This window comes from Vanessa cardui, chromosome 8 (assembly GCF_905220365.1).
Source record: "Vanessa cardui chromosome 8, ilVanCard2.1, whole genome shotgun sequence".
Taxonomy (NCBI): domain Eukaryota; kingdom Metazoa; phylum Arthropoda; class Insecta; order Lepidoptera; family Nymphalidae; genus Vanessa; species Vanessa cardui.
In genome coordinates, this window is record NC_061130.1 from 6614572 (window position 1) to 6736454 (window position 121883).

Below are 121883 nucleotides of genomic sequence, written 5' to 3' on the forward strand. Positions count from 1 at the left end.
TAGCTGCATGTACCATTAAAGTTCCGTTAATTCGAAAGGTTACATCACAGTTAACTGTGACTATAAAGTTAAGATAAGATCATAACCTTCTCCTCTTATGTAGAGCTTATCTCATCGCACTGCTTATTTGCCAGTCGATGGATATGTGCCAGTTTTCATCCGACCCAACGCCATGTTTTGTGGAGTACAGCATGTGAATATCGGTGTTACAATATCCTCATGATATTTTCCTTCACTAAGAATGAGATAATTTTTAGCATTATTATATTGAGAAAAATTAAAAATACCATCCACATAGTTTAGTAAGCCAATTTTTTTATAGAACGACGGAACAGCCTTGACGACTATAAAAGTGCAAATTTTCATATTGAATACTGATTTGTAATAACGATTCAAATCTTATCAACCCTCAACAATTGTTCAATGCCCCTATGTTCGATTGTAGTACAAACTTTTCTATAGACTCCGACTGATAGATGTACTGAAACTATGAACGGATTATTCTTAAGGCCATAGTATTTTATGCAAATGAATTAATTAGGTATTTATAAAATTACGTATTAATATAAGATTATTAATAGCGATAAAAAAAACAGAAATTATTATTACAATTTAATGAACTAATTCAAAATCTTATACTGAAGTTGTTGTAATCGAGTCGAGACAGGTATTGCCAGTTTCTAAGATCACATTTTTCAATTTTGCAGCCAGGAGATCCTTTGGTGCTGAGCCAGTCAAGCCTGAAACAAAAAAAAAATTTCAGAAGACTTTGATGCAATATTTAGTTTCACTTATGTATTTAAAGTATTTTTGTAAACAAAAAGTTTTAAACTAATCTAATATGCCAATTCCGCCTATTAATAATGAGACTTAAAAAACAAATTAACTATTCCACAGTGTGCCACCAACCATATGAATTAAGATTTATCTATTAAATTCACTTTCAAAGAGGAACATTGAAATCCAGGGTACTTAACAATACAGGTTGATTGAAATTAAATAATCGTTAAAACCATCGTCCCTATTTGCTTTCCATCATAATTTAACGAAAGGGGGGACGTCATTTAATTTAATAAGGTGAGATGTCAGATTTTAAACATGCTATTATTGAGTAGCTGGTAATTCGAGTAGTAGCGCAAAAAGCTCCAGTAAATAAGGCGACGTGTTATTCTGTCTCAGAGGGGAAATGCTGCTTGCAAACTTGTCACTATTTCACGCTGTCAAGATTTTTGCAGTGAATATTTTTAATTAATATTCGTGTACATTTAAGGACTTCAAGTAAATTTTTTTTATGCCAATAAAGATAAATTTTGAATAGTTAGTAAAACATTACATTGTTGTAAAGATAGCTCGGTTTTTAAAGCACTTATTTTGTATTAATTAAAAGCAGTTATCTGCACATGAGAATGTTACGATTGCTCTTTAGTTTTGTAATTTAAAATTTGGAATAAACGTTTTGTACGCATATCAGCTTTGAAGTTATGAAAAAGTAGTTAATAATATTGTTTTACATAACCCAGTTTTGAAAATCTTCTATCTAATTTCTAGTATACTAAGCCTGACCAAATATTATATTATACTAATATTCGTTATTGTTTGAATGGAAGCTAAGCTGATTGACATTCAACTTACACATCACGCTTATATTTCAATTTTATTTCCTTATCTCATTATTAATTAATATTTTAACAAATTATTTTTGATGGATTATATAATTTTATCGGATCTGATTGCTTAATTTACAATATGTATATTTATGTACAAAATATGATATAATCGTTTTGATTAACGCAACAAGTATTTTAGATACTACATTAATATTTTATTTTTAAATTATTATTCATAAGAAACCTGTACCAACTGTACTGTGTAAATTATAGTTATTTGTAAATATTTGTGAGTAATTAATATCCAAGATTTTAATATAACTTTAAGTAACAGTAACGGAAACAATTATTTATGTTATTCGAATAATTATGTCGAAAGGAACGAATAATAAAACGAGCGTAGGGCGTGCTACGCAGTGCTGTGCATGGTCTACGCAAGCGATTATATTAAATCATGAAGTATCTAATCTTAATTGTGCCGGCTGAAAAATAAAAGTACTTTTCTCAATTCAATTTTTTTTCATTTAATATAGATATGCACAGTACCTGTTAGTTACATAGTCGCTCAAAAACAATAATAAAAGTACTACGTATTACAATATAAAATTTTAAAAATTTTACAGGTAGAGTATCATCGATTTAAAAAATTAAATGAAGAAATATTTTAGTTGAGTAATATTTCTTATTTAGACAAGTTGAATAAGTAATGTTTTCCTGGTTTATTTTCGGATATAGCGTTCAATCTCGACGACCAATATCTGATGCTTATTGCAGACAGTACACGTCATTATGTAGGTACAGTTGCAGTATCTAATCTAAGAATCAAATAGTACGATAGGGTGACCGAGAGAGATTAGGCGCAGGACCATCTGTTTTGCGTACAGTTCAAGGTATATTAATAAATAATTCTTTAAAAATAACATATTAAAGGAACGACAAATTTAATAATACAGAAAGAAAGAGAATGACTTGCTATAATATTTAAATACTACAATAAATTATTTGAACACTTTAAAGTATTTATAGTCAGTCTCGCCAGGCAAGTTGCCTGTAGTAAGGAGCTGTTCACTTACGAATGCAACCTCTCGTATTCCGACGCGACGTAAAACTATCAGCGTGCATTAGCAAATATAATATAATTTTAATTTTTTTTTCTGTCTTTATCTCATGCACAGTAAGAAGTTTTTATGCACGATCGTCATACACCCCGGAAATTTAGAGACGAGGTACGGCGCACATGATTGAATAGACCTAATTATAATTGATTTAAGATATTTACAACGAACATTTAAATGTACCCATAATATAATATCTAGGTTCAAAGACTATAATAATAATAAAAAAGTATTATCGCTAGATGAAAGTCGAAAATCGAAACAGCTGATTATGTTATCTGTTAAATAAAAATAATAAACTTTGCATCGGTTATACTATCTGATATTGGATATATTTCAGCAACGAAACTTTTCTTATATAAACGGTCCAAAATCAGGGAAATCATTTCTCTACTAACTTACGCAATGAACCAGTACTCAGTAATGATCTGTGCTCAGATTTGACCCGGCTATCTCTGTAGATAAACATGATTAAAATACCAAAGAAAATATATGTTTTTGTTTACAAAGTTGTTTGTTGATAGGATAAACCTTACGTCGCGGATGTACAGACTCATTACTCATTACTTGGAAACAATCCAACGTACACTCTAGTTCAAGTCGTATTTATAGACCAGTATTTGTTTTCGCTTTTATAATTAATGGCCTTTCGATGTCCCATTTCACTGTATATCTCACTACCTACATGCCTTATGTCTACCAAATTTTAACCAAAGAATTCTCTACAGTTTTGTTTTGGAGTTAAAACATAATTATTATTACAATTATTGTAATATTTAAACAATGGTTATTGAAAGTCACATGGTATATAATATTAGAAGTGGTGGTCTGGGTGAGTAACATTTACTAATCACATAGATATTTTCTGCCTCCAAACAAATTTGAAAGATGACTGAGTGAGCCAATGTAACTACGAGCAGAAGGTACATAACATCTTAGATCTCAAGGTTGGTGGAGTATTGTTTATATAGGGATACTATTTCTTAGGGCGCAAATATATAAATAGCAACGGGCGGTTGTTGTGAATTCTCACGACATTCTCTCACTTAAAAGACAAGAGAAAAAAGCATTTTATACATTGCATATTATACGAACATAATTCTGAAAATTTTACGTCAATATTAATTATAATCATATTATGTAGTTGAATAGACATAACTTGTTACTTTGTCGTCAATTAAAAGGATTAACTAAAAATTTCAGGTCTGTATTTAATGTCTTTAAAACGATTTTAGATAAAATATAAATAATATTAAATATAACTAACATATAGTCCAAGTTCGACTTCGTTCCTTGCACCTTGCCAACTATGGTGCCATTTTTAGTATTCTTCACCCATCCAGTGATCCCGAGCTGTTCTGCTAAGTCTTTGCAGTACTTAGTAAAATAACAACCTGAAAATGAAATATATTATTTTTAATCGAACTACTTACATCATATCCTAATCAAGCGTAATAATTCTGTAATAGTTCATCATTTCACTTAATTTCTTATTATAAAGTGCGAGTAAGTTTATAAAGAACCAAAATGTATATTTTTATCTTCTCTACGACTATTTCTAGTTGACTCGGTCTACGATTTATGTATATCTAAAAATGAAAAGACAGAATAATCCTTGCGTACAATTAAAGTAAAAATATCAGATCGCCAATACAATACAATGTGCCCCTAAACTAATCTATATATTATCTATAGACTATTACAGAAAAATTAATCTGTTCGATGTCAATTTCCCAACAGACTTCGCTTAAATACAATTCTAAGCAAAAATATACTTTCTTTCGAAAATAAATATTTGCAATTTCTAAATCAATAGCACACAATGCTCAGACAGCTTCCAAATCATTGACACCGACCTAAATTTCTAATGGTCTTCTAAAATCTAAATATAACTAAACACTAGGTCATATGAAAATGGTTTAAATGGCGTGGCTAAACAAACAATAGTTTAAGTACAATCTTTCGCCACCGTTTTTTTTAACGAGGCCTTATAATACGCCTGAAAAAAAGAGATTTTTCTGAAACATACGCGATAATATTCGTAATACGTTAAAAAATCAACATAACATCTGTTTTTTGACTTCGAAACAATTACCTATATTTCTTTCAATCGTCTATAGGCGTGTATACAATTATATATTAAAATTACTATTTTTAGTAGATATTGTGAAGACTCGATAGAAATGTCAATTTAACTAACTCGTTTGTAATTTTTGAAGCCCTAATCTACAGTTCAGATTTCAAACTATTATATAATATTTAATTGTTAATATAATTGACGAAACACTACACTATAACGATATCGTCTAATGTGGATAATTTTATTTAATTTAATGACATTTTCGTTAAATATGCAACTTGGTATTTTCCTGGACTTGATTAGAACTTCATAGTTTTACGCCCAAATAAACACATAGCATACGTATATTCACATGAGTTCGTAACCAGTCGGATAAAAGTGGTTTGGAGTCGATTTCATTATTTGTAGTAAAGATATGCGAGATAAAAGAATCACACATGACATTGATGCACACAAATTATATACATACACAAAGAAATATCACATCCTTCTAGAAAACAATCTTAATACTAAATATTAAGTGTCTGAACTTATTAAAGAAAAAAGAAAAACATGAATAGGCTATTTGACTGGTTTTTAAAATCCATTTTATATTATTTAGTAGAGGTAAAGAAACCCAGTAAAAGTTATTTTTTTTTATTTCTAGTACATATTTGCCGAAAAATATCACATTAGAAATTCCATATTTAAATAATGCGCGAAAACACTACTTGGACAATATAGCGCTGCAATGGGGTCGGTGACGTCACTTTGCTGTATTTTAATCTGTGGTAAATATAGTAGAAAAGCAAAGTTTACAAGAAAGTGACTTCATCATAAGCCCGGCCAATCAGGAGCGTTTTGTGTCACGTGACGTTTCGTGCGTGAGTGACGTGCGTTTGAAAAAATGCATGTTTATTTATTGTTTTTTGAATAAATTAAGTATTATTTCCAAGTTTCGATAGTAAATAACCATTTTTAAACTCACAATCTACACTGATTACAATAATTCACAATTCATTTTTCGCATTGTTAAATAGCCTATTACATTGTTTATTCCACTTAAACTTTAACTTTCAGGTATACACATAAGTTTTTTGTATAACCTGCTTCGGTGCTACGTAGACATTGAAAACGATTTTTTTCGCGATTCCTAAATTAATACAATACATTATTCAAGCTCCTAATCCATTATATCGCGTAGATTTGATGAAAAATTACATCGATTTGTTTTTATTTTTCTTGTGGTTGGAATTGGCTATAATTATTAATAAATCGACCAGACCAAATTATCAATAATACTTGCACAACACTAATCCTTCGAGATTAATTTTCATTATCAATAACAAACAAATACAGTGCAACGCCAATTTACCGATATAAATCCTTGAGAAGGCCCAAAATTTATTAATTATAGTAAATCTACTCTGATAAATGAAATAAAATAAATTCGACATTATACAGCCACACCTTTAGTAGGTATCTTTTGAGTTAAACATGCTTCCCGGAGTCACAAAAGATGCGAGTAGGTATTATCAATTTATTTATAGCTTAATATCATGATTGAGATAGTATAATTATAAATGTAGATTGCTTATGTTAAGTTATTAATAGATTAGTTGAACCTTATTACGTCAATGTAGTCGTAGCGAAATTGGGACAATTTTGGTTTTTCTAATTTAATAAATTATAAGTGTTAAAGAAGATTATTAGCGGTTTTAATTTTGTCACAATATTTTGGACAAAAATTTCTTATGTTGATAAGCTTTAGTCTTTTCAATATTAAAATACATCCGATAAAAGGGTATTTATATATTATATTGCAAGAATTTTAACCTCACGTTTTTTAGCTTATTTCAAAATTTGTCAAAAAATTATTTGAAAAAAAGTATCAATTAAAATCTATTTTTCTCTTTGATTTATAGAAACTTATTTATTTATTTCTCAAAAATGCCTTAAAAACAAAAAAGAATCATTATGAAACTTGTCCACATTATTTTAAAAACATAAAAATGCATCGAAACTAGGTATTTATTTAATTTAAAGTAAACGAAATAAATGAACAGAAAGGACTCTGGTGGAAATTCGTATTCGAACATGAACGATTCGTAAAGGTCGCTCTTTAATATTTCCACAAAATTAACTAAAAATAATATCCTATGAAAAAAACTTATCTACTTACTTAATACAAATTTAAAATAAAATTTAGAAACAGTCCAATAGCTAAATTATAAGTATGACAAAATGTCAGCACTTACCATCAAGAGGCTCATTCGCCAACAAGTGTTACAAATAAATATGCAGAAATCAGGTACATTAACTAAAAAAATTAATTTGGTTACCTTGAACTTGTCCATATACTTCAAACTCAACAGCAACTAATGCGTTAGGATCTTCAGCACCCATCTTTTAATTTTTTAACACAATGTAATATAAATATAAAGTTCGTAATTTTTAAACGTATCTACGAACACAATGAATCGTTCTAAAACTCTTTTGACACGCCGCGCGCCGCCCGCCCAAACGCCAATGATCTTACGGCTGCCCTACATTATTTTAGTACATGGATGTATTACATAAAGATAGATAATTTGATGTTTTAAACAGATGATATATGATGGTCATAAATTACATTCAAGTGTTTATGTCGGGATCGATTTTATTGAATTCGATTGCATTGCAAATCATCTTATTGCGTTATATTTTAGTTATTTAAAATCGAATATTTTGTTGCTTGAGCAACCGACTATATAAATTTTAATAAAAAGATTGAATAATTTGTATTCATATTACATGTAATGAACACAACTGGTAATAAAATACTTTTTTATTAATACACCTGGAATACGTTTTTATTATTTGTTTATTTTTATTAACCTCTCAATTTTGAGTTATAAAGAAATAAATCAAATTCACTAAAATATATATTTTTTAAAACTGTTAGGATTTTTTTCATATTCTCACTGTAACAAAAATATTGATTGTGTAGGTATGTTCTAGTCAATATTAGTATGCGTGTGGAGTATTTTCAGAGAATTTTGAATATTCATATATAATTTTATAACCTTAAACTACTAGGTACTATGTAGCATTTCAAAAGACATGCTATTTAAAACAAAAACTTTACTCATAGCAAATTAACCGGCGGACGTTGAAGGGGCAAGCCAGGGGCGTGGAGTGGTTAGTTCCGTTAGCAATAACAATTATATGATTGGCCACTGATTGGAAAATCAACTTCCTAATCAAGCGAGGTCGCAAACGATGGTGATCTTTGGGAACTTCGTAACTTAGGATTGATTTTGTACTTTTTACGTTAGTTATAAAAGCTTACCCTTTCGAAAACTCATGTTATCTACGCTAATCGCTGCTTGAGACAATAAATCGACGACAAAAATTAGTACTTTTACTTTATTCCAACCGTAAGAAAAAATCCAAATAAGTATATAACTTATAATAATAACAACATTTGACAAGTATCTGACGCGATCATTGGTCGAGAGCGTTAATTTTGAGTTGTTTCCGGCAATCCTACCCATTATAAATTTCCAACTCTTACGGTATCTAGAGCACCAACTGAGGACAACAGTACGGTTTTTGTCGGCGTCGCTTAGTTGATCTACTTTACCTGACACATAGATAGGCCGAAAAAAAAAGTTTCAGATCTTCCATATAGGTTGGGCGGGAAATGGCTGGTTTATCAGCTTTTTGACAACTCCGAGCATCAAGGCCATTTTGGCATTGTGCATGCCGTGACTTAAAATTTGTTAATTCTAAAAAAACTCCATGTCGACGTATCGCCTAAAACTATACAAGGCACAACTTCGCCATCACATGGACTACTGCCCTAACCTCTGGGGGTGTGTTTCCCAACATCAATTTCTTCCATTATGGACAAATTTCTTTTCGAATTATGGACAATCAAAACCTTTGCAACCTACTTGACCCTTTGGCTATGCGAAAAGATGTTGGATCAATCAGTTGGATCTGCTTCTTATACGGCATTTTTCTCGACAAATGTTCCGAAGAATTATTTATATTTAATTAACTTCTTACCAAAAGAATAATTATTTACCTTTAGAAACATGCCTAGAGTGCACCGGTCTCTGATCCAGCTATTAATTTATTAAAATTAACTACTACGGAAGTTGTATGTTCCTGACGTACAAATAAGTGTACCTACATTTAATTAATAGTCGCAAAAATTGCCTTTCGCTACTAAAAACTTTCGAAAAATACCCAGAGAACGTTCTTTAACGGCATCATTATTTACCCTTTCTTACTCACAGCTCAAAACTTCTTAACAAGTTTTGAGTGATAGTACGAAGAGAAAGACTAGATTAATTAAAGGGTCCAGTTGAACTTAATAAAATTTTAACGATTAAACACTAAAAAAAATATATTTATTGCTATTTATTCACCAAAACAGTTAATCAACATGATAATTTAGAAAAACGTAAATAACATTAAGATTTTGAAAAACTAAACCCAGCAATGAGATATAAACAGATAATTATAATACTTTTTACTTACACAACATATTTTTGCTCACGTTGGAAATCAGTAACATAATGGTAGCAGTGATCTCTTATTAATTATTGATTTTATGTATGGGAAATTTTAAGAATTAAATTATAACGATATAATTCTCCAGATAATTTAGATCATTCAACAAAACTAGGGTGAGAAACCCCCATTACTTTATGTAAGTAGATTAAGGTCTATATACTTTTTAGGTGTTGCAACAATTGTTGGTCATTTTCCACTATTTTACCTACAGACTATTTCAATCAAAGGAGTAAAGATAAACAAATCAAAGATTTATGTACTACCCATATTATGCACAACAAGCAGGTCTGGTAATTTCCTCCCAGTGTACCTGCGTGAGAGAGTGAAAGTGGGTGCATGAAATCACATAATAATCTGTATTTTATTGCCAGAAGTGCTAAACGAAATATTTAAATTTTTATATATGTACCTTTTTATTACTGACAATAGGATAACGTAATAATAAAAAAAAGTAATATTTAATGATTTAATTTAATATTAATTTATACAGAGCTCATATTTTATAAAAGTCTAAGATAAAAGTCTAAGATAAAACTCTTCCATTTTCATTCAAACGTAAATAAAAACTTAAGAGCTAAATTGAGTCAGTTCAGATCCTTCGATTCCTTAGTTTGTCTTCAATCTTTTCTTTGGACTCCAATGCCTTCTTCAGAAGAGCTTCTTCTGTAGATTTTAACTAAAAAAAATAACACAATTCAGTAACATCTAACATCTTTATTTCCAAAATTTAATAATAACACTTACGTTGCTATATACTCATACAACTTGTTGTATTCTTATGATAACATTCATATGATTTTCATTTTACAATTATTACTTTTTACGTTAAATTTAACATCAGTACAGTACTTACATTAATAGTAAAATTTTCTTTGATTTCTGTCAGCTCTTCTACCCCTTCTACCTTTTTCTGCTCATACTTTGTGGTCAAGTCTTTTATTTCGAGAATGCGCTGCATTGCTTTCTTACATCTCTCATTGCTCTTCCTGTCTTTTTCCTCAGCTTCACGAAGATTACTAATATTAATCAAAATCATTGTTAATAAAAACACAGCAACTTGATCTCTTGGTTAGGTGGAAACAATATTAGACATTACTTATTTATCCTACACTGGTAACGCCATACAATAGAAATAGCTGCATACCAATACCATATCCATATGATCTTCTATACAAAATGCTAGTTATAAGTATAAATTCTAAAATTTCGATATTTTAATGCACTTGTTAAAATTTAAATTCCTCGATAATATCAAAAATATCTTATTTGGATTGAAAATGTCATGGAAAGCTTACCTCTGTGCCAGTGTTCTCTCTTGTTGACGTTTAGCATGACTCTCTTGCCTTTTCTTACTGGCTTCTTCCCTGGCAGCCTTGATCTCAGCCAGCTGAACTTCAAGTTCATTTACTTCAGTATTCAGGACATCTAATTCTCCTTCTTTGCTATCTGAATCTAAGTCACCATTTTCATAATCCCTGAAATTTTGCATTCACATAAGACACTACACAATGTTAGACATTTTATAACAACAACAACAGCATTGTAAATTCCCACTGCTGGGCTAAAGGCCTCCTCTCCTTTTGAGGAGATGGTTTGGAACATATTCCACCACGCTGTTCCAATGTGGGTTGGTGGAATACACATGTGGCACAATTTCAATCACATGCAGGTTTCCTCACAATGTTTTCCTTCACCGTTGAGCATGAGATGAATTATAAAGACAAATTAAACACATGAACCGCGGTGCTTGCCTGGGTTTGAAGGCGTAATCATCAGTTAAGATGCACGCATTCTAACCACTGGGCTATCTCGACGGTTTGTAACAACAATTTAACTGAATCAACTTATAATATTTACCTCAAACTCTCAGAAACTTTCATAATTTCATGTAATAAATTATTAGCAGTATCAAAATTAGGTTTGATTGTTTGTAAATTTTTCAAACTATTTTCCTTTTGCATGAGTGTTGCTCTTAATGTGTTCAATTTTTCTTCGGCATCTTGAACATTCTGAGCTGCCTGTGCAGCCTGAGCTTTTATGTCATCAGCATCATAAACTCTGAGAGCCTGTTTCTTCTCAATTTCAGCTATCAATGCATCTCTGTGACTTTTTTTCTGTTCCAGAGTTATTTCTGTTTGACGATTCTCTTTTAATATCGCCTCCAACTCTTGCTTTTCTTCATCAAGTGCTTCATTTTCTTGTTTAAGCTCCTCTTCCAATTGTTTTACATCATGATCTATCTAAAATTGTTATGGTTGTAGTATTTTTCTCTGATATATGTATATGGTACTAACAGTAATTAGTGAATAACCTTACCTGTTCCAATCTTTCAGCTCTCTTTCCTTTTTCTTCAGCTTGCTCATTTAGCATTTCAAGTAAACGATTTTTTCTATCTTCTAAAAGTTTTACCTGAAATTATAAAACAAAATTATCTCACACATGACTCTCCACACAAATTATAATTACATTTAAAATAACAAACCTGTTCAGTTTTAGAAAACAATTCCTCCTCATAAGGAGCTATATCCCTCAGTCTCTCTTCATTAAAAACCATGAGATTAAACAATAACAGCAATATGGAATGAGACGTTGTGACAGTTGGTTGCAAGAAGTGAGTGATACTGATGGTAGCATCAACTTGTGGCATTACGGAGACTAAGTGGTTAATAACTCTAGTCATATTGATGACAGGGAGCAAATCCCAATAGTAGATAGTATTTTCATTTCGGCTTTCTTCAGGTGGTGCCTGAAAAAAAGCATTAAGAAAAAAAATCCCTTAAATATTTTAAATTAAAAAAAGTAATGGGAATTTAAAAATTAATGGGTTATCATATGCAAACTTATAAAGAATATATATACATTAAAATATTATAAATAAAAATATGATCAAAAACATCCTATGTCATATACTCACCATAAGAACAGCATCTCTATCAATTCCAAGGCGGTCAAAAACCTGAAACAGAGCTCCCATCACCGCATGAGGCTTCTTTAAGTCTGGTGTTGTTAAGGGATAATTCGGAAAATCCCCATTCCAGTTACCAATAAAATTCTCAACCGTGAAAGCTTGTGCTGTAAATAGATGAAAGGACTTTAGTTGTAAAATTAAGGTCAGTTTTGAAAACAATATTTATCTGTTTAAAGCAAAATAATCAAATGTTTACTTTACATCCAATTCCAACAAATGGAAATCCAAATATTATTCATTTTTAATAATATTCTGAAATAAGAATTAAAATAATTTCAATTTTTAAAGACTAATATCCTTACTTTTCTCTTTCTCCATTTTCTGCACAATTTCAAAGTATCACTTTAATTCAAAATAATAAAAAAATAAGTATTTACTTATTAAAGTAACTGTGTATGGAATTGTAATGAAATCAAAATAAAATTATAACAATTGAGAAACCAACGGTTTATTATTTCAAACTCATAATATGTCATTCATTATTTTTTAAGCAAGTACATTAATAATAACGCAAAGTTTTAGTAGCATACAGCCGCGGTAACGATTTTTTGTTAAAAAAAATTAAAGATTAAATGTAGATATACCTAAAATTGAAAACTTTAACATTTATTTGTATAAATATAAAATATTTTTGTCATAATTTTCACAATGTTGTAATTTTAACTTGTATTTCATATTTTTTCTAAAATAACGTTTGCTAACTAAGATGTATTTAAAACAGTCTTATTTTATCCAGAAATAAAGGTACTAATTTAAAAAATGATCATATATACCTAATCAATAAAACTACAAAACTGTAATTATTACTTATAATTATTAAGCGTATTATATATATATTTTAGGATAAAGCATGAAATGAAACGCAATAGTAGACGTTGTAAATATTAATTTCACAACTTCACAAGACCGAAACGTCATCGGAAGCCGCATTCTCTTACATGGAAGTTTGGTTTTTGTTTTGTTGCGTTTAATAATTAATATTTTAATGATACTATAAAAAGTATATACGGTAAAATGCGCATAACAAACGTAAGACGCGGTAGAATTATTCGTATGACAGCGATTGGTGCCATCCTTTTAATTTTATTGTACGCTGTGCATTCTTATTCCTATGTAAATGTCGACGTTGATTCTAACGATATCGTAATATCAGATGCTCAGCCGAATTATCAAAAGTTTCACAGAGATGTATATCCCACATTGAAAACCGGTAAGTTATTTTTAGTGTACTTTGTTTCAATCTACAAAAGTACAATAATATGTACAGTTATATGGCCTAGAGATGCAATCGGCGTGTATCATTTCCTATAAACAACTTCATATAGGTACATATATTGAAACTATAAATCAATTGTAAATAAAATAAATATAAATTCAATGGTATTTTCAAATATTCCATCAGCATATCTAAACATTTTTTCCTATTTTAATCCATTTTCTGTTTAGTTGATAGTGTTTTAGATTCCAATCTTGTTTATCTGATTGTATACACTAATTGAGGATACATGCTTTTTGATAAGACATGATTTTAATTGATTCTTAGTAGTATAATAGTAGGTGGAATGTTTAAAATTGATAATCTCAAACATGCTTAAAAATCTAGTATGTAAACATGTTTTTTTTAAAAACATCAAAATATACTTGTTAATTAAATTGAATAATACTTTTTATTTGGGGCAATATAAGATGTGCAAGAGGAGGGAGGAGATATAAGGTTCGTCTCCCTTTGAGGAGAAGGCTAGGCATGCTGCTATAATACTAGTTGATGATATAAATGTGCCAGAATTTCTGTGAAATTAGACACTTACAGGCTTAATCACTATGTTTTTAGTTATAAACAAAAATTAAGCACATGAAAATTCAATAGTGCCTGAGTTTGAACATGCAATTGTTGATTATGTGTCCAGCCATGAGGCCATATAGAGATTGAAGCTTAAGATAAATTGTTACTAAATAAAAATATATTTTATAAAGGTACAAGCAAATTAACAATCACTAAATAGCTGTTTTGTTTAAGTTTAAAGTGTCAATTATTAAACAATAACTCCTTTCGATTGTGAGCAAATTTTTGCTATTAATTCTGTCATTTATAGCTCACTCCCAATTGAAGAAGTAATGAAGATATATGAGTATGTACCTTAAATTTACGTAACCCATGCAATTTGCTAATAGCTCAACTATATTGTGCACCACTAGATCTTGAAGAATCACACATCTTTATTTATACAACAAAATTTCTACTATATTATTAAGTAACCATTAATGTTCCCTTTTATTTTATTTTTAAAGAGCCAATAACAGCTTTTTAAACATTAAAAATAAAAAAAATTCAAATCCATAATGATTATTGCAGTTTATTCAAGCTCTCTATCAATCATAAATTAAATGTCAAATGTTGTTTATTTGACTTTTGGCTTCTTTTGTTTGAATTATATATTATTATATTCACATCCTGAGCTTTCTTACCATTTGATATCAATGTTAATAAAAGTTAAAGTTTTAAATACACTTACCCATTTATTTACTGTCTGATAACTTTAGTATTATTAAATATAAATATTATAAATCATTAGTAAACTGTGATGTACTTATCTTTATTATATCTTTAAAAATGCAATAAAAATACAATTTTGTAAAGTTCAAGTAGGCTTTTACAAGCACTTTTGAATCATAATTTTACAATTAAGTGAAGAACAAGATTTTTTTTATGGTATAGTTTGGCAGATGAGCCACGAGATATGGGCCACTCGATGGAAAGTGGTCTCCATCATCACCCATAGACAATGATGCTGTAAGAAATATTAACTATTCCTTACATCATCAATGTGCCACCAACCTTGGGAATGTTATGTCCCTTGTGCCTGTAGTTACACTGGCTCACTCACCCTTCAAACTGGAACACAACAATACTGAAAAATGTTATTTGGCATTACAATAACTGATGAGTATGAGCTCCGCATAATACATTACAAACCAATAAGGATTAGTATATAATACAATAATATTCCACTTAACTACATATTATATACTTTACTTATTTTGAAATTCCGAAAATAACTTCGTATTTTTTTCGTTAAGCCGATGATGCAGTGTTAATTCAATGTTAAAATTGCTTAGTTGTGTTTACTCTTACTCTGCTGATTATACAGATTTCTAACACTGATATTTGGATAAGAGATTCCTAAATGCCACAATGTTTTTTTTTTGTATGTATAATAAATTCTATATGTATAGAATTAGAAAATATTTAAGTTTAGTTCTGCAATGGTATACCACTCCTAATAAGAAATTTTAAATCTAAATATTATGTGTTTTTTATATTATTCTTAGAACTTGGCAACTTTGAACCGAAAACCAAATCGACCGTGAAAGGGCCAGGAGAAGAGGGCATGCCGTATTACATGTCACAAGACCGTGCCAATGATATTGCAGAATCCGAAAGTGAATATGGCATGAATATAGCGGCCTCTGATGATATTGCAATGAACCGGTATATTTGAATAATTTATTATTTCTTAAATATAATTAATGATGCATTATATAATGGTTTAATAAGTTTAATTTATTTAAATTTCAATGCATTTTTCTGTCAATTTCATTTTATATTCTCAATAAACCAACAAGAAACTGTTATCGAGTGTTATTTCATGCCTAAGGCAATTACAGTTATCGTAATAATTCATCAAAAATTTAAGCATACAAATCAAATTAAGTTAAGATTTAAAGGATAAATATGGTTAATTATGTTGAATTATGTACAAAATGATATTTGTGAACAGGTCCATACCAGATACGCGACTAGACGAGTGCAAGTACTGGCACTATCCCCACGACTTGCCCACCACGTCTGTTATCATAGTGTTTCATAACGAAGGCTTCACCGTCCTCATGCGCACAGTTCACACTGTGATCGAGCGATCACCGCCGCACGTATTACATGAAGTTGTTCTGGTAAGTGGAAATAATTTTAACGCGATTTTAACTGCTTTTTCTTCAATATAATAACATTTTTGTTTCCTGCAAACTATATTAATTTACTGGTAGTCGCTCGCGGCTTCACTTACGTTTGAGTGTGTTAGGCAATAAAAGCATTTGTCCATTCTTGGAGTTCAAATTTGCTTCGCACTAAATTTCATAAAATTCGGTTCAGCTGTTTGGTCGTGAAAGAACGGACGGACAGAGTTACTTTTACATTAAAAATATTATTTTAAATTAATAAAATCATGGCATTGATTATGACGGAGCATATGGTATTGTAATCTCTGACATCTTGTCCCTGGCTAGTTTAAAACCGATATTAAAGTATAGTAAATTATTATAGGTAGACGACTTCTCCGATAAGGACAATCTCAAAGAAAATTTAGATAACTATATAAAAAGATGGCATGGTAAAGTACGACTCATTAGAAATACTCGGCGAGAGGGTCTTATTCGTACCCGATCTAGAGGCGCAAAAGAGGCTACCGGTGACGTCATCGTATTCCTAGATGCCCACTGTGAAGTTAATGTGAATTGGTTGCCTCCGCTTCTCGCCCCAATTTATAGAGATTATAGAATTATGACGGTTCCAGTAATTGATGGAATTGATCACAGAACATTCGAATATAGACCTGTTTACCAGCACGGGACAAATTACAGGGGGATCTTTGAGTGGGGAATGCTCTATAAAGAGAACGAAGTTCCAGACAGAGAAGCAAATCTGCACAAACACAAATCCGAACCCTACAAAAGTCCAACGCATGCCGGTGGTCTGTTTGCTATTAATCGAAGATACTTCTTGGAAATCGGAGCATACGACCCAGGTCTCTTGGTTTGGGGTGGAGAGAACTTCGAATTGAGTTTTAAAATTTGGCAGTGCGGCGGAAGTATAGAATGGGTACCGTGTTCCAGAGTAGGTCATGTCTATCGCGCGTTCATGCCATACTCGTTTGGAGATTTGGCGAAAAACCGAAAAGGATCCCTAATAACTATTAACTATAAGAGGGTGATAGAGACATGGTTCGATGAAGAACATAAAGAATACTTTTACACGAGAGAACCCATGGCCAGGTTCCTGGATATGGGAGACATAAGTGCACAGGTGGCATTGAAAGAAAAATTAAAATGCAAAGACTTCGGATGGTTTATGGAAAATGTGGCTTACGATGTTTATGATAAATTTCCTAAACTACCTAAAAATGTTCATTGGGGCATGGTTAGAAATAAAGCAGCTGATCTTTGCTTGGATACCATGGGAAAAGCGGCTCCAGCATACATTGGTAAGTAAACCGAATTATTCATCCATGAAACACATTTACTTGTGTGTGTTATTTATATTTGTGTAATAAAATTATATAAATATATGAAAATGGCCAAAGACAAAATATTTTAGGCGTTTTTAATTTTCGAAACGAATCATTACAATCGACGATAAATGTATTCGTCGAGCATCATAATTCTAGAAAGCCTTGATGGCAAGTGTTCCTTGAATACTCTTATGATACGGTCCAACAATGGCCATTCTTGTTACTACTTTATCATATCCATCCATATCTTTGACAAAACGAGTAATATGTAACTATTTTCTCAGGCACTACAACTTGTCATGGAGCAGGCAACAATCAACTATTTAGACTTAACGAGGCAGGTCAGCTTGGTGTAGGAGAGAGGTGCGTTGAAGCAGATAAGGAAAACGTCAAACAGGCAATCTGCAGGCTTGGCACTGTCGATGGCCCATGGAGGTAAATATTCATATTAATTTAAATTGATATTATATATTTTTTTATGGAGACTTAAGTCAAATAACCTATCTGATGATAAGTGGTAAGTTTTGTCCATAGAAATTGGTATTGTGTGTAATATGTAGATGGTGTAAGGAAAGCAACATTTATCACAAAACATTTACAACAATGTGATGTATTACCACAGTAACATTGATCATTTTAATATTATATTCCATGAGAAGTAAGGGTAACATCAAAGTCAATAAATTATTCTCGGCACTCCTTTCTGTAAAAAAATTCTCAGATATTTTTAACTGTATCGATATAGTATATATTTGTGTATAAGCACAACTACTACAGGCAAGCCAATCTTAATAAAGTGTTGTGATACTAAATGTTAGTTTTGTAACAGCTCATCAGTATGGTCTTTTTATTAATCATAATTCTATTATTTTAGGTACGATGAAAAGCACAACCAATTAATACATCGTCTCCACAGTTATTGTCTAACGTTACAACCTAACTCAAGAACACTAGGCTTAGCCCCGTGCGACCCTAACAACACATTCCAACAATGGACGATCACACATAAAAAGCCTAATTGGTGAATATTTTTCGTTTTTATAAGAAAAAGTAATATTATAAAGTTGTGATTCTCGAAGTAATGATTGAAATGTTTTTTCAAATCATTTATGATCTAAATAATTTGTAATCATCAATCAAAAAGTAAGAAAAGCAAAATTAAAAGAAACACCAGTAATAAAAAATTACGAAAATACTGCCTTTAGTAATAACAGCAATAATATTAGTGTACTTATATTTATAATATATGCAGCAAACATTTAAAAACATTTAACAGTAGAATGTGAACGGAAGAAAGAATGTAAAGTATATGACAAAAAACAGCATTTTATTACAAAAAAGATCTCCCAGCTATGCTAAAGTATGTAATGAACATTAACAGATATTGATTTCTTAAGAACTAAATCATTTGTCGCAGAAAACTTAAGAAAATGGTGATTAATGTTTTTTTTTAACTGGGTCTTAAATTAAACTTATTTTCTCTCTTTCTTTCGTAATTAATTTGTTATTCGAAAGAAAGTGACACACCATTGCTCAAATAAAGAGCCCTAAATAACCATTATAAGTAAAGCACCACACTTCGGCTATAAAATGTTATTTAACATATATTAGTTTACATTTTGTCCTACATTTTAATGTTTTCATGTTATGGAACATTATTGAAGAAAATACCTACACCGGAAAGCTTGCAAAATGATAGGCAACAATGTGTTTTAATTAGTGTTGAAGTGTTAAAAACATCTTGAAATGTCAGTTGAAAGTCAATGTTAAATGATGGTTTAAAACATTACAAAGCAGGCCTTACTATTTCTTTAAATATCATACAAAACACTTTGTACAAATTTTATTGAATTGAGTAATAAGAAGTGTATTTGTATTACTATTTTATTCTACATTATTTAATATTACTTTAAACTAGACTATTACAAAAAAAACGATGATTATTATTAAACTAGAATGTTACAAAATTTTGTCATAGTGTATGAATTTTTGTATATATTTCCTGAAATTACAACTAGTTGATAAGCTATCTATAAATTGAATGAGATTTTCAAAAAGACATTCAATATTCTGTACTTAATAATTATATGACATTCCTTGAAATTTGAATTACATAGAATCTCTTATATATTGAGATTATAAATAAAAATATAATTAATTTATATAACAGTCATTTATATATGTTTACTCAAAATGTTTAAAATATTATTCTACATTTTCTATCAATATGAATTTTACTTAATTCTCTAATTGCATTTAATTTATATTTTTGTCTCGTTTTATACAATTTTATATTTATATATTAAGGATTGTATTTAATTATTATATAATAAAAATTAATATAGTTACTATAATTACTTAGAATAATTTGAATAACTTAATTACGTAGCATATTTTATATAATTCCCGTCGAGTTCTATTAATTAGCTCATCACAAATTCAAAATATAGCTATACATATAATATGTGTTTTTACTTTCTATTGAAACAGATTTTGAAAAAGTTTACATCATTAATAGTGACATATCACACCATATATATGTCATTTTTGTATTCACATAATTATAGTACGACACAACTTAGATGTCGCATCGGCAAAATACGTAAAACCGATCACATCCAAATTGAGTACGCTATCCCAAATTATCAATATTTATTTCTCATGCGAATATGATCTTTGCACAATGGTAACTTGTAATATCATATGACATAATATATTTGTCAATTTGACACGTCGATTTACATGCACTTGCTTTCTCTGACGCGTTAATCTATAGCGACGAATAGCGTCGAATGGCGCGATAGGGAGCTATATCTATTGGTTGTGTAAATCGGCAGTAATCGGTTTTATTTTCATTCCATTGCATTTTCCGATGCTACGCCTAATTTGTGTCGTACTATAATCAAAGTTTAAAAGGAGAATTGAATGAATATATAGAAATGGCAGGATTTAAATTTTTTAAGAAAAAAATATATGAAAATAGCATAAATTATTCATGCCTTACGTGATCAATGGAAATGCTGAAGACAATATTATATTAAGCAACAAGTCAAAACGAGTATCTTTTCGTCATCTTTGAGATTACAGTTAAAACTTTGATTTTCTTTGCCATAATCGATAATTTTGATCGAATTCATGGTAAACAAAACAATTAACTAACGGTATTTGGGTTAGTTTTATTTATTTCTGTAAGCGTGAGTATGTCGTCTGGGTAAAGGTATTCTGACATGTCCTTTTAATGGCGCCTTTAAAAAAAGTTTACTAATCTTACCTGACCTATATCTTCGATCAAAATAATATTAATCGAAGAGTTCTGACTGTAACATCAGTTTTACAGCATTCATTTTGCAGAATTTTAGTTAAACACTAATTTATCATTTTATTGTGAAGACTTTTATACAGACAATATTGTTTTACTAAAAACCCCTTCAACAATATTTTATCAAACTAACATTAACTATGAATACATAGGTAAAAGCTAAAACTAAGAAATTGATGATTTTTTTTTCAATTGTTGTCTAAAAAAGGATTAAAGCCTTCATTAAGAGAATAGTAAAAATATTTGCTTACTACCGATTGCATCTTGTAATATATCTGTAGTATATACTTACTATAATTTTATAATGTATTGTATAGATTGCTTTACTCCTACTTTAGTATAATAATATTTTACTGTTACATACACTATGTACCTATACTATGACAAATATTTTTAGCAATAAGACTATATACTCTTATATATATTATATATATTCTATACTCTGCTTACTAACAATACTATTTGAGGTTTGTTAAGCACATTATGACAGTAAGTAATATTTTGGCTCGTCTATGCTTTAGCAAGCTTTTTACTAGGATGACAAATTTTAATCAATATATTGCTTATATAAAGACAGTAGAAATATTGGTTTTATTACAAATAAAAAAACTCCAATTAAACTATCTTGAGTTAATATTTGTTTTTCTCTTCACATTAGTGGTACTTGTTACGTAACTTTACGTACTAAATCTTCTTATTAACTAATTTGGTCTTATTTATATTTATTTATTTCAATTACAGTTGATAAAATTGATAATCATGTTCATTTTCATTGATCATTCCTGTATTTTGTGTATTCGAAAATGTTACAAACACATTAACAAATATATGAGCTCGCAAATGCCTTGAATCTGACAAAAAAGAAATGCAGGTATGCAAGACATCTAGTGAACCAGTACCCATATACTATTAAACATAATAATATGCAATACAAATATGTATTACTTATTCTAAATCAAACCACAAATCGTTCTCAAATTATTGTGCTCGACTGATTCTATTATATTTTATAAATTAATTATTGCGTTTTATTTTAGTGTGTGTCATTGGTTAGTGTAGACTCGTGAGTAATAGGGGCAAATCACCTCCAGTAGATTTCGCAATAAGAATCGACAAAAATGCACATCATTGCATTTGTTGTGATATAAAACGGTCTTTTAATATATCTCCTCAGTGTTGACCGAACATGCAGTAGTTGTTTTAAAACCTATCGATGTGTTGATGTGTTTTCAAACGCAACCTTGAAATGCCACCGGACTACAGGATTATTATTTTGATTGACCCTAAAACGCGTAATTTGGCTAAATTTTCGTAAAAGTCACATGTGAAATTTTATTATAAAATATTCTTCGTTTATTATAGAATTATGCTTACACAATGTTTAAAATATGTTTTATAGCAAGTTATGTATCGGGATAAATTTATCCCAACTTTCTTATTAATGTTAGACATAATGGGGTCATTTCATTTTCACTATAATAGCTAAGTTTAATTTATATACATTAATAATTGGATTTGTTTATTCATGTATAAATGTTCGATATTACGAATTTATAGCTTTTAAAAATTTTGTCTGTCTAGATTTCATTTAGGCTGTAGTTTTATTTGTAAAAATTTAAGGACTTAAGTCGTTTAGTTCGCTATGTATTTACTTTGTTAAATAAATAAATATTTATCGTTAATGTTATTTTAATTTATTATGATCCTTGGCATTTGAAGGTCGGAAGTTTTTTATACTTATTCCTTTTCAATGTCTTATAAGCAAAATGTATATATGTCGAAATCTACGACGAATTTAGATCATAGACAATTTACCGATAAACATGAGAATAATATTATAGCTATGCATAGTTAATATGTAAAAAAAATCGATATTCCGGAATGATTGGCGAATTTAAATTTGTTGTAGTAGTAGCCTTGTGCTACAGTCGCGTGGTGAACTGTTCCATATTTGCCCTTATTAATTTCTTAGTAACCGCCCAGTAACATATGACTTTTTTTAAATATTTTTTAATAATTATCTCCTCCGATTCCTTAAGCTGACTTACAATATAAAACGAATATCTAAATCGAGGACACTCCTAACAACCTAGTCTGCGAATGTTTCATGAAACAATACAAACTTCACGAATTATGCCAAATTAGCTCTCTCAACTTTTCCGCAGAGATGTTGATACACCCTTATATCGAGCCTCGTTCTGATCGTTTACCCATTTTGCCAAAAACCCCTATCTTATTTTTCTATTGACCCCACAGTAAGTGCCCATAAAGTATGATTTTATAATCATTTTAAAAAGGGATAGACATTCGTTTTAATAAAATAAAAAAGTAAATTTTACAAAATTCTTTAATTCATAAATATTTTAATAAAAGCTTCTATATTGTGTTAACTATGCAGTTATGTTTTGTGTATTTCTACATATAATTTTATTTTAATTTTAGCAGACAATGTTAAAACTTTAATAATAGCAAGCAATGTATAAGTCTTAACAAAATTATTATATAATGATAATAACATGGACCTTATGATTAATTTAAATTAAAAAATATTTTAATTTATATTGACAACTTTTTATTTTTGTTCTTTGAAAATAAAATGCACTGCTTAAGGAAGTCTTTTAAAACTGCTTATATAAATATTATTTTCCAATAAAATGTTGAATTCAGTTGTATATTATATTTAAATGATTTAAACTAAAAATATGTTATCTAATTTAAATACATTAACAAAGACTGAAAATATGATATTATAATGGTGTTTTAGACCACCACTCGTCCCAATCACAAACCCTTTGTGTAACATCCAAAATTGACCAATTAGGTGAGGGTACATCTGGTGCTAGCCAATTGAAATCATCCAAGCAATCCCAATTATTAGTATTTCTATCTAGTGAGGACATATTAAAATGCTTTTCTAAATCTTCATAGTGCAAATTATAAGGTGCTGTGTGAATATGGTCACAATCTTCTACAATGCCCTTACTAGTGACATGCAAATATACATCACACTTAATAGAGCTATGCATTCTGAGTTGTTGGCAAGCAGTAACAATCTTACAATTTGTGCACTTCTCTATGAAAACAGAAGAGGTCACAGGACCGGTAAGAACTATGCAGTTATCCAAATTGGTTATATGTAAAGTCCCCATAACGCCTCTCAGACCAACAGTACAATTCTTTAAATTTCTCAAAGCAACATCACGTTGAAATAACTCATCATTTTCTAAAGATAAAACTTTATCTTCCTTAGAATCAAATCCAAATAGCTTTTCATCCCATTTGTTGCTGTCTGTCTTGCCAGCCCCATCGTTTTCATCCATAGAATTCTGTTTTTGAGTGTGAGATTTTGGTAACTTTTTCCGAGTAAAACCAAATTTCTTTCTAGGCACATATCTATCTTCTAATTCATAACATTTTGTTTGCAAATTTTGTACAATACCCAAATATTTTCGCATATTAAACTCTTTTAAAAAAAAGGAAGAAGTGACCACAAACTTTTGTAGCTCATTGACTTCTCTCTTAATGTTATCAAAGTGCTGAGGCAATACATTTGTTTCTAGTGTTGGTATGTGAGAGAGCAATTGTTCAATATTCTCAGATCTTATTTTGAATGCTCCAGAAAAATAATCCTCATTTTCATTTGTGGCATCAACTTCTTCCCTTGCCCTGTGCGCTTTCTGAAGTTTTTCTAATCTTTGTGCATCTCGTCTGCTTAGTCTTTCGAGAACTGTAGTTTTGTCAGTCATTTTCCTTTCTTCAGAAGTTCCTCCACCTTTTTATTTATTTCAGAATCGGGATTAGCAGCTTCTTTAAGAACAGCTATGGTGTGATGTGATACTCTTCTGGCATCTGTATGCTTAGATTCTTGATTAAACTGAAATTAAAAAAATATATTACTAAAATTTATAAAAGAAAACCCATCATACACTTTTAAAATATTTCTATTATAGTTTCTATTTGTTATTTAATTTCATGGATTAGAGTAGATTTAAAGGCTTAACACAAACTTGATGTCATTTTAATACCTACTTTATCTTATCAATATATATATTCAGTTTTTAAAAGGTAACATATACAAAATATAGAATAACCATAATAATGAAACACAAATAGTGAATGTAAATATACTGCTGCAAGCAAAAACAGGAATAATTTTATAACATGAATGATCAACACATACAAACCACACCACAAATTGTTAAAATTATGGTTTATACAACATTACAATATTGCATTGCCAAATAATGACTTATATTAGTAAAAATAAGAAGTGACAATGTTAACACCAAATACATAACAAATGATTTTTTTAATTCAATCTGAAACATAATATATGAACCCCATAAACAGTGATCTCACAACATTTAACTAAAATTTAAATCTTTAATGACCTTCTTGAGTAGTTCATCATCAGGTTTGACAAATGTGAAGAGGCCGTAGCCGAGGGTTCCAAAGGAGATCACCCAGAACAAAGACCTAGCAGCAATGCTCATCTCACCGAGATTATATCTTGCCCTCGTTTGTCCACACTTTTGCGTCGAGTTCACGAGTCTTGTGCCCACCTAGTGTTTCACCCAATTTGTAGTAACCTTCCAGCACCCAGTTGTAATTCTTGTGCATATAAAATCGAAAGTCTAAAATAAAAAATTGAAAATATATATTGCTATTTTACATACCAAATAGAATTCCATAACCTATGCTAAAGCTGTGTGCAACTGATTTGACTAAAAATATAAAAGATTGAGATTGTACTACATTATTTCAAGAGATTTTTTAATGACGGCTGCCTTTATTTATACTATTTCGTTTACTTATTATCGTATACATATTATATTGTACCACAACGAAACTAATGATTTTTTTAAAATATATTTGTTACAAATGTGTACATTTAGTACATATTTTAAGCTAAACTTATATAATAAATATAAATCCCTCTAAACTCACCCCGTTCAGTGTTCAATTTGTACCATAATCCGTAGGATATAGCAATACCTATAGATTCGGCAACGAATATAGTCGCCGCAGTTAAACCAAGTACACGTTTAAACTTAGATGTTGGCTTTTTTTCCAGCATAGTACAATTAACAGCAACAAAAAGAAAATTTTATTCTACACTGATACATTCGAAGCGTAAATAAAAATTTTGACTCAAATCACAAAATCAAAATGTCGCATGCGATGACGTAAGAATAAGAATTAAGAAAAATGAAGTACAGATGGCAGATTATATAGAAAAAGTTTAATACAAAGGCATGAAATATCTATGAATATTTCTGATTTTAATATCGATGGTTTTTAAGAAAAGATTTAATATGTATTATAGTAACAATTTTATTTCTTTAAAATAAAAAATCAAAATATCAAATATGTTAAATTCAAGTAGTCTTTTACAAACACTTTAATCGTCATTTAACAACTATATTATGTGAAGTTATCACCGGTTCCTTCGTACTGTAGATTCTACTGAGAAGAACCGGCAAGAAATCAGCAGCCACTCTTTTATTGAGTAAAGGTTAATAAATACTACCTAGCTAACTTTAATTACATATTCAATGTAAAACTAATAAAAATATTTAACATTAAATAAATAGATTTTTTAATAAGATTAATAAAATAGTAAGGGCATCTATTTGTACATCATGTAAATAAGTAGGTATTGTTAAAATCATTTTCTCATTATAACGGACCTTATTCTAATACCATTCTTATCGCTTGTTAAATGATGAATTTAATTTAATTTTACATAAAATAATATTACCCTATCTTTTAAGTGGGTACTGAGCAGTCGACTACATATGGCAACTAAATAGGTAAAGCTATTAAAAATTAAACATAAGACCAACTTTGCTTATTTTTGCGTTAAATAAAAACAATAGGTTAAATTATTGTTTTCTTTTTTAATTTAATGTAGTTAGTGACTTTAAGCAAATAAAAATGCGTGGTAAGTAATAATACAATAGACAATTGAATTGAGAACCTCTTTTTATTGATTATTTCAGTGTGCGTAAAACCTCACAATACTATGCCGATTTTCCTGTATATGCATAAATAAAGGAGCTGGTAACATAACCTACAGATACTATGACAGTTGATAGATATGCTAAGTGTGTATCCTTTACACGAGTGGTGTATAGTTTACGAACGAACTTGTTCGATAGAGCGGTCTCATCAATAAATTACGCGAACTAGATCATCGATTTTTCGCTCTATAGTTTGGTAGCTTGTTTTCTATTCTAGCTCGTTAACTATTAATTAATTTAATTAATCATTTACTTAGAGTCCATACCTTTTAATTTTTTTTTATGGAATAGGTGGCAAACGAGCAGGAGGCTCACCTGATGGAAAGTGACTACCACCGTCCATGGACATCTGCAACACCAGGAGGCTTGCAGGTGCGTTGCCGGCTTTTGAGAAAGGAGTAGGCTCTTTTCTTGAAGGTTCCCATGTCGTATCGGTTCGGAAAAACCGCCGGCGAAAGCTGGTTCCACAAAGTGGTTGTGCGAGGCAGAAAATGTCTAAGAAATCGCGCTGTTGTGGATTTTCGGACATCAAGATGGTGCGGGTGAAAGTTAGAATTTTGACGAGATGTCCGAAGGTGAAATTCAGCAGCCGGGATTAATCCGAACAATTCCTCGGAACATTCCCCGTGAAAAATTCGGTAGAAGATGCAGAGTGATCCAACATCTCTACGCCAAGCCAAAAGAATCAAGAAGATCGGAAAGGGCTTGATCGTCGATAACTCGAGCCGCTCTACGTTGGATGCGGTCAAATGGAAGGAGCTAGTACTGGGGAGCACCCGCCCAGAGGTGAGAGCAGTACTCCATGTGAGGCCGAATTTGCGCCTTGTAAAGTTTTAGGCGATGGGTCGACGTGAAATACTGTCTCGCCTTGCTGAGCACACCGAGCTTCTTTGAAGCCAATATGGCTTTGCCTTCCAATTGACCGCGGAACTGAACGAGGCTCGAAATATCAACGCCATGTATTCCGATACTACCTGTAGGGGCTATCGGGATGTTCGCAAATCGTGGAGATACGACAAATGGTGTTTTTTTAGCGGTTAACGCGCAAACTTGCGTCTTTTTGGGGTTGAAATGGACTAAATTTAGCCGGCCCCAGTTCGTTAAACGAAGTCTCGATTTCAGACACAAGTTTATTCCGGTTTTCTTCGACGTTTTCCCGAGAAATATTAGCGCGGCCGGTGTATAAGGTGTCAACGGTACTGTCGTCTGCATAGCAATGAATGTTCCCAATTTGCAACAAGTCATTAATATGCAGAAGAAACAAAGTAGGTGATAGAACGCAGCCTTGTGGAACACCAGCATTGACGAACTTTAAGTCGGAGCATGCACCGTCGACAACGACTTTGATGCTCCGATCTGCCAAAAAGCTGGTAATCCAATTGCATAATTTCCCGGGGAGCCCATAGGAAGGAAGCTTCGAAAGAAGCGCTTTGTGCCACACGCGATCGAAGGCCTTCGCCATGTCCAAGCTGGCTGCTAATGCCTCACCCTTGCTCTCAACTGCTTCAGTCCATCTATCAGTAAGGTAAACTAGAAGATCACCGGCCGACCGACCCCGACGGAAACCGTACTGGCGGTCGCTAATCAGCTGGTTCTCCTCTAGATACCGCAGGAGCTGGCAGTTTATAAGGAACACCATTATCTTGGAGAGCAAGGAAGTGATGGCTATAGGCCTATAATTGGACGGATCTGAGCGGTTGCCTTTTTTAGGGATCGGATACACCAAAGCAGTCTTCCAGGAGTTCGGGACGACGCCTAATGCGTAGGATTGCCGGATAAGACGCGTTAAGACCGGTGCCAACCTTTTAATTATTCTTGTCCCAGAAAGTGACTCTAGTTTAAGCTGAACTGATAGTTTTTGCTTTTTTTACCTTACAGGCTTACACACTTTGATATATTTAGGGAATTACTTGCAAAATAACCATTAAAAAGCGTAACAGAGTTGGAAATAATGGATTTATATTGGTATCATTTTTCACATTTACAAATGTAATGTTCCTAAAATTGACAAAAACGCACTGGATCTTATTATAAAAAATAAAATAAAATTTGTATTAAAAAGTATTTTTATTTGGCATTAATATATATCACTTAATATTTACTTTCACGTAAAATTTAGTTGATTATCTAATATTGTTCTCTGATTTTCTTACCAAATTCTTCTACTGGCTGAAACTGTAAATAATGAACGTTGTTAAACTCTTTGCTACAAAATTGTATAAGGGATGGTCCAAAAGTTCGTGGGGCGAAGAGGACAAAAATTAAATTCAAAATTAAAAAGACTTAACTATTAAAAACTCGGAAAATAGTTTATATGATACCATAACTTCGTATTAACCTGTTATATTCACGCCTTTATTATTTGATTGACCTATAAAACTCCCCGAAATCTCTTAAGATTATTTTTATAGTTTGTCATGCCTCCATCATTACTCATAGTGTACTCTTATTTTGATTATGTTATCCACGACTATTTAAAATAAACCCCTGTTTCGTTTCCAAAAATAATTATATTCTTGAAGTCATTTCGAAGTGGCGTGAACGTTCCCAACTGTACTGACCTAACTGACATTATCAAAATATTCAACATGGTCATAAATGCAATATTTTGATAATAATATTATCGAGGACAATTTTTTTTTTCAAGCTTTGTTGTAGGTGGTTTTCTCAATCGACTGGGCTAGACTACTGATTCTCTACGTAGCTTAAAAACATATGCTAAAGATCTATTATGATCGCTATTTTTTTAATTTATTTATTTAGACCCACCAACAGCATAACATATACAGCATTCACAATAAAATCTTAAACATCTAAATCTTAAATACTAATATGTATACCACTTAGAGGCGTGTACAACATGCAAAAAATCTATGTTATATACAGATCTATATTTATAATTTGAATCTACTGTGGATTATATATTCTTGGTTATTTCTTTCTTTTCTCAAGTTATTCCTTAGAAAATTAGTATTGACGACTATAAATATAATTGTATAGAATAGACAATAATATTTTTGGTCTATGAATCACAAGTAATAAAAAAAGAAAATCTAAGTAATTATCTCGATATTACCTTCTTCCTCTTCTTCGCAAGTTTCTTCACAATATTTTGTTTCAATATCTGAATAATTATCCACACAATATTGCGGGATCCTTTTTTCCTCATAAGATGGATTCTAAAAAAATGTATTTAATAAAAATAATCGTTATGAATTCAACATAATGGAATGATTTAAAATATATATTAACACTTTTCTTATATTATCTATATACGTAGATTATTTTTATATTTATTACTAGCGACCAGCCACGGCTTCGCACGGGGCAATACTGATATACTATATACTAAATATACTACAGAATTTGTTTATTTACGTCTTTAATCTTCACAAACTTCAAAAAATATATTTTATTATTAATATTTAATTATATATTAGGGACGCAGAAAGCGACTTTGTTTTATACATCTCACACCACCAGACGTGTTTTAATTTAAAAATATATATATCTATATATAATTGTGTTATTATAAAATATAAACATGTAAACATAAAACTATCTTATCGAAACGGAAACATCAATTAATAAAATTTACAAAACCGATAATGAAATTTATTTATTTTTAACTATTTTTCTGTTGCTCCTGCAATCTGAGGAATTGATTTTGTGAAGGAAGATAGTGTGTAACACGAGGCTGAATGAGAGCGCGCGGTGCTGAAGTCGGATGTTAGTTGCAATCAACTCATTTTCCCAAAGGATATTATGTCAATAAAATATGATATGCGACAAATGTATGGCTGATTGTTATATTTTACCTTGCTACAAGTAGGTACATATCATTGTAAAGTCATCGATTGCGTTTTGGTATCCTACCATACCAATCTATACATTCAAAGAATAATCATCTAACCATTCTTTCCTCGACTGACTTTTTTATGGTTCTAGTATGTTAGGTGTATGTAGAACTATAGCTAACAATTGGGAATCTTACATTTTCGTTGTACTTGCCGACAGCAACTCCATCTACTAGGTGGTATCGAAACCGTGTCTGATAACCCTTGAGTTTGCCATCTACACACTCTCCTTCACACGATAACCACTCCTCCCACGTAGTCATGGGACAATCCTCAGTCGAATCTATGTCTGGGGAAGGTTCTTCTCTGTGTACAATTAAAATGAAATGTTAACTCTCTAGATTTTGCTTTTCTATAATAATATTTTTTGCATGTGTTTGATATTGGTGTGGGATTACTTAAAACCGTAGGTTAAAATAAAATTTGTTAATTACCGGGACGGTGTAGTTGGAGGCGGTATTTCATTCGAGTCAGTCTGTCTCTCCTCGTCTGGAAATTGTAATTTAATTTTAAGTTACTCTCATAAGCGTAGAAAGGTTTTTATGCAATAGGCCATTTTATATTATTTAATAGAAGTTAAGCAACTACTACTAAAAAATATCATATTAAAAAATTCAATATTTAAATAGCGTGCAAAAACGCTATTTGGACAATATGGCGCTGCAATGAAGTCGGAGTCGTCACTTTCCTGTATTTTAATCTGTGGTAGAAGAAAAGCAAAGTTTACAAGAAAGTGACTTCATCATAAGCCCGGTCAATCAGAAGCGTTTTGTGTCACGTGACAAACGTTTGAAAATTTGCATTTTTATTTATGGGTTTTTGAATAAATTAAGTATTATTGTCAACTTTCGTTAGTAAATAACCATTTTTAAACTCATAATATATACTGATTACAATAATTCACAATTTATTTTTCGCATTGTCAAATAGCCTATTGACTTTATTTGCAAAAGAGAAGTGACTGACAAGTAGGCCTATTGATGAAGTTGATAAAACAGTATAATTATGCATGAAATAATTCTTTCAATACCTTTATTGTCTTGATCGGGGGTTTCATTTGTACAGTCTGGAGTTGTGTATGTCCGCATTAATTCGAAATGTAATTTTGCAAATGGCTTCATCTGCTCTTTTGGAATTAGTTTATTTATTTCGGCTGATTTAATGGATTGAGGCGGCATCGTGTCTTCATTTGGAGACTACAAATATTTAATATTAAAAACTTAATCTGATAAATTTAATTACGAAGATATAATACAAGAGTAGATATTATAGCCATTTATATTTAAAATTGGGAGAAGGGCAGGAGGATGATGATTCTACCAATATGATTACTAGTTTAATAAATTAAGACCATGATCAGACCTGCTGTTCAATATGGATCAGAGTGTTGGGCTACAAAAGGGATGAATGAAAGACAATTGTATGTTGCGGAGATGAGAATGCTGAGAGGAATGTGTGCTGTTACGCAAATAGATAGAGTAAGGAATGAGTACATAAGAGGAAGTTTGAAAGTGACACCGATAGCCGAGAAGTTATGTGAAAGGCGGGTATCATGGTATGGACATGTAATGCGAAGGAATGAGGAACATATTGTGAGGAAGGCCTTGAGCATGGATGTGGATGGATATACAGATAGAGGACGACCGAGGAAACGATAGATGGATTGCGTGAAAGACGATATGGTTAGAAAGAATGTTACTTATGAGATGACGTTTGACAGAGAAGTATGGAAGGCATGCAAGCATGTCTTCTACATGCTGCGCCGACCCCAAATAAAATTGGGATAAGGGCAGGAGGAAAGAAGGAAGGATTAGTAGTGTACTGTAAAGTAAACTTTAACATCTCAATTGACACTTACCTCAAAAGTCAACCCACTATCTGTACCTGCATCTAGAGGATATAAGTTAAATGTCAAATTCGGCGCCCACTTCCTAGTAGTAACTTCACATAATTCCATATTTGATACTCCAAGGAACCAATCAGGCGATGGTATAATAGCAGTCACTAGAGACACTAAATGGTGTTCTCTCGTTACACGGAATATTGCGTTAGTCACCATATTTGGCTTTGGTTGGCCTAAAGCTTTTATAATCGTTCTCACTGATGATCCAAGCTACAACAAGCAAAGTAGGTAAGGGCACATAATAATAATAATAATAAATAATAAATAAATGTTTATTTCATCAATAACCAAGACAGTAGTCTCAAAGGTTGACTTCTTCTTTTGAGTGCCGTGAGCTCCCGTGCCAGAAGAAGTCGCTCTTCCTTAACACATTCACACTTTAATTCAAAGTTATAAGATGAAACAAGCTAAGAATTAAGAATTACAAAAATACATATATATATATAATAGCTAAAGGTAGAGCGCGTTCGCGTGTGTGTCTCTCTCTGTGTGTGTGTGTGTGTGTGTGTGTGTGTGTGTGTGTGTGTGTGTGTGTGTGTGTGTGTGTGTGTGTGTCTGTATAGCTAATTGTATAGATATCCAATCCAATCTACAAAACGTGATAAAGTAATAATTCAGTATCATCATAACTCAAACTTTTAAGCCACGCAATTATTTTCGGTTTACATTCGTGCAGAGTTAGAGGGTATATTTGTAGGATGTCATTGCATTTATTATACAAATGCGATGCAAGATACTGTAACTGTGATTGAGCAAATTTTGTATGTGTCTGTATTTTCTTAACAACACTAGTGTTTCTTCGCTTATTCATGTTTTTTGGGTTGTAATCTAATTTTGTATGCTTTTTTAATATTATATGTAATACGAAAAGCTTTCTAATGGAGAGTAAATCAGTTTCGGTGTACAGTTTCTGAGTTGAAAACCTACGCTTTTTGAAATAAGCTACCTTAAGTAGTGCCCTCTGTGCTCTTTCTATTTGAATTAATTTGCTTTAACATACATGAATACAAATATTTACTACATGTAAAAAATCAAGGAAATAAAATAAACATGGTACAAATGACAGACTATTTTTTATGTTTAATTTATAATAAAGAAGTTTTGCAGTCAAGTTGCGGGATCGCAAATGCGGAAAATATTTCTAGTAAGGAAGACAGGTGTAAATATGATTTGTAGTCATTTGATCTTTTTCAGCCATTGAAAATTAATTATTAAGATACATTATTAATAGTTTGTATTTTTTTATAAAATATAATGAAAATGAAGTAAAGAGTCATTAATGTCCCAATGAAAAACAACTAGCAATATAGAAACATGTTTTAGTAGATATGCACAACAGGACTTAAGTCAAAATTTTACTTACTTCAGCTTGAATCTCCATTTCTAATTTAGTTGTGTTACCTTGCTCTACTAGCATCTTTAAACCTTCACTAGCTTCAGTATTGAATTTGTAAATTTGATAATTCTTACTGTGTGATGCGCCTACGACATCACTGAATCGGGCTAATTCACTTGCATTGGGGAACATATGCCGATGAGTATTGTAAGACCAAATTCCTTCAAATGTCAGCTGAAATAAAATGTTACTAAAATTAATTTATAATTAAATAAATAGGTACTATAAGATAAAAAAAATCAATAACCATACCCGTTTGATTGATATTATTGAAAACATAGGCATTTTCCATTTACATGGACCGTTACAATTTCCAAATCTCTACACTATATATTAGCATTTTCGTAAAAACATTTTTTTAAACATATTTAGTAAAAAATTACATTAAATAGAAGTATCTATATGTCTCATTTGAGATTACTTTTTGAATTATCACATACTTTATATTTTAATAGATTCTGCTGGGTTAAAGCAGAATTATAGAGCCTCAAGCATTTTGACTTGACTGTGCTGTACACAGTCAAGTCAAAATGCTTGAGAAACGATAAAAATATTTATATTAAGTTGTACTTGAAGGTTCTGTATTGTACGCCGGAAAACTTCCCTAGAATATATGGCGATTTATCATTCAGTTTATGCGCTGCACCAACTCCAGATTAATGGAAAAGGGGAATCGAATAATAATTAAATACACATAAACTAATTCATTTTTTCTCTTCTTTTAATTAAATTTCTCACCAGATACCTAGCGTCTTCACAACTTGTGCAGTTATCGTTCTCCATTGGTTGAATGTCTTCCATGTTTCGACGATCCTCACACACTTTTTTCGACAATGGACCCTCAAAGCTATACCAAACATCTGGCTTCACAGCAATAAGCGCATATATGGTAACACACTTGTTATCTTTCGGGGGCGCACGCCATTTAACCTGGAGGTGAAAATTTAATCTAACAAAAATAATAATAGCTTAATTCGTTAATGTCAAGTTATAGTTTTTAAATGTGTTTAGTGTATGTAATCGTCCAATGCAATCAACCATGCGATCTAGACTCGGGTATTTTAATTTATTCCTCAGTTACAATTATTGTTCAGTATTCTTATTCCTAGCCAATACATACACGTAATGTCTTAATTTTTTTCTTAAATGGACTTAAATCAGACAATCAAGGCAAATCATACCTGCACAGAAAGCTTCGGAGTGATATCTGTTTGTATGACCGAGTTGTTGCAGATCAAACTCAGCTTAGAATCGGTAGAGTTAAGTGGAGCATAAATAATACCAGCGTTCAATGGAATCGGCTTCCGCCGATTCTTCTCGTTCGGTTTTGTATCTTCAAGTGCTGATATCGTAAACGCGATAAAGGTAGACACATCGTCCGATGCGAATAAACGTACTGTAAATTTTTGTTACAAAAATATTAAAGATTTGTCCTATGCTTTTTTTTTTTGTTAATTACAGCGCAAACTGCATAAAAGTAAAAAGATAACCTTCTGTATTTTACCTGTATATAGTCTATTTGGGATGTACATATTATCGTTAATTCCAATAATTTCAATTTGAAAACGATTGTCAGGTGGCAAGGGGTCGGTTTTAGTTTCCAGAGGCCTTCGATCGCAAGATTTCACATCACAATGACAACATTGTATAACGACGAATAAGTAATATATTAGATATAGCAGCTGATGATTTCCTAATAATAAAAAAGTATTTTTTAAATTAAACAAAAAAAAATTTAGATTCAAATTGGCTGACTATACAAAGCGCATATCGTATGGTTGGAGTCCGTTGCGTCGACCGAAAATACATTTTCTATTGATTTTATCTATTTATGTCGTACTCTAACTATAAATAAGCTAAAACCTTTTTTCCTTTAACTACATTATTTTACTTACTGAAACATACCACTATAAATGTTATTTACCAAACAAGTAATCAGTTATTATACCACTGAACATCAAATTGATAGACTTGTTAGAATATTGACTCGCAGGTATTTCCAGGAGGTAGGCGCATTGACGGTGCAAATTATTGGTACGCAATATGTACAGTGCTAATGACTTTGGATATAGACACATACCGTAAGGATGCCTTCGTCTTTTCATGTCTTTTTTCCTTCTGTCTACTTTGTGGAACCGAATATGGTACTGAAGTTTGCTTAACACGGAAATGACGACTAAAGAATAAAGCTAAGTAGGTATAGTAGAAGAACATTTATAAATCTTACCTTTAAATCCAAATAACCCTTTCATTTTTGATTTTTACGAGTTAACTTCACAAGAACAGGATTAGAATTAAGTAGACTATGTCGGTCAATTGTCGCTCGTCGACTGGATCTAAATTAATTAGTGTTAAACTCGTAATGTGTTGAATTACAGTTCCAATTCCATTTTCGTGTCATCATTCCATTTTGAACGTTAAACCCTACTGATTTAAAGCACATACCTACCAAATTTTAATTCGGTTTTATAATTTAAATAAAACAATTGCTCTTATTTAATATCAGACATGGATTAATTGCAGTCAGACTGTTCCTGAAAGCGTCATCAGAAAATTACATTTTGTAAAACCTACCAGGTAAGTACTTACAAATAATTTTATTGCTCATTCCCGACTTTGTACGTGTATATATTTATACAAAATTACCCCTTACATTTGTTAGTGAGTAGAAATTATTTTCTTAGTAAGCGTCAAAGGAATAGGGAAATACGCTAAAGTGTCTCTCTTGTACAGTTGTAGTAACATCAAAATATGAATACCTATCTTTATTAACTTTTTTTTTTATTTTTAACCAATAAATATGATAACTGACTTAAAGGGAGAAATTTTTAGAAACTGATTTCACTACGGGCGGCACCTGCTTGTTTATTATCCACAAAACACACATTTAGCTAAATTTTAACCGACATAATGATTACTCAGCTTGCTGTAGGTACAACGTCTCCGTTCGCTGCAGACTCCATGAAGAATTACAGCATATTTAAATTTCAATGGGCCTCAATGAGATTCATTTATATTATATATGTTTGACTAAGAAGAGTTCTATCCAACAAGTGGGATAAATGAAATATACAAAATATAAACAATAATGTATTCATAAATATTTTTTATTACACATTTCAAATCAATACTATTCGTTATAATTATGATTATTATGACTTATTACATTTCATTTGATAGATTACATATTATTTTCTATAGATAAATTCGCTTCAGTAAGTGTCTTTTGGAATTCCACCCAAGTCCTGGAGCAACTGGTGACATAACTCTTCTTTCAGCTGGAAATGGTATTCATTTATAAAGTTAATTATTTTAAAAGTGATTAGTGTAATCTTTGTATGTTTTGTGTGTGAGTTTATTACGGCTAGGTTTTAATTTACTACAGATGTTCAGATATTATTATTATTAATTATAATAAAGTCAATATAACTTGGTGGTATGGCTTTTTGCAATCCCGTCTGGGTAGGTTAGGTTGCCAGTGGTAGGTACTAAAGTACTGTACCCACTTATCAGATAGTATAGTAGTAAAAGCAATGCTTATTATTGTTGTGTTCTGGTTTGAAGAGTGAGTATGCATGTCAGTGTAACTACAGGCACAAGGGACGAGGGATTGGCGTTCTATTTAATGATTATTATTTCCTATGGCCATGTCTATGCGTATTGTGACTACACGCCATAAGAAAGGCATTAATAAAATCGGTTAAAAAAAATCAGGCTACCATTTAAATCATTGTCATCTTCAGTTTCTGGGCAATCGTCCTCACACTCGGTTCTCTCAAAATCGTCGTAATGGCTCTTGCAGATTCGTGGAACTTCTTTTATAGTTGACGGATCCGTCTAGATGTTAGTATTAATAGCAATTTATCAGTTCAATTTTTAATTATAAAAGTTCCTTTTACTAATTTTTTTTTTCTTAAATATATTTAAATATATTTATTCATTTAACATATATCACAGTTGAGGTATATATGTGGTAAAAAATACTTACATTGGGATCGTATTTTTCAACTGCAACACCATCCACAAGATGGTACCGTTCCCGCCATTTGTATCCCACCACTTTACCATTATCACAAACACCATCACAAGGGCTCCATTCTTGCCATTGTGACATCGGACAGTCATCTGATGAATCAGGGTCTGTTACTATTGGGGCTTCGCTGAAAATAAATAATTAAATAAATATGGGACAACATCACTTACATTACTCTGATCCCAATGTAAGTAGCTAAAGCACTTTCGTTATGGAAAATCAGAAATAACGACGTCACCACAAACACCCAGACCCAAGACAACGCACAAAACTAATGATAATTTACATTGAATCGGCTGGGAATTGAACCCGAGCGGAGCTGCCAGTTTTACGGCTTCCTATCGATAGTTTAGAGTATAGCGAAAAACAATACGTTAAATTGCAATCATATTTCAAAGTTCACAATATTTCGACATTTTACAGTCTGACGAGACAGATGGTAAAATGTCGAAATATTCTATCTAACGAATTAATGAAATGTAATCTTACGGTGTCATACACACCACTCAACCACGGAGATCGTCAAAATATAATAATTATGAACTAGTATGTAACTGTTTGTATCAAACGTGCACATGTACTCGTAGTTATTAATCGCCTTAATAATATTAGTCGAAAAAACTAAATATATTATTCGATGCAATGTTTTTGATTGAATTGCTGTAATGGCTAATGATCTCATACTTATTTATTTACGAAATGATATGTAATTATTATAACGATGTCTCCGGTATAGATTCTTCTCATATATATATATATACCTATTAGGGTACCCAAAGAATAGGTTTAGTATATTATTATTGCTAAAAGGTCAATGAAAAAAAGATTTACTCATAGACAATTTTATATTTAATTAATGATTTGATGTATTGCCAATAGTGTCTGACCGAACGTCGACTTCTATGTGGAAAACTATAGGCAGTCGTTAGGCCGAAGTTGACCTGAACCAAAGTCGATGGTTCGATCGGACTCTATTGCCCATTAATATTCAAAACATGTAGCTGTGAAATGATTAATTTTGAATGAATACCGAAATTCCAATGATCACAGACATGCATTTAATTTTCCGACTTATTATTGTACTTTATAGTAATCCTTTCCGATCTCATGTTCAGGATATATGAAATGACATTTAAATAAAAGTGCGCTTGAATGTTTTGATATCATTATATTAATTAAGTCTCACCCCCGGCGGCTGCTAGCTAGATCTGTGTTTTGGTACCTGGATGGATTGTCAGGTTCGCCTTGTTTTTCTTCAGTTTCACCATCTTCTTCTCCTTCTTCCGTAGTACTAGGCTCTATAGTTGATGGTTCCGGTTCTTCTGTTTAATTTGTTAAAAAATATTATCGTATATTAGCTTGTTTTTTCCTTAATTATTAAACAGACCAATTCAAGTTAGTACATTTTAATATTGTACGCCCACCTTTTTTCTAGGATGAATTTTAGGTGCAATTAAAACTAATTAAAACACATCACTGTAATATTATGTAATACGAATTGTACTCATGAGTGGATTTTTGTTTTTTTATCCCTAATTTTATGATAATATTTAGAAAAATAAAAAAACACAGTATTACGAGCGTTAATTTTAAGTTTTATCTATAAACTACTACGGAATAGTAATAGAAAAACAAAAATAAAAACTTACGTGTCGTTTCCTCTTCTTCGCACTCCTTATGATAAGTTCTAATCAATTTTATGTGAAGTTTACCAAAAGGATGAAGGTCTTTCATATCCACTTCAAAAAATGGTGAATTTTTGTCATATGAACTCATTTGAACTCTACTGACAGCATCTTGTGGAAACGTTTCCATATTTGGGGACTATAAGCAATGTATAGAAAGGTGGCAATTATTATTGAATATTCATATTTATACATTAGTAAAAATAATTTTGTTTATTGAAGGTAATAAGTATTTTATTAAGCAAATCCACGATACTATATACAAACACAACAGAAGAATAATGCATACGTTTAACTATGTAATATATATAACTATAAAATATACGCAAAATATAATTTTTTTACTTTAAGTAAAAACTTACTTCGTATGAAACGCCACTGTCTGTACCGGCGTCCCATGGATATAAGTTTAGTTCCCTTTCTTGTAACCAAGTATTATCTACTTGACAGAGTTCAAATCTTGTAACTCCTAGAAACCAATCAGGTGAAGGATGGATTGCAACACCAACCGTGAATATATGATTATTCTTATCAGCACGGAAGAAAGCATAAGTTGGATTAGACATTTTGCGATAACCGTGACCTTTGCCCTTGATGAGAGTTCGAACGCCATCACCAATCTAATAAAAAAGAATGAGCATTAAAATAAAACCTCTGACTTAAAGAGAAATAAAATGATTTCAGGTAAGTACCTTTTCTCTGATTTCACTTTCTAATTTACTACCATTAGCATGTTCAGCAAAATCTCTTAAGCCGTCCGTTGCTAAAGTTCCAGGAGCCCATATTATGTAATCAGTAGAATGTGAAGCTCCTACCATGTCACTATATCGAGGTATCCAATCATTCTCTGGGTAAAGACGCGGGTGTGTATGGCGGGACCACATACCCGTGAAAGTTAGCTAAAACATTTTTTAATTTTATTTATAAAAATGTATTAAAACATCAATCAAAAGAACTCCTTCACATTGGAACTGTCTTATAAGGTTAATCGCACTTTTTTGAAATGAGAAACGATTAATAATTCTTAAAGTACTGATATCTCTAGGTATTGAAAAAGATTCGTTAAGATGTAAATTTACAGAAATTAAAATATTGACAATTTGTTTTTGATAATGTTATGTATGTACGCAAAAACATAAGCAATTTTCCCAAAAATTGTGACATACATTCCATTAACATTAGGAACAAGAATAAACTTGTTACACCAACTACCCGATTACACAGGGTTAGTAACTCTTATTTGGGGCAATGTATACGTTTTTACAACAGGATCCCAGAAAACTTTCAACAATATTCAATTATAAAATTCAAAAGAACCGTTAAAGAGCGTTTGTGTGCTAAAGGATATTACAGCACTAATGACTTCCTAGTTGACTGCACACCTTGGGAATGAGATGGTCGCTTCCAGGCTGTTTCAAATAACAAAAATATGTTTATTATTGTACATTGTAAATTTAATTTATAAAAAAAGAAAAAAAAATAGATCCCGTTGTTTCTTTCGCCGGTTCTTTTCAGGTCTGAAGGATTATATTCCGAACCGGTGGCAGATTATCGATAATCAATAAGAAAGTTTAAACACTTCTATTTTGAATTAAGGTTTTTGACTTTGACTGCTAAGTTTTTATGAAATCACTTAATGAAAGTTCGTAAAAATTACATTCTTGGATCATGAATTTGTCTGAAACAGACTAAATTATATAGAATTCAAACACTTTTGAATGGCAATTCGTTTTCTAATAACAAATATACGAAATAAGAATGCTTGAAATAATTTTAAGCACCGTAAATAAAGCGCCACAAGTGTTATTTTGTCGTTTTACCTCATATTTTGCATCATCACAGATATTGCAATCATAATTTAGCTGCTGAGTGACGTCATCTGGTTGCCGCAAATCCTCACACAATCTTTGTGATAATGGTGAACCATCTTCGTACCATACGTCTTCATGTTCAATCACCATTGCCCGTAATGTTACACAACCATTGCCACACGGAGGAGCTTGCCAATACACCTACAAATTATAGACAGTGTATGAATCACTTAATTATTATAAAAATTTAGGACTTACGTATCCTGAAAAATAGATGGATTTTAGTCACCAAAAAAAGCTTTTTAAATAAACTTGATCAAGTCCAAAATTAAAGATTTTATGAAAATAAATAATTTGTAAGTTTTTACCTCAACAAAAGATTTAGGAGAAGCCATGGTATGTTCCACCGAATATAAGCACCGATCGCTAAACTTAGCGGTAAAAGTACTCTGAGGTCTCAAGTCTCCTGGGAACAAAGCCACCATCCGCCTCGGATTCTTGGGATCTGGTTTTATATCTCCTTCCGCCGATATCATGAACCCAATGAATCTGGATTCCCCATCAGTTTCGGTAATTTTTACTAAATCATAAAATAAAAGTATATTTAAAGATGTAGATACAAATATGTTTAATATTAATGTGAATTTACTTTAATTATAAGCTAATGTATGAAACATATTTATACTAAAAACTATTTTCTAAGTGTAAAGTGTAACAAATGTTATTATCTGAAATCCTTTTTTTCTCATATCTTACCTGTATAAAGTTGATCTGGTATATAACCATCTTCGATATCTTCTACTACAAGCTTAAAGCGGCCATCGGGAGGTGATGATTGTGTGGTTGAGCCGTACGGCTTTCTATCACAACGAAAACCAAATACATCCCGACCAAAACTTAGGGATAGCAGGGTAATAAAGATTTTATTTAACATTGTTGTGATAAAAATATCTATAATAAAATAACCATAGAAAACATTATATATTGAAGTACAATCGAGTAGGATTATATCTTCAATTTAATTATTGAAATGTGTGAACCAGTTAGATATTTAAAAAAATCCTCATAATTTTAACACATCACAGACAATATGTTATTACGAGTACCATTGAATAAATGAAACAATTAAAACATAGAAATGCCCTTAAGCGATATTAAATAACTAATTTAGTAGTCGTGTTGCCTTACATTTTAATAAGCCTAGACAATTGACCTAATATATCTTTGTTGCAGATAGCTAAAAGGGTTTTACCCGACTTTAAAGTAATGAGTGTAAAGGATACTTACGCAAAATAAAATTAACTTTTTGCAGACGATGTTTTGTGAAATACTTAATAACGTAAAACATTAATTAAAAGCTTTTTGGTCTATTGGATATTGGATTGACTATACCAAGTATTTTCGTTAAACAGATTATCTTCGAGAATCAGTCAAGTGGGAACCCAATCTCCAACTTTGCTTGGAGTATTGGAGGTGGAGGACAAAGAAGTATGTATGTGCTCTCTCCAAATATATATATAACGCTTCTGGACCTAGACTGAAAAGTTCCTAATTTCCTGCGTACCACGCTCAGAAAGAGTTCAAACTCCCTCACACACCTTTCAATAGCAGTAATAAAATTTAACGTAGATATATAATCTAAATAAAACGAAGAAAAGGTAATACGATTGTCTATTGCATAATATATATTTTCAAATATTCATATACCTACGCGTGCTTCCAAGTGCAGGCATGGTACTAAGTGGAAAACATGGACCCAGAGGAGGAAATTTGAAGAAACATGCTTATACATAGTAGCGAGAATAGAATTAGAGAGAGAACGTTATATATTTAACTTCAAAATAGGCAGATTACATTAGGCACATTTTCTTATATAAAAGAACAGAGATATGACGCAGAAAAAGAGAGCTTACGAGCAATTTGTTTGTTTTATGTAGGTAAGGTACCTACATAAAACAAACCTAAATTGTGCAGTAATTAATAAAATTACCTTTACTTTAAATTTACATCAACATAAATGTCTGTTAATAGAATACTTACTTACTTTGGGTCTGGATGTTGTGGTACTTTTGCTATATCATAAATTTTAAGGATGCGTTACTTTGAGGCACATTTCCTTACATTAAGAGAGCAGGAATATTTTAATGTTATGTAAAATTAGTTTTGTGCATGTGTTTTATGTTAATTAGTGTTGTGTCAGTGATGTGAAGTCACCTTAAGATAAAACTTTTTATACTAAGATCTTTTAATCTACGTATCTAACCGCTTTTGATGTTGTTTTTTTATAGATAGAGTAATTCAGAGTTATATGTATAATACATGCATAAATATAGTGAAGAAACAGTAATAATTTTAGAGGTATCTAATGTGAAACACATTTTTAACGCTTAGCTAATTATAATAAGCTATTAGCTCCCAAATAGCTAGTATAAGTGTATTTTATCTATGATCGCAAAGCTGACTGAGCCCTACGAGATAAGCCATTAATATAGTGTAATATTACACCTTCAAAAGGTCTGCAAACAAGTCCGAGGTGATATATACAATAACCCACAGTAAAATAAATTAATCCTTTACTTATTACGTGAAATAATGAGTTATTTACGGAGTGATTATAAGCAATGTAACATTAATCCTTATCCAATTAAGTGCCTTAAACACATTGTTGCATTTAATAAAGATCAATATGATCCATTACAACATGTTATTTAAATGGATATTTTCGAAGATATTATAGATTTAAAATGCAGAGACATTGATAGCTATTTGGGATGTCTAATGACAAAAAAAAGATTTTTTAAATTCCAATTGAGAAATTGATTATAATAACTTATTTCCCTCTAATTGTATTAAGTTTTCTGACCTTATTCCATCGTTGCAAGACATTCAGATATTAAATATTTTGATTTGTTGTTCTATAACTTTAAAAAACGAGTAATTGTGTATGTTATTGGGTATTTATCAAGAGCTGCAAGTATTTTAACTAAGTTAAATTGTAAATATTGCGAATTTTATTGGTAAAAGAAAAATCTATAATATTATATCTCATTCGTTAAATAACTACACATTACCTAGTTAGTTATTAATATAGAATGGAAAAATTTAACTATTATTAAACGGTAATTCGGTAAAAGAAGATCAGGTAAAAAATAAGAGATAAGGAACAACAAATTAGGAACAGCGGAATCCAGCGATGGCAGCACCGTTAATCAATTCATAATTCAAAAATAAGGAATAATAAATAAGAAATAAGAATAAAATTTACGTCGTGTTGGGAATTTGTTTCTTATTTTTTATAGCCAGCCAATCGCAGGGCATTTTTTCAACGAAGTGTTGTAAAACTAACAGCAGCACGTAACTAGTAGCAGATATTCAACCGCTGTGATTGGTTGAATATTGTAGCCTATCGCCTATTGTATTTTGGTTGCTGTGCTATTCCTTATTCATTATCTCTTATACCTTATTTTTTCTTTGTGCAATGGGCTTAACTCTCTAAAGCTGTCAAAATTCAAAATGTAATTGCGATCGCCGATCGGTTGGCAGTACGCTTTAGTTCTAAAGGTTGGTATTGAATTCCCCATTCCAATATTCTTTCCATACATGTATGATATTAAGTATGCGTGCGTGAATCGGGTAGTAATTGTGTACTCTTTTATTAATGATTGCTGTCAAGACACTGTTGATGTTGATAGGATGTTCACGTTTTGGATCTAAATAGAGCATTTATGTCAAGGAAGTGATTGTCAGATGGTGAATAAATGTCTGTAAAGCCAATAAAAATGCCGTCGGCGACGAAAGATTCAACAATATTGAAGATTGCGGTGGAAATGTTAAATGCGCCTGACAAGGTACCACAATTGATTGAGTTCGATCAAAGTCAACCATTGTCTAGTATAATCCAGCTTTTGTGCAAGGCGTGGGGTCTACCAGATCCCGTCAACTACGCTTTACAGTTCTCGGAAAGCAATAATCAAAATTATATTACTGAAAAAAATCGTAACGAAATAAAAAATGGTTCTGTGTTGCGACTCGAACAGTCCCCAGCAAAAACAGTTCAAGATATTTTGTCCAAAATTAACACAGGTACAGAAGCTGAACAAACGGCCGCCTTGACAAAACTTTCAAATGTAAGTAGTGACCTTACTTTCGCTCTGGAATTTATAAATAAAAAAGGATTATCTCTTGTTATCAACAACATAGAAACTGGAAAATTTAAAGGCAACTGCTTAAAATATGCCTTGGTAACATTTGTAGAATTGATGGATCATGGTATAATTTCCTGGGACATTTTAGAAAATCAATTTATTAATAAGGTGGTTAGCTTTGTCAGTAATCAAACTAATGCACAAGATCCTAAGATAATCCAATCATGTCTGTCTATTCTTGAAAATATTGTGCTCAACAGTTCGGGAAAAAACTCACATGTTGAAAAAGAAATAACTATACCCAGTTTAATATCTCATCTGGAAAACCAAGACAGAATCATCCAACAGAATGCCATTGCCTTGATTAACGCAATTTTTTCTAAAGCTGACTTGACGAAAAAGAAAACAATTGCTGCTACATTGTGTTCTAAACAAGTTAGGAACAAGATTTATGAAAATCTTATTACAAAGAATGTATCAAAGGAAGCTTTAGGTACTGAGCTAGCTCATCAGCTTTATGTGTTGCAAACATTGACCCTCGGTCTGCTCGAACCCAAAATGCGACAAAGAGCTGATTCCCAAGAACAAGAGTCACAGGAGAAGATAAAAGAATTAAGAAAGTTAGCATTTGAAAATGATAATAATGCTAATATGGAGGTAACAACAAGGCGTCAGACAGGTAGTTTATCGAAGGACTATAAAAAGCTTGGCTTTAAATGTGAAATTGATCCAATTAAAGATTTTAATGAGACACCACCTGGTGTACTTGCATTAGATTGTATGTTGTACTTTGCAAGAAATTATAGAGAGGATTATACAAAAATTGTACTGAGAAATAGTTGTAGAGCAGATGAACAAGAGTGCCCTTTTGGTAAAACAAGCGTTGAATTAGTCAAACTTTTGTGTGATATATTACACATTGGGGAGTCACCTAGTGAACAGGGACAAACTTATCATCCTCTTTTCTTCACACATGACCATCCATTTGAAGAACTATTCCGCATTTGCATAGTGTTACTAAACAAAACCTGGAAAGAAATGAGAGCTACAACAGAAGATTTTGTAAAAGTTTTAAGTGTTGTGAGAGAACAAATTAGCAGAGCATTGGCAGCGTCTCCAAAAGGTTTTGATAAATTTCGACAGAAGATTAAAGAGTTAACTTACAGTGAAATAACACATCTGTGGCAGCAGGAACGTACCAATCGAGAAGTATGGGAATCCCATGCTAGACCAATTGTTGAACTTAAAGAAAAAATAACACCTGAGATTATAGACTTGATTCAACAGCAAAGATTAGGCGTACTGGTAGGGGGGACCAGATTTAAGAAATACATGAAGATTAACAGAAAGGATAAGTTTTGGTTTGTTCGATTGTCCCCAAATCATAAAATATTACACTATGGAGAATGTGACGAAAAAAGCACACCCAGCCTGGAAGAATTAGGGACTAAATTAGCTGTCGCTGATATTAAATGTGTTGTGGTTGGTAAAGAATGCCCTCACATGAAAGATTTGAAAGGAAAAATTAGTAGTCCGCATTTAGCATTCTCTCTTATTCTTAAGGCAGCTGAAGTCCCATCATTAGATTTTGTAGCACCAGATGAACAAATTTTTGACTATTGGACTGATGGTATAAATGCCTTGCTAAAAGAGAAGATGACTAGCAAATCTTTTGAGAATGACTTGGAGACTTTGTTATCGATGGATATAAAAGTCAGACTGTTAGATGCTGAAGGTATTGACATTCCCCAAGACCCGCCTCAGATTCCACCAGAACCAGAAGACTATGATTTTTATTATGAAAACAATTAATATTGCTAAAAGTTAATGTACATAATATCAAGTATTTTATAGTATTTTTAAGTGATTTTTACTTAGTCTTAATTATTTTCATTCCTATATTGTTTAATTTCTTATATTTTTATCAATCAAAAATTGTTTTTATAATCCATAATATATAAAACATAGTGTATGATTTTCTCTATTAGTATAAAAAATGTTTAGAAAAATAAAATTAATGAAATTATGTAATGAAATTGATATTTTCATCCAAATTCCAGTATGATGTGTAGTATGTAAGTCATATATATACTCTTTATTACCATTTTTTTGTACACCAAAGATTGTCTAATAAAATAATATAATCATATATTTTAATTAAAATAAATAAATATTTTAAATATCATTAATGTATTTCATTTTACTTTACTCAAATGTTTCATTACATCTGATCTAATAAGTGTATTAAATAAATTACAATTTTTGTTACTGGGGATTTTTGTTATCCTTGTAGACAAATCGTCATAGCAGTGCCTGTGATGATGAAATTATTATTACTAATTGTCTATTATGACCTTATAAAAATAAATAAGTTTCATTTATATTTATTAATAAGTATAAATGAAAACATATATTTATAAGATCTGGTGGGTCGATTAAAAGTTATTTGATCACTTTGTTTTTATGTTAAAATCTTGGTTTTTTCACCTTAGTGACCCAAAAAATTAGCACATTTCAGCCTCAATGACTTATGCAGGTTCAAAGGGTTCGATATGGGCGCGTAAGAATTAATGCGTTGAGGTCCTTGAAACTGATATATATACAATATAATGAAAATGAAATTAATTTGACATGAAATTTGGGTTTGTTTTTGAATAATCTAATCCGAAACTGTAACGAATAGCGAAAAATATTCAAAGGCTAAGGTTTCTGGTTGGGAAAACTAAACTACTAACTTTTAGTACTTCATTCGATTTTTGTAAAGTCTTTGGTACTGATAAATCATAACAAAATCAAAATGGTTTCAGCGTCAAAAAATTGTTGACCGACTTGTCTTTTGCAAATTTTAAAAACAATTTACAAGGGAACAAACTCAAACAATTTTTCTAAATTATTTCTTACTGAAAAAAAAAATCCAATTCACATAACTAAGCGTACGAAACAATACTTTTATTAAATAAAAAACACATAAATCACAGTGACATTTTATAAACAATACTATTTATTTACTGCATCTTGGAAACTTCAAATTTCGTATTGATAATTTCCTCATCTGAATCTAGTAATGGAAGTGTGCTGGTAGGTATGTTCTCTTCAACCCAGCGAAGATCTGAATCCAAAGAAGTGGTATTGGGTTCGGGGTCACGGGGCGAGTCGGGCGTCTCATTTATATTCGTCGCTCTCATTTTGACTCCATACGCGTCATTCACAAACTGTTCTTCTTCTTCTGTTTAACAAAATATTTTAAATATTAATATTCCATTAAGTTTTATAAATAAGTAATATGTTTTAAATTAAAAAGTACACTACCGTCATCATCCTCGGCATTGTCTAACAACGGTGTGAAGGCGTATCTCTGGTTGTTGTTTGTGGGCCGCCATAACACCATAATGACTGTCAGGACACCGGCGAATAAAATGTGCCAGTATGCTTCATCCATCCACACTTCTTTCCATTCCTGAAATATGTATTTTCATATCAATCAAAATTCTTAAGTTAAATTTATAATCCCTGTATTAACTTAACTAATTCTAAATTCAAATAATTTGTTCTATCATAAAACATATATTTAGTCTGTCCGTTTGGATGTTAGTCTTCAACACACTCGAACAAAAAGGTTTCGGATGAAATTTGCCATTTTTATCGAATAAGGTTACATTATTTGTATTAAGTTTAATTGAAAACAATAACACTAACAACTAACACTAATATGAATGAATTACGTAGGGCTGCCGTTGAGGATGCAGAATGAAACCGAACGAATTTAACTTATACGTTTATTTAAATAATTTAATTTAACAATTAATTATTTCTAATTTATAATATACGTGACAGTCTGTTCGATGTTAGAACAAAAAGTGAAGTTCTGTAGTCTGAATTACATATTTATATACGAAATCGGTAAATCACTGAATGGTCCCCACGGTATGGTGATTCTTGGTAGCGCTCGATGTTCGGGAGGTCTTGCGAAACAAAGCAGCGACGCTGGCAACAGGTGGTAGCTTCAAGGAATGCATGGTGTGATTATTTCTCACGGTATGGTAATTCTTGGTAGCGCTCGATGTTCGGGAGGTCTTGCGATTATTTCTTAACAACTCCCTCCGCAGGATCAGCAGCTATTTGGAGACTTTTGTCGAAAATAGTGCTGATAGAGACATAGGATCTCTGGGGCTGTCCTGGACTTCTTGTGTTCTGGTTGCCTCATTGTCCTTCTGGTTGGTATTTCTTAAATGCATACATTTGCGACGAATGAGGACGATGCTAATAGTGAGTACTGATGCACCGATGAGTAGGTAGACAGGTATAGTCGTGTGATAGAGCGTGTCTAAGTTCGACAATTCCAAAGTCACTGGTTCTTGAGAGGCAATCCTGGTATTGGTTGAATGTAAGTGAGTCAAATCTATACTGTTCAATTTCAAGATGTTCTTCGCTGTCGCTTTGTATGGATCTTCATTACTATATTCTATATTCAACATTTTCAAAACTTGTCCTTTTACTTGATCATGGTGGTTAGTGATGGTGAAGATGGACGTTTGTAGAGCACACCCTTTAGGTATTTCAGCTAGATAGCTTCCGAGAAGGTTTTTGTATTGATCTTGAGAACAGGTTAAATGAACTTTCGTTAAGTTGGGAAAGCTCAGAACATAGTGACGATCATCCAATTGTTCCATGGCTTGAGAAGATAAGATTACTGGAGTAACCCGACAGGTTTCATGGATATGTTGCTGGAGTATAAGATGTTGAATGCAGCTCGTTTGCTCTCCATAGTGTCGGTTTAAGTTGTCCTCGCAAAGATGACCGTGACTGTACTTCGGACATTCTGTCTCTATATACAGTAGATCTTTCTCGTGAATTGCTACGTATGGATAGGTAGGGATTATAATTTTATCATTACTATTAGGGGCTAAGGACAATTTGTAAAGGATGTAGTTATTGGGATTCATGATTGGAAACTTAATTACCAAGATTATATCATTATCTTTATAATAATATCCTAATCTTAATAGATCTAAATATTCCCTAAAATTAATATCTAGCACTACATTTGAATTGTATAAACCTTTTAGTTTATTTAACATAACTATATAAGTGTCGTAATCGAGAACGGAATAATGGATGCTTTTAGCTCTTATGAATGCCAATAGATTCTGTAGTTTTGACAACTCTTGTGACAAATTGTCTATGTCATCACCTAGTATTGTAAGTAGCTGGGCTAAATGAAAATACTTAATTGCATCTTCTTCTTTCCTAACATCATTATCTAAGATGGTTTTAATAATGTTCTCTATTTTCCTCTGGTTTTCTACTATCCTATCTGTAACATTTGAACTCTGAGATGCCCACTGCTTGCTTAAACTTATTTGATGATTTATTTCAATGGCTAAGTTATTTTCGTTCTTTTGTAGAATAGCAATGGCATTTTCGTTCTTTAGTGCGTCCGTATAATCTAAATTTCCGGAGATTAGGTACCCGTTTCAGGCGCGACTTGGGTACGGGTCCTCTCTTTCTCTTTGTATAAATATGTATAGGTAAATCTGTTACAACCGTATCGTTCGTATAGCGGGCAGCTAATTTCTGTCTATTAGCTAGGGGATTTCTGACATAGATTCGTTGATCAGGTGCATATGTTTTATTTTTTATGCCATTTCTATTAATGTTCTCGGTTATTTCAGTACGACGCTGAAGGGCGGTTTCATTAATGATTTCGTATACCTTTAACATTCGCTTACGGTGATCTAGTATATATTCCTGCAATAGGTGCTCTGTTAAATAAGGATCGTAATAATCGGCATATTCATCGTATATAGAATTGTCAATGAAACTATTGTAATTTACTTCTTTAGATTTAAAGTAGTTCGTAGGGGGTGGGTTCCCGGATTTTGAACCTTGCGATAAAATAGCTAAATCGTTATATAGAGCGGTCTCATCTCGTTGGTCCGCGAAGTTGTTCACTAAAGCAGTTCGAATGCCTTGCCAGTCGGATGGAATCCCATTAGAATTAATTAAGCGAGCAGCAGAGCCTGTTACTTTGTTAAGAATTCCGTTGAGAAGAGCACACCTACTTAATTCACTACTACTATCACTACAAAACTGTCCTACCAATTGATCACATAATTTTAAAAATCTAGTAAGTACATTTGGGTTCCCGTCGAACTCGGGTACCAACCTTAAGGCTTTATAAATGGTGTCTAACTCAGACATTTCCGTTTGTTCTTCTATACTACTTAAACTAATATCTCTTCTATTATCTACGAAAGTTTGCCTACTACTAATAACTATCCTAGGTTCCTTCGATTTTCTTAAATGAAAAATCTTGGCAAATTTTATTAACACACAGGTTAGTTAGGCTAGGATTGAGCAACCACTAAAAAGAATCTAGTGTACTCACATGAACATGTTTCGGTCTCTCTGCGTTATCGATGTCTGGATACCTCTCGTGCAGCACTACTCGTAGATTCGGATGCTACGGATGCAGCAGCTAGACAAGCTACGGCGGGGCTTCACGCGATTACGGAAATCTTCTACGCGAAACGTTCCGCGAGCATCCTACCGACTGCGCCAATTACGTAGGGCTGCCGTTGAGGATGCAGAATGAAACCGAACGAATTTAACTTATACGTTTATTTAAATAATTTAATTTAACAATTAATTATTTCTAATTTATAATATACGTGACAGTCTGTTCGATGTTAGAACAAAAAGTGAAGTTCTGTAGTCTGAATTACATATTTATATACGAAATCGGTAAATCACTGAATGGTCCCCACGGTATGGTGATTCTTGGTAGCGCTCGATGTTCGGGAGGTCTTGCGAAACAAAGCAGCGACGCTGGCAACAGGTGGTAGCTTCAAGGAATGCATGGTGTGATTATTTCTCACGGTATGGTAATTCTTGGTAGCGCTCGATGTTCGGGAGGTCTTGCGATTATTTCTTAACAAATGAACGAATAATATATATTAATTAATAACATGATTTCGTAATTTAAATCTAAGTAATAATACTTTTGAAAGTCTTTAATTTTCAGGTACATTATATTTTAATTTGTATGTTAGTATTTTGTTAATTTTTTCAAAAGAAAAATTTTACGGTATAACACTTATATTAGTATTCTTATAGCAAATCACTCCTTGAAGTACTTTATGAACTATACTGTGAAAGGGTCCCAACTAATGAATATTCATTTTAGATTTTATATATGCTGTATGGTATCCAAGTACCTGAGAACTGTATCTAGATTAAGTGTCTAATATTTCCAGTCTGAACTATTAATGTATATATTATCAGCGGTTGAAAATTGCTTATATTTTGAAAAAAAATCTTTTCATCATAAAACAGACAGATAAAATCATATGTAATATATTCAAACTTGCAACCTTTTATTGCAGATTTTTTTAATAGTTGAACGTAAACAAATAACATAAAGACCTGAGTAGGCAGTATAAACGTGTAGTGTTTGCGTGTTTCAAAATTATACAAATAAAAAGTTCATATGGGAACCGTAAAACAGATAATATATATTTTTTTATAGTGTTCTTTATTCAAATTAAATAACACAACGCTGAAAACGCGTGCATCGTGAAACATAATATGCAGCAATACATAACTGTGTTATACTTACTAAAATACAAAATATTATTCGGTACGACTTGAGAGAGTAGAGCATAAATATGACTGAGGCGATGACGGCGAATATTAAAGTGTTCGTGAAGTGTCTGTACAGAGAGAGCTTGATTGTGTTCCTGAAAAAAGTTTCATGCGACAAGTTTACATAAAAACAATAAATGTTATAAAATAATACAAAAACGAAAGTTTTTTTTTATTCAATACGAATTCATTCAGTAATGATAAAGCAAGCCAGTGTTGTAGATGGGTGGTGTATGTACTTTTCATCAGACAAGCCTAATGCTCGATTTAAATTAAATAAAATTAAAACATTGAATACGTGTTTTAAAAGCAATCTTTTATGCTTAAAAACTAATTTTCTTTTTACACCCTACTTCTTGTAAGTTCTCTTCAAAATATTCGATTTATATAATTTTCGACTTATCGAGAATTTTCAGATGTGACACATATTATTATTTATTACTTGTATATAATCCACTATATTTTAAAACATCCTTAAAATATAAAAATATGGCGTAAGCATATTTTAATTAAAGGTTGTAAAATACAACATTGCTTCATTCGAGAAACAGAGGTAAAAATTAATTTTTCAAGGAATGGAGAGAAAATATGTATCAAAATGGCTTGGACGGAGTAATGGAGACAAGAACAGAGGAACAAGACATTTTTTCGAGATTTGGAGGTTTTCAACTTACAGAGGTTCGACTTAACGAGGTTCTACTGTATATATAAGAAGTATATATTATAAAAATAGAATATTTATAAGGTTTAGTTCTTTAAGGCGTGGGTATACGCAAGATGGATTTATTTGAAACTAAAATTCTAGCAGTAAAAATTAATATTGCATATTACCCCGCTGAATATATATCACGTTTTTGTTTTATTTACGTTGGAATATTGCGTAACCCAATATTTTATTGAATATAAAATAGAATACTTAACGTTTCGTTATGCACATTATCTTTTTTAATATATTTTAACGTATTTTTACGTTATCGATATGTAAAATTAACAATACCACCCTAACACATATTTACTAACAGAAGGATTACTCGCCTAATAAATCTAAGTGGAAACGAGTGCATGTTCTAGAAAGACCTGTGTCGTTTTTTATTAAAGATCACAACTGTTCACTTGGCGTATATATTGGTATAGCCCAATATCAACGACGCATATCCAACTCGTATCACTATTATTATACACACGTATTAAAGTTACACCTTCGTTTTACTTTACTCGTAAGACCTCTCTTAAGAGGAAAATAATGCAGTTCGGGATGTTCTTTTACAACATCCCAAGAAATATGTACTCATAATGTTTTACTTGAATACTGTTTATGAGCTACTATCATATCTAAATATAGATAAAAATATTAAGAGATCCATCCAATTCTACGTATATTGAACTATAAATATAATTATATATCAACAGTTAGTTCATGTTATCTTTTCTAAAGAAATAGTCCGTGTTAGGGCTATTTACATAATACATTATTATAGTTTCCAAACATTCATGACCTTGTAATATACGGAGGGGACTCACCTTCTAAGTTGCAGCGTGCGCATGGTGTGTGCCAGCGACACGAAGACCCACCAGCAAATAGCGCTGTCCACCAATGACAGCGGTGCCTCAGACAGCAGTAAGTCCCGGTTAGAGTCCTCGGCCTTGTGGTGCAAACGCAGCCAGGCCTCGATGCCAGCGAGCACGCCCCACAGCGCGCCCGCCCCCACCACACGCTGCAGCGCCGGGCCCAGGCGAGGCCTGCGACAGACACTCTGTACGACTGAAGCCGTGGGTTCGCGTTGACGGCAGGGTTGCCGATGTCTATTCACCTAATTCCCCAATTTGGGGGAAAGAAATGTCCCAAATCCCCACAAATTCCCCACACAGAAATAAAGGTAAAAAACATGTTTTTGTATGTTTGTTTTTCATTTCCTAACAATAAAATTCAATTTTCGAGGTTAAATTAGACTAGTCCATGGTTACTGAAGACCTTTTTTTTTTTTCGTTGCCTCAGACTGGTCATCGTTACTGACGATCGTTTTTTTTTTCGTTGAATCAGACTAGTCGTGGTTAATGTCTGTATATTGTGTGTTTTTTTGTTACTATGCTAACTAATAATCGTTACTACAATTCAATTTTTGTACTAACTAAAAGACGGATAGACAATCGATTACTGATCGTTTTGGTATAAAACGCATAAGTGTAAATTCCCCTCACTTTCCCCACATGTGACAATCCCCACACTAATCCCCGACTTACGATTCCCCGCAATTTGGGGAATTCCCCACACATTGGCAACCCTGGTTGACGGGTACATCCGAAAATTTTACCCGCCAGTAGCAGAAATATTAAACAAAAGACAATATTGTGGAATTATAGAAAAATCTGTTACTTACTTGACTATCCCGAATCCCAATGACACAATGATGACTAACATTCTCGCCAGCGCCCTTTTCGCTACGGACATCCACTCGGCGAACATGTACGCTTCAGCATTAAAGTAACTATAAAAATTAAATAAGCTTTTATTATAAATTAATAATTGTATATAAGTATATTCGGAATTGTTGTGGTCACTTGCGCTCTCTATGAAAGTAAAAGGGAGAAAGAACGCACCCAGTCCTGTTGATAGAGGAGTATACCCCATAGTATGTGGCACTCTCGACCATGCCAAGTAGTGCCACACCTCCGATCCAGTACTGAATGCGTAGCAGGTCTCGCCACTGCAGCGCGCAGACAGCCAGCCAGCATGCACAAAGCACCGTGTACACTCCACACATCACACCAAAGAACTGTAAAAAAATTGATTTAATATTCAACATTTTGTGCCAGTAAATATATCAACAAATCATAGATAAATTTGATGTATAATTTATAACAAATGCCATATTTCACTTACTGGCAAAAGAGGCCAAATAGCTGCCGACATATATCCAGATGGAGACCCCATTTCAATGTGCATTGACACTTGGAACATTTTATTACTACGAACAGACATCCATAGTGCATATATCCCTTCCAATTCAACTGTGTGGAAGGGTGCCCTCTGTAAAATCATATTTTTTTTTACTATCATTCAGTAAAATGTATATTCAAATTACCTATTATAGGTAAACCTAGGTACTTTAAGATATAAGGAACTTTAGCAAACTTTGTTTTAACCATTGTCTAAGCAGCAGCAATTTGTTAAGCTATATATATGTCACCATAAGATTACAACATTTGTTAGATAACAATCTGACAAGACAGATTGTAATCTGTCAAAAATCTGTATTGTGAACTGTAAAATATGATTGCAATTTAGCATATTATTTTTCGCTATCTTGTAATCTGTTGATGGGAACCGGTCAAATTGAAACTGGCATAGAACGGATAACATGGCGCGCCCTGATTGGTTGAGTGGGCCCCGCCACCCCAGAGGAATAACATAACGAACTTTGTGAATCTTACTGTGACATATAAATATACAAGTTTAAACAAATATTTTAGGGAAGAGGAAGGTTTCTGTATATAATACATAGACAATATATTAATAAAACAGTGACAATTTTAGAAGTTTCTAATGTGATGTCGTAAATGAACAAAGTCTTTAGTATATTTGTTGTGCGTAGCAACTAAATTAGAAAATAAAAAACTAATAATAACTTTCCTCTTCCACTTTACTAATTCTACCTAATATAAAAAATATAATAAAATACTCACAGGTTGTATAACATTCACATCATTCTTATCAGTTGATTTTTTAGTATTATGTAGATAAATAACATTTTGGCCATTACATAGAATTGTGGGTAATAACTTTGTATTATTATTCTCATCTATTGGTTTCTCTTCATAATTTGTGCAGTCAACTATCCTCTGAAATAAAATAAATTACAAATGTCTATTTACTTTTTTTTTAAACATACACTTCTTTTACAATATTCATAGAAATAGTTTAAGTAATAAGTAGCTAATTGGTTGATTTGTTTAAAATTCATAAAACAGCACAATCTTACTGGAATATATTAAAGAATTGAGACTTATACTCATTTCCTACTTGAAATAGTTTTGTGATTAACTTAAGATTATGATACAAAATGCCTAAAAACCTTTTCAAAATAATGGAAGTAATCTGGTGAGCAATTAGTTTTCATCCATGAGTACATAATGGTGATATTTGTTGGTTCCTTTACATCACAATGCACTGAAACAATTTTAAGTATTATGTTTATGATACACATAATGGCATAGCCATACATTCCATATAATTTTCAAGAACACATTAATTGCACATTTCCAATTAAACTAAAACAAATATATAAATGTCTTATCTCATTTTATATATATATAACATTTCAATTGTTACATATGTATACATGATGGGTTTTAAAATTTGAAAAAAATGTTCTTTTAATAGATATTTGTTCTTGATTTTTGGATTAAACTCGATGACGATTGGAAAGATAAACCTCTAAAATAATAAAATAAGTTCTTACATGCGATTATGAGTTGTGAATCTTTGAAAAGTGACTTGGCTAATGTGAAATTGCAACTTTCCTGTAAAAGAAAAAAAGGATCTAATAAATATATATCACTGGTAGTATTATAAAATAATAATAAAATTTGTCTTATAAGACCATGATCTAATATTTTATCAGTGTAATAGTTGTTCGGCGTATCGCACTTGCCATGACAATGAGTCACGTATATATTGCCACAACTGTTTTTGGTTATTGATATGAAAAATAGGTAACTTATTTTTTACACCATAATAGTATTTTCTTACCCCGTTTAGAGGTAAATCCCACTTTCCTACATCGGAAAATCCAAGCACAATGTTTACAACTGGTAATATAAATAAAACTACGTTCCGTAACATCTTAACTAGACTATTCAAACGCAATAGCAGCAAATTATTTAACAATTTGTGTATTTGTCCAATACATTATTCTTATTTATTACCTACGCGCAAAAGTATTTTTAAAAAGCTTTTTTATACAAGAGGGCATTCTCACATATATCACTATATCTAGTCATACGTCAATGTCAATTGCAGTCAGCAGTCTCAAGTATGTCAAACTCAAAATGCGACATCCACAGATTAGGGTATAATAGTAATTACTTAGACAACGTTTAGTAAAACCATAAATTGTAAACAAAACAAGGACGAAACAATTAATAGAAACGATTAGTTTACTAGTCAAAAATCAAAGCCTGAACATGACATAAAACTATTATAATTATTACAACAATACAGGCTGCCTAACGGAATACCTTTATCTTTATCGAGAGGAATTAACGTAAACAAAAACTAACCAAATTGACAGCTTATAAATTGATTTGTTATTTTGTTTAACTTTAAAAGCAAAACATAAACAAAGATTGCTTAATATGATTTAGATTATTTTTGTGTTAATTTCAATTTAAAGACTCTTAAATCTTGTTTAATCACTCATTTATGACTTCATCACAGAAAAGTCTCATAGTACTTATAAATAAATTTGTTTATATGGTGCAGGTATTTTGCGTAGAACCACTAAACAAATATTAAGTTATAATGTCGGTAATAGCAATAGCGGTAGCATCCGAAAGCGGTGTTCCTATTTTTTCAAGGAAACGCGGCAATAATGATAATGTAAGTATTTGACTTCTAGTAGCTTCAAAGCAAAATTCGGTACAATTTACACATAAACATGTTAAATGTCATTGAATTAATACTAGTTTATTTTTAAATAAATAAAATACATTTCAAATAAAGTAGAACAGCAAAAAGACCCTAAAGCTAAGCACCTCCTCTCCTTTGAGAAGGGTTTGATCTTATTCCTCACCCTGCTCTAAAGCGGATTTCTTGATTTGTTTCTGACAAATGCAGGATTGTGAGGACACAAGGTTTTTCTTCTCTACCAATGCATTGCTTTGGATTGAACCTTTGGTTTCGATTCACATTTACAGTTTACTATATATAATTATGTACTGACTTAATTTTTTTTTATTTTTTTCCCTTTTAAATAAGATTCAATTTTCAACAATTGCATCTCTTCATGGAATCAACATGTTTACTAAATGTCATAACTTGTCCCTGATAAACACTCAGGTTGAAAATGGTACAATACTTTGGAAAGAATTCTGTAAAAGGTAGGTTACAATATGAATAAAGTTTATAAACATGTGCAATAAATTTATTTTTAGTCAATTTACTTCATTTGCAGTGTCACATTAATTGGAATTGCAACCGGTGGGCTTGAGTATGATCTGGAACTGCTGCTGTCATGTATTCATGATGCAATGGTCTTTTTTATTGGCAAAAAAGATTTAGAGAATTTGAAAAACATAGATCAAATAAAAAGAGATTTACGACAATGTTATCCCATAATAGATTATCTCTTAGAATCATTGGATCCTAATACAGTGCCTCGGTCAACAATTGTTCTAGATTCCATTCAGAGCATGCTTTGTCCTCAGGCACAACAGTTGCAAGTATGATTTATTTTCTATCAAATTTGTAGTAGATGAATAATAAAATTTTTACTTCGTTTTGTTCATAATTTACAGCAAGTATTAGATAACTATGCACAAACTGTAACAGGTCGTTGGGCATGTCTAAGTATACATGGACACCTGGTGGCTACAAGTTCAGACTTTTATGAATTGGATGTAAGAGAAGCAAGATTACTTCTGTTGCTTGCAGCTACTCAAGATGGAGTACCTTTAAGGGATTCTCTTATTTACTTGCCTCAAATGAGTCCAAACGTAAGTTTAAAACTCAACTCTTCTGTACTAAAACAATACCCTAATAATAATGTTATTTGCTACTGTTGGACCGACCATTCATCAAATAGCAATACTTACTTTGCCCAATAGCAATAATTACTATTGTTGTATTTTGATTTGAAGTTTGAGTAAGCAAGTTTAATTACAATGACAAGAGACATAAACATTACTCATAATTTCCTGATGGCAGTGCCATCTACTAGGTCAAATTTAAACTGTATACCTAAGCATAGGACAGATAGCGGTAAATGACTCTGTATTGTGTAATGATGATAATGATATATACTAATAACTTATATTTTTAGGTGGCATTTAGAGCAGTAACTTGTAAACTTCTAGCAGATGTTTATGTTTTGGTGATATGTGGTGCAACTCCACCTCTGTCGCAAATAGATGAAATAGTCCTCCAATGCTGGGAAAACTATGCTCACATTATAAAAGAAGCAAAACTTATACAGCCAAGAAATTTTCCATTAAGCATAACTTTTGACCCTGTGTTTATAGGGTAAGGTATTATGTATTTAATTCTATTACTATTTTACTAGAAGCTGACTGAAATAAAAAAGTATGTAAGAGTATATATAGCCAAGGTTCTTCTAAAAGTAACTCAACAATGTTGTTCTTTCTAATACACATATATTTAAATAATCATATAAGTACTCTTTTACCAAAAACATACTTTGCCCAATATCTACACTGTGAGCTCAATAATCAATATGCTTTGAATATAAACAAAAGTTGCATGTTTAAATGTGCATGTGTGCAAAGTACTGAATTTTCATTGCCTTATTAAAACAACTATGTTATTTTCACTATTACTACTCAAGTATCCTATTGAATAGCTTAAGAGAAAGTACTTTTTCGTTGTTTTTTTTGCTTATAAAAAGAAGTCTAAACACCAATTTTAATATTTCAAACATTCAAAATTTCATCCTCGTAGGTGATTTTAGCATTTAGTATATTGACAAAAGCCGAAATACCAATTTCTATATTTCTAATATCGGAAATTACAAATTATCATCAAAATTTTCCTCCTCCAAACGCCAGAAAATTTTTGAAAATTTTAGAACGCCATACCGTAAGCCAAGCTTATAACCGAGCAATACAAACGAGCCAGTATCTATTTTTATTTACTATTAATTTACATGTATTACCATTACATCGTTTCAGAATCATGGTAGTAAATATAAACAAACGAAGATGTGTGTTCTCTCGCCATTTACACGGTTCGAATCAAAAGAGCCGCGGAATGTCAGGAGTCCATCGTATAGATATACTGAGAACATTCTATGTAACAACAGCAAGGGATTTAGCACCTGAGTTGAAAATGGAAGGAGATGACAAAGGTATTCTTTTACATTTTGAGATTCTTTAAACATTTTACCTGCTACCAATTTGTTCTGACGGAACTGGATAGACAGGATATTATTGGCCGTGTGATTTGGTATTTCAAAGAAATTTATATAATGTCAAACATGTCAGGTGGCAAAACTTCATATTGTGTATTCACAGCCTAATAGTCAACTTAGGCTGCTATTACAGAAATTTCAGTGCCTGCCAATGATGTTCTAGTAAAAAGATATGTATTTAACGCGCAAAAAGTAAAGATTAGAAAACGTCACAATTGGGACGTTTGTCTTTAGTCGTTTTACGTAGTAACACGTTAAAATACATCATAATTACGTAGTAATACGTTTTGCGTTATTAAAACATCTAGTTATCCCTTTTACTTATTGTTTTTATCAAGCTAATCTTTTCACTTGTAACGAAATGTAAAATAAACGGTCCCGGGCGCGGCACACTTTTTTCTGTTCTTTAGTATGGGTATAACATATCTGTTTATTAGAATATCATTGGTGCCTGCTATAACTTCTATATATTTTTACAAATCATATACCTTTACAGATGTCATTGATGGCGCTGTAAACGAAATGTACTGGTGTTCCGAATACCACAAATGTCACGCGCAAAGATCAGGAAATCTTTTGTGCTGCGCTCTATACGCTCCCACAGTTCCTAATCATACAATGAGGTAAATACATATAACGTAGATATATTATTAAATAGTTATTCTGAGTAAACTCGGCCTTCGGTGAGCAACGAGAGAGTGGTAGAAGAATAAATCAAAAAACCATACAACCAAAGTGACGCAAAATTAAATGTCATCACTACATAGTATAACACAAAGTCGCTTTCTCTGTCCCTATACCCCCATGAATGCTTGAATCTTTAAAACTAAGCAACGGATTTTGATGTGTTTTTTTTAATAGATAGTGATTTGAGATAAAGGTTTTTATATATAGGCAATACATGGACAATTAAGTAAAGAAACACTGATAATTTTAGAAGTTTCTACTGTGATGTCATATTATTGCACTAGCTGGAACGGGTCGCTAGTATCTCATAAATCTTAAAAGAAAAAGTGTATGGATAAGTTCTGTTGACAATTGTATCATCTGCAATTTATGTCAGAGCTACTTTATCATAGTATTAAACAAAAAAAAGACATTTTTTGCGAACTTTTACCTTGCATACATTTTATTATTACTCACGGATCTATTTATATTTTTCGTAGGTAGGGCAAGCAAATGAGCCACCTAATGGCTTTGTTTAAATATAGGAACATGATGCAGTCTCTCGTGTTCATGTAAATCGTTACATTCTTAGGAATTAATGTAAAGATTTCTACGGACTACTACCAATTTGTTCGTACTAATTTTTCATAAATTATTTCTATTGTCCACAGGTTATTAACGAATCAAGTACTTCAAGATTTATCGACGAATAAAGATATTTTCTGGTGATTAACGTAATTATTTCTCAAATAAGTAATCCGTCCAATATTTTGTACTTTATGTATATAAATAATAAAACAAATGTGAACTATTTCAGCATTATTTATTTCCAGGGCAATTATCACTAAAACACGTGTATTTCTATGATATATGGTCATATTAATATAAGTCACTTAAACAAAGGCAATTTGATTATCATCTAAAATTTCATAGTCACAATATTTAGGAATTCAGTCTATTTATTATGAGTGATATTACACTATATATGGTGATGCTAAAACATTCAAAATATTTTAGAATTAGGAATGTTTGTATTTCTTTCTATTATAATAGAATTTCTAACCAATTATAATAAACATAGTCAAATATGTTTTAATGTTTCCCTCAAAGATGAGAATAGTATTCTGGTCTTTAAAAATCGATATATCGATGAAACAAAAATAATAATGATAAATATTTAATTCATTATAATATTATTACAGTGTTAAAAAAGATAATCAAACTAGGATATATTATTGCCATGATTTTGTATATCAAATAATATTATTTTATTAAAACAGCAATTTCATTAATTTTTTTTTGTTATCGATAGTACAATGTAATAGAATGTAAAGTTAGTAATTAAGTTGATTTGATATCTTCGAGTTTTCATCACAATACACCTAGTAGTACAATAGCGAGGTATTTACATTAATTTATTTTTGAATAGTTTGATTTTAGTAGTGACACTGGTTTTTTATATCGAATCATGTCTGTCGTATTGTAAGCTTAGATTAATTCGTGTATTAATTTTTGACCTCTTTAGTCTCTTTGTAAAAAGTTTGGTATATTTAATAACAACCTGCAGTTCCTATTACAAAAAGTAGTTAACCTTCTTACATTATTTAAATTGAAAAAATATACTTCTGTAAATTGATACTCAATTCGACATACATTATACTAATATAAAAACCAATACTGATTGTAACAAGTCCAATAATAAAAGTACCCTTTAAAAGTTGAACTATAAAAGATTGAATAAAATTTCATATTAGATTTTTATATGACGCGACTCATTTTAAAATTTCGACTTAAATAAGCTAGGCAATAGTGCCATTCAAAGGATTGTGCATTCATTTATAACTCAATAAAACAATGGTTACTTAAATTTATCATAAAATAAGCAATGTTTTCATGAAGCATGTTTATAATGATTTAGTAATAATAAATATAGGGAGTACGTAAAATACAGATAAATGCAAAATCTAGCTCGCAATTCCACACAAAGCTTATCCAAATGGATTTTATTTTGGTAACACTTGCAGGAATAAAAACTTCTTTCAGCAAGTTTGACCAAATTAAAAAATGCAGTTCATATGCCATTAAGGAAACAAATTTTTTCAATATTTTAAATATGATTATCATTAAAAAAATGCACTTTTCTTAATCCAATCAATAAATGTGCAAATACTATTTTATAAAATAGTCATTCAACACTGCTAGCTACACTAACAAAGCAGTTTTCATTGTGTAATGATTTTAAACTGCTCAAACTAAAACTATTATCACCTAAAAAGTCTCTTTATGTAGGATAACTCATCCCAAAGCGAATATTACTTGAAGCTACCGAGTAATCTACACTGAGGCTGCTTAATTTTACACTTTAATTGTTGGATTAGGTCAAATATTTTCAAAGAAGGTCCTACTTTCATTTCAAGGAGCTCTATTATTTCATCCTTTGATAGTTGGAGCATCATGGATCCTGTTATATGGTTGAAGTTAACACAGTACGGTTGGCAATCATTGACTGTGAGGAACTTGGCGACGTCTACAGTCGTCCAGTTTTCTGGGTCAACCGAATTTAGTATGTCTAAGGGTACACTGGTATTGACTAGTCTGGGGATCACTTTATCGTCTTCACTCTTCAATGGTGTCTCCGGTGATTCTTGTTTTACATCTTCAGAGCAATCCTGCAAAACATCAGCAGTAGTAGTACTCTGGAAATAAAGAAAGCTTATCATGTACCGAGTTTGTTAAACAACATTTTGTTGTGATTCTTGTGACTCACTTAATTTTAATATTAGCTTAAAACTTAATTTTTTTTTTTTGCAAACAAGTGCAATTATTTAACAATAAAGCACTGGAATAATTATTTAATTAATAATAAACAATTTGTCAGTTACAAAAACATAAATTCTAACCAATTTTTCTTGGTTGACATGTTCAAGTCGTTCTTGAACCGGTGCAATCTGAGCTTCATGCTCCACTTCCATTTTAACGCAAGATGTCTGCTCCTCGGGTCTTAGTTCCGTGTCCGCAGACACTTCCGACACACTCGTGGGCGGCGAAAGACTCTTCGTGTCTCCCATGTCTGAATTTTGAGAACTCTCTTCGGTTGTATTTGGAGGTTGAGAAGAAACTTTCGTCGCTGAAAAAATATTAAACCAAAAAATATTCGACGATTGTTCATGTTTAAATTTATCAACTTATTTTATTAGTTGTCATTAATAGATGGCATTAGTAGGATTTTAAATCGCGCTATAGATGTTTTCTTTTTGTTACAATATGTAAAGCAATGTTCCAAATAAAATTTGAGTTTCCTGGATCAATAGTACTTTCATTCGTCATCTAACATTGGTCCTTCGAGCCGGATTAAATAATAGTGAAAATTCGAGTCGGTTCGCGAGTGCAGTGTGAAAAGTGCAAATTGTGCGGAGTGTATAATGGTACTTAGCTGCCATGGAATTACGGTATAGAAGTGAGTGAGAGGAATAGTGAAGTTAAAGGAAGTGATTTGTGTGGCAAAGTGTGTGTAAAACGGGATTACAGTGCATACAAACGGACTAGTGGTGGTGGACTGGTAACCGTAAGTACTAGAATAAGGATATAGACAATTGGTGAAAAGTGATATAGACTTAAAATAATTTCAATATTTGGACTTGTAAAAATTCAAAAAACACATTGACATTAGCTGTTATTCTATTAAAATACTTAAAATTGGTAGCCTAAATTGTGACCATTACTTTTCGTGCTAAGTGATTAGTTGATATAACTTTAAAATGGAAGCATTACAGAGAACCCAAATAGATATTTCTATGCAAATGAAAAAAAAATGTTAGATAATTTTAAAAAATCTCCAAAGGAGCGAATAACAAAAGCATTTTTAGAGACTAGGCTAGAAATGTTGACAGATTATTGGGACGAATTTCAAAAACGACATTCAAATTTGACATCAGTTTCAACAGATGATAGAAAAAAGTTAGCATATTTTATTGAAAACATTTATGACACAACATTAGACGTTTACTTAGACTTTAAAACACGTCTAAAAGAGCGGTTGAATGAGATAGAGTTAAAAGTGCTGACAACTTCTAGAACTCATATAGATTTGGAAGAAAATACCTCAGTTGTTGCGAAGTTACCACCGATTCACTTACCAAAATTTTCTGGCGATTATAAAGAATGGTTATCTTTTCGTGATTTGTTCTTATCTTTAGTTCACGAAAATAAGCAAATAAATAAAGTGAACAAATGCCAATATTTGAAGTCAAGTTTATTTGGAGAGGCAGAAAGTCTTGTCAAGCAGATACAAGTATCTGATAATAATTACGATATTATGTGGGAAATTTTAAACAAAAGATATGATAATCGAAGAAGTATAGTTAATGCTTTTATTGGAAAATTACTCAGTCAAAGAAAAATTAACATAGAATCTGCAAAGGCTATTAAAGAGTTATTAGATGTCACCTCTGAATGTTTGGTCACTTTGAAGAGTTTAAACATACCGACAGAAAGTTGGGATGACATAGTGGTATATATTACAATACAAAAATTGGACCCAGAATCTCATAAATTATTTGAACAAAGAATTGAATCTAATTCCAATTTACCAACCTGGAAAGATATGTCTGAATTTTTAGAGTTTAGATTTAGAACTTTAGAAGCCATTAAATCCAGAGAAAACATACAATATAAAGTAATGCCTACTACTAAAAGTTTTGCCACAAACATATCATCAAACTTATCGTGTTCCTATTGCAAGCAAGATCATTATATATATAGATGCCAAGACTTTGCGAAATTGAGTGCGAATTCAAAACAAGAATTTGTTCAAAAGAACAATCTTTGTTTCAATTGCTTGATAAAAGGCCACTCAGTCAAAACTTGTAAACAGTCCACTTCATGTCGTAAATGTGGCAAAAAACACCACTCATTATTGCATGGTTATTCGGTGGCACCATCCACTGCGAATAATTTACAACCGACTCAGATGACAAATGACGTTACCACACTGGGAAATTCCATAGATAGTTGTCCTGTTATACTAGCTACGGCAATGGTATCTGTGCAGTCAAAAAGAGATAATAGTTTACATGTATTACGTGCACTTGTAGACCCTGGTTCGCAAGCCTCACTAGTAGCTGAATCAACTTGCCAATGTTTAGGACTCAAAAGAACACCTATAATAGGAAATATAGTAGGAGTTGATTCTAACAGAACTGTAACCAAGGCTTTCGTCGAGTTTGAGATAATATCAATTCAAAATCCAAGCTTTAAAGTTAAGATTATGGCATATATATTAAAGTCTCTAACATCATATTTGCCACAACGCGAGCACAAGGTTGTTTGGCCGCAACTTAATAGTTTGAAATTAGCTGATTCATCGTTTCAACGGCCAGGCAAAATAGACCTTATTTTAGGAGCAGATGTCTATCCAGATATTCTTCAGCAAGGTATTATAGTTCATAAAACCGAAAATAACACACTTGTTGCTCAGCAATCTACACTTGGATGGTTGATATCAGGAAAAAGTATAAATAAAAGCAATAACTCATATAATTATGTTCATAATTATCATTTAAAAACTGATATAGATAAAGAGCTTCGTCGTTTCTGGGAACTAGAGGAACCGATTTATAATAAAAAGGTAATGACAAATGAAGAAATGAAATGTGAAGCATATTTTGATTCAACTCATATTAAAAGAGAAGATGGGCATTATCAAGTTAGATTACCATTCATAACTCAACCACCAAACTTAGGAGACTCATTAACAACAGCATTAAAATCATTTTCAATCTTAGAGAAACGGTTTGATAAACAACCAAAATTAAAGGAAAGATATACGGAATTCATGGCTGATTATTTAGACCAAAACCATATGGAACTTGTGCCACATGATGACAATAGTGAACAGGTATATTATTTGCCACACCATGCTGTCATAAACGAACAGCATACTACAACTAAGCTACGTGTGGTATTCAATGGTTCTGCTAAAACTAGCAACGGTAAGTCATTAAACGATAACTTATTAATTGGACCACCGCTTCAAAGTGATATTCGCAATGTTACGTTACGATGGAGATGTCATGCTATAGTCTTTCTGGGAGATATTCGACAGATGTATCGACAAATTTGGATAGATCAACAAGATGTGAATTATCAAAGAATTTTGTGGAGACCTACTGTCGACAATCCAATACAACATTATCGTTTAACAACAGTAACATACGGCACGTCATGTGCACCATATCTCGCTATAAAAACTCTTAAACAAGTTGCTCAAGATGAAAACAGTAACTATAGACCTGAAGTAATTAAAGCTATAATGAACGACTTTTATGTCGATGACTTACTAACCGGAGCAACTGACATTGAAGCTGCAATTGCACTCAAAGAAGATATTATTAAAGTTCTTAAAAAAGGAGGGTTTACTTTACACAAAATCACGTCTAATCACCCAAAAATAGAATCAACAACAATAAATACTAGACAGATACTAGGCATTTGGTTTAATAGTATCAGTGATAAATTTGAGTTAAAAATAGATCTTAAACATAAAGGAGACAAAATAACCAAACGTTCTGTTTTATGTGACATAGCTCAAATTTATGATCCTAGCGGGTGGTTAGCTCCTATTGTCGTAAAGGCTAAAAATATGCTGCAACAGTTATGGATAAATAAACTCGATTGGGATGATATTATTCCACAACCATTAAATCAAGAATGGGTTAAGTTTAGACAAGAATTGAAAGAAATGCCTATGATAGAACTAGATAGATGGATTGGCATGTCAGATAAAATATTAAAAGTCGAATTGCATGGATTTTCTGATGCCTCTGATATAGCTTATTCAGCTGTAATTTACAGTCGAATAATAACATCTACAAACATTAAAATTACTATGATAGAGAGTAAGACAAGGGTAGCTCCCGTGAAAAAGATATCAATACCCAGGTTAGAGTTATGTGGTGCTGTACTGTTAGCTAAATTAATAAAGAGGGTGAAGGCTACTCTAAATATTGATTCGAATAATATATACGCATGGACAGATGCCACAATTGTTTTAGCCTGGTTACAAAAACCTCCTAGACACTGGAGTACATTCGTTGCGAATCGTGTGACTGAAATTATAAATGTTATAGAAAAGGAGAAATGGAACCATGTTGTTTCTCACGAGAATCCTGCTGATGTTGCTTCTCGTGGCATTTCCCCGTTAGATCTTCCAAATCACTATTTATGGTGGAATGGACCTTCATGGTTGCATAGTGATAAAAACTTTATCAAACAGCAAGTGGACATTCCAGTCACAGAGTTAGAAACTCGTGTACCTATAAAAGTTTTAGTTCATAGTAATCTAATTAATAATTGTTTTGATGTTTTTGATAAATATTCAACTTTACAAAAACTAGTTAGAGTAATTGCATATTGTTTTAAATTTTTTTATAAATGTCAATATAAAGTTAAGAAAATAGAAAAATGTACACATTTCAATTACCTAACAACTTATGAATTACAGAATTCATTGTATTCTTTGATTAGAATATCACAAGAAAGGAGTTTTAGTAATGAAATAAGTATACTTAAAGGCAACAATCCAGCAATTAAATATAATAAAGGTTTAAGTAAAAGTAAAAAATTAACAAAGCTTAATCCGTTTATAAATAATAATTTGTTAAAAGTTGGAGGTCGCTTACAAAACTCTAATCTTTCTGATTCTATTAAGCATCCTATTATACTAGATAAAAAATGTAAACTTTCATACTTAATTGTTCTTGATGCACATTATAAAACTATGCATGGAGGTTGTCAGTTGATGATCAATTATATAAGAAGTAAATATTATATATTTAGCGTTAGAAATATTATAAAAAGTGTAATTCATAAATGTGTTACGTGCAGTAGACATTCACCTAAGTTAGCTAGTCAGTTAATGGGTAATTTACCTAAAGAACGAGTTACTCAACAAAGACCTTTCAGTATAAGCGGTGTAGATTTCGCAGGCCCTGTCTTGCTTAAACTTTTTAGTGGTCGAGGGTCAAATAGAGTTCAAAAGTCATATATTGCTGTTTTTGTATGCACAGCAGTTAAGGCAGTTCATTTAGAATTAGTCACAAGTCTAACAAGTGGAAGCTTTATAGCTGCCTTTAGGCGATTTACCTCTCGAAGAGGACACTGTAAAAAACTTATAAGCGATTGTGGTACTAATTTTATAGGTGCTAGTAAAGAATTAAAAAAGATGTTTGAACAAAGTATGATTAATTTATCACCCGAAATAGCTGAATTGTTGGCTAAAGATTCAACTGAATGGAAATTTAATCCACCCGGAGCACCCCATATGGGAGGGTTATGGGAAGCTACAGTTAAGTCTGTAAAATTTCATTTACAAAGAACACTTTGTGAGACTAAACTTACCTATGAAGAATATGTTACTTTATTATATCAAATAGAGAGTTGTTTGAATTCTCGTCCATTAACTACTGTAAATGATAATGATGAATTATTTGCATTAACACCGGGACATTTTTTAATCGGTGAGCCACTAATTACAATTCCTGACGAAACTTGCAATGAAAATGTTGTATATTCTTACAATAATAGATGGACTTATTTACAACAAAAACTACAATATTTTTGGCGTAAATGGAGTCAAGAATATTTAACTGAGTTACAAAACCGTCATAAATGGATGAGATCTCAAACTAACATAGGGGTTGACAATATTGTTCTTATTAAAGATGATAGACTTCCACCGTCTAAGTGGTTATTGGGTCGTGTAGTTGCCACACATCCTGGGGCAGATGGCTATGTCCGTGTTGTTAGTGTAAAATGTAAGAACACTATCGTTAAACGTCCTATTCACAAGCTGTGTTTATTACCAATTGAGGATTAGTAAAATATTTTATGTATTAGTTAAAGTTTATAGTATAATGTAACTAGTTTCTTTTTTTGTTTTTTTAAATAGTTATTAGTTAAAAGGCCTAACGCCTTTTGGCGGGCGGCATGTTCATGTTTAAATTTATCAACTTATTTTATTAGTTGTCATTAATAGATGGCATTAGTAGGATTTTAAATCGCGCTATAGATGTTTTCTTTTTGTTACAATATGTAAAGCAATGTTCCAAATAAAATTTGAGTTTCCTGGATCAATAGTACTTTCATTCGTCATCTAACAACGATCTTATTCACTTATTTGTTGTCGTTGTTAATTAATTCTGACAAATGAAATAAAGGCGATTCAAAGTGTAAATGATTTGTCTGTCCTCACCCCTGTGGCTGAGACACGTACCAACTACTTTGTGGAACCAGCTTTCGCCGGCGGTTTTTCCGAACCGATACGACATGGGAACCTTCAAGAAAAGAGCGTACTCCTTTCTTAAAGGCCGGCAACGCACCTGCTAGCCCCCTGGTGTTGCAGATGTCCATGGGCGGTGGTAGTCACTTTCCATCAGGTGAGCCTCCTGCTCGTTTGCCACCTATGCGATAAAAAAAAAAAAGAAAGAAAAAAAAAAGCGTACCGAGTCGGCGGCGGCGGCGCGAGGCGCGCGCGGGCGGGCGGCGCGCGGCGCGCGGCGGCGGCTGCAGCGGGCCCTCCAGGCGGTGCCCTACGGCGCGGCACCAGCCCACCGGGTACACGTCCGTGCTGTGCGCCCACAGCCACTGGTCGTACTCCGAGCCCCACCCGTCGAAGTGCACCTGCGTCATCGTTAACGTTGCACTTAAATCAAATATAAAAAATACGTTCGTTTATAAAAAATACATTGGTGAAAAAGGCGTATTATTCGATACAAGATTTTGTAGATGATAAAAAAAAGCGTGGAATTAATACCTCTTAACTTCCAGGCAGGATATATTAATTTAATAATTGTATTAACTTAAAAATTAACTAACATGACTGTATTTTTTTTAAATGTTGAAAAAGAGTAACTACTGAGTTTCTTGCCGGTTCTTCTCGGTTGAATCTACTTTCCGAACCGGTGGAAGCTTCACTTAATTGTTATATGACGATTCAAAAGTGCTTGTAAAAGCCCACTTGAATAAAGTATACTTTGATTTTGATTTTTGATTTTGAATATACTACGTAACACAAAAGATCTTTCGAACTATTTGGATATAAAACGCAAGTGACTGCCAGACGACGGTCACACGGTCGAGTCAAGTCGAGTCGCGGTACCTTGAGCAGGTCGGCGACGACGCGCGCGACGGTGGCCACGCACACGAGGCGCGGGTCCATGAGGTCGGCGCACTCGAGGCGCATGCCGGCCACGAACCCGTGCGACACGACGTGCCCGCGCGCCGCGAACAGCGCCCGCCCCGCCGCGCCCGCGCCCTGCAGGTGATCCTCCCAGCGGAACTGCTCCGCCGACGTGCTGCCGAAAAACATGATATTACTCTGTTATAACATAGCTGCTGGTTTTCTACGGTTCTTCTCAAAAAAGTATACATAGATTCTAAACTAGAAATAAAGTAAAGTAAAAAAGTAAAGTAACAGCCTGTAAATTTCCCACTGCTGAGTTAAGGCCTCCTCTTCCATTAAGGAGAGGGTTTTGGAACATATTCAACCACGCTGTTCCAATGCGGGTTGGTGGTACGCACATGTGGCAGAATTTCGATGAAATTAGACACATGCAGGTTTCCTCACGATGTTTTCCTTCACCGCCGAGCATGAGATGAATTATAAACACAAATTAAGCACATATATACAGTGGTGCTTGCCTGGGTTTGAACCCGCAATCATCGGTTAAGATGCACGCGTTCTAACCACTGGGCCATCTCAGCTCAAATATAAATCGTAAAATTAGATTTAAAGTGTTATAATGAGCCTACATCAACAAAACAGTGTGGTTGATTAACTCATAGATACATACCCAGCTGGAGGAACCAGAGGTATATTGTTCGAAAGGGCGAATCCAACGGGAAAAATACACGGCGACCTTTGATGATAGCAAAACCAGTCGGCACCGGAGGCGTCAGCTGGGTAGCAATCTATCCTAATCATCATATAACCCTCGTTCAGAATTTGCATCACAGTGGCGGCGCATACGGCTGATAAGTTGAGAGGATCAATGGCTTCTAGCTTCATTCCTTCCGAAAACAAAGGTGGCTCATCACTTGGATACTTGTAAAACATTTCAGGAGTTGTATCATTAGGTATGTATCTTCCGGCTGCAACTCTCTGGCAATAACTCTGAGGTGCATCCAGTGGATGGCCCACTCTGAACGCCCAACCGACTGGATGGATAAGAGGTGAATCCTCATGACACCAGAAACCATTATCTTCTGGTGAGCTGTCATAATATTTAACATGTAATCTCTTGCCAATTATTTCACAGACGCTTGCTACCTGTTTACAAAAATCACAAAAATTAGTAACTATTACAATAATATCTTCATATAAAACATGTTTACAGTATAAAAATATGTACACAAATATTCTCACCTTCACTTGTGAAATTCTATTTTTATCTACAACTTCCATGATTGATCCTATTGAAAACCTTGATACAAGACTGTCATTTAACTTTGTGTAAAAATTTGCTGGTAATGTTCGCGCACCAGTAAGCTGTTTCACTAGGAATCTAAAAAATACAAAAATATGTTAACTTGCTTCAAACAACAACTAAGAGTAGCATAGTTTTATTTATGTTTCTTTAGGGAAAAAATATACAGTTTGGACTGAATTGAAATTTATTATAAATACAATTAAACTTGATAAAAATATTCTTCTATACTGGATACAAACCGTAAGTAATTCATTGTTTATTTATAATATTTCAATGAAAATAATTCATGTTACTTATCATAAAAAAGAAAAAAATATCAATGTTTAATCTTTCAAATTTCGAAGCATAAGATGGTTAGAATGCGAGCATCTTAACCGATAATTGCGGGTTCAATCCCAGGCAAGCACCACTATATATGCTTCTTTGTGTTTATAATTCATCTCGTGCTCGGCGGTGAAGGAAAACAACGTGAAGAAACCTGCATGTGTCTAATTTCAACGAAATTCTGCCACATGTGCATTCCACCAACCCACATTGGAACAGTGTGGTGGAATATGTACCAAACTCTCTCCTCTATAGGAGAGGATGCCGTTATCTCAGCAGTGGGAAACTTACAGACTGTTACTTTACTTTACTTACTTAAGTAACACTTCATTTCATATGATTAAAATTACGACAAATATACTTACTTCTTCCAATCAGTATATTTATCCTCTATGCTTCGTGGTGGTATAAGGGGCTTACCACGCGTCGCACACCAACCTACAGGGTGTACTTCAGAACAGCAAAGGTTAACCCAAAAGTCTTTAGAATCATCACTTCCAAAACCTTCATAACGCAAAAGCCCCATATAACCTTTCACCTGTAAATAAAATATGTCAAAGCATAATTTTTAATAAATAAATAACACTAATTTTATATAATTACTAGACATATTTAGCAATAAATAATTTCTTAGAGAAATATATACAATTTATATTTCAAATTAAGTACAAAAAAATACATGCATAACGTTAATTTAAATTATAAACATTTTAAAACAAGAAATGAAAAATATGATTCTGTAACCATGACTAATTGAAATGTTACGGCTGCCTTAAGTTTATCATTAATTTACATTAATCACCTTTAACACGGTTGCAACCCAGAAGTAATCATTCAATTTTTCAGAAATATTTTCACAATCTGAATTCTTTACTTCCACTTTCATGCCCTCAAATGTATTATCCCACATTTCATGTAAAGGAGCATGCTTGAATAAGCTGACTGGAGCTGCCAGAAAATCACAGCCAAACAGTTCATCTTTCCATTCATAGCTATTGGCTACTAAGGCTGCAGAATGCTTAATTGGGCCAGCCTATAAAGAAAAAGTTATTAATTAAATCTATACTTATTTTAATATATATTTATTATACCTATTATTATTTGATTAAATCTATAAACTTTTTCCATCAATACTTAGGAAAATAGTAATTGTTTGAAATAACTGTGCTTTAAATCAATATAATTGGTTTATTTTATAGCTCTGCCTGTCAAATAAATAAAATTGTTAGCTACTACACAATATTTTGAAAATTTTATGTCGAATGTAAATCAATATAAGTTTTTATTACCTGTAAATCATTAAAATTAGCCTGCCAATGCTGTAATTGTGGCAATGGTTCTAAAGGAATTAGACCCGCCATATGCTCAGCTCCTTCCATCAGCTTAAACCTCCAATTACAATAACGCCGTCTTGTACTACTTGCATGACATCTCAGTGAACAAAATTTGTTATTCCGTGGATAAAATTGACCCCGACGACCAACACGTCCGCACAATTCACATATTGCTAATTGAAATATTAAACATATTAAAATCATTAAATTTCTTCTTCATATAGTGATTTGTTTCTCGGAAAGGTCAAATATTATGGATAAAGATATTAGGTAACTAACAGATATCTAAAATGTATACCAAGACATTATATTACTTTAAGTGGATAACATATATAAATAAGTTTCCATTTGTTAAAAAATACAAATTCAAATTAACAAAAAATATTTTTGTAGAATATTTAAGATATATACACTACTGTTTAAGAAATCAGTCAATTGAAAAAAAATATTATTTAAGTGGTGACTTTAAACATGAGAAAGTCACTTTTCATGATTAAATTTTATCACAAAAATAATAAGAAATTGAAGCATATTATGAATGAAAGTCATGCCTATTCTATATGTTTTTGCCACGCAATTTCAATAAATTGAAGCTCCTAGAAGAAACATGATGCCCTATAATGTATAACGAAAAATAACATTAGTAAACTTTCAACATGTCACAAAGATTGTAATTATTTGTACAAATTAATATGGTGACACTTTTTGTTAATCAATATAATTTATCAGTTAATGAATATCAAATATACTAAATCTTCATTGTATTTGTATTTTGCTTTAATAAAAATTGGTGTGTGGTATTTGTTTTATATAGATATTATTTGATAAATATATTACAGAATATTGATTTAATACAAAATAACCTAGGAAACTTTATACATATCTTGAGAGGAACTTACCAAAACCGTCCTTTTCTAATGGAATTATGGACAAGTCTTCATAAATATGAGTATCGTTTGACAAGTCGTTAGTATTGTTTAAGGACACATCGTTACCGGCATTGTATAAAGCCATATTCGAAAACTTTCCAATAATTATAGAACACTGCGGTTGTAAACACTTCAATAATCATGACTTAATCAGGTAGAGTTAATAAAATTTTATAAATATATATTGTATAACTTTACTGTTATTACTGTAAAATAAAATTTTCTATTATTTGAAGATATGACAAATGCAAAGCCATATATATCAATCGTATAAATGATAAAAAAACTAAGAATTATATGAAGTATCACCTTAATATTAAACAACTAAAGATTTTAAAATAATTGAACGCCATAGATCTAATCGACTAAGTATTCAATTTTTTTATCAAAGTCCGTTTCGCAAGTAGGTACTAGTAGGTATTAGGACAAAAAGTAAACAAAACTGAAACTGTGACAGCTTTTGAAACGTTCGAAAAAATGTAATTTCATACCTTAAATTTATTTCTATTGTAGATATCTAACACTTCTTAAAGGTACAACATTGAAAATCCGTATGATTTATCATAACATTTAAAACTTAAATCCGAAAAGTGAGGTTATTTTGACGTTTCTTTGTTTATACTGTGTTCATATTCTTTTAGACTAAAGACACCTTCGTATTTTATCTGTGCCTACGCCCTGCTTTACCATGATAAATAAACAAAATTACCGAGAGTTATCTTAAGTTGATTTATCCTAAGCCAATTTTTATTATTTTTTTAGCTTAATAATTTTTTTAAACTTGCACATGTACAATGAAAAATGTTTTTTATTTGAGTGGAACTTTTTAAATAATAAGTCCAGTCTTAAAATTCTTTGCCTCCCCAATTCAATTCGAAAGGCATATGAACTATTGAACCTGCTTTTGTACTCTTTATTTTATGTGTGTGCACCTAAACATAACCTGCGCAGTTGCGTCTCCCTAGAGACATTTATATAACATTTATATTTTGTTGTTTAACTTACTAAAATAAGTAAAAAAAATGTCGACAATAATTTACTACAATTAAAATCATTTTTAGGGTTAGTCATTTACAAATATATTACAAGGGGAATACTGGTTCTTCTGGTCTCAATAACTAAGTTGACCTAATAATAAATGTCTGCACTAAATTGTTGTTATATAACGTAACTTGTCATAAGTGTAAGCCTCCCGCTGTGTAAAGGTCTTATTTTTATAGTTATCAGGAGTATATTATCATGTGTAAGTACACAAATGTTAATTGTGACTATTTTAGTATCATAAGCCGACTCCCTATCTAATTGTCATCAACGTGTAGAGTTTAATGCCTTTAGTAAACGTATTGTAGACTTGTCGTAATCAATCATATCTTCGTTGGCTTCAGATTTCAGTGAATCTATAATTAAGCCTAACGGATCCTTGGCCTTTACGGCAACAGAAAAGGCTAACTTATTAGCGGCCCTGTTTGCCGAAAATTCGCGTCTCGATGCAGGAAGTGCCTCACCGCCAAATATACCACCCTGCGACTCAATGATGCCAGAGATACGAATTCGCCAAAGAGAGGTCCTAAAAATTCTGCACACCTTGAACGTGAATAAGGCCGGTGGCCCTGATGGGATTCCAGCAATAGTCCTGAGGAATTGTGCACCTGAGTTGTCCCCTGTTTTAACACGCTTGTACCGCCTCTCTCTTAAATCCGCTCAAGTCCCTAAAGCCTGGAAGATTGCCAACGTACAACCAGTACCTACGAAGAGTAGCCGTACCGACCCGGCCAACTACCGACCCATAGCAATCACCTCCATACTTTGCAAAGGTTTGGAGCGTGTATTGAATAACAAACTCCAGGCGTACCTCGAAGAAAACGATCTCCTATCGGACCAGCAGTACGGCTTTCGTCGGAATCGATCAACAGGAGATCTCTTAGTGTACGCTACTCACATCTGGGGCGAGGCCATGGACAAGTATGGTGAAGCGCTAGCCGTTTCACTTGACGTGTCCAAGGCTTTCGACCGGGTCTGGCATGCGGGCCTTCTTAGCGAGCTTCTTAGCTACGGGATACCTGTTGGCCTTTGCAACTGGATATCAGATTTCCTGAGTGGACGATCGTTTCGAGTTGTCCTAGATGGCTTCTCGTCTGATCTAATGGCGGTTAATGCCGGTGTTCCTCAGGGTTCAATTCTCTCCGCCACACTCTTCCTGCTGCATATAAACGATCTGCTGAAACCCGGTATCTTTGGGTACGCAGACGACAGCACTGTCACGGAGAGATACATATCCGGTCCCCGAGCTCGTGCAACAGAAACTCGAGAGCACAGGGAGGCCTTGGACTATTTGATTTGGTTCCCCCGTCACCTTTTTACAAAAGAACTGCGAGGCATCGAAAGGATCTTCACCCGTACGTGGTTGACGTTGACGTATTTAAGACACGTACGAAACGTTTTGCTTCCTCGTTTCTGATACGCACCGCCAAGGTCTGGAATACCCTCCCGACCTCCGTTTTCCGCACCACCTACAATATGGGTACCTTCAAGTCCCGAGTGAATAGGCACCTTCTAGGCAAGCGCGCTCCATCTTAGACTGTATCCCACTTTCCATCAGGTGTGATACAGTCAAGCGCTAGCCTATACATTAAAAAAAAAAAAAGAATCTTTGAAATGACTAATGGTAATGACTAATGAGTCCGAGAGATTATCAGGCTCCCGCCCCTTTTATGTGTTGTTGTTTCTGTTTATTCCCATTCATAGACAAATTTAATATTAGGTAACTTTCTTCTTTGTATTTTATCTAACTAAATAATATTTTGTTAAAATGCAAGATCATAATAATTTTAGTATTATAATAATTATTGAATAATCTGAATAAAATTGTCATCGTGAAATTACCGGAATAACATAACTAATTTAAGGCAAAAGATGACTGTTTAATTTCTAGTTTAATTTAATTCATCTGATATAGTTTTAACTCCGTTAATTATTACATGTACTTAACATTTCATTGAAGTAACGCTAAATTTGAAGTAAAGCATAAATTATGTTTTTGTAAAAAACAGTGACATAATGATCATTTGAACCTTTTGTTCGATCTATTTACGTATACGTTTGTAAATTATACATCAGAAGAATAACATTTATATTTTGTACACTTAACACTAAACAGATTTAATTTTTAGAACCTAGAATAAATAATTAAGTGACTACTCTATTGATCGAATATTGGAATGGAATGGATTATGGAACTCTATACTCTACGATCTGTGGTCGAGGAATAACAATTTTATGATTTTATTATCAGACATAAATTGAGATAATATTATTGTGAGTCGTCTATCGGTCATATGTTATGTTAACTTGTTAAATTATTTAAATATTTTCAAGTTTCCGTTGTGAAAGTTAGAGAAGAATTATATTATTCGGAACAGGTCAAGTAGTCTTAGAATTAAATCAGGAGTAACGCGCAAGAATTCATTGTTTTTGAAGTTTAGTACGTACGTATATTATAAAATTTTATAAGCGAAATTGCCAATTTTTTCAATATCTGTTTATACACATTTAAATATATTATCATAGAATATCCGTCTTATTATTATTGGCCAACTAATTTGTTTATTTTCCGTATTGTTTACCATATTGCACAAGTTTTAATCATTTTAATGTTAAGAAAACAGTTGTTATTGGATTCAATTTTTGTTCCTTCACAAAATACTAATATTTAAATAGATTTTTCTTCAATTTAAATCAAATAAGTGATAAAACGTCTGACGGTCAGACTTACCATCACTTACTTGATTAGTCTCTAGTCAGACAGGTCTTCCATTTAGAGAATTTAAACAGTCGTGTGTGAAAATTGAAAACATATTTTATTCATATTTATATATCTAAACTTCATTAATAAATATTTAATGTTCATACAGTACAAACTGTAATAAAATGTTGCAATTTTTGATAAAATCAATTTAACTGTCTATTTTTTATTAAAACACTAGAAAAAACACACTAAATTTAATTAATTAATAAGACTTACAAGAGGGGCACATTCGTTTTTTGAGTTAAAATTCTCAAAGAGTGAGATTGTATATAACTATATAGATGCAAGAGCTTTACCTGATTTCATTTAAATTATTTTTATTAATAACTTCTTTCTTGTTTTGAAATTTTTCATATGGTTTATTTATATTTTGTTTTTATTTTTTACAATATATATTTTACCTTTTATAGTATCTAATCTTCCTGGAATTTTCCAGTGAAAGTTCTTTTTGGGGGACTTGTTGCTTCTGTTGTATTGATTTAAAATGGAAGAAAAAGAATCATAATATTCTATATAAGATACTTAACATCCTCCATAGTAGTGTTTACACTGGTTTTTATGGGTACCTCTGTAGAAAAAGTTCATTTGTTTTCTATGTTGTTTTGGGTTGGGTGTTTGTGGCACTGTTGTTAATTGCGATTTTCTATAACACAATTGCTTTAGCTACTTACATTGGGATCAGGGTAATGTACATGATTTGTTCAATATTTATTTATATTTTATATTAACAAAAACTGTGGAATTAACGCTGTATATCTATAGAGTACCATTGTTCTATATTTATAGGTATGTGATGTAAAATTGCTCTCAATAAAAATGTCAAATTGTTATTTCTATTTTCAGATAAGCCAGCCTTCAATATGGGGAAAGGTAATATATTTTTTACTCTAAAAATAACCATAGTGAGGAACCAATAACTCATTCATGCACACATACAGTATATTCTGTATTTTTGAAATTTGGTATAGATATTTAGAGTTAAGAAAAAGGTCATCATAGAAAAATATAAATGAAATTAAAATATATTAATAGTTTTATCGCTGTTCTGTTGGTTCAATGTTAATTGATGAATTTAATGTTAATTGAGTCCTAAATCTCTAAATGTGATAGGATATAAATAGCAGATTTGGATTGGATTTAAATATTTCATAAGTAATATATATGTAATTCAATATTTTAATGAGTGACACTCATTGCTCATAAAATTCAACATATTTTACTCTGTACAGATTTCTTATCCTTTCACTTTGACGTTAATTTGTTAGTATTGTGATATTGAAATTAATTTTTTTTAAGGATATTACAAAAAATTATGCAGGTGATGATTACATAGTATAATAAATAATTTAAAAAAGTCGAATTATCTTGTCATGCTATAATGTATTGCAATATTTGCATGCTACTTTTAAATATTTACTTTGTCATGACTTTTAGGTGGAAAGAAAAAGAATAAACATTCGGAGAAAGATAATGTCGGATCTGGTACCTCGTCTGAAACTCAGCCTTCTACTTCGCAAGCTCCCATTGCGGAAGTGCAAAAGTTGAATATATCTGATAAACCTGAGCCTAGTGAACCGAAAGAAGAATATTTTGGCTTAGGTATAGAGGGATCCAGTAAAAAACGTCCTCGTAAAAAGAAGAAAGATGATACCTCTCATGCAGGTGATCCCGCTGCCCAGCAAATGACTGGTCTCACTGCAGCTGGTCCCGCGCAGGCCTTTCCCAAACTATCTACTGGGTTAGGCCGTGGCAGAGGCTGGGGCCCTCCACAAATGGTTCCACAGGCGCAAGTTGTCCCAATTCAACCTATTCAGCAACAAGTACCAGTGCAACCTCAAGTACAACCTACTACTGGCTGGGGAGCGCCACTAGCAACTGCTCAACAACAACAACAACAACAACAACAACAACAACAACAACCACCGCCGCAACGATCTTTTCCAGCAACGGAAACAGCACAATTTGCCCCACCAGCAACATTCGCTCAACCACAATCATCTGGTGTAGGACGTAGTAGAGGAAGAGGATTTGCTCCTGATCGTTCGGATAAAACGATATCAGTTGGGAGCAGACCCGCTGATACTCCAAATAGATTTAAAATACCAACAAAATGTCCCGGCGGTATTGTTACTAGACAATCAAGACCTCTCAAGTTAATTACAAATTACTTGGAGATGAAAATTAAGCCTCTCAAAATAGTAAGTACTTAAGCGTTTGCATTGTAAAATATTGTAACACTGTTTTACCTTTTAGGCTTACAAGTTTTTATTGTACCCCCAAGACCGATATGGATCGTTGCGTGACTTTTTTTGCGTAATAATTACTGTGGTTTGTATATTAACAATAATTTATCTGTTTTCAGTATCGTTACGACGTTTCTATTAAGCCAGAGAAACCAAAAAAGCTAACACCAAAAGCTTTTTTAGCTGTAAAGAAAATGAAATTTCCAAACCACGTCGTTGCATTCGATCAAAGAAAAAATTGTTACTCATTAACGCGTCTCTGGAACACGTCAGAAGAACGTATGAACGTAAACGTAAGTTATATTGTCATTTACAGTTCATTGCACTCCAAATGGACGATTGAAAGAGATCAACTAAATCTTTGTTGTTGATAGAAGTTATTTCAACAACAACAACAGCCTGTAAATTCCCACTGCTGGGCTAAAGGCCTCCTCTCCCTTTAAGAAGAAGGTTTGGAACATATTCCACCACGCTGTTCCAATGCGGCTTGGTGGAATACACATGTGGCAGAATTTCTATGAAATTTGTCACATGCAGGTTTCCTCACGATGTTTTCCTTCTCGCTGAGCACGAGATGAATTATAAAGACAAATTAAGCACATGAATCAGCGGTGCTTGCCTGGGTTTGAACCCGTAATCATCGGTTAAGATGCACGCGTTCTAACCACTGGGCCATCTCTGCTCCCCACTGGGCCATCTCTGCTCCAGAAGTTATTTCGATATGGTAATAATTATATACAAAATATACTTATTTAAGTTTTATGTGCACATGTTGACCATCTCTTATGTTAGAGTTTTATGTAAGGTACGACCCACTAGTCATATATTTTACTGCTAAGCAGCAATACTTAGGGCGAGTGAGGTAGTGCAAATACTCAAGCGACATAACATCAGAGCTCCCAGGGTTTGTGTCGCATACTTGATGTAAGGAGTGATTAATATTTCTTACAGAGGCAATGTCTATGGGATAATGATGTTACACATATTTAAAAAAATATGATCTAAACGAAGAAAAAATGTCTTGTGGATGTTTAAATTACAAAAAGACATATCTAAATGTAAATGTATAATTTCAGGTGGAACTTCTCGATGACAATAAAGTGAAGATGAATTTCGATGTGACAATGAAGGCGACTGGCGTTGTGGATATCAACACAATTTTACAGTAAATAAATTTAATTTATTCAATTGGAAATAACGCGTTATGACACGAGACGATGCCAGTAAAGATAATGAAACATTAAATGATTAATACTTTATTATAGTAACGCATTTTGATAATGAGTTGACATATATATGCACGCAGCTTTATAAGTAGTTGACAAAAGAGAAAATAAAATAATCTATGCAAAAAAATTGATAAATGCTAACTTGACTTACTTAGCATGTGAAAGTGTATTAATTTCAATAAAAGTTTATTTTAAATATTATTCGGAAAAATGGTGTTTTGTTGCTAAAATGGGTATCAGTATATTAGAAGTTATATTACAGAGAATATAAGTCGTTAAGTATGACTGAATTATCAATAAAGATATATTAGAACCATATGTCATGCATGATAGAGCTAATAGCAACACTGGCGGATTTACCAATAGGCTAAGTATGCTGGAACCTAGGGCGGCAGATTTAGAGGGGCGGCAAATTTAGCTAAATATTTTTTTATTACAGAAATAAAATAAAAAACCTTATAATTAAATACACATTGCGTCCGTAATCCGTATATTCGTCACTTCATAGCCGCTGGCAAAAATAATCCAGTAACTAACAGCAATATTATCTAGTTCACTGTCATACATAAATAATGGGAAAAAATAAATAATGGGATGTAATGAGGACGATAGAACAAAAATCATAAACTTTCAATTTCAGAATAAACGTAGTTAATATGTATAATAATAACTAACGTATTGATTTTCAAAAGTCAGTTCGGGTGGCAAAAATTGAATAGCTTACTATCGGCATATTTGTAAATCTGCCACTGGTAGCAAATAGCATAGCGGTAAATGTAAGTCAAAGTTTGTTTACCTTTATTCTTTTCATTGCAACTTATGTAAAACTGTATGAAGGTGACATTAACATTATGGCATGATTAGGTCCTACTATCAGAGTCGGATTTATAGGTCTGGAGGCCTCTGGGCCACAAAATAGTGGGGGCCCTAGACAAACAGAAGCGTGAATACCCTAATAATCATATTATTATGAATTAATTAGATTTTTTTTATTTCAATCAGTCAGCTATCATTTATTTACTTTTATCGGTAACTTTTAAAATATTAAGTTGCAACAGTATTATAATTTGATTAAGTTTATCTCGGTATTTGTTAACTCGCTGAAAACTGACGTGGCCCCCTTTTGTGGAGGCCCCAGGGCAGTTGCCCCGGTTGCCCTCCCCTAAATACGGCCCTGCCTACTATATAGTATATTTTATTGGTTGTTGTATTAATTTCTTTGTTTTTTAGGCACATGAAGAATGGCGAAAGTTCGTTGAATCCACCGACGGAAGCCATTCAAGCCATCGATGTAATTTTACAGCAAGGAACATTGGAGAATTATGTGAAGGTAAGTGTTGATCTCGGAATAACAACACTTTGAACTAAAATATATATCAGCTGCAATAAAATTCGTATAAAATGTAAACAAAAACGTAAAAAGGTTTCGAGAACTATCTAAATTACTTATTATACGTCCAGCTTAAACCGTAATATACCGTTAGCATGTGGTTAAAGAACTTTATTTCTCATAAGAATTTACAATTCACTTAAATGAGATTACAGAATATTCACTACAGAATATACCGTTAGCATAAAAACATTGACCCTGATAATATTATCCTGTTGAGGTTCAAGGAACGCAAAGCCTTTGGTGGCTGAATGTGAAACACTTAACAGCTTGTTCGATTTCTAAACTTTATGAAGCCTTCGACTCCGAATGTGCTTTTTCGGCCGAAGGTGGCCGAAGTCGTAGGTTCAAAGGACATGACTGATAATAGAATATATGTAGTAAAAGAGTTGTCAAAATAAATAAAACAACAGCCCGTAAATTCCCACTGCTGCGCTAAAGGCCTCCTCTCCCTTTGAGGAGAAGGTTTTTTGGAACATATTCCACCACGCTGTTCCAATGCGGGTTGGTGGAATACACATGTGTCAGAATTTCTATGAAATTTGTCACATGCAGGTTTCCTCACGATGTTTTCCTTCAGCGCTGAGCACGAGATGAATTATAAAGACATATTAAGCACATGAATCAGCGGTGCTTGCCTGGGTTTGAACCCGCAATCATCGGTTAAGATGCACGCGTTCTAACCACTGGGCCATCTCGACTCAAAAAAAAAAATACTTTAAGACTATTTTACTTTATTCATATAAATAATTTACTGAATAAAATCAATATTCGTAGGTGGGCAGACAGTATTTCATGCGGCCGAGGAACCCGATAGATTTGTTCTATGGCATGGAGATGTGGACCGGCCTCTTTCAGTCTGCAATATTTACTTCGCGTGCCTTCATTAATATTGATGGTAACTTTTGTTTAGTTCGATTTTGAACCCATACATTTCATCTGCAAGATTATCGTCTAGTATGACAAAATTGTATTTATATTAATTTTTTTTAGAACATATAAGTGATTTATATTTTTACATGTAATTATATTTTCAGTTGCACACAAAGCCTTTCCGAGAAATCAATCTTTGATTAACGCTTTAATTAATGATTTTCGTTTGGATCCAAAAAGACCGTTGAATCAACAAAGAGGCGTTGACTATTTTGAACAATTTATTAAGGGACTGAGGGTGAGTTGTGAATCATTTTTCTTAATTTAATACTAAGTTTTTAAAGGGCTGTATCTCAACTCGCGGGAATGTCATAGTATCCGAAATGTTTAGAATGTAAAAAGTAGGTACAATAACAGCCTATAAAAAATACGATATTTCTTAATTAATATTATAACTGCGCTAATGACTTTCATAATTTGATTTTTATGTGTTATGCTTAACTGAGTAGATCTTTATGAGTTTTCGTACACTCTCTTAGGCTACCTAACCAGTACGCCCGCTTGTGAGGTGAGATGCCTAGAAACTAACTTAAGATCAAAGTATAGTACGACACAACTTAGATCGGAAAAATTCGTTAAACCGATCACATCCGAATTGAGTACGCTATCCCTAATTATCAATATTTATTTCTCATGCGAAAATGATCTTTGCACAAACGTAATAACTTGTAATATCATGTGACCTAATATTCGTCAATTTGACGCGTCGATTAACATGCACTTGCTTTCTCTGACTCGTGAATCTATAGCGACGAATAGCGTCGAATGGCGCTATAGGGAGCTATTTCTATTGGTTGTGTAAATAGGCAGTAATCGGTTTTATTTTCATTCCATTGTATTTTCCGATGCTACATCTGATTTGTGTCTTACTATAATGGTTTATACTATTCTTATATAAATTTGTAGGTTGTGGCGAAGATCGGAGGCGGAGAAAAAGTCCGAGAATACATTTGCAACGGACTGGTTGATCCAGCGAACCGGCTCACTTTCCCCATCAACGACCCCGCAGGGAAAGCGAAATCCATCACTGTTGAGAAGTACTTTGAAGTTGACAAGAATTACAGGTAAATGAATGATATTTGTAATACAGAACCGGACATATACAAATATTATTAACAAGCCAGACCTTGAACAGTTTCCTCGAAAGTTTATTGTTTAGTATTTTTTTCATTAATGCAACATTGTTATAAATATTCGAAAGCAGAAAGAGAACGATGCTATCATGCAAATAGAGTGAGTGTCCGGATGAAAAAAGTATGCACCTAAGGCTTATGAAATCTCAAGTCATAATAAAGCGATAACCTCCCAACAAAGCTTGGTGTCACTATCACTACATAGTATTAAATAATTCTGTCTTTCTTGTATGTATAATGTATGCTTACATTTCGATTTTCGATTCGGTATAGTTAATGAAAATATTGGACGCAATAGGAAAATCAAAGTAAATGTATGTATCAGACAATCGAAAAATGAAGTCTTGATGAGTCACTGTTCCCCAGTCCTGAAATTTTTGAAAACATAGATCTGTTTGGCCGGACAGTTAAAATTTGTGAAAGAAAAAAAAAGGTGATTGTGTTCACAAAAAGTTTTTCGAGGAATAAATGCTAGCTCGATTCAGTAAAAAAATCGAAGTTGCATGCTCTTTATCCATACTAAAGGAGGCCACACAAACTATTAGATGTGCATGCAGTCTCAATGGAAATACTGCATTAACTATTTATTAAATTCAAATTTCAAACGACGCATACTTTATTTAGGCTCACTTTAAAAAAGCTATCACAGATTTTGACTAAAGTAATTTATACATCATTTTCAAAATAATTATCTGCAAATAATTATTGATAATCCAGTAGATTTAAATTTATTTGAAATATGCAGTTGTTCCGAAACAAATTTCTTCGATAAATTTGAAATTGAAGTTATTTCTTTTAACCTTGAAAATAAAATAATATATATATAGTAGTGTGTACAATAAGAAAGAATGAGCTGAGATGGCCCAGTGGTTAGAACGCGTGCATTGTAACCGATGATTCTATCAAACCCACATTGGAACAGTGCGGTGGAATATGTTCCAAACCCTCTCCTTAATGGAAGAGGAGGCCTTATCTCAGCAGTGGGAAATGTACAGACTGTTACTTTACTTTTTTACAATATAAATATTAATAATATTGTTATTATAAAAAAGTCATAATGTTTTTTTTTTATTTCAGATTACGCTATCCTTACCTGAATTGCATGTGGGTGGGACCGAAGGATAAAAATATTTATTATCCTATGGAGCTATTGGATATTTCGTTTGGCCAGGTAAGGTCATCTGGTTTAAACAATGTTGATAATAACATATACAATGATAATATGACCCCATATGATTGTCATGCTCCTAGTAATAAAAAAATATAAGCACAGCAGTATAACGTAACTTCTAATTAGAACAGAGAGACGCCACAGGTACGTATAATAAGTCCAGCGGATTTGATTGAGAGGAATACAAAATGTGCGTTTTGGGCGTTATGTATACAAAACATGGATTATTGTTAGTAGTGTTTTGTTTTGTACATTAAATATTTCTTAGTGATTTTAAGTTATAATTTATTTAATTAATACTCTCATAATTTTCTATAGCCAATAAATAAGCAGCTCAACGAAAAGCAGCTCCAAACGATGGTCCGTGAAGCAGCGACTCCGCCCAACGAGCGCATGAATAAAATCAAAGAAGTCATTCGGAACGTAAGTTTGCTTACTTGTGATAGTCAAGTGGAAATTTTTAAAGACTTTATTTAGGGTCATTGACCCCAGATTCATTATATAAAATATATGAGTTTTTCAAATGTAAAGCTCAATCTAAAATAGGTAATTTATTTTACCGTCCCTAAATCTATCTATATATTTTTTTCATATCATTACATAGTATAAAACAAAGTCGCTTAACGGTATCTGTCCCTATGTATGCCTAGATCTTTGAAATTACGCAACGTATTTAGATGCGGTTTTTTTAATAGATAGTGTGACTCGAGAGGAAAGTTTGATATATAATATATGGACAATATAGTAAATATTTACTGATAATTTCAGAAGTTTATAATGAGCTGCCGTAAATAAGCAAATTTTGTTGTATATACAGTATCAGTTTTGCACCGGTCTGAAGCCCGGGCTGGTCACTAGTATTATATATGTTTGTTTAACTAGAATAATATTTTCTGTCAGTGTCGTCATTATATTAAATATAGTCTTTGCATATCTATTAAATATTTTTGTTTTTGTGAACTACAAAGAAGTGAAATTACAACATCAACTTGTTAACACAGATGAATTACTCTGCGAATGCCAGCTTCAAGCACTTCCAATTGGAAGTTTCGGACAAATTCTTCCAAGTGGACGCCAAGGTGTTGCAGGCGCCTAAATTGGACATCGGAATTGGAAAACCTGTTGATCCAAGGTACATTTAATATCATAATATACATATATATCAATATTTAATTATAACTTAAATTTGAGAATTCTGTCTAATAGGCTATTTGAAAATGCGAAAAATAAATCGTGAATTATTGTAATCAGTGTATATTATATACTAACGAAACTTGAAAATAATATTTCATTTATTCAAAAATCAATAAATAAAAATGCATTTTGTCAAACGTTTGTCACGTGACACAAAACGTTCCTAATGGGCCGGGCTTATGATAAAGTCACTTTCTCGTAAACTTTGCTTTTCTACTATATGTACCACAGAGTAAAATACAGCAAAGTGACGTCACCGATCCCATTGCAGCGCCATATTGTCCAAGTAGCGTTTTCGCGCGTTATTTCAATATGGAATTTTTAATATGATATTTTTCGGCAAATATGTACTAGAAATAAAAAAATCAACTTTTACTGGGTCCCTTAACCTCTACTAAATAATATAAAAGGATTTTAAAAACCAGTCAAATAGCCTATTCAAGTCAATTATATTTTATTGTTTTAATAGACTAAGATAAAAATTGAAAGGTTTCTTTCTATTTATCAAAAATAATAATAAAATAAATAATAAATAATAGATGGCTGAGATGGTATACTTAAAAGTAATTCAAAATATTATCTTTATAAATAAAAACAGAAAAGGCGTATGGCAAGCCAATCGCTTCTTGAAGGCGAGTGCGCTTGAAACGTGGGGCTTAATTACAATCGAAGCAGATCCCACGACATGCCAGTGCCAAAGCTTCATAGATATGGTAAGTTATTAAACCACTGTTTTTAATAATAGACCGGGAGATGATAATGACAAAATATTTGGTCATTTGTACCAGTATGGCGGTTCTTCAGGGGTCTAATCACTTAAAGGAAAACCGGCGGCCCACTCGTGTGGGCATTAACCGAACGCGTCGGAAAAATAACGAGTGTCGAACGATTTGTTCCACAAAAATGCTTGTATTTTCAGATAGTTGAAAAAAAAAGAAGTAAGCGGTAGCGTAATGCCATACTTCTCGGGTGTGGCTTACAGCCCGCCATACCGACGCGAATGCATTAATTTTAATAGAACAATTCAAATATTTGTACCAGGCTAATTTTTGCATAGCTAATTATCGTCGAGTAGCCATTCACGAAAATCACCTTGCCATACTTTTCCGACTGTTCCCAATGGCCGCCACTGCAAAGGAGTAATTTTTTTTCCCGGTCAATCATCTCCCGGTCTGTAAATAATAATGATCCACTCAGCTGTGAATTTATAAAATTATAAGGCTATCGATCCCGAATTCCTGGGTTTTGATATGCTGAAGAGCTTAGACAATATGAGAAAAGAAAATTGTTACTGCATATTATAAAGCAAAGTGTCACCACGGTTTATTTTCAGATAAAGCGAGTTGGTGTTCAAATGGGTATGTCCGTGCGAGATCCCCTCATGACGAATTTCAACGTGAGAATGAGCGAGATCCATAAGATATTATTAACAGCGTATGAGAAGAGAATAAATATCTTGTTCGTTATCGTCCCGGTGAGGTTTAGAGATGCCTACGAAAAGGTAAGAATTATTAATTGTTCTTAGCTGAAACGTGATAGAGTAAGAGTCGAGATGGCCCAGTGGTTAGAACGCTTGCATCTTAAGCGATGATTGCGGGTTCAAACCCAGGCAAGCACCGCTGATTCATGTGCTTAATTTGTCTTTATAATTCATCTCGTGCTCAGCGGTGAAGGAATACATCGTGAGTAAACCTGCATGTGACAAATTTCATAGAAATTCTGCCAGATGTGTATTCCACCAACCCGCATTGGAACAGCGTGGTGGAATATGTTCCAAATCTTCTCCTCAAAGGGAGAGGAGGCCTTTACCTCACCATTGGGAATTTACAGGCTGTTGTTGTTGTTGAAACGTGATAAACATTACAATTAACTTAAAAAATGTCATAGACTTTTGATTACTCCCCTTAAAAGTGACAGTTCAAATTCAACGGAAATTTTGTTAACATTTTGAAATTAGAATATCAGTGACTACTTGTTTAAGTTTATATGTTATTGGTAACTCGACGTATATCCATTAGGAGGTGATAGGGGTGACAATTTGCAATAATTTTAACCCCCATATGCTCCAATCCAAAAGTGAACCATTTTTGAGTTATCACGTTTTTTTAACTTTTTTTAAAAGTCCGAATTTAAAAATGCGAGACGAAAAACGAAATTATTTCAATATTTTTTTGATTTTTTTTCCTCAAAAATGCCTTCAAAACTAGAAAAAATCATTATGGAACTTTTGGCCTGCAGATTATTTTAAACACATAACCGTTTTCTTAGTTTTTCAAATTTTCAAAAATCAAATTATGAAAGACGGAAATTATTTAAAATCAATCGAAATAAATTCACCAGAAAGGACGCTAGCGGACAAACATAATTCCGACGTGAAATTAGGGTAATTTCACGTCAGAATTGTAGCAGCATTATTGTAGTAAAAATGTAAATGAAATTTTTTTAGGTGAAACGCATGGCGGAACTCGAAGTGGGCATCTTGACGCAATGCATCAAAGACTTGACGGCGTCACGCCGCATGAGCGAGCAGACTGTGCGCAACATATTGTTGAAGGTAATAAGGTTGAGTATTGTTTGGCTGCAGCGCATGAACTTCACAAGCCTTTACTGCGTCTTTGTACCTAATGACTAGCAGAAGTCTATAGTACGACACAACTTAGTTGTCGCATCGGCAAAATTCGTAAAACCGATCACATCCGAATTGAGTACGCTATCCCACATTATCAATATTTATTTCTCATGCGAATATGATCTTTGCATAAACGTAATAACTTGTAATATCATATGACCTTAATATATTCGTCAATTTGACGCGTCGATTTACATGCACTTGCTTTCTCTGACGCGTGAATCTATAGCGACGAATAGCGTCGAATGGCGCGATAGGGAGCTATTTCTATTGGTTGTGTAAATCGGCAGTAATCGGTTTTATTTTCATTCTACATCTAATTTGTGTCTTACTATACGTCATAAACTATTTTTGTTTATGATGTACTGATTCTCGTGATAGCTTTCTTTTACTTCTATGTAAGTTTTCACTATAAAATTTCTGTTGATGGCTTTCTGTTACTGTAACATTAATAGTTGAATGCCACAAAATATAAAGATTCTTTGAATAAAAGTGACTGCAGCTCTTCTTGCCTGACTATGAATGAATAGTTTTGTTTTGTTTTAATCAAAGTGATTACTTACATCCACATTGCTCTACAAGGTCACAGAGAAAGATTTTTGTTCGAAATTTAAAATCTTTCGATTTTTTCCAGACATTTGTTAGAATAAGAACTAGCGCGCACTGGCAACTTTTGTCACGGTGACTGATTTGTCACACTTGTCAAGTCCGTGAATATGTACAGATGCAGACACAAAGGTCACCCAATTGTCACGTCGTAACGTGCGCGCACCTCCATACATATTCCTGGACTCGACAAGAGTGACGAAACAGTCACCGTGACAAAAGTTACCAGTGCGCGCTAGTTCTTAGAGATAGTAAAACAAGTGTAAGAATGGCACTCTTATGCTAAGCGATATCATGCTTCAACAAATAGCAATTACATTTATATTACTCATATTTCATTATATTGTTTTCAATTTGAAGGTAAATTCTAAGCTCATGGGAATCAATCAATGCTTAGAAACCCGCTGTGTGCCCGAGTGCATCAAGAAGGGAGGGGTCATGATGGTCGGCGCTGACGTCACCCATCCTCCCCCAGATCAGGTACGGATAGAAATGTTTAAACAGTTAATATAATACGCGAAGTGTAATAGAGAAGTGTGGTTCGACCTAGTATCACTAGTAGTACCATCATTATTTATCACTCGTACTACTGGTAGTTTGCTACGGTGTTCGAGTGTCAAAATAAATTGTACCGAAAGTAATTAATAAGCTTTTAAAATGGATTTGATCCTTGATGATAATTATATGTCATCAGAAAACAAACTCACTGAGCACACGTTTCACAAACTGCGCTGCTGAATGCGCAGTTTTAAAAAAAGAACTGTATATTTTTTATTTTAATGTTTAATTATTAAATATAAATTTTCCTTTTACAGAAAACAATTCCAAGCATTGCTGCAGTTAGCGCTTCGATTGATCCCAAATGTTTCTTATACAATATTGAATTGAGCATGCAGACACCAAAGGTATATTATTAATTTTCAATACCCATATAAACAAATAGATAGGCACACTAACAAATGGGTCATCTACAGTAAGTGATCACCAACACCCATAGAAACATTAACCATGTCTAACACCGCTAATGCGGCACCAACCAGTGTCAGTAGTTACATTAGCTCATCCTCTCTTCAAACCGAAATATATAATATTACATCATGCTTTTGGGCGGTAGAAATATATGATGAGTGGGCTATGACTACCCAAGCCAGATGGACTAGTTTCACAAAGCAGTGCAAGTGGTTCGGTAAAACGGGTAACAAAATGCTTTAAAAAATACATATTAACAAAATGTAATGAAATTTGTAAAGCTTGTCTGTATGCTGCAATGACCTATTTTAAATAATCTTATACTTTTGTAGAATAATTGTATTAAAAGTGCTGGTGATTTTCAATACTGATGTAATATTATGAATTACTATAAGAAATTAACAAAGTATATTTTTATTAGAATTTTAATTGTTGAGTATTTAGAAACATAAATATAGTTATTACCTACCTTATGTTTCAGGAAGAGATTATAGTGGACTTTGAAGATATGATGTTTGATCATTTGCAAAACTACAGGCAACGACAGAACATGCTGCCTCGCAAGATATTTGTGTTCCGTGATGGAGTCTCCGAGGGACAATTCGCTCAAGTACTGTTTATTATTTAATTTCAAATATGTATTTGCTATGACCTACTCACAGTGGCGTAGCTAGGTGAGGAAGGGCCCCGGTGCATAGAAAAAGAATCGGGCCGTCACCCCCTCTTTCCAAACCCTCTTTAACTAATAATTACCCTTTAAAATTATAGATACCAAATAAAAAATCTTGTGCGTGATTTTCTAGCTTTAGAAGGTTAAGGTTTAGTTAAGAGGGCCCCCTGAAATCGGGGGCCCCGGTGCACTCCACCACATGGCCCTACGATAGACTGCTGCCGACTCTTTAATTTATGCATAATACTGTGGTCTCTGTTTTAGGTGATGCGAAGTGAGCTGGTGGCGATACAGAAAGCTTATCACCGATTGGATCAACAGGTGAAGCCGGAAATATTATTCTTACTTGTACAAAAGAGACATCACACTCGGTAAGTCATCTGTTATGTGTGTATTTTTTTTATTGAGTAATATGTTTATAATAATGACTTTATAGTCTGTTCGCGTTAAGAATGCAGTGAGTTGTCATTGTTTGACCAATCAAATCTTTTTAAAAGGAAGGGTAAATGTGTATGTATATTTGTGTTAAAATTCCAACAAATTATATTTGTTTTAAAGACTAAGTGTAATGAATTTAAAGAGTACACATTAACGTAAAAAATCGAAATTAAGTTATTAATATATATCACTATTACTTACACTATTACTGACGTCGTTAATGTTTATAATAAAATAATTTTCTGCAGCGAGTTCATATTATTATATTCAGTATAAATTTGTATGAGTTGAGTGAGTAAACAGTGTCTGCAAGCTAATTTCATTACGATTTAACTGATTGCGAAGTGAAGTGTCTTATTTCAAAGTACCCGTGCAATGTGCATTAAATAAGACAATATGTTTTTTTCAGGTTCTTCCTAGGAGAGAGTAATCCACAAAATGTAGAGCCCGGTACCGTGGTTGACAGTGAAATCGTACACCCGCGCGAGTTGGACTTTTATTTGGTGGGTTTTAGTTAATTATACTATATTATTATACTTCTCGGAATTGTTTTTGTCAGAGTTATGTACAAATCGAGTTTAATATTTTAATTCATGTCACAATGTATTGGTCATAATTTTTTTTTGGTTTAAGATATTTATTGTTTCATAAAGAATATTACATATTCACTTAAATGAAACTTAAAACTAATTTATAAAACTATGTACATAAATGTTTACATTTTTGAGTGTACGAATTTAGGTTCTTAAATTTTATTACACAAAATAAAAATATATTTTACAAGTAATACAAAAAAAGAAAAATAAATCAAGAAGTGGGTAGTTTTGTATATCAACATTCATAACGGCAAAATCTTCACAGACAAATTACAATAAGATGCGACATTACTAAAACAAAAACATTTTAATAAATTTAATTATAAACGTTGTTTCCTTATAACATTAGAACTAATAGTAGTCAGGGGCGATACGCATATGGTCCTAGCCAATGTTTTTTTTTTTTTTTATGGTATAGGTTGGCGGATGAGCATATGGGCCACCTGATGGTAAGTGGTCATCATCACCCATAGACAATGACGCTGTGAGAAATATTAACTATTCCTTACATCGTCACTGCGCCACTAACCTTGGAAACTAAGATGTTATGTCCCTTGTGCCTGAAGTTACACCGGCTCACTCACCCTTCAAACCGGAACACAACAATACTGACTACTGTTATTTGGCGGTAGAATAACTGATGAGTGGGTGGTACCTACCCAGACGGGCTCGCACAAAGCCCTACCACCAATGTAACGTGAGTAACGTCTTGGTCCGGCAGGTGTCACACCAGGCGCTGAAGGGCACGGCGCGGCCGACGCGCTACCACGTGATCTGCAACGACGGCAACATACCGTCGGACGAGGTAGAGCAGCTGGCCTACTACCTGTGTCACCTGTACGCGCGCTGCTCGCGCTCCGTGTCCTACCCCGCGCCCACCTACTACGCGCACCTGGCCTGCCTGCGCGCGCGCACGCTCACCAGGTGCGACCCATATCGTCCCCACAGATTAAATAAGTATAATATTAATAGGTGATTGTTAATAAAAATATATATATTACCGTTTGGAACGGGCGCATCTTAACCGATGATTGCGGGTTCAAACCCAGGCAAGCACCACTATATATATATGTGCTTAATTTGTGTTTATAATTCATCTCGTGCTCGCCGGTGAAGGAAAACATCGTAAGGAAACCTGCGTGTGTCTAATTTCACCGAAATTCTGCCACATGTGCATTCCACCAACCAGCATTGGAACAGTGTGGTGGAATATGTTCCAAACCCGTGTCTACCCGTGACCACGAACGCTGTAAAGTGCTCGAAACGTCGGGATGTCCAAAATAATTAATATACGCGATTACAATCCGTTATAACTAGTTTTATTTAAATGTGTAATAATCGCGAAAATTTAAGACAACATTATGTTCCAAACCGTCTCTTTAATGGAAGAGGAGTCCTTATCCCAGCAGTGTGAAATTTACAGGCTGTTTACCTTACTTTTGTATATGTATATTATCTGCTTTCTTTATATTTTCTAACAAAGTAGTGTTATGTCAAAGTCATAGGGGCCCCATTATTGTAATATTCCCATGGCCTTCAAAGGTTAAAGAAGGTCCTGGGTTCGGCCCTGGCGCCTCACATTTCACTTTAACGTTTACTTGTCGTTTCAGCGGGGACCGCATCAACAACGCTGAATTAGAAAAGAAGCCTAAGCGACTTCGCGTTCTCGACAGGATGTTGCAGCACAGCCGTATGTTCTTCGTTTAATTCCGACGTGACCGAACGTAACTCTTCGAGGGAATCTTACATAAGAGCGCATATAATGTGACTTTCTAAATATAACGATGTAGTTTTATAAAGTTCTTTAGTGTAACTTAAAATATTATGTGTCGATATATATGTACATGAGCTCTTGTTTCTTTTGTTGTTGTTATATTTAATTTGTATAGAGCTAAATTTTTTTGATTCGTTTTGATCCTATCTAGGTTATTTTCAATTTTTTCTGTTGTTCCTAAAAACTAAGTTATTGTGTGAAATCAAAACGTATATATTATTTGGCGATAGAGATTTTTATGTCATGCCCGTTTCGGTTGGTAACACTAAACTGTAATCACATACCCTACCGCCGAAAAGATTACTGTTCGGCGGTAGGATCTGTTAAGTATTAACTTGTATTGTTAAATTCCGCTTTCAAAAATGAGTGAGTTAACAATTACAAGCTAATAGGGCCATTACATTAGTACAGTCGCTTACGGGATATTTACATTTTTTTTTATTTTTAGTTAAAATTGATGTATCAAGCTCCACCAACAAATCATAAAAACATGTTAAATATCCCTCATTAAATAATTAAATTTAAATTCATTTCTTCAATCGTATGGTATCGTAATTCCCCTCGTTTATATTGAGACTAAAGGTTATAATGACTACAAGATTAGACTATACTATTTATACTTTCTCATAAATATAATATGTTTTACTATGTGTATTCTTGCAGTATTTAGTATAATGTGGTAGAATGTAAGTATACAAAAATTCGAACTTTATCAAAGATCAAGACTTATTGGCAAGTATTTTTATGGCAAAGTGTGATTTTTAAATTGGTTTAAATTTTTCTTATACGTCCCAAGAAAAAAGCACCAGTGTGGACTATAAAAGAGGCTGAATTATCACATTATTTTCTATATTGACTGAATTTTCTAAATTTATTTAATGTCTCTAAACCTTGAGTTTTTAAGTGATTAAAAAAATAAGAGTATTTTACAATAAAAATATAAGAAATAAAAAAAAATTGAAAAAAAGAAACTGAATAAAAAATATGTAAACCAAATCAAATTGAAAATTTATCATTATTACTTAACGAAAACTAACAAAATTTGTTTTTTAACCAAAAAATATTTGGTTTAATATTTCGGTATATTTTGATTGTATTTGTATAATGAAGAAGACCCAATGAGTTAAACCTTTAATAATTTTTAATTACCAAAGCATTTATTAAAAACGGTTTTTCTCCCATTTTTTATAATTATATTATATTTTAATTGAATAAAAAAAATCCACATAGTTAATTTTTATCGTATTTATAAACATGAAATAATATAAAGAAAAATAGTTTTTTTAAAGTTAACAATATGGTTTAAGGCCCAAATTACTCGACTTGCGACTATATTTTCGATGTGGTAGTAGAGAGATTAACCTTTAATTATCATTTTTTAACTATGACTATAAAAAATTAAGTATTGTATTGAGGGAGCTGGCAAGCAAAGCATATTATTAACAGTGATAATTGTGCCAACACGATGAACCGCGTTTAACACCTTGGGTATGCATAGTACCTCCTTTTTCCAAATTTGAAGCTCTTAACTCAAATATAACTGTCACGGACTTTAATTAACAAACAAATCAATTCGAATAATCTGGATATCTATCTTTATGAAACGAGTAATCGGGTATAGTACGACACACATTAGATGTAGCATCGGAAAATGCAATGGAATGAAAATAAAACCGATTACTGCCGATTTACACAACCAATAGAAATAGCTCCCTATCGCCCCATTCGACGCTATTCGTCGCTATAGATTCACGCGTCAGAGAAAGCAAGTGCATGTAAATCGACGCGTCAAATTGATGAATATATAGGTCATATTATATTACAAGTTATTACGTTTGTGCAAAGATCATTTTCGCATGAGAAATAAATATTGATAATTTGGGATAGCGTACTCAATTCGGATTTGATCGGTTTTACGAATTTTGCCGATGCGACATCTAAGTTGTTTTGTACTATACCGAAATGCTTGCTATCTCTAACTACTAAAGGAAAGCAGTTTTTATTAACAGCCACGTGAATGTAGACTAAGGTCAGGTAGTAAACTATGTCTATACAATTACATTCAAAGTAAGTTTAAGCTTTTATGTAATAATATCTTTTCCGATATAAAAGTTAGTAATTCTGTCAGTTTTTATCTAATAAATGTATTGGTGTCATGTTTGTTTTATTAATTTATACTATCCATTATTTTATATAATGAGCCTGTGACGTAAACGCATTAAATACAGGGTTATTGGTAATTCAACGTATTGTATTCCCGTTTGAAGGTAAATATTTCCGATAATTTTCACCCCGAAATGCACAAGTAAACCATTTTTAAATTATCACTTTTTACACATCACATTTATTAAAACAAAGTTTTGACAAAAATGTATTTTTTTTCTTCTGATTTATAAAAACGATTAAATACTGGATACTTGTCAATGATAACAATCATTATCGGTCCAAGTTTAATATATACATGCATGTAGGGGTTAAAATTGCTGCAAATAGTCAGCCTCAAATAAAACGGTATTACGTAGAATTACCAATAACCCTGTATCTGGCGTTTTAAAATCAATCACCCAAACGATCAAATACCCTAGCCATATAAATCCTTATAAAATAAAATAAAATAAAATATTTGTCTTTAAAAGTTCCTTTGTGTATAGAGGTGGTGTAACAAATTCATATCAGCTATACCAGCGCAAGGCTACAATTCTACTTACAAATCGTCAGTTTAGCGCTATATAATCCTAATTTACAAATTTTCGTATTTTACAAAGGCACGATCTAGTTTCAGTTTGTTCAAAATTGAATAGTAATTTAATCTGGATCGTATAGTAACCGATATAAATTAGTCCCCACTTTTTAAATAAACTGATTTTTTTTATTAGTAAAGTCGTTATACATGAGTAAAACTGTAATAGATTTATCAGCAGAAGTTAAGGAACCCAGTAAAAGTATTTTTTTTTATTTCTAGTACATATTTACCGAAAAATATCATATTAAATATTCCATATAAATAGCGCGCAAAAACGTTACTTAGACAATATGGCGCTGCAATGGGGTCGGTGACGTCACTTTCTTGTATTTTAATCTGTGGTACATATAGTAGCAAGGTTAACAAGACAAACGTTTGAAGAAATGCATTTTTAGTTATGGATTTTTGAATAAATTAAGTATTATTTTTAACTTTCGTTAGTAAATAACCATTTTTAAACTCATAATATACACTGATTACAATAATTCACAATTTATTTTTCGCATTCTCAAACAGCCTGTTATAAATATATTTGTTTATCTATTCCGTAAAGTGATACCGAGTTACTGACAGATGACAGTTGACAGTGAACTAGAATGTTATATTTTGCAAAGACAATTTTTTAAATCACAACTTGACAATTACTATTGTTTAATTGTTGTTTGTAATGTAATTTAAAAGTAATTTAAACATTTTAAGATTGTTTGCCACAAGTAAAACAAAGTCTAATTATTTAATGACTAGCATTTCCATTTAAAAATGGTGCAATCACAATTTTCTCTTCTATGGGATTCATACAAATCTAATATTTGTTCTGGGTTTGCTAGCTTGCAGCAAGTAAATACATCAATGAAATATCTATTAATTCAGTCCTTGGATATGTTGCTATTTCTTCTTTTTTTTTACAGAATGGAGAACTTGTTGATATGACTTTAGCTGCTGATGGGCATTTTGTCAAAGTACATCAAGTTTTAATAGCTTTATCGAGTTCTTATTTAAAGCAATTAATTCTATCAGCACCGTGTCAACATCCCGTCATATTTCTCAACGTATGTATATAAGTTAAAATAAATTATTATAAATATTTTTGAAGAGATCACTTTCTCTGTCATGTTGCTTGTACTTTTTGTTTGTAAAAAATCTTGTCTCTTGTTTAACAACCAACACATATGGTTTTAAGTTTTGATGAAAAGTCATTTTTGATGTTGAACTAATTTGTGTGGTTTAGTAATAACCAGTGTAAACTTGTTTCAGAATGTCTCTCATACAACACTATCTCTTATTTTGGAATATATATACACGGGAGAGGTCTTAGTACCCTCTGCAAATTTGTCAGCTTTCATTGAAGCAGCAAAGGCACTTCATGTAAAGGGCCTAGAAACTGTGGTAATTGATTTATAAAGAATAAAAAATTACTGTAACATATAAATTTAAAATTAATCTGTTAAATTAATGACTATAGCTTGAAAGCAGTAATAACACTGGAGAAAAAGTTGAAGCAGAAGTTGATGATGCTAACATAAGTGGTACATGCAGTATCAAGAGAGAAACTAATGTCTCAAAGGTTTGTCATTTATTTTTACGTGTTATTTCATTTCATTTTAAACTAAAGATTTGAAAATGTTGTTCAAGACTTTCTTGTTATGACCCAGAGGGTTTGAGGAATGGGCTGTTTAAAGTTATATTTGACAGTATTTGTTTCTGATATTATATAGTAATGCACTTCTTAGTGTATCAGTCAGTAAATTATTTAGACATTTTCAATAGTTTATTGTTTTTTATTAATATATTGTTTATATATTTATTATATAGTGTTGGTTTATTGTAATCTAATAATTACATTTTGCTTTTTTACAGATATCTTTGCCAGCCAATGCGAGAAAAATATTTGTACGGCATGAAAATATTTCTAATTCATCTACGAGGTATAGTTTTATTTTGAGTAAATTAATTAAAGACATTTTTTTTAATTGAACAATAAAAAGTTAATTTATATAAATTTATTATTGTTTTCTCAGTGCAAAGAAAACATGGAATGAATGTAATGTTACCGAAGAAATACCAAGTTATTCTATTGTTATGGATGATCATAATAATGATTCTGATGACAATGTTAACAAAAGTAGTGCACAGTCAAACAAAAGTGAAAAGCCTAAAGGTAAGGGTATTTTTTTATACTTCTGTCCATTCTCGCAGCTTTTTAATTTTAACTACACTTTAACAAGGACTGGATAGATGATTATATATATTTTGTTTGCTTCATTTCAATATTTTTTTTAATTATCTTATGTCGGGGAGTAGTCACAGGATGCCTTAGGGATATTTTGTGATTTATCTAAGGCCTTTGATTGTGTGCAACACGAAACTTTGGTCAGGAAGCTGCGTCATTATTTAATTAGGGACACTGCACTGCTGCACTCAGCCTTCTGATTTCGTATTTAAGCAATCGGATTCAGAGGGTTGATATAAATGGAAAGAGATCTCCCAGAGCTCAGGTCACTGTGGGTCCCTCAAGGATCAATTCTTGGTCCATTTCTCTTCCTTGTTTATATAAATGACCTGCCACATCTCTTAGGTGACAAACTCGAGATAGTATTGTTAGCTGATGATACTTCTTTAATTTTTAAAATAAAAAGACGTTTTTTTTATGTATGACGATGTGAACAATGCTCTTTCGGAAATAGTACATTGGTTTAGTTTTAATAATTTAATCTTAAATAGTAAAAAGACGAAATTTATTAAATTCACTACTCCCAATGTAAGATGTGTCAAAACAAATGTACCTTTGAACGGCGAAGCATTAGATGTTATAGAATCAACAGAGTTCCTTGGTATGACCATAGACTCTAAGCTCCAATGGGGCCCGCATATAAATAAATTGGCGAATAGCTCAGCTCTGCAGCTTATGCGGTAATAAAGATTAGACTTTTGACTGATGTGGAAAACGGCTCGCCTTGTGTATTGTAGTTATTTCCAGCTGACATGGGCTCAAATGATTCCTTAAGATGTTTTTCATTCATTCATTTCTCAATTTGTTTTTGTACCCAAAAACATAAATGATTTTCCCAAAAAAAGTGACGTACATTCCATTAATACTAGGAACAAGAATAAAGTTGTTACACCAAGTACCCGATTGCACGGGGTTAGTAACTCTTTTTTGGGACAATGTATACGTTTTTACAACAGGATCCCAGAAAACGTCCCAAAAAATTCAATAACAAAATTCAAAAGAATCGTTAAAGAGCGTTTGTGCGAGGATATTACAACACTAATGAATTTCTAGTTGACTGCACACCTTGGGAATGAGATGATCGCCTCCAGGCTATTTCAAATAATAAAAATATATTTGTATTATTATTAAAAATATATATCGTATATGTAACATGATACGAAAAAAAAAGTTGATCCCGCTAAGATTCTTTCGCCGGTTCTTCTCATTTCTGGGGTGTTAAATTCCAAACCGGTGGTAGATTTTTTGACAATCAATAGAAGAGTGTAATCACTTCTATATTGAATAAAGATTAATCTAATTAAAAGAATATGTTTTGTTTTAGTGACGTCATCAAACTTACAATTCACGGTGTCGATTCGTGGTTCTTTACAAGTTATATTAAATCGTTATATATACAATCTTCACTCAACACAAGCAACTGGAGTTCGTCGATGGCGTTGTATTGACTATCGAAACAAGAAGTGTTCCGCTTTTCTTGTCACTAAAGGCAACGTTGTCATAAATAGGTAAGGAAAAATATGCTATATGTATAAAAACAACATTTGATAGCAAAATATAAAAATTAAAGTAGATATATGTAGTTAAGTGTATAGTATTAGAATTTTTTTATGAATACTTCACTGTTTATAGTTTGTTATTTGAAACATAAACTCTTAGTAGTGCACAATATAGCTGATTTTTTAAAAAATCGTATAAAATACGTTGATCTATGGTTTGTTTATCTTTTTTCCCACTTCCATTGGAAAAAAATATCCTTATAGTTAGCATTTGTAATGACGTAAATTATCATTTTTTTTTCAGAGCAAATCCACACAATCATTCATTTCACGATAAAAAGATTATCGATAAAATTAAAAAAGATGCAGTTTATTTAGCACTTGATGAAGTTCAAACGTATATAGATAATGAGAAAGCTAAAGAACGAGAGGAACCGATGGAAAGTGAATTTATATCTCTTGAATTAAATGAGGGCTTGAATAATTATTCAGAAGAATGTAAAATATCGCAATCTATTGTTAAAAATACTTAAATATTTTAGTGTACTTATAATAAAGATGTTATTAAAAATAAATAAATTGAGCAATTGTGGACTATTGTTATTGAATTTTCCTGTGGAATGGTGGCAAGAATGCTAGCAGCATTTACCGTTGAATCGCAATTCCGATCCTCTGCGCAAAAAACGAACCAGCCCTCCTGTCACCAGTGGAGGCAATGAGGCGAGGTGTTATACTTTTGATGAAGTTTTTTGCACCACTACTCCAAGGACCAAGCTTTTCGACAGCAAATGGAACCAAAAAAGTATTTTTTTTTTAAATACACTTTTTTTGTTTGAAAGGGCATGTTTTACAGATGGTCCCATTGTCAGGAGATCAGGATCTGATGATGGGATCCTGGAGAAATCGAGGGAACTCCTCAAATTTTATAGGCACACCTATAGTGATTTCGGTTTTATTCAAAGTGCCTTGGTCATATGCTCACGAAAAGTGACATTTGATGAAGTGGAACTGATGATGAAGACCACAACTAGTAATCAGAACCTATTAGTAAGTAACTATTTTACGGGCTTAGTTCTATTTCTTTAAGATAGTCGTCAAGCAATTGATGTTAGTAAACATGCCTATGATGAAGTCTAGCTGATGGTGAACTACCAGGAGAACTCCTCAATGATTAACGGCATTAAAGTGAATGACAAACACTACCAATTGTAATTATAAATAACAAAACAACACTGAAAAGCAGTAAATAAATTTTTATAAATTAAAAAAAACCGCCTTCAAAAATGAACTAAAAAGAAAAAAATAATCAGTTACATCCATATCCAATTTACGATTTTTTAATCACCTTTTGAAGGCGGTGCCAACAAAGTAAATAAATTCCTATATTGAAATCATTTAATTTGTATCGATAGTAAGGTTTGTCTAATGGTGTCATCTATACAATAAATAGATTTAGTTTTTGTATTTATGTATTATGTACCTATATGCATATATAGCAATGTTGGCACCGACTTTGAGAGGTGATTAAAAAATCGTAAATTGGATATGGATGTAACTGATTATTTTTTTCTTTTTAGTTCAGTTTTGAGTGCGGTTTTTTTTAATTTATAAAATTTATTTGCTTCAGCTTTTTCCGCAGCGGCACCGGCTTTTAACATTTTTTCTCGGATATGTGATGGGGAATATGTGTCAACCCATGTAGCGTTCCACACAAGGGCCCGTCCTCGTTCCCAGGGAACCAATGTTAATCCATCAGGTCTCTTAACATCATTACGACTAATTCCACGCGGCTCAGTAAGATGGGAACGTCGATGGTGGCAAGAGCCTTTTTTTACACATTGATGGGTATAGTACGACACAGAGCGTTGCATCCACTTTTAAGTAAGAGAGCCGACATCGCCTCTTTGTCGCGTTTCGTTCCCGAGCGCCGGAATGCTACATGATGCCGCCTCATAAAACATAGTGGTTGCTCAGATTTTATTTTCGCCTAGGGCTATTTGCGATTGTGGTGGTGAAGCTCTCACTGATCCATATAAGTTTTCTATTCCTTATACCAATTGTTTCTATCTGCGCACGCCACGATCCATTAGTCTATTTATCGAGGTGATATTTGATTGAGACTGGATGCTGTTGATAGGGTGGGTTTTGATTAGATCTGTCTAAGATCGGACGGAAAGTAACAAAGCTCACCATTGTGGCGCGCGCAGGGAACCCCATCCAGTAGATACTGGAGCCATGTGAAAGGTAGATCCTGGTGTGCGAGGTTGGGCGAAATATTAAAACTAACTTGCAACATTACATGATAAATGACAGAGAGAAAAAGAAATGTAAAAACTTTTGATCTAAATTCAAATTTATTGTGCTAGCAATAAGATAATTTCAGGCTTCTTATACCAGTTTAAATTTATAATATTAAAACGTTACTGCTCCGAACATAGTATCAAAGAGTTGCTGTGTTTTTTATTAATAACTGGAGTAATTTAGTATGATGTTTTTATTAGTCTACATATTGCGGCTCATCTCTAAAACGGATGGACTGATTTTAATGGGACTTTGACTGGCAGAAAGACTACAACAATATTTATTTTTGTAAATAAATTCTGCTAAGTCCTGAATTTCATAGTCGCTCACATTAATTACACGAAAACTATGCTCTTTAGTTCGAATAATTTTGGAAATTCATTGGTTTGCCATCCCTTTTTGCAAATATTCTTCAGAAAGCACCTGTGCATGAAATCCAATAAACTCGAACAGTCACGAAAAATCAAAGAATAAGAATAAAGTACTTAAGTAAGTACGAACTTGACCCAGTATATTATTATATTATGAAAACATATAAATATTATGTAGGTTGTTTGTCTTTTCCGAAGCGAAAACCGATGTTATATTGATAAATCAAAAATGTTCGTGTATGTTGCGTCTTTATCAAAAATATGATTGGAGGTATCACGCGTAGTCACGTGGCAGTATAGACGATGTCATTTGTATCTACAGGTGGAACACAGGTGTACATTCCTAATATGACTTTACAATTCAGACGTCAAAAACAACTAATGAACACATACAGCACACTGCAAACAACTTCTAACAATCATTTTAACTCGCTTTCCGTGGCAATACGACCATGCAAATGTCGCTCCTAAATAAAATGATAATTGTAACGTTTTTTGTTTTGTTAATTACGAATATAATTGTGTGCGAGTCCTCGTCTAGTGAATACCTTACTAACCAAAAGCAATATGAACGAAATCCAGCAATAAAAAGACTACAGGAATATATACAAATTGACAATAGTGTTAAGGAAAACGCGGGTAAGTTAATACAATAATCTTAATATTAAAATAAATTAAATAGCGAAATCCACAATCTTATATGACAATTTTATCGACAACAACAGACAGGTACTTGAATTTTGCGGTGATAACATTACCATTCATAGAAATATCTGTCCATATATCATTTTCCATGCATGGGGTGACCACTTACCAACCCACGGCCCATTTACCAATCACTCTATCTATTTTAAAAACTTATACCTTATATGATAATGTAGTAATAAACTGAACCAATAGTTAGATATTCTGCACTAATTTACATTGTAATTTTATTACTTACATAATATTAATAGCTTTATCAACTATGCTCTAATTAACAAGCGGTTCAGATAAATTCAGCATAATAGTATTTCCAATGTACCTACTATGTGTTCCCATTCCAACTCTATCGCCACTCCACACATCCATTGTCTACTGATCCGACAATTCCTTCTATCCATCAAATATACGGACAAAGAGTAGGGTAACCGAATCATCGATAAAATTAGTAACCATTTACCAGGTTACCAATATAACTTTTTGTCTATTTATGAATTCACACTTCTGACTTGATCGTCATTGGTAAACGTAATATTCAATTGTAGAAGTAGCAGTGGAATTTTGGAGGCGGCAAGCAGAAGAGTTGGGCTTACCTTATGCCGTGCACCGACCGCTCGGATTACCGATATTTGTTATGACATGGACGGGACGCCAGCCGGAACTACCGAGTATAATGCTTAACTCACATGCAGATGTCGTACCTCCCGGTGCTGTATGTGGTATTTTATATAGCAAGTTAATGAAAGAAAGCCAATGAATCTTCTTATTAAAAACCAAAGTTATCACTTTGAATGTGTTACATCCACTTGCTGGTTTTATCTGCTTATAGTAAATATTTGCAAAATGCTGGCACTCTGCTCTCGAAATATCATGAACTTCAAAGTATTGCAGTAGAAACTAAGTTATTAACATTATTTTACATTAGGACATCTGGAATTATCCACCTTTTTCGGGTCATATTGACGAAAACGGCAATTTACACGGACGCGGCTCGCAGGATACAAAGGATGTAGGCATTCAATACATAGAAGCTGTAAGAAAACTAATTCAAAATAATATGACTCTAGACAGAACAGTGCATATCACTGTTATGCCAGGTAGGTTAATTTTAAATATGCTTAACTTTATATACATAATGTTTTCGATATATTTGTTTATTCCTATTAACATGACCGTTTTTAAGTTAGAGTGACTAAATGTTGACATTCGTTTCCAGTTTATTATAAGTCAGAAAAATTTCCCTCGTTTTCCCTCCAAAACATATCAATATTTTTTTTGCATTAGAATAATATGTACTAAGAGAAAGTACGGCTATTTTTGCAGAATATACGTTATTTTTTTTACAATGTAAACCCTTATCCTCAAATACAGGGTACAGATAGTTGTGAGGTTTCCCTGCTGTATATTTTTCACATATTATCCTCTAAATAAAATAAAAAATAAAGTAAAATAATAGGTGTGTGGTTCTTATTATTGGAGCACTCATATATGTAGTTGTATCCACATTAATCAAATTAAAATATAATAACACGACGAACAGCGTTTTCTTTTTTAATGTTTTTTAAGATAAAATAATTAAATAGGCTATTTGACTGGTCTTTTAAATCAATTTTAATATTATTTTATTTTTCGCATTGTCATATATATAGCCTATTGTTGGGAATATTTGGTTCGAATAAGTTATGATTTGTTTTGCAGTGTTCGTTTACCCGTGACCACGAACACTGCAAAGTGCTCGAAACGTCGGGATGTTTAAAAATAATTAATATACGCGATTCATCCGTTATAATTAGTTTTATTTAAATGTGTAATAATCGCGAAAATTTAAGACAACATGATTTGGTCATATTTTTAAAAATGAATATTAATTTTACTTATTCATCATTTATTTCATTTCAGATGAAGAAACCGGAGGTCATAGGGGCATGGTGCCGTTCGTTGAGACTGAAGAATTTAAATCTTTAAATATTGGTTTTGCTCTTGACGAAGGATTTACGTCTGAAGATAATACCATGTATGTTACATATCAAGATAAACGGCCCTGGCGTAAGAAAAATATTTTTGATCTCTTTTTTACTCTTCATCTAAAGGAGAGGGCGTTTTCATCCCAACCTCTTTGATATCGTGCTGCACGCATAAAGCTGTCCTAATATTTTGGGCTGCTTAACGAGGCACGAAGTTTGTTTACTACACACAGCCTCGGCCCAATTGCACTGGTTGAAGGTTGAGAATAGTTAACGTTTTAGACGAGGTTCATCTACTAATGCATGCACGTTGAATCATTCCAGACCGCACAAACCTTAATAGTGAAAATATCTAAAGGCGATAGTTGATAAATTTAATATACCAAAGTGACGATGTGCGATGTACTCTGAAATGAACCTAATTTTTTTTGCGCATTTGAAATGATTCAATGGCATTGAATACAAACCCCATTGGGAGCTAGGTTATGTTGGATTTTATTATCCAAAAGTGGTGAAGTCCTCCTTTCTAGGTTTGAGTTTGTCTTTAGGAGAGCGATCTCTTTTGCCCAGACAGCTAGCTTAAAAAAACGTATGAATGATATTTTTAAGTCTGCCATAACGGCAGTTCATTAAATTCTATAACATAAACTTATTTTGCGGATAAATATATAACAGACACTATTTGAAAGAGAGATGTTGGAGCACCACTTTAAAGAATTATAATACTCAATCTAATACAAAAGGATTGTGTAATATACTGCACATACTTGTTATCAATTTACAAAAATATGTTTGTAGAGATAAAGTTCATCATTCGTGGAAAAGGTGGACACGGATCGTCGGCAGCCAATGGACACGTAGTGGAAAGGGTAAAGATGCAATATGTTGTTTAATTAGTGAATATAATTTCATAATTATCCTGTAAATTATGACAATATTTTAAACGTTACTATAAGGATCTTCTGGATATTGTTATTCAAAAATAATCTACACAATAGAAGCACGACCCTTCATTTAATTTTTGTTTCTATTTGACGTACATTACTTTCTTTTTTAGTTGCAAAGATTGTTAAATATCGTTATGGAGTACCGAAATAAACAAATGCAGATACAAAATTCTACGCATGCCTTTGATTTTGGAGCATACACTTCAGTAAACGTCAACATGATTGAGGTATATTTTCATCATCTCCAGCAGGATTTTAAATAACATAACATCTACGACAACTTCATTTAACTTTTCGTTTTGATTAATTTAAATAAATATTTGTTAATTAATCGATCGTCAAACAGTATACTACAGTATGCACCTATGTACTCATGTGAATGTTTATTTTAAGTTATTATAATACAGAGACGAGGCATCTTAAATATATAAACGGCGTTGCAGCAATTCTTAAGTAACCTAATTAAACTTCTTATAGTATCGATATCAATGGGATTTGACGACCTCCATGGTCGAGTGGTGTGTACACCGGTTTTCATGGGTACGCCACTCTGAGGTCCCGGGTTCGATTCCCGGCCGAGTCGATGTAGATTACCATTAGTTTTCTATGTTGTCTTGGGTCAGGGTGTTTGTGGTACCGTCGTTACTTCTGATTTCCATAACACAAGTGCTTCAGCTACTTACATTGGGATCAGAGTAATGTATGTGATGTTGTCTCATATTTATTATTTATTATTTATTTATTTTGGCTATCAACTTTTAGATTTTAACTTTGTTTGTCTTATCTCCTTTGACTAAAAACTATAACGACTAAGTTTGCTATAAATCTTTTGAAAATAAATATTTCACAGGGTGGAGTTGCTCCTAATGTTATTCCGACTAACATGACCGTTGTTATGGATATGCGATTATCGGTCGATGCGGAAGTCAATGAAGTACAAGATATGGTAAATAAAATAATTAATCATAAAGTACATGGGTAGTAGAAAACAAAGTCGCTTACCGCTGTCTGCCCCTATGTAACATACATGTTTAGAATTACGCAACTGATTTTGATGCGGATTTTTTAATAGATTAATTCGAAAATTTTGGACATAATACATGAACAATATAGTAAAAACACTGACTTACTATACTTTCAGAAGATTCTAATGTGATGTCGCTAATAAACAAATTCTGTAATATATTTAGTATCACCATTGAAATGTGCGAAGCCGGGGCGGGTCGCTAGTTTAATGTTAAAGTTATGACTTGTTGGCACATTTTGTACAATCTGAATTTCTATGTATAGATTAATTCATGGATGGCTGAACTTGGGGATGCATCTTCCCTGGAGTATATAAGACGGGTAGAGAATTCTCCTGCGACAGCTGTCGATGAAACTAATCCATACTGGATGGCGATGCGCGACACCATGAAAGAATTGTACGTAATAATAATTGCTTGTAATTGTGCAATTCAATTTAAGATATACTTTTATAATATTAAGCCCAAATTGTTAAGCTTGTTTTTTAATTATTTTTTACCAAACTATGAACCTGAACGTTCAGGTCTATTAACCGTATATGGATCTCAAAGAGTGCTGATATTTTCTTTCAGAGGCTTGACCGTGGTACCATTAGTGTGTCCTGCCACGTCTGATATGGTGGTAGTTCGAGCTAAGGCCATTCCAGCTCTGGGATTTACTACCAAAAGGAATATGATTCCTAAGCTACACGATGTCAATGAATACATTGATTTGGATCAATTTTTAAAAGGCATAGATATCTATGAAGCTCTTTTAAAAAAACTGGGTAATCTTCCCTAGGATCCTTTAGTAAAGTTCGGAAAAATAGGTTTATCAGTGAATAGAATTAATTGATGATAAATAAATTTATTTGTATGGATAATTCATATATTCTTTATTGTATCTGTAAAAAGCTTAGTAAAGTAGTATAGTTCATCTTTGTTTGAATAAATTAAATGCTACCGTACCGTTTTGAAACAATTTATGAATAGGCTATTTGACAATGCGAAAAATAAATCGTGAATTATTGTAATCAGTGTATATTATGAGTTTAAAAATGGTTATTCACTAACGAAACTTGAAAATAACACTGAATTTATTCAAAAATCAATAAATAAAAATGCATTTTTTTAAACGTTTGTCACGTGACACAAAACGCTCCTGATTGGCCGGGCTTATGATGAACTCACTTTCTTGTAAACTTTGCTTTTCTACTATATGTACCACAGATTAAAATACAGGAAAGTGACGTCACCGACCCCATTGCAGCGCCATATTGTCCAAGTATCGTTTTCGCGAGTTATTTAAATATGGAATTTATAATATGATATTTTTCGACAAATATGTATTAGAAATAAAAAACAAATCTTTTACTGGGTCCCTTAACCTCTACTAAATAATATAAAATGGATTTTAAAAACCCGTCAAATAGCCTATTATGTTGATATGCCTAAAACATAGGAAAAAAAATTAAAAAGCCTTAGATTTACGTATTTCATGACATTTCCTAATAACTCAACTATATTGTGCATTACTAAGACTTTATGACTGTATATATATTATATATTTGTTTTTAAAATTATGGAAACAGTTTCGTGGACGTTCAGAACGCTTTCAAAATTGTTACAGAAATTCCTAGTGAATATTATTAACCAGTCTCTCGACCAATTACATTGCGTCAATTTGCTGTCAGAGGTTGGCTTTTCTCCTTTTATAGTTGAAATAGGTCGACAGGAATAATTGCATTTTATGATTCTTAATATAAAAAGAAAAGTTATAAAAACGAATATATATCTATTCGTTGTAAGAAATCATTTAATTTTATCCTTTTTTAGTAATTGTTCCGTGCTTTAACTTAAAATATTGTAACATTTCATTATTTCACAAAATAATTACATAGTGATCCTAGGCCTACATACATAAAAAAACACGTGTTTCTTTGTTTTATCATTATAGAAATCTACCTGCTTTATATAATTTGTAAGAGTATTTTAGATCGTTCAAAGTACAGTGTCAATTATCGCTATAATAATACTTTATAAAATAAACTTTTCATAAATAGTAAGTAGTTGGTTTTATCATAATTATAAAAAGTGTTCAAAGTAAGAGCAAAGTTATTTGTTTTTTCATTGATTTAAATTGTTATATTAACACTCTCCCACTTCGCTGTAATGGAGCCTTTCTTTCTGTACGTGCCGCAACATTTTTAAAAGGACTTTTTCGCGAGCCACCGCTCTTTGTTTGCCAAGCGTCGACGGATTTGAGAATAGTCACGCTTTTAACGAACAAATGAATGCTCTGGAATAATCGGGATTCGTTGAGTAAACCGTTTAGCACTCCATTGAGAAAAATGCGCGTTTATCGCGAAAATGGCGCGGATTAAACGATTCAATTATTTTTTCTAATATAACGGTGGTTTTTTAATTTATTTGATTGTACTTACTGCTTTAGATCACGTGCTAATATATTTGATACTTTCGCTTGGTAAAAACATTTAAACACGAGGTGGTTTTTCAATATACATAATTTAGTCAAATAAAATACCTATAGGTGAAAAACTTGGAAAAAGTCGTCATTTTGAGTGTATATTTTTGGCATAATGATATGAATAACTGTGCAATATCTCAATTTTAGACAATGGTTAATATAAATCTCGTAGATGCAGATGAAATGCTGGGGGCGTAGAAGCGTTAATTGAAATAAATTGTCACGGTTGAATGTCGCCGGAACATAAATCAGAGTGCCGCGGGCTACCAACTAAGTGCCTGCTACGAGCGCTACGACGTAGTATATTTTAGACAGAGCAATCATTAAAAGTAATAATATAAACTTAAATGCAATTTTAATAATCGGCAATCTTTAAATATATATATCACTTTCGTACCATATACCGATAGCGGTAGTATTATGCTAAAAAAATAATACGATTAATCATTATTAATTTCTTACTTCATGTATAGACAGCTATAATCCTTTTATAGACAGCTATTGTCAAATAAAAATAAATTTATTATTTGATATTTTTAATATGAACTAGTTTTACTTGGTACTTCTATCATTTTCATAAGTCTTCTTTAAAGAATGACGCTTTAAGAGACACCGCGAGACGAATTAATTCAGCCAAACGCGGCAAGTGCGCGATTTTTCCCGTAGTACTCATTTGTCACCAGTGCAGGTGTGTAGCATCACACCGGAGAAGTAAAAGCGTCTGAACATTCATGTATAATATCTAGATAAGGTATTCTTACAAAGATAGTCATGATTAATCATTTAAATCGGTTTCATTTATTTATTAATAGCGATAAATTATATTAAGCCAATGAACTAAAGAATTAACAATTTCAGAATTTGAACCGAATAATTTTTTAATATGCAAATTTAAGCGTTTTTAAACTTAGGTTCTCGGTGTTACCTTAGGTCGATGACAGTTCCGTCAGGAAAACGTAACACGTTTTTCCAGCGAGATAAAAAAGGTTAGATGACAAAATGATGCCTCAAATTTAGGCACATGCTGAGTCTAGTTAATCTTTAAATATAACTATTTCAATGTTTCGCAAAATTAAGCCTTGGCTAATTAATCATTTTAGGATTCAAGTTCTTCTTGATAATTGTTTTACCCACGTTTCCCATTAGAATTTATGGTAAAGGGTCTGGTATCAATTTTGGTCCAAATTTAGCATTTTATCTCCGAGTTCGTTAAAATGATTTTACAAGGATATCTGTGTAAGTACGTATACGTACGAGTATATGTGTGCTTTCATGAATGTTTCTTTTGTCTTACATTACTACCGATAAAATTCATAATTTAATTAAATTACATACAGCGGCTTTTTATATAAAAAAAAAACAGTATAAAAAGTAAACGAAGACTACTCCTTCGGGCATCCTATTAAAAGCCGTTAATGCGGACAGACTAAATAACACCCAGAGCAATTTTTAATAATTTAAAAATAACCATGCAAATAACATATATAGCATTTGTTAAGCTCACTTTTTTAATTTAATAGATAATTATTTTTATCTTTTTTTTAACTTTCATACTCTGAATTATAACAGAATTATTAAATCTATATAAATTAATATGCAGACTATTACCTGATGGTAGAGCTTGGATCAAACCCGTATGGGTGAGGGTACCCACTGATCAATGATTCTACCGCTAAACATCAATACTCTGTACCGATTTGAAGGGTGAGTGAGCGAATATAATTATAGGTACATTGGTTATGCTATTTTATATATTTGTTGGACCTCATTTAACGTATAATTATTATACTTCTTATTTTGTGAAATGGTACGTAGTGGCCCATTTGATAGTATTTTTCCCTACATTTTTATTTACATTTATTAATTCTCTGTGTTGGCTTATTATTTGATATCCGAGCTAGTATAATAATTAATTATATCGTTGTAAAATAATAGTATGTTACATTTTGTAGAGCACTTAAACAACTTTAAATATATACTAAGCATTAAGCATTACCTACTATTGAAATAATTATTGAAATTATGAATTAGCACGGTTTTGACGACATTCATGGTCGAGTGAGTGAGGTCCCGGGTTCGATTCCCGGCCGAGTCGATGTAGATTACCATTAGTTTTCTATGTTGTCTTGAGTCTGGGTGTATGTGGTACCGTCGTTACTTCTAATTTCCATAACACAAGTGCTTCAGCTACTTACATTGGGATCAGAGTAATGTATGTGATGTTGTCTCATATTTATTACGGCGTTGGACTTTGATCCATTGGTCATATATTCTACAGCCAACCAGCGTTACTAAGAATTGTTTTTGAACGGTGAGTGTGAACTAATAACAGCTAAGAAAACTACTCAACAAAGGCAAACTACGAGTCAATGAAGAAGTTATCGTCGTAGAGTTGAATGAAAACTTTTGACATCAATTTGCAATCTAAAATTGTAATTGTTTATTTAAATTAGATTGCGGTGCTGCCAAGCAGTAAAATGCGGGCACAATACGAAATAACATAATTATCAATGGCACAGAAGGCAGGCCTGCGAAGATATGAAATAAAAAAGAACTACTTTTATGTAAAACGCTACTGATATTTTATTCATTATATTTAATTTTACTTACTGTGCATTGAATTTAAAATAGTAGGTAGTTTTAAATAAATTACAAATACGTACTTTTTAATACTAACAAGTTTTATTTGACTTGATATAAAAAATCTGTGTATCGAATATATAATTTTTGTATGCGCATTGTTATTTTAATTTCAGCAATTCGAAGTACATTACAATCTGCTCCTACTTAATCCTTGACAGAGCAAAACTATATCGTCATCGTGTTCGGACATTTATCAAATCGAATATATTGGAATATGGACTTTGGAATCGGAAGCAGCAATAGCCATGATCTACCACCATTTCAAAAACTTTTAAATTTCTTGACCAAAGCCGCAACAACAACAGCCTGTAAATTTCCCACTGCTGAGCTAAGGCCTCCTCTCCCTTTGAGGAGAACGTTTGGAACATATACCACCACGCAGTTCCAATGCGGATTGGTGAAATACACATGTGGCGGAATTTTTATAATTATAAACTCAAATTAAGCACATGAATATTCAGTTATGCTTGCCTGGGCTTGAACCCGCTATCATCGGTTAAGATGCACGTGTTCAACTGGGCCGTCTTGTAATTATTTTTGATATACAATCGATCGATCGTTTCAGTACTTTTTGCGGGAATGCGAAACAATGGTTATTTTTTATTTAAAACATTTTTAAAACAGTTTGCAGGCAATGATATTCTAATAAACAGATATGTTATATCCATACTAAACAATAGAAAAAAGTGTGCCGCGCCGGGAAGCGTTTATTTTAGTTTATTTTTACATTCCGTTAAAAGTAAAATGGATAACTAGATGTTTTAATTATGCAAAACGTATTACTACGTAATAATAATGTATTATAACGTATTACTACGTATAACGACTACAGTAAAACGTCCCAATTAGGACGTTTTCTAGTCTTCACTTTTTGTGCGTTAATAACATATCTGTTTAATACAACATCATTGGTTTGCAGGACATTTATTTGAAGCATCAGAGATTACCGAATATAATACATGATACTTAAAATAAAAAGACGAACGAAAAAAATAATAAGACGAACCTAACATTACGTTGGTCATACAATAGTTTCTACTTCCTGTAAATGTATGACGTGAGGTCACCCCGTTTAATAAGATAGCAATTGCATTAAATAGACTTCGTACAATAAATACTAATCATATGAGGTACTTATTAAACACTCATCAGAAGTTGTTCTATTCAGTCGACAAATAAAGCTTAAACGGACTATAGCCAACGACGGCTCGGTCACGCGCACATTATTTGAAAAGTTTAAGTACTTATAACACCCGTGCTCCATGCGATAGACCCCATGCCGTATACGCCGTGGGGTGTAGACCCCATGTTTGATGTCCTGCGTATGTTATTTTATCAAAAATGAACAATTGAAATGAAAATCTCAAAACTGATTTTAATTTTAAAATAAGTGTTATTTTTGATAACATGCCATTGTAATAAAGCGTGTTTCGTGAAACAATTCGTGAGAACTTCCCATAAATTATTCTCATAATATTAAGCTTATGTAAATTACGACTAGATTTAGGTACTATTAGTAATAAGTATTTGACAAAAGTCTCATACGCTTAAATCACTTAATACCTACTTATAAGTGGCATCTTGTACCATTTCTATTTACGGAAGGCGGAAGTCTATTTGACTGTTTTTTAAAATCCATTTTATCTTATTTAGTAGAAGTTAAAGAACCCATAGACCGGGAGATGATAATGACAAAATATTTGGTCATTTGTACCAGTATGGCGGTTCTTCAGGGGTCTAATTACGTAAAGGCAAAAAGAAAAAGATGGTCATACCGCTCGCAACGGCGGCCCAATCGCGTGGGCTTTAATCGAACGTGTCGGAAAAATAACGAGTGTCGAACGATTTGTTCCACAAAAATGCTTGTATTTTCATCTGAAAATACAATACTTCTTATGATGTCACTTTCCTGTATTTTACTCTGTGGTACATATAGTAGAAAAGCAAAGTTTACAGGAAAGTGACTTCATCATAAGCCCGGCCAATCAGGAGCGGTTTGTGTCACGTGTTAAACGTTTGAAAAAATACATTTTTTTATTTATGGATTTTTGAATAAATTAAGTATTATTTTCAACTTTCCTTTGTAAATAACCATTTTAAACTCATAATATACACTGATAACAATAATTCACAATTTATTTTTCGCATTGTCAAATATCCTATACTAAGAATAATACGGAAGTAGGAATAGTACAGAAATACATATTAGTAGGAACCGATAGTAGAATAAATAAAGTAAGCAAAAAACTAATCGCTGAATGTAACAGAAAGGCTATAAGGTTTTCGTTTTAAATTTTTATTACCTGGGAGCTTGTTCATAGAGCTGTCACAGTAATTAGTGTTGTTCTTTACAATATGCATGTCATTCTTTGAACTGGTTGTCTCATCCATCAAAACTGAACACAGCAACAAATTTATATTTGCGACGTGATTACCGAGCCGTGATGGCCCAGTGAGCTGAAATGGCCCAGTGGTTATAACGCGTACATCTCAACCGATGATTACGGGTTCAAGCCCGAGCAAGCACACTGAATTTTCATGTGCTTAATTTGTGTTTATAATGAAACCCGTGGCCAGACCACATGTGAATCTACCAACCCGAATTAGAGCTGCGTGGTAGAATATGCTCTAAACCTTCTCCTCAAAGGAAGAGAGGGCCTTTGACCAACAAATACAACCTGTAAATCCCATTGCTGGGCTAAAGGCCTCCTTTCCCTTTGAAGAGAAGGTTTTTGGAATATATTCCACCACGCTGTTCCAATGCGGGTTGGTGGAATACACATGTGGTAGAATTTCTAAGAAATTTGTCACATGCAGGTTTCCTCATGATGATTTCCTTCACCGCTGAGCACGAGAATTATAAAGACAAATTAAGCACATGAAACAGCGGTGCTTGCCTGGGTTTGAACCCGCAATCATCGGTTAAGATGCACGCGTTCTAACCACTGGGCCATTTCGACTCATCTTTGACCACCTATGGGAAATTTACAGGCTGTTGCTGTTGTTTTTGTTACTGTGATTACAAGGTGATGGTAGGTAAATCGCACTGAGACGACGCCCCCAGTTCAACTAGAAACAACGATTAATATAGACACGTGCTTCAAAGAAAATGAAGAGATCGATTTCTTAGATGCGGAAAGAGAACTGGGAGCTTTGGCGTCACAAGTAGAAGATCTCATCTACTTCACAGTCCACTGTTAACAGTGGACTGTGATTGGTTTAATGACGATGATGATAATATTAAAAAAATATCGATTATGATAATGCACTGGTTAAATAAATGGTACTAATTATTATTTCAAAAGATTTATTCACTCTTAAGTGGTCACGTGTATCGGTCACGTGTATTTATTCTCGAGTGATTATATTAGGATAAAAGACCAACCTCCCAGAACAAAATACCTAATACGTATTATTGTTATCGAATTAATTTAAAAAAATTATAGAAGAAAATTTGGAAGATATATTCTAAATCACGTAGCTTATTAACAAAAAAATAAATAAAAAAAGTTATAATTGTAGATATCTTTTTCGTAACATAAAATACAAGATCCTATATTTAAATGATATAATGTAGATTTTTACATTTATATGAAGCATACAAAATGTCTTAAATCTGTATAAATTAAAAAAGTTATACGTAATAAGCGATCAAATTTATAATTAACATAATCACTAGCGGCTGATGATGACGATGATGACGTCTGACAGATTTAAGTTACGGCGGCCAATCTCGACAAGAGCTCAAAAGGCCCAGTGGTTAGAATGCGTACAACTTAACCGATGATTGCGGGTTAAAACTCGGGCAAGAATCGCTGAATTTTCATATCCTTATTTTGTGTTTGTAATTCATTTCGTGCTCGGCAGTGAAGGAAAACATCATGAAGAAACCTGCGTGTGTCTAATTTCAAAGAAATTTTCATCAACCCGCACTGGAGCAGCGTGGTGGATAATACTCCAAACTTTTTCCTCAAAAGGGAGAGGAGGCGAAACTTAAGGAAATCCAGCTGCGCAGGACATATGATACTTAATGCACAAGTTTGTGCGGAAACACAGGCTGAACCAATCTGTATATCCTCGCTCTTATAATCCAATGGGACAACAAATACGACGAGACCGGAAAGAGTTTGGGCGCAGGACCAACACTTGCCACTACTGCTACGTGCCACTTCCAAATGGCCTTTTGCTTACCTACAGCTTGTAGGCTTACGTAGCTATAAAATAACAACTTTAGTTATTTTATTTACAGCAACTACCTATTAATGTTATAAAAGTGAATAGCAAAAATATATTTTGTTAAAAAAAATGCAAGACTTTGACGACCTCCATGGTCGAGTTGTGTGTACACCGGTTTTCATGGGTACGCCACTCTGAGGTCCCGGGTTCGATTCCCGGCCGAGTCGATGTAGATTACCATTAGTTTTCTATGTTGTCTTGGGTCTGGGTGTTTGTGGTACCGTCGTTACTTCTGATTTCTATAACACAAGTGCTTCAGCTACTTACATTGGGATCAGGGTAATGTATGTGAAGTTGTCTCATATTTATTTATTATCCTGGAAAAAGACCGGGAACAGAAAAGGAACTAAAAATGTTTCAATTAATTTTAAAAATATTTCGCTCCTACCCTCGATTACTAGATTGCGCTTAATAGATTTATCTCGCGACGAATATTTCACCAAACCTGCAAACTAAAAACGTAGATATTAAAAATATCACACCAACAAAATAATAGATTTCCTAATCCTATTGTAAAGATTCAAAGCATACATTTATAAAAATATTGCTTGCTTCATATTAAATTGTACAAATGTCTATAAGAAAATCGGTGATATCGATTGTATTTTGACGTGACACGGATTGGAATATAGAGATGGACAACTTTAATTTAATTTATTTGATATACAGCTTGAATACTACAACACAAAACACCTACAAGTTTTTCTTGTTAGTTTTTAATCAGAAATCTTATCGATATTTTAACATACGAGAAACAATGCGTGGACGAAAACTTAAGATAAATAAGTGAAGAGACCGTTTGCATACATGTTGTTTCAAAATACGCATTCATACCCAATGAATTAATAATAATAAAATTAATTATTAAAACAAAAGCTAGGGTTCAAACTATCACTTCACTTGAAACCAAGTCGGTGCAATAGTAGATGGGTAGATTCACCACCTAAGGTAGGTATAGATATATAGGTAAAGGTAATCAGGGTTCATTTATTTTGTATATTTAAATACGTTATTATATTGTATGGACATTATTTTCTCTTCCATAAAAAAAAAAAAAACATTGAAATGATGTGTACTGATAAATATATAAAAAAAATATATTTTAGACTTTTAATCGTTTTATGTCGGTAATAAGTAGAAAAATTAATTCGAACGCACCGTCGGGCATTCTATAAAAATATTTTAAACATTAACATGACTAAAGATTCACCTTAAACAAAAAAAAATAACTAAATATAGAAGAGTATACTAATGCAAAAGCTTACAGAATAAGCCATATAAATCGATGAGATATCTGTAGCTAAATGTAAACAAGGCCACTTATCCGTCGGATGGACGTGTGTTACTCGGATGAATTTTGTAAAAGATCTTGTGGCTGCAACCGTAGATAGTGTAATAAGCCGTAAGTCTATGTCGCACGTGGTATTTTCGCTTCGTAGCTCGATTTCAATTCAAAAGCCGTATGCGCCGCCCCCTATATAAAAGGCGGTCGCCTATTGGCCGTTGACACCGCCCAGCCAATTAAAGCTCGCTTCTCACCCCAGATCTTACTTGACGTTTTAATGTTTACAGTACTGACAGATATCTAAAGAAAAATATGTTTAGTTAAAGGAAATTTATTTTAATTAAATTTTAGTATTCCACATTTAAAATACAACAATCTATCTTTTTAACTA

General features: G+C 32.6%; 12 protein-coding genes across 21 annotated transcripts; 5 read left to right on the forward strand and 7 right to left on the reverse strand.

Moving 5' to 3' along the window:
- Nucleotides 1-599: 599 nt before the first annotated feature.
- Nucleotides 600-7359, reverse strand: LOC124531922 (acylphosphatase-2). The gene is made up of 3 exons (XM_047106491.1): nt 7124-7359; nt 3990-4116; nt 600-740 (listed from the first exon to the last, which is right to left on the reverse strand). The coding sequence occupies exons 1-3, from the start codon at nt 7185-7187 to the stop codon at nt 626-628; spliced, it is 306 nt and encodes a 101-aa protein (XP_046962447.1). The 5' UTR covers nt 7188-7359; the 3' UTR covers nt 600-625.
- A 2561-nt stretch (nt 7360-9920) lies between these two features.
- Nucleotides 9921-12759, reverse strand: LOC124531880 (myosin-11-like). The gene is made up of 8 exons (XM_047106448.1): nt 12618-12759; nt 12262-12419; nt 11830-12093; nt 11664-11756; nt 11205-11587; nt 10643-10822; nt 10201-10363; nt 9921-10023 (listed from the first exon to the last, which is right to left on the reverse strand). Exons 1-8 carry the CDS (start codon nt 12631-12633, stop codon nt 9937-9939), a joined length of 1344 nt encoding a protein of 447 aa, XP_046962404.1. The 5' UTR covers nt 12634-12759; the 3' UTR covers nt 9921-9936.
- A 441-nt stretch (nt 12760-13200) lies between these two features.
- Nucleotides 13201-18896, forward strand: LOC124531826 (N-acetylgalactosaminyltransferase 7). The gene is made up of 6 exons (XM_047106364.1): nt 13201-13525; nt 15646-15805; nt 16095-16266; nt 16637-17573; nt 17885-18035; nt 18475-18896. Exons 1-6 carry the CDS (start codon nt 13330-13332, stop codon nt 18623-18625), a joined length of 1767 nt encoding a protein of 588 aa, XP_046962320.1. The 5' UTR covers nt 13201-13329; the 3' UTR covers nt 18626-18896.
- Nucleotides 18897-23248: 4352 nt separating this feature from the next.
- On the reverse strand, nt 23249-25554 carry LOC124531805 (tubulin-specific chaperone C). 2 transcript variants are annotated; one of them, XM_047106333.1, is made up of 3 exons: nt 25311-25412; nt 24700-24793; nt 23249-24640 (listed from the first exon to the last, which is right to left on the reverse strand). In XM_047106333.1, the coding sequence occupies exons 1-3, from the start codon at nt 25410-25412 to the stop codon at nt 23667-23669; spliced, it is 1170 nt and encodes a 389-aa protein (XP_046962289.1). In that variant the 3' UTR covers nt 23249-23666. The 2 variants fall into 2 exon arrangements, with proteins under 2 accessions (XP_046962289.1, XP_046962287.1); XM_047106331.1 differs by lacking the exon at nt 25311-25412 and adding an exon at nt 25418-25554 and having other exon boundaries at nt 23249-24793.
- A 3442-nt stretch (nt 25555-28996) lies between these two features.
- LOC124531804 (spondin-2-like) lies at nt 28997-36548 on the reverse strand. 2 transcript variants are annotated; one of them, XM_047106329.1, is made up of 11 exons: nt 36326-36548; nt 35603-35791; nt 35280-35494; nt 34837-35028; nt 34066-34272; nt 32658-32912; nt 31830-31995; nt 31234-31288; nt 30937-31105; nt 30019-30121; nt 28997-29117 (listed from the first exon to the last, which is right to left on the reverse strand). In XM_047106329.1, exons 1-11 carry the CDS (start codon nt 36348-36350, stop codon nt 29092-29094), a joined length of 1602 nt encoding a protein of 533 aa, XP_046962285.1. In that variant the 5' UTR covers nt 36351-36548; the 3' UTR covers nt 28997-29091. The 2 variants fall into 2 exon arrangements, with proteins under 2 accessions (XP_046962285.1, XP_046962286.1); XM_047106330.1 differs by lacking the exon at nt 35603-35791 and having other exon boundaries at nt 36326-36365.
- A 687-nt stretch (nt 36549-37235) lies between these two features.
- On the reverse strand, nt 37236-42724 carry LOC124531949 (spondin-1-like). Of its 2 annotated transcripts, none has more exons than XM_047106536.1 (10): nt 42384-42724; nt 41996-42207; nt 41637-41828; nt 40509-40715; nt 40179-40436; nt 39781-39955; nt 39354-39453; nt 38087-38258; nt 37818-37935; nt 37236-37376 (listed from the first exon to the last, which is right to left on the reverse strand). In XM_047106536.1, exons 1-10 carry the CDS (start codon nt 42559-42561, stop codon nt 37294-37296), a joined length of 1695 nt encoding a protein of 564 aa, XP_046962492.1. In that variant the 5' UTR covers nt 42562-42724; the 3' UTR covers nt 37236-37293. The 2 variants fall into 2 exon arrangements, with proteins under 2 accessions (XP_046962492.1, XP_046962491.1); XM_047106535.1 differs by having other exon boundaries at nt 39318-39453.
- A 2423-nt stretch (nt 42725-45147) lies between these two features.
- LOC124531860 (engulfment and cell motility protein 1) lies at nt 45148-47894 on the forward strand. Its single transcript, XM_047106417.1, has one exon. It carries the CDS (start codon nt 45386-45388, stop codon nt 47582-47584), a length of 2199 nt encoding a protein of 732 aa, XP_046962373.1. The 5' UTR covers nt 45148-45385; the 3' UTR covers nt 47585-47894.
- Nucleotides 47895-48690: 796 nt separating this feature from the next.
- LOC124531950 (transmembrane protein 87A) lies at nt 48691-58444 on the reverse strand. The gene is made up of 11 exons (XM_047106537.1): nt 58167-58444; nt 57877-57937; nt 57490-57584; nt 57101-57256; nt 56298-56444; nt 56015-56190; nt 55795-55902; nt 54938-55156; nt 53391-53511; nt 49082-49229; nt 48691-48998 (listed from the first exon to the last, which is right to left on the reverse strand). The coding sequence occupies exons 1-11, from the start codon at nt 58257-58259 to the stop codon at nt 48778-48780; spliced, it is 1545 nt and encodes a 514-aa protein (XP_046962493.1). The 5' UTR covers nt 58260-58444; the 3' UTR covers nt 48691-48777.
- Nucleotides 58445-58718: 274 nt separating this feature from the next.
- Nucleotides 58719-63037, forward strand: LOC124531813 (protein fuzzy homolog). Its single transcript, XM_047106349.1, has 8 exons — nt 58719-59015; nt 59394-59515; nt 59590-59857; nt 59933-60130; nt 60457-60656; nt 61322-61497; nt 62057-62183; nt 62898-63037. The coding sequence occupies exons 1-8, from the start codon at nt 58938-58940 to the stop codon at nt 62953-62955; spliced, it is 1227 nt and encodes a 408-aa protein (XP_046962305.1). The 5' UTR covers nt 58719-58937; the 3' UTR covers nt 62956-63037.
- On the reverse strand, nt 63033-76957 carry LOC124531812 (polycomb protein Sfmbt). Of its 5 annotated transcripts, none has more exons than XM_047106345.1 (11): nt 76791-76957; nt 76270-76505; nt 75326-75543; nt 74839-75069; nt 74402-74574; nt 73649-73787; nt 73077-73552; nt 72383-72578; nt 71727-71904; nt 65127-65353; nt 63033-64922 (listed from the first exon to the last, which is right to left on the reverse strand). In XM_047106345.1, the coding sequence occupies exons 2-11, from the start codon at nt 76382-76384 to the stop codon at nt 64539-64541; spliced, it is 2337 nt and encodes a 778-aa protein (XP_046962301.1). In that variant the 5' UTR covers nt 76385-76505; nt 76791-76957; the 3' UTR covers nt 63033-64538. The 5 variants fall into 5 exon arrangements, with proteins under 5 accessions (XP_046962301.1, XP_046962302.1, XP_046962304.1 ...); XM_047106346.1 differs by lacking the exon at nt 76791-76957 and adding an exon at nt 76609-76782; XM_047106348.1 differs by lacking the exon at nt 76270-76505 and having other exon boundaries at nt 76791-76956.
- A 566-nt stretch (nt 76958-77523) lies between these two features.
- Nucleotides 77524-97310, forward strand: LOC124531811 (protein argonaute-2-like). Of its 3 annotated transcripts, none has more exons than XM_047106341.1 (22): nt 77524-77542; nt 80948-80974; nt 81539-82302; nt 82467-82640; nt 83424-83512; nt 84807-84906; nt 85744-85864; nt 86004-86137; nt 86806-86963; nt 88110-88203; nt 88522-88626; nt 89205-89335; nt 89996-90110; nt 90731-90898; nt 91844-91951; nt 92993-93112; nt 93448-93537; nt 94083-94211; nt 94536-94642; nt 95119-95212; nt 96027-96229; nt 96916-97310. In XM_047106341.1, the coding sequence occupies exons 1-22, from the start codon at nt 77539-77541 to the stop codon at nt 97010-97012; spliced, it is 3132 nt and encodes a 1043-aa protein (XP_046962297.1). In that variant the 5' UTR covers nt 77524-77538; the 3' UTR covers nt 97013-97310. The 3 variants fall into 3 exon arrangements, with proteins under 3 accessions (XP_046962297.1, XP_046962299.1, XP_046962298.1); XM_047106343.1 differs by lacking the exon at nt 77524-77542 and adding an exon at nt 79540-79780; XM_047106342.1 differs by lacking the exon at nt 77524-77542 and adding an exon at nt 79541-79784.
- A 3070-nt stretch (nt 97311-100380) lies between these two features.
- LOC124531763 (aminoacylase-1-like) lies at nt 100381-111914 on the forward strand. Its single transcript, XM_047106284.1, has 17 exons — nt 100381-100659; nt 100731-100871; nt 101077-101208; nt 101285-101386; nt 101680-101747; nt 101841-101980; nt 103377-103560; nt 103856-104069; nt 106658-106862; nt 107471-107637; nt 107851-108022; nt 108825-108971; nt 109688-109758; nt 109947-110063; nt 110687-110782; nt 111127-111260; nt 111435-111914. The coding sequence occupies exons 1-17, from the start codon at nt 100582-100584 to the stop codon at nt 111640-111642; spliced, it is 2376 nt and encodes a 791-aa protein (XP_046962240.1). The 5' UTR covers nt 100381-100581; the 3' UTR covers nt 111643-111914.
- The last annotated feature ends 9969 nt before the right edge of the window (nt 111915-121883 follow it).

Bases quoted from the DNA above. Each gene is read 5' to 3' on its own strand.
- LOC124531950 (XM_047106537.1), bottom strand. From the start codon at position 58,259: ATGTTACGGAACGTAGTTTTATTTATATTACCAGTTGTAAACATTGTG. The intron at 57,938-58,166 runs GTAAGAAAATAC...TTTCTTTTACAG, and splicing joins GGGATTTACCTCTAAACGGG to GAAAGTTGCAATTTCACATT. The intron at 57,257-57,489 runs GTTTTTAGGCAT...ATTTTATTTCAG, and splicing joins ACTTCCATTATTTTGAAAAG to AGGATAGTTGACTGCACAAA.
- LOC124531826 (XM_047106364.1), top strand. From the start codon at position 13,330: ATGCGCATAACAAACGTAAGACGCGGTAGAATTATTCGTATGACAGCG. The intron at 13,526-15,645 runs GTAAGTTATTTT...TATTATTCTTAG, and splicing joins ATATCCCACATTGAAAACCG to AACTTGGCAACTTTGAACCG. The intron at 15,806-16,094 runs GTATATTTGAAT...ATTTGTGAACAG, and splicing joins GATGATATTGCAATGAACCG to GTCCATACCAGATACGCGAC.
- LOC124531811 (XM_047106341.1), top strand. The intron at 88,204-88,521 runs GTAAGGTCATCT...AATTTTCTATAG, and splicing joins TGGATATTTCGTTTGGCCAG to CCAATAAATAAGCAGCTCAA. The intron at 96,230-96,915 runs GTGCGACCCATA...TTGTCGTTTCAG, and splicing joins CGCGCGCGCACGCTCACCAG to CGGGGACCGCATCAACAACG.
- LOC124531805 (XM_047106333.1), bottom strand. From the start codon at position 25,412: ATGAGCATTGCTGCTAGGTCTTTGTTCTGGGTGATCTCCTTTGGAACC. The intron at 24,794-25,310 runs GTCATTAAAGAT...TTTTAATTTCAG, and splicing joins ATGATGAACTACTCAAGAAG to TTTAATCAAGAATCTAAGCA. The intron at 24,641-24,699 runs ATAAAAAGGTGG...CTACAGTTCTCG, and splicing joins TAATCCCGATTCTGAAATAA to AAAGACTAAGCAGACGAGAT.
- LOC124531860 (XM_047106417.1), top strand. From the start codon at position 45,386: ATGTCTGTAAAGCCAATAAAAATGCCGTCGGCGACGAAAGATTCAACA.
- LOC124531804 (XM_047106329.1), bottom strand. From the start codon at position 36,350: ATGAAAGGGTTATTTGGATTTAAAG. The intron at 35,792-36,325 runs GTAAGATTTATA...TTTTATTATTAG, and splicing joins AGGGTTATTTGGATTTAAAG to GAAATCATCAGCTGCTATAT. The intron at 34,273-34,836 runs GTGAGAAATTTA...ATTTTATTTCAG, and splicing joins GTGAAGACGCTAGGTATCTG to CTGACATTTGAAGGAATTTG.
- LOC124531880 (XM_047106448.1), bottom strand. The intron at 12,094-12,261 runs GTGAGTATATGA...GCTTTTTTTCAG, and splicing joins ATAGAGATGCTGTTCTTATG to GCACCACCTGAAGAAAGCCG. The intron at 11,588-11,663 runs GTAAGGTTATTC...TAACAATTTTAG, and splicing joins GAGCTGAAAGATTGGAACAG to ATAGATCATGATGTAAAACA.
- LOC124531813 (XM_047106349.1), top strand. From the start codon at position 58,938: ATGTCGGTAATAGCAATAGCGGTAGCATCCGAAAGCGGTGTTCCTATT. The intron at 61,498-62,056 runs GTATTCTTTTAC...ATACCTTTACAG, and splicing joins AATGGAAGGAGATGACAAAG to ATGTCATTGATGGCGCTGTA. The intron at 62,184-62,897 runs GTAAATACATAT...TATTGTCCACAG, and splicing joins GTTCCTAATCATACAATGAG to GTTATTAACGAATCAAGTAC.
- LOC124531812 (XM_047106345.1), bottom strand. From the start codon at position 76,384: ATGGCTTTATACAATGCCGGTAACGATGTGTCCTTAAACAATACTAAC. The intron at 73,788-74,401 runs GTAAGTATATTT...TGTATTTTTTAG, and splicing joins AAATATACTGATTGGAAGAA to ATTCCTAGTGAAACAGCTTA. The intron at 71,905-72,382 runs GTACCGCGACTC...ACGATGACGCAG, and splicing joins TCGTCGCCGACCTGCTCAAG to GTGCACTTCGACGGGTGGGG.
- LOC124531922 (XM_047106491.1), bottom strand. From the start codon at position 7,187: ATGGGTGCTGAAGATCCTAACGCATTAGTTGCTGTTGAGTTTGAAGTA. The intron at 4,117-7,123 runs GTAACCAAATTA...TTTCATTTTCAG, and splicing joins AGTATATGGACAAGTTCAAG to GTTGTTATTTTACTAAGTAC. The intron at 741-3,989 runs GTTAGTTATATT...TTTTTGTTTCAG, and splicing joins AAGTCGAACTTGGACTATAT to GCTTGACTGGCTCAGCACCA.
- LOC124531949 (XM_047106535.1), bottom strand. From the start codon at position 42,561: ATGTTAAATAAAATCTTTATTACCCTGCTATCCCTAAGTTTTGGTCGG. The intron at 41,829-41,995 runs GTAAAAACTTAC...TATAATTTGTAG, and splicing joins CTCCTAAATCTTTTGTTGAG to GTGTATTGGCAAGCTCCTCC. The intron at 40,716-41,636 runs GTAAAACGACAA...AAAATGTTTTAG, and splicing joins GTGATGATGCAAAATATGAG to CTAACTTTCACGGGTATGTG.
- LOC124531763 (XM_047106284.1), top strand. From the start codon at position 100,582: ATGGTGCAATCACAATTTTCTCTTCTATGGGATTCATACAAATCTAAT. The intron at 103,561-103,855 runs GTAAGGAAAAAT...TTTTTTTTTCAG, and splicing joins GGCAACGTTGTCATAAATAG to AGCAAATCCACACAATCATT. The intron at 108,023-108,824 runs GTAGGTTAATTT...ATTTCATTTCAG, and splicing joins GCATATCACTGTTATGCCAG to ATGAAGAAACCGGAGGTCAT.